Source organism: Silene latifolia, chromosome 1 (genome assembly GCF_048544455.1).
Source record: "Silene latifolia isolate original U9 population chromosome 1, ASM4854445v1, whole genome shotgun sequence".
NCBI lineage: Eukaryota > Viridiplantae > Streptophyta > Magnoliopsida > Caryophyllales > Caryophyllaceae > Silene > Silene latifolia.
In genome coordinates, this window is record NC_133526.1 from 2,682,973 (window position 1) to 2,825,672 (window position 142,700).

The 142,700-nt window shown below is 36.8% G+C and overlaps 9 protein-coding genes across 14 annotated transcripts in view; 3 read left to right on the plus strand and 6 right to left on the minus strand.

Annotated features, from left to right (window-relative positions):
* Positions 1-1,913: 1,913 nt before the first annotated feature.
* On the plus strand, positions 1,914-7,359 carry LOC141592776 (putative plant SNARE 11). 2 transcript variants are annotated; one of them, XM_074413596.1, is made up of 10 exons: positions 1,914-2,238; positions 2,902-2,994; positions 4,144-4,237; positions 4,381-4,418; positions 5,173-5,261; positions 5,561-5,640; positions 6,151-6,207; positions 6,325-6,417; positions 6,504-6,578; positions 7,014-7,359. In XM_074413596.1, exons 1-10 carry the CDS (start codon positions 2,162-2,164, stop codon positions 7,101-7,103), a joined length of 786 nt encoding a protein of 261 aa, XP_074269697.1. In that variant the 5' UTR covers positions 1,914-2,161; the 3' UTR covers positions 7,104-7,359. The 2 variants fall into 2 exon arrangements, with proteins under 2 accessions (XP_074269697.1, XP_074269704.1); XM_074413603.1 differs by lacking the exon at positions 2,902-2,994 and having other exon boundaries at positions 1,930-2,238.
* An 858-nt stretch (positions 7,360-8,217) lies between these two features.
* LOC141592787 (beta-amylase 3, chloroplastic-like) lies at positions 8,218-10,662 on the minus strand. Its single transcript, XM_074413616.1, has 4 exons — positions 10,052-10,662; positions 9,732-9,942; positions 9,466-9,576; positions 8,218-9,199 (listed from the first exon to the last, which is right to left on the minus strand). Exons 1-4 carry the CDS (start codon positions 10,582-10,584, stop codon positions 8,408-8,410), a joined length of 1,647 nt encoding a protein of 548 aa, XP_074269717.1. The 5' UTR covers positions 10,585-10,662; the 3' UTR covers positions 8,218-8,407.
* A 4,502-nt stretch (positions 10,663-15,164) lies between these two features.
* Positions 15,165-19,217, minus strand: LOC141592795 (uncharacterized). Its single transcript, XM_074413627.1, has 8 exons — positions 18,943-19,217; positions 18,759-18,821; positions 18,397-18,459; positions 17,535-17,597; positions 17,356-17,424; positions 16,647-17,255; positions 16,166-16,237; positions 15,165-15,613 (listed from the first exon to the last, which is right to left on the minus strand). The coding sequence occupies exons 1-8, from the start codon at positions 19,078-19,080 to the stop codon at positions 15,380-15,382; spliced, it is 1,311 nt and encodes a 436-aa protein (XP_074269728.1). The 5' UTR covers positions 19,081-19,217; the 3' UTR covers positions 15,165-15,379.
* Positions 19,218-20,152: 935 nt separating this feature from the next.
* On the minus strand, positions 20,153-22,632 carry LOC141643773 (BOI-related E3 ubiquitin-protein ligase 1-like). The gene is made up of 4 exons (XM_074453109.1): positions 22,561-22,632; positions 22,276-22,352; positions 21,631-21,944; positions 20,153-20,906 (listed from the first exon to the last, which is right to left on the minus strand). The coding sequence occupies exons 1-4, from the start codon at positions 22,605-22,607 to the stop codon at positions 20,388-20,390; spliced, it is 957 nt and encodes a 318-aa protein (XP_074309210.1). The 5' UTR covers positions 22,608-22,632; the 3' UTR covers positions 20,153-20,387.
* Positions 22,633-60,480: 37,848 nt separating this feature from the next.
* Positions 60,481-71,661, plus strand: LOC141592804 (lon protease homolog 2, peroxisomal). Of its 2 annotated transcripts, none has more exons than XM_074413647.1 (17): positions 60,481-60,827; positions 62,311-62,423; positions 62,624-62,726; positions 63,234-63,403; positions 63,890-63,981; positions 64,637-64,816; positions 64,919-65,002; positions 65,918-66,045; positions 66,361-66,562; positions 66,640-66,846; positions 67,425-67,555; positions 67,833-68,046; positions 68,709-69,011; positions 69,610-69,804; positions 70,276-70,521; positions 70,892-70,993; positions 71,333-71,661. In XM_074413647.1, exons 1-17 carry the CDS (start codon positions 60,721-60,723, stop codon positions 71,414-71,416), a joined length of 2,661 nt encoding a protein of 886 aa, XP_074269748.1. In that variant the 5' UTR covers positions 60,481-60,720; the 3' UTR covers positions 71,417-71,661. The 2 variants fall into 2 exon arrangements, with proteins under 2 accessions (XP_074269748.1, XP_074269740.1); XM_074413639.1 differs by having other exon boundaries at positions 60,557-60,827; positions 62,618-62,726.
* Positions 71,662-72,485: 824 nt separating this feature from the next.
* LOC141592817 (ATP synthase subunit delta', mitochondrial-like) lies at positions 72,486-75,662 on the minus strand. Its single transcript, XM_074413660.1, has 2 exons — positions 75,133-75,662; positions 72,486-72,972 (listed from the first exon to the last, which is right to left on the minus strand). Exons 1-2 carry the CDS (start codon positions 75,601-75,603, stop codon positions 72,628-72,630), a joined length of 816 nt encoding a protein of 271 aa, XP_074269761.1. The 5' UTR covers positions 75,604-75,662; the 3' UTR covers positions 72,486-72,627.
* Positions 75,663-78,839: 3,177 nt separating this feature from the next.
* On the minus strand, positions 78,840-92,962 carry LOC141592825 (uncharacterized). Of its 2 annotated transcripts, none has more exons than XM_074413671.1 (23): positions 92,721-92,962; positions 90,818-91,699; positions 90,194-90,306; positions 89,619-89,827; positions 88,238-88,357; positions 87,963-88,088; positions 87,755-87,880; positions 87,562-87,617; positions 87,364-87,463; positions 86,304-86,421; positions 85,225-85,434; positions 84,068-84,392; positions 83,782-83,875; positions 83,488-83,596; positions 83,117-83,388; positions 82,909-83,036; positions 82,210-82,444; positions 81,877-82,065; positions 81,495-81,784; positions 80,962-81,154; positions 80,009-80,248; positions 79,436-79,521; positions 78,840-79,285 (listed from the first exon to the last, which is right to left on the minus strand). In XM_074413671.1, exons 2-23 carry the CDS (start codon positions 91,669-91,671, stop codon positions 79,132-79,134), a joined length of 4,347 nt encoding a protein of 1,448 aa, XP_074269772.1. In that variant the 5' UTR covers positions 91,672-91,699; positions 92,721-92,962; the 3' UTR covers positions 78,840-79,131. The 2 variants fall into 2 exon arrangements, with proteins under 2 accessions (XP_074269772.1, XP_074269783.1); XM_074413682.1 differs by lacking the exon at positions 92,721-92,962 and adding an exon at positions 92,456-92,602.
* A 7,903-nt stretch (positions 92,963-100,865) lies between these two features.
* On the minus strand, positions 100,866-117,670 carry LOC141592831 (regulator of nonsense transcripts 1 homolog). The gene is made up of 29 exons (XM_074413695.1): positions 116,920-117,670; positions 113,547-113,798; positions 113,267-113,437; positions 112,877-112,927; positions 112,632-112,724; positions 112,387-112,482; positions 112,186-112,236; positions 111,976-112,094; positions 111,585-111,693; positions 111,216-111,338; positions 111,054-111,125; positions 110,882-110,953; positions 110,301-110,367; positions 109,370-109,512; positions 109,208-109,279; positions 108,781-108,909; positions 107,683-107,838; positions 107,136-107,249; positions 106,920-107,018; positions 106,763-106,840; positions 105,483-105,617; positions 105,184-105,258; positions 104,941-105,055; positions 104,439-104,797; positions 104,279-104,329; positions 104,105-104,176; positions 102,668-102,799; positions 102,120-102,239; positions 100,866-101,733 (listed from the first exon to the last, which is right to left on the minus strand). Exons 1-29 carry the CDS (start codon positions 117,409-117,411, stop codon positions 101,587-101,589), a joined length of 3,765 nt encoding a protein of 1,254 aa, XP_074269796.1. The 5' UTR covers positions 117,412-117,670; the 3' UTR covers positions 100,866-101,586.
* A 21,501-nt stretch (positions 117,671-139,171) lies between these two features.
* The window catches only part of LOC141592841 (uncharacterized), an 8,391-nt gene continuing 4,862 nt past the window's right edge, over positions 139,172-142,700 (plus strand). For all 3 annotated transcript variants that reach the window (XM_074413723.1, XM_074413706.1, XM_074413713.1), the window contains exons 1-3: positions 139,172-139,253; positions 139,731-140,990; positions 141,102-141,240. In XM_074413723.1, coding sequence (XP_074269824.1) covers positions 140,094-140,990; positions 141,102-141,240 — 1,036 coding nt within the window. In that variant the 5' untranslated portion in view covers positions 139,172-139,253; positions 139,731-140,093. The remainder of the gene's footprint in view (positions 139,254-139,730; positions 140,991-141,101; positions 141,241-142,700) is intronic.

Genomic DNA, 142,700 nt, shown 5'->3' on the forward strand with positions numbered 1-142,700 from the left:
TATTTATGCAAGTAGGAATATATTCGATTCGTTTTCATGTTAAGATGATTATTGCCTTCCTAAGAACGATTTACTAATGAGTCGTTTGGTTGCATGCAAAAATTTCTATTGCCTAGGAAGTGATAGATCATACAATTTTAGAATTTATGTGAATTAAAAAATGTTGTTTGGTTGCATATATGAATTGCAATTCAATAATTCATGTAGGTATTCTCATTTACCTAAGAGGACCTAGGTAAGCAACTCCTTCCATTATGGAGGAATTATAATTCATGGGGAGTTTCAATTTATGAAAATTGAAGTAACCAAACAAGTAGCTAAAGATATGAGCAAAAGAAAATATATAACCTAACAGATATTACTCAGGAAGCCATGAGTAAAAATGCACCAATTATTTTTTTTAAGTCATCTAGATTACGATTTATGTGAATTATCCTTATCATTAATTATATATTATTTCTCTTATCTGTGATGGTCGAAATCACTGAGAATTTCTCTTGTCTAATTTACCTAGTATTGTCATAGGCCCTGTTCTTTTGGACTTAAACTGATCTGATCTGAACTTAACTGAACTGAACTTATAGGATTTGAACTAAACTTATAGGATCTGAACTGAACTGAACTTATAAGAACTGAACTAAACTTATAGGATCTGAAGTGAACATAAATTAAGCGAGGTATAGGAACTAAACCGAATTGAACTAAACTTATAGGATCTGAACTGAACTTAAATTAAGCAAGGTATATGATCTGAACTGAACTTATAGGATCTGAACTGAACTGAACTTATAGTATCTAAAGTGAACTTATAGGACCTGAACCGAACTGAAATTATAGAATCTAAACTGAATTGAACTTATAGGATATGAACTGAACTGAACTTATACGATCTGAAGTAAACTTAAATTAAGTGACTTTAAGTCCAAAAGAACAGGGCTATAATGTCATTGTATATACAATCATACCGTACGCGTTTTTTTTTCCATGTTTCTCCAAAATTGACTCAAACTGAACTCGGTTGACCCACTTGCCAAGTATATGTAATTATGTATTACATTGAACTTCTAACGCAACCAGTTGAAACAAATAAGACTCAACCAACCCAAATACCCTTAACAAATCAACAAGCCGAGGCTGGATATGGCTTGTGTTGACTTGGTCCAGCCTTACCCGTTCTTCTATTAGGGTCGGACGAGGTCACTTGTGCTTAGACCTAGTAAAATAAACCCGAACCCGAAAAACCAATCGAAACTATCCGAATTGTTAACTGGTCGAACACCCGATATGAGTGATATGAGTAACCTGGAGAGTACCTGAAATCCGACTCAATCTGAATCGAATCAAAACTGCATCGATTTTAATAATAACCGAATAATACCCGAACCTGAATATATCTGAATCGATTGATCTGAATTAAAAGTATTTATTTTCACATAACAAACTCATATTTTTAGACGTTTTCTCATTCACATAATAAACTCATATTTAGATGTTTTTTCAGTGATTCTTTGTTTATTATTGTTATTATGAATTATTACATTCAAATTGGAAAGTGTAAGATATATTTAAATTAATTTTCTTACTATTAACTCAAGAACATTATGATCCGAAATTGAATTGAACTAAAATTGACATGATTTAAACCGAGTCGGACTCGAAATAGCACAAACCGATTAAAGTGGCTAACTGAAATGAAACCGGTCGAAATCAAACTGAAACTGAAACTAAGGTCAATCCAATTTAAATCGAATCGATTTAACCTAATCCAAAACAAAACCTAATGATCCATTTACCAAATCTATTTGTCTTGATCCATCTAACTCGTACTCGAGACCGGGTTAAGCAAGCCCCGACCCGCCAACTGTCCCGGCTCATGATCACCTCTAAAACAAACTACACGAATAAACGACCGCCTTCTAATTCAAATCACTGAATTACATCATCCTCGTTGAAATCAAAGTAATTAAAACTAAATTAAATTAACCCTTGATTTCAATTTCTCAAATCACACATTGCTTAGATCCGAAATTCACTTCAAAATCACTCTAAGTTCACATTCTATAAATTTGTAATTCAATTGTTTACATAAAAAATCGGCATTTGTAATTTTCGATTTGATAACGTATTTATAATTTGGGGGAAATTTGCGGGAAATTCGATAATGTCGTCGTTGTCGTCGATCAGTGAAACATTAGGGGAGCTTGATGGTCAAATCAGCGACATATTTCGTGCATTATCGTAAGATTTCTCATTGTTTTATTCAAAAGATCGATTTTTTATGTTTATTTTTATTGTTTGTTGATTGTTACGCATGATTGATTATATTACGCTTGATGTTTGATATTGTATCTGCCAATGTATATGTAATTTAGTAACGTAAGCGATAATTGACGGTTTTAAAGGATGATTCATGTCTGGCGACACTAAATTTGAGTTATTTTTGTAGTGAAGTGGAATTGTTCATCTTTCATTATTATGATTTATGAGTTTAGATTGTTGATTGGTCATAGTTAGCGGAAAAGATTGATCTTTGATGGAGAAAATCTCGTTTGGGACCGTCTTGAGCTTAAGACGGACAATTTTCTTGCTATGTGGACAATGTGGTTGAGTTAATGCTAGCTAATTTGACTATGTTGTGATATTAAGACGGTATTAAGCAAGACCTATTCGTTTAGTTAGTGATTGTAGAGTGTCTCAGCATTGGTGACACATTGTTTTATAATTTGATGTCGCGAGTGATGCTGCAGGTGTTAGGGTTTAAGTACAATTATGAATTGTGTATGTATGGCTGTGGTGTTTTAGAGATGGAATAAAGTGAGAGATGATTTTTCCTGGTTATTGCTTTGCGTCTCAACTGTCTCAATAATTCTTGCCTGTCATGGTTTCTTTGTAAAAAAACAGAAATGGGTTTCAGAAGTTGGAGAAGATTAAAGAGGCTAGTCGACGGACCAGGCAATTGGAAGAGCTCACTGACAAGATGCGGGATTGCAAGAGGTAATTTTGGCAATCCCCTTTAAGATTTCTTTAAGATTTCTTATAAGTAGCATGTAATACAAATTGGATGAAGTTGGATCAGCAATGCTTGTGAGTCCCAACACAGTTTCTGTTTTCTCTCATAGTTCACAATTCACTAACATATGTACGATAGATAAGTCGTTAGTGGAGTGATGCAAGTATGACTTCTTAACTTACAAGTTGTTCAAAGAGATATATTTCTGGATTATGAGTAAATTTAAATATATAGATTTAGGGCTACGGTGGACGAGTCCATCTGTCTCATAACAGTTTGATGAGGAATTGTAGTTAGGATTTCCACTCGGGTGATGTTAAGTAGAGATTAAACTCAGCTTGGATCTTTTTCCTTCTCTAATCAAGCCTACGGTGACAATGTGCTTTGTTGTAACTGATTCTAGTTGCAACAACTTGAACCGACATGTAATGAAATTGCATGTTTATTACCCTTTTTAAGTTTTGTCAACAGTGAAGCTAGAATTACGTTATTCCAAGATTTAATTGTGGATATCTTGTGGGGGCATTTGACTTATTTTGTAGGAGCTTTTAGCTAATTATGTTGGGGGTTAGAGATTCGACCATGTAGAATGTCTATAGTAATGTTTTCTAAGTAGTTTTTCGAGGCGATGGTTGGGCTGAGCAAGCTCTCTTTAGATATGCTCTCCATCATTTTTATAAGCTTATGTTTGGCCCCCTCTTCTTAATTTTGCCACACTTACTTTGTTATACTTTGTTGATCTGTTTCACAACTTAATAAAGTTTCTTTGTGATTTCTACAAAACATTTTTAAACCAATTAAAATTTCTCTCTCATTTTTGAATATTTGAAAATGTTTCTCACCAAATAGACCAGCTTCATTTTACTGAATTGTGAAATGCTTCTTACAAGTTGCAATTCAGTCAAAGCTCATCGTATCTTTTGAACTTGCTTTTAAATGTCTTTCCTTATTGTCTTCCGTTGGCTTTTAATTTTTATGCGTGTGGCATGCGGAAGTGGTCCATAAAATGAATTTGTTGCATACTACTATTACTACTAAGTTTCCATTTCTTCATTGTTGAGTCTGATAACCAGTGTGCTTTGTCCTCTCTGTTTTGTTGGCCAGTGGGTTTGCTAATGATTTCTTCCTTTTAGGCTTATTAAAGAGTTTGATCAAGAAGTAAAGGATATGGAAACTGTGAATGATGCAAACACAAACAGGATATTGAATGAGAAAAAACAATCAATGGTTTGTATTCTGTGCTCATCTTAGTACATTTCCCCTGGGCATGTTTTGAATGTGGAAGCTATACCTGTTTTGAATGTCGGTTTCGGTAAATTATGCATCTATATATGCCGAGTAGCACTAACTTTGTTTTTTTTCCTCCACAGGTCAAAGAATTGAATTCATATGTTAATATGAAAAAACAGTAAGTTGGTTGCTTTACTTTTTGCTATAGTTTTTTTTCTGCGTATAAATCTCAGGATTACAAATTTATTGAAAAGTTTGTTTTAATGCTTGCTGTTGTCATTTACTTGCTTATGTTAGCTTAGAGTCGAAGCAGATTTGACTCCTAGAGTCCTAGAGTACATGAAGATATCAGTTATTGTTATTAAAAGTGACCATGATCCAGTTCTTCTTAGACTTTGCCTATGTCTAATTCTGTACAGTTTTAAAAACAATAAATAAGTAATGAGGAGGATTATGGTGGTCTGTGTATTGTATTAAAGTAATAAGCACTGGTATTTTTACTTGCACTCTGTAAGTCCATCTTGAATGTGTACATGTCTGCTTTCTTCACCTATGTTATTCTTTGCTGATGTTTGTTTATATTTTCTCGTGGATGTTTTGAGACATAAATATTTAGGATAGAAGGTATGTCTTATAGAACATTAATGCACAACATCAAAGGGCAAGGCACATGATTGCAGATTTGCAGGGGATTGATTTAGTATACCATTTTCTTGGGGTGGCGGTGATGTTGTGTGGATGTTATTATATAGTAAACGGCTTGTTTTCTCTTTGTACCTTTTTGAGTTCCTATGATAGAATCTTATTGTTCCGATGGATTATGTTCTTGCTGTTATTCTGTTATCCGGCCAAATGCTGGTAGTTTTCAGTTACCATCCTAATCATCCTTACGGTCTTTCAATTCTAACTTGTTTGTTTTAATGATGTAACAGGTATGTTAACAATCTTGAAAATAAGCGGGCTGATTTATTTGAAGGCCCTAGCGAAGGAGCTGGAGAACAAAATGTTTTGTTAGCATCCTGTAAGTAAAAGGCCTAATCTTTCATGACAGCTCTTATATTTCTTTTTTCTTATATTCTCACTGTTTCTTTATTTTGGCCGTTGTGTTTTTTTTTCTTAGTTTAAAATTTTAACTTCTAGTTTCTCATTGTTGCTGCATACTTGTATCTCATGTCGACGGATTCAAATGATGGCTCTTGCTAGCTAATCCCACATAATTTTGTGGCTAAGGCGTTGTTGATGTTCATCCCTGGTCTGTTACTCTGTTTGGTGCTCAAGTATTTCATATTTTTGCTTATATTATCTGTGTTTCCCTCTCAGCTATGACAAATCAGCAGCTTGTTGATCATGGAAACCAAATGATGGATGAGACGGATCAAGCTATTGAGAGAGGGAAGAAGGTTGGTATTTTTGATATATTCTTCAAATTAAAACTGGAACGACGACATCTCTCAGTTGGTACCCACAATTTCAGTTTTTAATTAGACCTTCTACCTGTTAATCTGGTGTCTTCTGGAAAGTGGAAACTCGAGGCTCAGTGGACAGTATATCACTGAACTGATCCCGTTTTCTGAATGTTACTCAAGCTTTTGAAATTCAGTTGTTTTCAGTTTACATGGTATAATTTTGGTGTGCCATTCTAGTTGAAACATATTTAGCATAGCTGGAAACTTTTTGATGCAATCATACTTGGTGCCTGCTGTGTGATTCAGTTCGTCAATAATAAGAAGTAATGTGTGCATAAAATTATTTTAGAGCTTTTTAACTGAAGTTCGAAAATTGTACGTCACCACCAAATGATTTTCACTCTTCATTTGACGTTCTCTTCATGTCATTTATAGATTCCACTCTGTTCAGCTGCCTGTGCAATTATATGATATTTTGCTAGTGTCTTGGTTTGCTTAATGCAGATTGTTCAAGAGACAATTGGCGTTGGAACAGAGACTGCGGCTGCTCTTAAAGCACAGGTAATCATTTGTAGGTGTTATTTTCAGTCTGATATCGGGTCATGATTTATCAGGCTGGCTTTATTATCATCTTCCTAGTAAATTTGCAGTAATGAAATCAGCTTTGGCGTCATGCAGACTGATCAAATGAGTAGGATAGTAAACGAGCTGGACTCAATTCACTTCTCGCTCAAGAAGGCCTCCAAGCTTGTCAAGGAAATTGGTCGTCAGGTCAATGCCCTTAAACCTCTTTCAAGTCATTATTTAATATTTTAATATAGCATGCCTTGTTGCTTCTAACTTTTACACTTCTACAGGTTGCTACTGATCGGTGTATCATGGCCTTGCTCTTTCTTATAGTAATGGGAGTTATAGCCATCATTATTGTCAAGGTCCGACTCATACTTCACATTTGCTGTATTTTTGCTCAAGTATCCTCACCATTTTCTTATTTTCTAATGCAAGTAGTAGTACAATGTATAAAAAAAAGTAGTCAAAAAATGAGTAATCGGGATCAAGGGATTCTATTCTATAGAGCAAATTTTTAAAGGCATTCTTAAATCTGAAAAGTAAATGGCCTTGAATTTAAAGCGTGTGCAACATCTGATGCTTAGACTCTCCTTCAGACTAGGTATAACGTTAGTCTTAGCTTATGGATCGACGTTTGTTCTCTTGTGGTTTTCGTGAGTTTTTCTTTGGATTAGTTGACTACTTCACTTGCTTGTACTTTTGTCAGACTAGGCAAGTTCTTGGGCCTTTTGGCCTGAATATTTACTTATACGAAAAAAATATGCTGACTTGGACGACTATGCATTTACCGTTTTCAGCTTGTGCATCCAAACAACAAAGACATCAGAGACATTCCTGGATTAGCGCCACCAGCCCAAACACGGAAATTGCTCTCATATGCAAACTAATATACCATCTTCAAAAGATGCTTCACTCCCATTCAAATTTGGAGTTGCAGCTGTTGTGTTAAATTTATTTATACTTGAAACTGGCAGAAAGGCGGCTTCATATGAGTAAATGATTTGGCTAATAAAACACATTTATTGAGGATTAACGCAGATGACAGCATCCTCTGTCACTAGAGTTATATGTGAAGAAGCTGTAATCTTTGTAACTGCTGTATTACACTATATTTCTATTATATACAATGCCCATTTTTTCGCATGAGAAGATTTCCAGATTCACACATCACACATGGTGTCAGATTTGTTATGTTTACTAACAAAACCCTGTATCATATATGCCTGAATTTTGTCCACTTTGCTGCTTTGGAACTTTAAAATCCCTCTGTTATCATCTTACATGTAATTTGTCTGGAGAGTATTTTCCGTGTGTAATTCGTAGAATTTGCTCTCCAACGTCAAAACATTACCTCAGACAGGCGGCCAATTGGAGCCTTGCGTTAGGTGTGGACCGATTAAAGGACGGCAGCGGTTAGCACCAACATTATATTATTGTTTACTTACTACAAGACTGGCAATCAGGTTGCTCGAATTGAATTTGAACCATCTCGAGTTGAATGATTACAGGTTGGGGTCATTTAAGGTGTTTCAGGTCATTTTTGGTTGTGAATCCTTGTGATTATTGAGATTTCTGTTTGAAATTAGTCAATTTGGACTGTTGTAGGTGTTCTTGGAAAATTTTTAGTTGGGCCAATTCACGTTCGGATCTAGTCAATTCGGCAGGTCGGTAATTCTGGTGCAGGCCATGCGGTTAGTATCCACAGGCCTTTATACTATTATAGTATTTTGTCATTTTATTTACTCATTCCATGATTAAACATCAAACTATGATGCATTGTGAAATAATGATTGGTATGCATATGTGCATGTGGAATCATCAAAGATGTGATGCATTGCAAATAATGAGTGAAGTATGCTTCCTAGTTTTTAACTTGCAGTAGAACTCATCTTCTCAACCTTTACTTTTTTCGATGTCCTGTTAACGTTTATTAACGGGTAAGAAACGATTCTTTTGTCGCGATTCTTTGTTTCTGTTCGTGTTCTTATTTTTAGTGCAGCATTTCTTTGGATGAACATGGCTTCTTCCTTTATAAATTTCTGAAAATGCCTTCAAACAGGCATGCAAATATACAAATATGTTCAAATCGTGCTTTATACTACCCCATCCTCAATATTTACCCATTATTTGTACGAGAGTATATGCTACTTTGCTCATTATACACAATTATACAGCAGAATTCTATGACATTTTACACTAGAGCAGACTCTTTAACCTTCAGACTACTCTTCTTTGTGATGAATCCTACATAAAGGTCCGATCTGGTTAAGTCGCTTGCTGACAACCTCTGGTTTCGTCCACCTTCTGACATACTTTTAACAAACTCTACCAATTGCCGCCAATTCTCACCTTCGAACAACTTTTTGTTCATCCTTAAATATGTAAATGCAGATAACCCGCTTCCAGACTGTGATTTGCTGGTTGCTAAAACTTGTCCAAATGCACTCGCGTCATACCTTTCCAAAGCATTTTCTCCCGCAAGTTCTATTCCCGCTGACTGTGTTGCCATTTTTACTTGCTGCACTAGGCTTTCTGGGGAGCAGCTTGCATGCCCTGGTTGCTCGCCGTCTTTCATCTCCATGCATGTGAAGTTGAATACTACTCCATGTTTAGCAAACATTCTCGCTATTGGTAAGTACCCATCTTGATTTCTTGAATTATTATAGCCAGCTGTTAATTCAGCTGCATGCGATCTACTGTTGTAATGCCAGTGAATTCCTGCTACTTTACCGGATAGTTTTGCCCCAGTTCCCTTAAATATTCCATTTGCAGCTCCTAGAATGTTGTCACCGTGTTCGATGAGTTTCCCGCTGTACCACTTTAGGAAGAACTGTCCATATTCAGTGTTCCATGTCCCGTCTTTCCGGAAGAACCCAGTATCTTCCGGATATTGCTTGTACTGCCCTGAATCATGTGGGCCGCCTCTACCCCATTCCTTCTGTCCATATGCCTCTGCTGCTGCTTGCAGTGATGCTTTCATGTACTGTTATTGCAAGAAAATGTGTTAGATGAGAAAAATAATGTTTTTACTGGCATGCTAATATTCTCTGTATTTTAGTGTGTAATTAGTTTGGTCGGTTGGATGCAATTTTCACTTTTCACTACAGGTTACCGAAAACAACATTCAACACGGAGTAACGTTTGTTGGGAACGTCCAACCCCCTTACCCCACCATAGGCAAGGAACCTTTGAGGCAAAACGTAATCTAGACAGACAATGTTCAGCGTTTTGGTTGGTTTTAGATTTTACCTTGTCATAGCACTGGAATTCTCCGATTCCCGGAAATCTCCAAGTCCCATTACTTTCAGGGTAAGACGGATATCGTAGTTCTCCACATGGGCCCATCCCTACTTGAATTTCCTGAGAAATGATCGAAAAGCGAGTTGGTTAGGTTAAATGAAGACGTTTTCTGATAATTGCAAACCAAAATTGAGTTGCTTTTGCTGTTGCATTGCTTTTGATCATGACTTTGAAAAAGGGTAAAAGTCTAGACTCTAGATAGGTCCGAGTCTTACCACAATAACTCCACCCAAGTAATCTCTGAATCTGTCACGGAAACATCTCATGAAGTCGGAGTAGACTTGAATTGGTGTTCTCCCTCTAAGCACGGGTAGCGAATCACAGCCTAAGCTGATGTACTCTGGATTCCTCCTGCCTGATTTGTCTGTGTAGACAAGGTCCGGGTTTTTGCTCATTTCTTCTACGACCCATGGCGGAAGTGGAATGCTGCAATTAAGAAGTTCGATATATAATTAGTTCATTGAGGTATAAGACGGCCTCACATGTAAGAGGCTCTCGTATAAGTTTTTGTCTAATTACTTATGTAGTTAGTTACCTGCAGGAGTCTCCGACATTTCCTCCGCACTGGTGGAAAGACATAACCACTTGTAGCTTTAACCCGTGCCTTTGCACCATATTTACGAGCTCTGCATACCCTTCCCAGTTATACTTCAGGGGTCCGTCTTTCTCGACCAAACCCCACCAGACATCGACCATGACTCCTTCAACGCCTGCGCTTTTCAACGCCATCAGACTGGCATTCATTGCCCGTGGTTTATTCAGACTGCCACCCATTGACACCGTGTCTAATGGCAGCATCACGTACACAGGCACCCTTGCATCATTTCCATGATGAGTTGTCGTCAACTCATGAAACGTCTCCCATTTTTCATTATTACTACCTTTTTCCACGACTGCCGGTTTCTCAGGGTTAACCTGTGCTTCCTGCACCAGACTCACTGCACGAACACCACACGATGGCCTGATTCGTGCTAAACATATAATACTAGGGTAATCTTCAGAAATTCTAAGACTTTTGAGAATTCTTAGGGTACCAAAAGCATTAGAAGAACGTATCGTTAACGTCATTTTTTCTATCGTTGTTTTTGAATGGATATGGATACGGATATGAGAATCGAGAATGAAGAAAGTTTTGTGAAGGATGAAGGTTTGGAATGTGCCTTATTTATAAAGTATAAAAGGCATCTTTTGTACAGGTAGGTCCAAAAATGTTAGGACCCATGTTTGGAAGAATCAATCTTTGCTTAGTCACCTTATCATAATTTATTGGATGTGAAAATTTTAACATTTTTTTGCTGACTAGATCATTGCCAGTTTGCCACAAGTTGTTGTGAGTTGTGACATGAATAATTCTTGTGCTGCTGCATTATTGTCATGGAAATTTCTCCTGAATTTTACTGTATAGTCAAATTTTTGCCCTTACTGTCGTTCTTTTTACATTGCGAATATCCTGTAAGATCGTGTAGTCTATAACGGCCTTGTAATGCTTGTATTCCTCATCTGTTGAGATATACAACGGTCTTCTAGGATAATTATTGATCACATTTTCTTTACTGCAGACTGTAAAAGCATTTTGTTTAACAGTAAGAATTTTCCTTCTTACTGTCGTTCTTTTTTCATTGCAAGGCGTGTTTTTTTCTTCACAAATTTTGTAACAACGGGTTTGTAATCTTTATCTGTTGAGGTACTCGGATCCTGCATGAATCTTTCTTAAATTTTCCTCTTTAACTTGTTAAATGTTTGCGTCTTTCATTGTTTTTTTTATATGGCCGTAAAATGTGAATTCTTATACTCACATTTTTTCCCCTGCAGAACGAAATGTGACATGGATCAGACGTATATCCATCGTGGGCAGCTCCGTTTCATTCATTGCCCTGTCGCCGATGTTCAAAAGGTGTAAGGTACTGTTAAGATCTCATTTTAAATTCCCTCTTTCTGTACTGTTGTTTTCACAGTGACCCTCTTCTGAAAATAGAAATTCATTTCCTATCTCGACTTACTGCCCACTGACCGTTGAGAATACGACTTATATTCTGTTCCGTTTTTCAATATTTCACATTACATTTTCTGTTGATTATACTACGGTGACTTTTAGTTTTTACCCCCACAAAAAGTAGAAACTTTTGTTCATCTGATGTGTATTTTTCTTTCATCACATGTAAATTATGTGGAAGATAAAACTCATGGCAAATTAAGCCTTTTTTATTTGGCTATGATTTGCTTTGGATAAGAAGCACCTTGGACTTCCATTAACGAAAAAGCTTGTGGTTGTGAGGGAAGCACTTTTGGCTTTCTGTCTCGACAGAGACGTTTTGTTTGGAGGTTCCCAATAGAGTTTCCGCCTTGACTGGTGTTGCGTACTTTTCAACAGTGGCGGTGCTCAATTTTTCTTCGTTCACTTGGTCTTAAAATGCACATTGGGGGAAGAATTTCGTTACACTGGAAAGGACATACCTGCTCCCATTCATTTAATTTCCGCACATTTGTTCAAAATATGTGAATTCCAAATTTCTCACATATTTTGAATAAACGTATGAAAATGAAATTAATAGAGGGAGTAGAACATAACCTTATGCATTACTATTGACATCAAGTCGGGATGACATTACACGACCTTTTGATGGTTATTAATGTTTTTTCGACTAACCTATACTCACAAAAGGGAAAGGCATTGTTCCGAAACCCTAGTCATCGACTATCAAATCTCATATCGCTCACAAGAACAGCTGAATAGCAGCTTTATCCCAGTATCTCAATGACTCCTCGCAAATAACACGGTAAGGGGGTTGGTTAAATGTATGCAACACAAAGTCGGTTTCCGGATGACTCGGTATCTTCCTTTGGAATGATCCATGCATATGGTTATGAAATTTCCAGCCAAATACTTAAGCCTTGTTGGTTGTACAACTTCCAAACTCAACAACATTACATAAGTGGAGGATATTGAGCCTTATCTGTAAGCTGACTCATTTCCTTCGCGGAAAATTTGAATTTTGAAACTCGTTCCATGTCGTGTTGTGTCGAGTCATGTTGTGTCCGTCGTATTGTGAGGACAATGATGTAACAATAAGATCTTCCAAAAAATTTATGAACACAAAAGCTGTCAAATTAGACCCCATTATTTACCTTTTTCAAGCCTTAGGACCCCATTTTTCTTGTTTTCTACCTTAATTGTCTGCATCATTGCATTGCAAGCTTTTCTATTGATGTTGTCCTTTAAGAAACATGAGGCTCTTTTCTTTACCGTTGCCAAAAAAAAAAAAAAAAAAGAAACACGAGGCTGTTGAGCTATTCTTATTTTTTTCACCCAAAGTTACTTGAATTTACTGTCCGGTTTCTTGCTCCTCTCGGGGAATTTCTTTTTTGGGATAATTTCCCCTCGGGCGGTTAAGTAAGTTCAACTTTGGTGACCTGAGATTTGGTTAATTCTACTTTAGAGACGTCACACAGCCACACTTGAGTTACTTTTATCGAAAATCTGAGTTACTTTTATCGAAAATCATTGCCTTGAGATATAGTCTCTCTGTTTCACCGAGTAATTTTCACTTAGGAGAATTAACCAAAGTCGCTACGGTACTGATTTTTTTCTTATTTTTTTGGTGTCGAACTCTTTTTTTTTTTTAAATCTTTTTTTGTCTATTTACAAGTCACTAATTCGTTGAGGTATTTTGAGTATCACTACATTTGTGTACTAACCTTGAGTTGTTTGTCTCTGATCGTCTCAGATGTTATTCATCTAATTAACAAACCATTGTCCATGAATTATGTTTTTCTAGAAATTGTCTTAATTATTTTTGGTTAAGATAATTCTTTCATGATACATCATACATCTATGATATCATAAATATGATGTGGAGGACCTTAGTTATGTCTGGACTCTGGAGACTAGAAGAGCTCCATCCAGCGGATTTTTATATTTCAGTGTGAAATTATCACCCCACCAACCCACCCACACCCATGATTGAGTTCCTAAAAATTTCACAAAAAAAGGTTAATAGTTTAAACTTCGACTCTCCTTATCTTTTATTTCGAGATCCGTCACTCATATAGTCATATACATGTAGGAACTAGGAACATAAGCATTTAGCAGAGCAGATGATTGATCTAAGGAGTTGGGAGTTAGGATACAGTAGCACATGCAAGAGACATTGAGCACAAAAACTGTCTTAACTGCTATTGTCCCTAGCTTAGTTAAGGAAGACACTACAACAAAAATATATAGGCATTTGGTCTTACATTATTTAATTTTAAGATTGAACATGTATAAAATCTCGACCATATACACTTCATCCATACCAAATATTTTTGTTGAGGTTGGCTGGAAGCTCATTGCCAAATGCCACATAAGTGCACCTTATCATCATAGTTTTGCTTCCGAAAATAATTTCGACCATAAGCTCGTAAAACAACCCTAATTCCTATTTGTATATGAGACGGTTTTATAATATGTTGTTGTATAGGTGATTATTTTCTTATTTCACTTCTTTCTCGTTCCTTTTCTGGTTGTTTATTCGGTAATATCTTAATGTAAGACAGTCTCACGTATCAGTTAACTCGTAAAACTTAATTGTTGTACCCTTGTAGTGCAATGTTGCTTGGTTATGGATTATCTTTAGCTTATTATAAACAAACTGGTCATTTTCTCCCAAATAAAATGTATATCCAATCTATGACTATGAAATTTTGTTACAATGTGAACAAAAAGTTGTATAATTGTATCAATATATAACTTTCTGAGATATTTATGATTCAATATCTGCTATTTGGAAAATATCTGCTTTGACTTGCTCTAAAGAAATCTGATTTAAGTATAACTACAACATCACTTCAATGTCTCAATGACTCTTGCGAATTGCGAAGTAAGGGGGTTAGATGTACGCAGCCTTACCCTTGTACTAGCAACACAAATAGGCTATTTCCGAATGATCCAAAATGAAAATTGCGCCGAGAACTGCATCAAAGGACCACTACTCCACATGAGAAAGAAGCAACACAAAAAGGTCTTTGCCTATGGATTAAGACGGAGGTATCGGGATGATTGGTCACGAGTTTAAATCTCCATACCCTACCATATACTGGCCTTACACCTCATTTAACACCAAAAAAAGTATACTCTGTAGCTTATTACACTCCGTAATTTTTATATGTGAGGCGGTATCTCGAAAGACTAATAATCATGGATATATATATTACATAATTAGTGAAGGGTATTGGCACACTCACTTTATGAGTGTATTGTTTTGGCAAGCCACCTATGTTTGATCAGTTTAATTGGAATGTACCAAGAATATGTCTTGATGCATTTTCTCTTCCAGGTGGATATCATCATGTGGAATATAATCATTCTAATAGATAACATTTTAATTTGTTTCGTCCAAATACCACATAATAATGATAATAAAATACAATAATTGAAGACAATTTTTTTTAAAGAGTCATAAAGGCGAAATGATTTTGAATTGCTCACGGGATTTGAATCCAAGTCATGAGCAACACCCCTCACGAATCACGATTTTAATTACCGGTTGCACTAGCTGACATCTTCAATTTACACTAAAGTATTTTATTTTTTATGTGTTTCAATTTACACTCCAATATATACTCCGTATATATTTATCCTTATAGGAGTAACTCGTAACATTGTTTACTTTTCGGTAAATAAAATGTTCACACAATTCCATGAGTGAAGATTTCAAATGAGTTTTGTACACAACAATATGTATTCCATCCGTCCCAATCAATTTTTTACCTTTCATATCTTTGTGAAGCGTATTTTACTCAAAGGTAAACAACTGAATGAGACGGAGGGAGTATTAATGAATCTAGGGCACAATGATCCCCTATAAATGTATTCAGTAACAATTTACTCTGCAGCAATGGGGAAGGCAGAGCCAATTTTGTTTCCGAGACGATAACACTTGACATTAACCGGGTATGGACCGACTTCAACATGGTTCTCCTCTCCACCAGCAAAGAAACAAAGTGTATAGAGAGCTACCTCAAACTCAGGGCTTACCCCAACAAACATGCTTGAAACAGACTTCAGTACTCCATTCCACTCAAATTGAACTGTTATCAGCTGTGTTTCCGAATCCGGCTGCATTGAAAAAACCAGTTCAGCTGAATGCTATGGAAAAAGTAAAAAGACTGAGATACTAAGTTGGGATATTCTCTCGTGTACCCCTCAACTTTTCCATTTTCTAAGAAGTACCCCTCTTTTCTTGCAAAAAAACTTTGACCGTCAGTAACTCTTAGCTACAAGTTCAGAATACGATAAACTGTTTTTTCAAATTGACCGTCTTTAAGAGGTCTTCAGTTTAAAAAAGAATTCATCGACGTCTCAACTTGTAGTCGGGAATTATGGTCGGTCAAAATTTATTCGTTAAAAAAGCTTTGACCAACCATAAGTACCGGCTACGAGTTTAAAAAGCGGTGATTTTTTTTTCAAATTCAAGGCGTTGACGAGATAATTGGTTTGAAAAAAAAAATTACCGTTTTCTAAACTCGTAACAGAGAATTATTGTCGGTCAAAGTTTTTGTTTGAAAAACGAAGGATACACCTTAGAAAACGAAAAAGTTCAGGGGTACACGAGAGAATATCCCTACTAAGTTTCAGTCGTCGTAATGACAATGATGAGAGAAGACTTACAAATTGTCCACGTCTTCTAGGCAAGATGAAACCTTGATAGTCCACTCTCCCCTTTGCTTCTTCAAGGTAAAACTGTAGAAATTATATCGTAAGTTTTCGACAGAGGTAAAGGTTGCGTATACATGACCCCTGACCTCGTCATAGGTATGCATTAAAGTACAGTAATTGATGCGGGAGCATTGGAAGATAGCGAAAATGAAGTACTCATTAGTCGGAATGTAACTCAAATAACAGAAGGTTTCAAAATGGGTTCGAGTTATGTGATGAAGGTGAAATGGGAGTGCAATGTAGGAAGAAACAGTGAAGGCACGGTTCCCTAGACTGTGTAGGAGACACGATTTCCCAAATCGTGTTGGATTAGCTATTAGATCCCGGTTTGTGTTCTGTTTTCCGATTTACAACAACAAACACAATAAATTCCGCTGCAAAATTCTACATACACAGTTCGTTCATTCAAAACCTACGCGTTGAAGGAATGTACCTGAAGCCAATTGTGAAAACCCGAGACCTGTTGTTCCCCGCGTTCCTTGATTTCACCAACAAAGACATGCTCAAAAGAAGAAGACGAACCAGAAGTACCACCTCGGCCATAAAGGGTAAACCAGAGATCAGTCAACATTCTTTTAAATTCCTGGAAATTCTCGGTGAAAATTCCTCTGCTGTTAAGATACTTGTGAAGATACTTGATCGGGGCGGTTCTACTGATCTCTTCGATGAATGCAGCTTGTTCCTGTCTTTCCTGAGCTGTAACATTTTCCTTGACACCCTCATGTGGGTTATAGTTATCAAGAAGCGCACAGAAGCGAGAAAATGTAGGCTTTCTGAGCACTTGTTCGCCTACCCATGTAAAAAGACTTGACTCAGCCATATCTTCCCGGCCATATACCTTTTTGCCCTCGCCAACATCAAGTTCATAGTCCGTACCAGGTGTAAGGCGGTTCAAGTCAAGCTCCCATAGCTTTGCACAAGCCTTTTTGTAATCAGATAGCTCGGCTTGAGTTGGCTCCATTTCTGAAACATACTTGACTTCCTCAGAATATTCTTGCTCATCTGATGGACATTTGTATGAATCCCAATGTTCCATACGTATCTGTTCATCGCGAATATATTACCCAATTAATATGCAATGTTAACACCAGAAGAAAAAAGAACGATGTTATAGTGCGTCTGTAGTCGATATGGTGCAATACCTTTTGTGGGCGCTTGTTATGCTTCTTATGAGCTACTTCCCAACCATCAGAGTTTTCAGGTTGTTCTTCCTGTTTAGATCAGAACGATGTTATGTTAAGTTCAGTATGATCAATCTTTATCAATAAATATATGATACATCTGAATGCTACTGTATTAGATATGCAGAATTTGAACTGACCTTTTGCGTCCAATTATTACGTCTATCGCGATCTTGCTCTGCTTGATAACTCTCGTGTGCAGGCTAGTGACATGTGAATGAACAATTAAAACCAGGTAACATAGTTTGGAGTATGGACGCAGTAATAAAGACTTCGGAAAATTCAGGTCTAAGAGAAAATCCCAATATTACTGTTATAGTTATACTGTATGTAATTTCTTGAGTGACTACTTATATATCAGAATGAAATCAATCTAAATTGTGGCCATAGGTGTCGGAACACGCTATTAATCTGTAGAGTCACATATTAATTGTTCAGCAAGGCCAGTACAGACATATCAACCTATAGATGTTTTCACTTTTCAGTACATTACCTAGATCAGTTATTGTTAACCTGATAACAATAACATCACACAGAAAGGCTGGTTCAAGATGACCCATAAAATGTGTTGAGAATTGCAACAGATGATCATTAATCATTAATTCAGAATGAAAAGTATATCAGAGTGTTTAATGCGGCATTTTGCTTTGATCCATCATAATTTAGAGAACAAAAATCGAGTCTTTAGCTAATTAGGGCTCCACTGGAGATGAAAATGAAAACTACTGGTTAACTTGATACAATCCTAAAATCCTCGGTCACAGATAAAGATGATGAACATATCATTGGACTATTGGAGTACAATGAAATGAAAGGTTTCGAGATTTATAAGATCTATTGTTCTAAAACATCGATACAGTCCTACCAAATAATCCGAAAAAACAATCAATCTTCATGGCTCTCCATTTATAATTGACACAATTCACAAACAAATCAAAATCTACTTTATAAATAAACATTAAAACCTAATAAAAACTCAATTAAGATCTACAATTCTGTTACCTGTCGATGAGGCGGCCGAGATTCAGCAAATTCTGAACTCTGATTTCCTCCATACTTCCCTCCCTACATATAATCAAACAACAAACTTTATCCAATCCAATATCTCAATCTCAAAACAAGTAAAACACCCATTACTCCAAAACCTCAGATATATAAAACCGTCTTACAAGAGACTTACGAAAAACCCTTATAAAATCCCCCAGTCTCAATGTCAAACCGAATCATACAAGATTTAAACTCACCACAATCTCAATCTCAATACAAGTAAACACCCATTACTCCAAAACGTTGGATATATAAAACTGTCTTACAGGAGACTTAATTACGGAAATAAAACCGAATCATCTACGATTTAAACTCACCACATTTTGTCTAGCATGTGGATTATGATCACCTTGATCATTTTCCTGCTCCCCTGAAACAACCTACATAAATTTCACAACTTTATCAAACAAACCCATGTATTAATAAAATTCGACGTAATCGTCGTAAAATAAACTAATACAATCATTAATTAATATTAATATGAGTAAAAAAGTAATTAACCTCAGCCCAGGTGGATCTTGAAGTTTGTTCAACTGATTCATTGTTGTTGTTGTTGTCGTTGTCGTTATCGTTATCGTTTCGTTGATTGTGGTGGTGGCCGATCGCTACGTCAACTAAACCCTTGATTAAACCTTCCATGACTGTATGTAGTAATTTGTGATCACAGAGATTTGATTTGGAATTTTGGATAATGTAGTAGATGAACAAGAGTTAATAAAAGTCTTCCAAGATTTAAAAGTGAGAGGGAGTGGTAGTTGTAAAGACTCAAGACAGTTGGACAAACCATAATACTCCCAATCATTATTATATTCAGTCGGGTCAGTCAATTTTTTACGTTTACTTTTAAAATAAAATAATACGAGTATAAAGCCATGTTTTTTTTTTTTTTATTTAATTTTAGCTTATTTCAGTTTTGTTCAACTCTGTTCAGTTCAGCTCTTCTCTTCACAAATTAACTCTTAATTCAGTTTTTCTCTTCACAAATTAACTCTTAATTCAGTTCAGTTCAGCTCCAATAAATTTAGTTCAGTTCAAACAGTTTCAGTCCAAAAGAAAAGGGTCTAAGAGTATTTATTTTGAGAATTATATTAAGAGACAATCATTCTTACATTCGAGTCGGGTCATTTTTTTACGTTTACTTTTGACATAAAATAATACAAGTATAGAGAATGTTTACTTTGAGAATCATATTATGAGATAATAAGTTGAATAGGAAAAGTATTATCAAGTTCATTATCAATTACGGATCATTCCGGTTCTTTTGAGATCCATTTTTTTGTTCATTGAGCGACAATCTAACGGCCCACATCGGGAAAATTTATGGTAAGAAAAAAAATGAAAAGAGGCAAAAATATATTGAATTTGTTAGTTAAACGGAAACATTCTTGATTAAGATAAAGAGAATATGTTATACCGAGTAATACAAATAAAGAACTAATTTTTTTCTTTAATGGAAATATATGATATAAATATGGTTAAATATAAATTTTAGAAAAAAAAAAATCACAATTTCACAAACGTTCCAAAAATGTATATTTCATGTTTTTTTTGGTGACTTGAAAAATAGGATTATTTTACGGAGCATGATGTATAGATCACATTTGGTGTCATGCTACTAATGAACTAGATTTCTAAGGTTTGTGTTCGAGCTACACTTTTAAAACTTAAAATTCGCAAGGGAGAGTTTTACCAACTACACTAAATCGGATGGTCGACACCAAAGATTTGTTATAATAAATCCAAAATTTAAAAAATTTCAAAAGCCAACAAGATCATCATATGAACATATATTTATGTTGGTTTATATCTTCCTCTCTATTTCCGCTAAAAATGATTTTTTTAAAGTTGCTGGTTATAAATACCCTATAAATACATTGGTCTTCTTAAAAAAAAAAGTTTTTCCCGATTTTTATGATGGGCTTTTTTCCAGTAAAATGCACCGAAAATTAAGTAAAATAAACCTCAACACTAGCACTCCGAAGAGAGTAACACACCGGACATGCCTGAACAATTTTGTCACACTTAACACATACGCACATATGTCGACACGGTAACAACACTACCGATGCCCCACGTATTTGACACGCGCGACAACTTGACGAGTTTACCCCTCTCCCACTTGCCGGGTCAACATATGTTGACCCGGCATCGTCCGCATCCCCAGCGCATTGTAGCCCACCCCTATCACTATCTTGCTGTTGTGGGCCGCTAACCATGACATGTTGTATTTGGGCCTTAAGTGATGCTACTTGTGCTTCATGGTCCATTGCTTTGGTCTGCCAAGCATGGGCCTCCGCATTTATTTGGGCCATCCGGCCTTGTAATTTGATGTTTCGCCTCATCGTGGTCTCGACCTCGATCTCTTTTTCTCGCAACCGCCGCGCCACTTCCTCCTTTGCCGTAACCAATAGCGCACAATAGTGCCTTTGCCTCTTTTCTGCTAACGTGCGCTTCAATTGTTCACCCTAAATTTTAATAAAGGTAAAACATTTATTTATCATTAAACAATTCATAAACCAAAATTGTGAATAACTTTAATAGAAAAAAGGCAAAATATGGTAGAATTGCCTATTAATTTTTCTAATTTTTTAGCTACTAGTTGTGAAAAATCATTTTTATTAAATATTTCTTTTTTATGATAAGGAGTCAATTGTCACTATCGCTTGTTCGCAAGTGGGTGTGGGATAACCAAATAATACTCGCAAAATAAAAAATTTATAAATACTCGCAAAAAAACATTTGCAAAATAAATAAATGGTTAAAACACCTCAATGACATACGTAAACAAATGATTGATACCGAAGAATTAATATTTGTGAACATAATCTCCTACCATATTACGTACTCCAACATTAAATTAATCATAAAACTAAATTAATTAGTTGCAAAATATTTGCAAGTATTGATTGAATAGTACATGGGAAATCCTTTACTACACGAACGTATCTAAAGTAAGAACTACTAGTACTCATGACAAAACGTTTGATACACAAAAAGTTGTAGAACCTACATCACACTAAATAATTAATCTACCAAAATTAATTTTTAGATACAAAAAAAATTGTTTTGCTTAAAACCGTCTTTATTTTACAACATACCCAGTATTAAATGAACCACGTAGCATGCAAAGAAGTAGTCTATTAAGACAGTCTCAAATGATCGAGATTTGGTGAAAGCGAGATTAATTACCTGGGCATGAAGGAAGTAATTAAGTTCATCATTGTGTTGTTTGAATTGGAAAGCCAGTTCTTCAGAGAAAAGAGATATAAGAGGAGGATGTTGGTGTTGAATTTGTTGTTGTTTTTGTTCTCCAAATGATAATTTAAGGCCAGTTGACACAACTTTTTGTTGTTGATTTTGATTTTGGAGTTGAGAAAGATTAATAAGTTGATTATTGTTATTATTATTATTTTGTTGTTGATTTTTAGGAGGTAAATTTAATGAATTATTAAGAGTTTTGGTTGTTGCATCTTCTCTGCTTCTTTTCCTTGGATTAACTCCAACTATACACCAAAAAAAAAATGAATTAATTGACTAAAGTATGTATTTTGAAGTTGTAAACTTTGAAATTCTAATATCAAAACTACTAATGCAACCGGTCGGGAAACTAAGGCAGGCTAGCAGAGGCGCTCACCCTTACTGTAACACACGTTACAGGTTGTTCTACATAAACAAAAATAAAATTGCACTAGGTACTCCCTAACAAAAGGGTTATCATCAGTGAGTTATTTTGTTTTATTTCATTGACGAAGACTCCCTTCGAAATGAGACATCATAGAATATCAATTCAATCATAAACTTAAATTAAAAAAAAAAATTAATATAAAAACTAACCTCCATTGTTATTGAAAAACGTATGGGATTCTTCAAGAAATCCTCCTATACCACCATTCTTACTTTCTTGCACGTTTCTACATCCAAATTCATCAACCCAAATCAATAATCAATGATCACAAATTCTTGTTTGAGACGAAGACAAAAACTTGTTTGTCCCATCTATCTCAGTATGGGACAATTTAATCCGTTTTAAATTTAAACGGATATGTCTGTCTTTTTAATCAAATTTGTAACAACTCATACAAAAGTAACAAAATAGAGAAAAAAAAGAGTAAAAGAAACCTGTTTAAGAGAAGAACATTTGAAGGGTATTGAGCTTGGACCGCCATGACGATATGATATGATACGATATGATATATTATATATTTATACGAGCATGGTTTGTGTTAAGGAAAAAAAGATGGGATTATAAAGGAGAAAAATGAGAAACAAGGAAGGGTATGGAGGTGCAAATGTATGTAGGGTAGAATTTTATGAGAGAAAGATGCATGAGATTTTGTGAATAAGATGGATATATTGGAAATAAACAAAAGGAGAATAAAATAATAAAAAAAGTAAACATTAAGGAAGAAAATCAGCCAAAAAAAAATAGAGGTGATATATGAAATTTAGATGATGGCCTACCAAGGCGGACTCTTCAATGTATAAATCTTTTTAAATGATGATGCCAAGAAAATTTATTTTATTTTTGAGAGGTGATAATGCCAAAATTTAAAATTTGGTATATTAATATTTTTTTTTTTTTGGTGAAATTGCGAAGTGTCTTCTGTTATAGATTTGATATAAGCAAATTTATCATAGCAGGTCAAGTTAATAGAATACGGTTATCAGATTTTAGAAATAAGTTTGATTACAATTACGTTATTTTCACGTATATATTGAATATGTCGTTACAGAATGATCTAATGTACTATAATGTATTGCATCATAGTAGATTTTGACTTCTTTTTTTTAGCCTTTTAATGAACCACTCTGAATCGAGAATTTGTTTTATACTAATCACTTTGAATCGAGATTTAGAGTTACAATCTTTCATTATACTAACAAAATACCTTTTTTTTTTTGTTTCATTGAGTTGTTTACGTTTTTATAAATTCTTCTCATATATTAAAAAACGCAAATAATTCAATGAAAAAGAGTAGTTTTAAATTTGCTTCTTTCTTTCATTTGAAAAGATGGAGAAATATGAGAGGTGGGATAAGCTTTTCTTGAAGAGAGTGTGTAGTGTTTGTTAGCATCATGAAAGAATGTGACTCTAAATCTCTAATTACTCCAACTTCTTACCTACTTTAATTTGTAACTTTAATTCATGAATGCAACCCATGTATCTTGTACTCGTAAGTCACACGATGCACAATGAGAATTGCAAAAAAAAATAAAAAATTGTTTTAGTACTTTCTTGGTCTCAATTACGGAGTATGACATAACACGTAAATAAAATAAACAGAAATAGATGATTACTTAATTAATAAACATGGTATAGTTTTAAGGTACGACCTAATAGTATACTTTTGAGGAATTAAGCCTTATTAGTTATTACGTTACGCGTTAAATTGTTAATATACTCCGTATTATTTAAGAAATGCATTGTAATGACAACTTATGTAGTTACGTTCAATGATCATTCAATCACAAGGTTTTAGGGATTTGTTGAAATATTTTGCTTAGTTAAGAAGATTCATACTCTAAAAAACAACAAATTCTTCCTCTTTGCTTATCTTAGAATCTAAAGAAGAGATCAAGAGTACCTTCGATTTTCTATGATATCATCACACAAATTATAGTTCTTGGAAAACAACATTTTCAATACCAAGACTTTTTCCCACAAAAAGAAAACTCAAATCTAGAATTTCCTATTAAAAGTATTGTAAACTATTGTACAAAAATTTTGTAAATCGAATTTATTTGATGACTAATTCGTCACCTAACCAATATCGTCTTTAAGAAATTATATTAAGAAAATACTATGTAACCAATATATGCCGAAACTAAATCACTTGTTATATTGATTTTTCTTTTAATTACTAGTGTAATGTATGTAAGAAACATTTTCTTGTCTAGTTGATGGTATGCAAAATCATTGTATGTGATGGGGCATATTCTGCACCCGCTGACCAAGTCAACATATTGAGCGAGGTCAAAGATATCCACAGCCAGTCAACAACTTTAAACAAAGATATCCAATTACGGCCTATCGGCCATCACCCGCTCTCGGCCGCTAACTAGCTCGGGAGACACATCCGCGTCTCATATCCAAGACCCCTCGGCATGGAGTCAATCGGGCCCTTCGGCCGACAGGGTCCCTCGGCCGAGGTCGATCGCCTTTCCACCGCGCTAGCCACTTGGCCACTTGGCCACTACGTGACAAAAGGTGAAAGTCTATAAATACTCCACCTCTCTCATTGAGAAGGGGATCCAGAATCTAACCTAAGAACCACTTAAATTGGTATTATCTCTCTCATCTCTCTACAATACACGCCTTCAAGCAACATACTACTTAATCACAATAAGTTCACTGACTTGAGCGTCGGAGTGAGTACGCTTGGCACAAAGCCAAGCCCTCAGTTTACTCATTGTTGCAGGAGAGGCCGAGGAGAGCAATCAAGGCTAGAAGAGGCATTATTCGACAAAGCTAGCGTGGTAAACAAACCTACTCCGGAATTCATACTCGGAACAGTATGAATATTATTTTTGGGTAAAAAGAGCTAAATAAGGACGATCTTGATGTTGTCTGAATATGAATTAAAATCATGAACGACATTTTTTATGATTTTATTAACCAAGCAAGTTGACATCTGCTCATTCAATTAAATTAATAAAATGCATAAATAAACTACTATTAATTTAGATACATCACTATATCTGTATACACCAATAATTTTTGAATATTTATTTTGTGTATTTGGTTGATTAGTTAGAATTGGTGCAAGTCACACATGATATCATTAACCATACACATTGATTATGAGGTGAGAAATTGCCGTGAATTAGGCAATATTTTCTTGTGTAGTAGGGGAAATTTTGAATTTTTGACCATGTCCCCCATCTTGGGTGTCATAAATTAGTGACAAATTATTTGATTAGCCGTCCATAATTCTACTAATCAATCTATTGTGTCATAAAGCAAACGATTTCTTTAACAAATTGTAGTTAGTGGAGTAATTCATGCAACATATAATACAAATTATTGTTTCAGACCGGTATATCTGTCTTAAATTTAAAATGGTTCACAGATAATGTATAAATGGACAAAAGTGAAATATTTATTAGAAAATAATAAAAAGTTCGTCTCATTCTATTAAGTAGGTGTAATTTAATTAATCGTTTTATTCTTAAGATGGATATTACCATCTTATGATCGAGAGACGGATATGATTCTATGAATTACACGTATTGTAAAAATTTCTAAGAGAGTGATTAATGAAATGTTAGGTTTGAAACAACCCATCATTTTTTATGAAATCGTTAATTGTCTTAATCAAAGACAGTTCGATTTCAAGTCCTTATTAGACTATAGACCTAAGGATGGCTCAACCACAAACAATGTTAAATAAGAGAGGTCGGTATAAATTTATGAAGAATAATAATTTGCACGAAAAAGAAAGGGATCAAAAATTCAAAACCATACATAGGAGCTTTTATTTTATTATATGAAATAAACTTAATTTTTGACGCTTATAACCCTTCTATCGAATTTAATAAATTTGGTGACAAAGGAAGACTATACAGTTCAGCCGGGATAAAATAAGGGAAATTATATAATAAATACGTCACTAATTGCTTAGAGATTCAATACAACCATATTGATCAATTACAGTACTCCGTATCATTTTCCATAAATGTTACTAAGGAGATAAACCCAAATTAAGAATTCGTCGTAATAGATACAAGAGAACCGGCCAAGCGTATTTAATTTGGGTTTATCTCCTTTAAAATACAGAATTCTATAGATTTTGATGATGACGAAGTTAGAAATCAGGTCATAAGCATCACATCTCATTGCTATCTGTAAAATTTTTTTGTTATTAATTTGGTTGAAAGATGGTGGCAAACTTTAGAAATTTGTTAGGATGGTATACTAAGCAAGTTGGGTTGTTGCATGAGTATGAGCATGGTTCTAAAGGCATACTTTGCCCCACTCTTTCTTGTTATTTCAAATTTCAACCAAAAACAACGTTGCACCACATGACTTATTGTATTTGTTTTCTCCAAGTCTGACCAAATTTATTTCATTTTCAGACTGATAAATTGTTTATAATAAATATGCACCACCTAATACAATACTCTAGTATTCAGGAATATTTAGATTAACTGATAAAGGATGTTACAGTTTAATTAGAGATTTTGGATTCAAGCTCTGAGAATTAAGTAAATTAACAAATGGTTTTACAATTATAATTGTGTAAAACCATTTTACAAAAGAATTGTTATTTTCGCTAAACTTTACAGCAAAATTTTAAATATATTATTATACAAGTCTAAGTCATGCTTGCCATCTCTTATTTGAAAATGATGAATCATCATGTATTTTCTCATTGAAGAGTAGGATTATTTTCTCGTGGACGAAGATGAATCATATTTAGCCAATTTTCATTTAGATCAAGCTTTATTATCAATGAAAAGTGCATCAAATTTAATTCTCATTAATTAGAATGTACATATGATGACATGATACTCTAAATATATATATCTCGGAATTTTTCTAGTCTCAACTCTCAACCCAAAATAAGGATGCATTACATCGATATATTGATCTTTGATCATTTCAAAGTTTTATCTTGATTTATCACTCTCTCCGTCTCATTCAAAATTTGGTTAAAGGATCCAAAAATAAGTGTTTTTGGTCCTTTATCTGAGAAAATAATTAGTCTTGCTGAAGACGGGTCGGAGCAAGTGACGGATAATGTCACTCACAAAACGGATAGGGAGGACAAGGTGGGGGCACCCCCATGTGTTTCTCTCTCTCCTCTATTTGAGCCATTTGTGATACGTGCCGTCATAAATGAGATTTTTTGCTGAGAAAATTTGACCCGATGTTGTTGTTGTTGTTAGGCCATGTTGGCTGCGAGTAATAATGGATAAAGTCATCAAGTTGGTTAACGTTACACCGCATGACTTATACGGAGTAATTAGCAAATTCTTGTTTTAGATGTGTCATTTCTATGTAAAATAATGAGACGGTTTTGTGATAATTTTATGATTAAATATATATAATCACAATAATTCAGCTAATGTTACAACTTATTGGTAATTTTCTTTTCTAAAAGTGGTCATATTGGGCTCTAAAACGGTTTTAAAAACCTCATTTTATTATTTCAGGCAAAAATAAATCGTTTTAAGGGAGACTAACTCTATAATTATTTGTTTTCTCAAGTCTGACCAAGTTTATTTCATTTTCAGACAGATTAATTGTTTACTACTCCCTCCGTTTAACTCCACTTCGTATGTTTGCTTTTTACACGGGTATTAAGGAGCAGATTAAAAAAACTATAAAAAGTACATAGGGAAAAAGAATGATCGGGTTAAAAATGTTAAAAAAAATATAAAGATGGGGTTTTATGGTGGATTAGTGTGGGCGTATGGATAACATTTTTTGTAAATATGGAGTGTGAATAAGGATAGAATGGTCATTTTATTGACCTAAAAAGGAAACATGTAAAGTGGAGTTAAATGGACGAAAAAGAAATAGTACAATGAAGTTGAATGGAGGGAGTATATAATTTTTTTGGTCTAAACAATCCGGTAATCCGAACCATATTGGGCCGAATAATCCGGATTTCGGGGCGTGTCCAAGGATTACGGTATTTAAACCCCTCCCACTCGCAGTTGTGGGGGATCGATCCGCAGACCTCCCTACCAAGCGCAGCCCCATGCTACTACTGCGCCAACCAACGATTGGTATGGAGGGAGTATATAATAAAGATATGCACTAGTACCAATTTTTGTTACACTTTCATGATAAAATTTTATAAAATACAAAGTCATGCTTGCCACTTATTGTTTTCACAGTTAATCTTGCTGAAGACTGGTCGTAGCAAGTGACAGATAATGCCACTTACAAAACGGATAGGGGGGACAAGGTGGGGGCACCCCCATGTGCTTCCCTCTCTCCTCTATTTGGATTATTTGTGAGAGGAAATGGTATCCGTCACTCCAAAGTGAGGGATACGTGTCATCTTCATTAATTTTGTGTTGTTTTCAATAAAGGATCCTACATCAAGTCATCAACTTTGAACATTTTCAAATTCATCATCATATAGTTTCTGATTAAAGAGTAGGATTATTTTTTCCTAGACGAAAACTAATTTTCGACAAATTAATCCTGAGCTACTTATGATTTAGTCTCAAGAAAAATCCTAGTTAAGCACGGTGTACCAAATTATTATTGACATACACCTTACACCGACATTTGCATAACACACGGAAATACGTGTCAAAGGTCTAGACATAAATTGAACGGCCCGACTCAAATAACATGTTATATCTGAGCTGAATCGTCATTATTTGGTCAATTTGTCATAATTTTTCATTTTCTTACCAGATTGTCATAAGTTATACTGTAGTATTTTTACCGATCTTGTAAATACCCTCCACTTTTTTTTTGAACTAATTTGGTTGTTTGGCTGATTATTAGGATACGACTTTACAATTGTATGACGTTATGAGACAGTCTAGTATTTCAATACTCCTTTTTTTGTTCTTCACATAACTTGAAAGAAATATTTTAATCAATCATAAAAATCTAAAATGAATCGAAGAAAGTATATAATCGAAGAAATTTTGGGTAAAGGCTTTGGACAATTTAGATAATATGGATTGGGCTTTGAGCAGGGTGGTCTTATGGTATAACACCTAGCCCATATAGCCATATCCTCTAAAACGAAGTGTCATGGCCTGCTATCAAGAAAACCAAAAAAAAAGGTGTTTAAAAAGTTGATGTAGCTAGGAATTGAACCTGAAATCATAAATTTTCGAAGATTTGCCAATGTGCTACTACAGCTTTGCATTACTATGATTACCAAATCAACATATTTAAACATAGTCAGGAACTCAGGAGTCAGGACTCAGGGTTGCTTTCAATCCTTAATAATTACCCAAATTTTAGATTAAGATCGTCTCATGTTGGTAACAGAACTTGAACATGATGGTGAGCTTAGATTGATTGTATAATTGAAAGAATTGAGAAATTATAGAGAGAAGATTAGTAGAGAGAAATTCAAAAATAAATTGTATTGTATTGATCTGAATGAATATCTTGTTTACAATGATGAGGGAGATCCTCTTTATACATGTAACATAAACCGACTTATGTAACTAATTCCCTATAGTTAGTTACACGGCTAACAACCTATAACTAACTTTTTTATAACAAATTTTTCCTTAGTCTCCAACATCTCATGAGACATCTTTTTCTGAAAAAATAATTCATTTATTTATGGTTATGAATAAAAGAGTGATTTTTATACAAATGAACCGTTTTACCGTTTCACCCAATATTCTTAATTTATTACTTCGTAGAAAAGATATATTGAATAACGAAATTAGATATTTAGTAATATTGTATCTTGCAATTTCTTAGGGAAAAGTGAACGAAATTTTTCGTATATCGTGAATTTATAATAACCTCGGAGAAGTTTTCAGCTTTGTTTGGTATGATGCTTTTCTTTATGTCAATCAGCAGGGAATTTTAATTTTATGCTTTACCAAGTTTTCGTCTAAGCGTTCATGGCCATTCATTTAAAGAATGGCAAACATTAGATGCTCTAGTTGTTGCGATTTTTTCAGCTTTGTTTGGTATTTTTATACTCGTGCTTGAGTTTTAAAAATTTTCATAACAAAATAACCTACAACTCAACATATATACATCTCATAGTAGTATATCAATCACTCTTTCTCTCTCTATTGGACCTTTAGTCCTAATTAGTTATTTTGATAATGACGATGAATGATTTGTATGTGACTTAATATTATAAACATACGTGTAATTGTGTCTTAAGTCTTAATTTAGAAAACAATTACAACGACGCAGAAAGCTTGAAGTTTGGACCAAGGAGGTACAACTTCAAATACACTTGATCGTTGTATTCAAGCAAGATCAAGATCCTAAATCAACCACGAGACTCAAGATGAGAGACTTGTGAATAGACGATTCTTTTACTGAAGATCTACTGAAGATTAGATAGTATAGGTCGTCATCCGGTAATGGTTTTACTTTGTTTGATTTAAAGGTTAGTGAAGTTATGACCTCATAGCCATAACTTCACTGCTAGACAAAAATAATGCGTTAATTTTTGGAAAATATATTTTTAATGTTTTATAAGAATAAGAGAGTATTTATTTAATTGGAATTAATTAATAGGAATTTAAGTTGAATAAACTATTGGTTTGTAACACGATATTTACGTCGTCATGCAACCTAGGGTTTTAACTAAATTCTATCTCGATTTGTTGTGGGCTATGGAAGCAAGAATGGACCGAAGGAAGCCTAGGGGCCGGCCGAACCCTAGTGGCCGAAAACCCTAGAGGCCGAAACCCTAGAGGCCAAATTCTCCACTTTTAAACTCTAGCCTCCTACTTGTTCGTCAAGTCATTTAGGGTTTTATACATTCCAGAATATTCCTAAACCCTAATTCCCTACAACTATAAATACCTCTCTTCATTCAACAATTAAAAGTGACACACATATACACTTTCAAAGAGAAAAATATTTAAGCAAAAATTATTTGAGCTTTAATTCTTATTTTATAAATTGCTTATACAAAAGTTGCGCATCATATTTGTCAATCACTCAAAGAGAAATCGTTATAGGATACTAAGTACACAAAGATATTGTACTCACTCGCATAACGTGAGATTAGTATTTATCGTTGTACTTTTCTTATTAACGTAAGAGCAATCTAGAGTATTTAGCGATACTCAATCTGAGTTATAATCATATAGTTGATTATACGAGTGAATTGATAATTTTTGTAATCCGGAGAAAGGTACTAAAAATTATTAATCGAGAATAGTGGACGTAGGTTTCGACTTGTGAAACTGAACCACTTCAAAAATCTTGTGTGTCTCTCTTTCTCTCTTTCTTTATTTTTGTTATTTCGATTTTGCGTTTATTATTAGTAAATTAATTAGTTGATTTTAATCAATAAAATCAAATAATTATTTTACATCATATAGATCGAAAAAGTGGGCATCGTTTTTAATACTCAATAATCCACCCCCCTCTTTCGTATTCGATCAATAGACTCCTCAATTGGTATCAGAGCCTCGTGCTCTTGATAGCCTAACAGCTAGAGTCTGATCTTTTTTTTTTAGTCTATTTATCGTTTTTCCGCTGCATTTATTTTTTATCAAATGGATTCCAAACACCTTAAGTGTCCTATATTCAATGGGAAGAACTATGGTTTATGGAAAAATATGATGACCCATTTCATCAAAGGTAACGATTGGGAGTGCTGGTTGATTATCAAGAATGGTCCGAATAAGATCTTACTTGCAACCAATAATGGCACTACCGTCGAAAAGAAAAAGAAGAGGACTATATTGAGGCGGATTATAAAAAGGCTGAGAAGAATTCAAAAGCAATAAGCCTATTGCAAAACGGTATGATTGCAACTGAATTCGATCGTTTCTCAACCAGTTCATCTGCCAAGGAAATATGGGATGGTCTAGAATTAGCCTATGAGGGAACCACTGTTGTCAAAAAGCAACGTATGACATTACTAATGCGAAAATACGAGCTGTTTGCCATGGAGCAAAACAAGTCAGTTGACAGCATGTCCTCTCGCTTTTCTAGTATCATTAATGAGCTAAAGAATTTAGGAAGAACATTCGACTCCAAGGAAATTGCTAGAAAAATTCTTAGAAGTATGTCTCGCAGATGGAGACATAAAGTATCTGTCATAGAGGAATGTAAGGACCTAACTTCGTTATCCTATCGAGCTACTCGGAACCTTAATGGCTCACGAGATTACTCAATCGGGATGAGGAGGAAGTCGCACAAGCAAAAAGATGGCCTTACAAGTTGAGTCTAGCAAGATTAATGATTCTTCAGATATTGAAGACGAAACCGTATTGTTTGTTAAACGTTTTAAGAAAAATGCTTTCAATCAAAATCAAAATAAAACAAATAACAAATCAAAGCAAACTCCCAAGAAAGCTTCTGAGTCAAAATGGTCTTTCTCTAACCGTGGATGCTTCAAGTGTGGTGATAATGATCACATGATCAAAGATTGCCCTACATGGAAGAAAATTAAAGACAAAAATCAACGTGACAAAATAAATTGGGAATTCAAGCAAGTTATGATGACATATTGTTGGGGAGACTTGGACTCTGAAGATGGCGAATCCGAAGATGAAGAAGAAACTGTCAATCTTTGCCTAAGCAGCGTCAGTCTTGACCTATTCTCCGACAGCGACAATGAAAGTAATGCGTCAAATCTTTGAGATGTGTCTTGTTGGAAATTGATTGATTCGAGAGGATGAAGAGGTAAGTTTTCTTGAACTCAAAAAGCAAGTTAAAAAACTTTATAAGAATAATTTAATTAAGTATTTTGAACAATCCCTTGATCATTGTCATGAACAAAGTCTGGAGTTAAAAGACCTTAAGGAACAAATTCTAGACATTGCTGAGGAAAACCAACTTCTAAAAGCCAAAGCCAAAAAGCTCACATCTAAAGTTATGGCTACCCCAAATATAACTTCGGACATGACAAATCTGAGAAAAACGCTCTTGAATCAAAAGTTAAGGCTAGTGATGCCATAACTTCTCAAACTCAACGTTAAGCATCTTCAAGCTAAAGTTACAGCTAGTGATGCTATAACTTTTGAGTTGAAAAAAGTCAATGAGATTTTAAAAGATGAACTTAATGGCAAAGATAGTGTGGTTTCCGAACACAAGAATAATATATTTCTCTCTAAGCAGTTGAAAGAAGCTAGCGATAGTATGTCTGGACTTAAGTAACAACATGAAAATGAGAAACGTGTCTTGAATGAACGTTTTGATAAATTTCGTGAAGACTTTGAGAAAGGAAACTCTTCCAAGGATTTAAGTGTAGATCATTCGAAATGTGAAAAAGAAATTGAGTCATTAAAAGAATTACTCTTACATGCACGAAAAGTTCATGACAAATGGGAAGGAAGCACAAAAGTTTTAAACTTCCTTACTGAACAATCTGATAATAACATGAAGATGGGACTTGGTCATGAATGCTATAGTCGTAGAGACCATGATAAATGAGAATCTAATCCTTCTGATCATGATTTCAGAAAAACAAAATATGTTAATCTTCCAGAATACTTGATTTGCAATTACTGTGGCTCTACTGGACATATTCAAGTCAATTGTGTCAAACTTACTTCGGATAAGCAAAAGAACGTCAAATGTTAAGACTTGTGATTTCATAGTTGAAGATGATGTCTCAACTATAGATGAATCTAACGACAACGAAGAACGCAATAATGAGTTTAGATGGACTTATGATATGGCTTTTGATTACTCATATGTTCCTTCAAAATCAAACAAAATAAATGAGAATCGAAAGCATACATTCAAGCCTAAAGTTCATAACTCTAAACCTAGAGCATCTCATGAAGCTACTAAACCTAGAGCTACTTTTGTTAGAACAAAACCTAGAGTACCTTATGTTCCGATTGTTAGACAAAGACCAAGACAACCCAATGTTAAAGCCAAAAGAATAATAAGACAAGTATGGGTTAGAAAGGATCAAATATATAGAGTCACTAACCATAAAGGACCCAACTTAGCTTGGGTACCTAAAAGTTGTATTTGATTCATTTGCAGGTAGTAGTGAAAGAAAATAATTAATCTATAGTATCTCGACAGTGGATGCTCGAGACACATGACAGGAGACAAGAATCTTTTTCTTTCACTAGAGCCCTTCTTTGGTGGCAAGGTTACTTTTGGAGATAACAAGAAGGGTAGGATTATTGAGTAGGAAAAATTGGAATTTCAACCTCACATTCAATCGATAAAGTATATCTGGTAAGTGGTCTTAAACATAACTTACTTAGTATTTCTCAATTATGTGACAAAGGAAATGCAGTTGTTTTTCATGCCTATGTTTGTCGTATCATAATTGAAGGTACTAGTAATGTTTTACTTAAGGGTCACCGTATGAGGAATGTGTATATGATTGACGTAAATGTTGTCAATACAAATTCCTTCTCGTGTATGAAAGCAACCTCAGATGAGTCTTGCTTGTGGCACAAGAGGTTTGCACACATTAGTCCAACTATTTTAAAGAAACTTAAGTACATGGATTTAGTTGAAGGCTTGCCCTCAATTAAATTCGAGCAAGAGACAATGTGTGACTCATGTGCCCGCTGCAAACATGTTAGATCCTCATTTAAACCTAAAAGAGTAGTTAGCACTAAACGACCACTTGAGATGGTACACATGGATTTATGTGGACCTATGAAAGTTAGAAGCCGTGGTGGATCAAAGTATATATTTGTTCTAGTCAACGATTACTCAAGGTATGTCTGGCCAATCTTTCTTTCCTCTAAAGATAAAACTTTCGATAAATTTGTGGTATTAATGAAGCTTGCCCAAAACAAATATGATAAAAAGCTAATTTCGATTTGGACGGATCACGGCAGGGAATTTGATAATCAATTGTTTATAGAATTTTGTAGGGAAAATGGTGTGGGGCATAACTTCTCCGCACCACGTACCCCACAACAAAATGGTGTCGTGGAACGTATGAATCGAACCCTATAGGATATGACTCGTACTATACTTTTGTGTAGTGGCGTCCCTAGAAGTTTTTGGGCAGAAGCTGTTAGTACCGCATGCTATGTGCATAATAGAGCTATGATCCGACCTATTTTGAAAAAGACTCCCTATGAACTCTTAAGAGGGAGAAAACCTAATATATCACATCTCCGTTGCTTCGGGAGCAAATGCTTTGTTCACAATAATGGAAAAGACAATTTAGGAAAATTTGACCCCGGTGACGAAGTCTGTTTTTCCGGGATATTCGGATCATAGTAAAGCTTACAAAGTGTTCAATAAAAGAACCCTACGCATAGAAGAAAGTGTTCATGTTCGCTTTGACGAAGATAATGTGTTTGATAAAGTTGAACAGGAAGAAAAGGATCCAGATGAGCCCGATTTCTTCTTAGTAAGAAATGAGCCCTTAAATGAAGATGAAGATATTCAAGGTATCAATGATGAACTAGATAATTCTGCAAACGATCCTAAGAGAAGTGATGAGTCCATAGTTAATGATACTATCGACCTTCCTTAGATAAAGAAAAAGATCTTGAAGTTATACCTAATGATGTTGTAACTGTAACACCCCGGTTTATAAAAGAAGCCTTCGTCAAGACATTCCTTAATAAACCGGACTGTTACCATCTCGGTTTCCCGAGGTAGTGAATAACAAATTAAACTCCACGGCAATTTATATAATTATACATCTGAAATGAGACAAGTCTCAAACTGAAAGTAAAGTCTGATAACTAAACAGAAATAAAAGTGGGCTAGCTCTAAGTCAGGCAATCCAAGTTCTCTTCCCATCCAGCTCCTATCAGTCTCTGAGGTACCTGTCAATCTGCTCCCCATAAAACGGTTCATCACAGGTGTTCACGAATACACAGGGTCAACCACGAGGTTGAGTAGGTAATACAATGAAACAATAAAATATGATATGCATGCTCCTCCGTCACCTCCATCTCCATCTCAACTCATCACACACATCCCCGGACGCCCAGCCATACCGATCCCCGACAGACTATATCAATCGACCGTCGTCGATATACCAGCTCAACAGCTGAGGTTATCCAGGCGGTGTCTGCGAGAACCCGCCCGGGCCTTATCACAACATCATCATCACCGCACCACATCACCACAACATCCTCCATCTCCAATGCATATGAATGCTCAAAAGAAATGAATGCAACACAATATATATATATATATATATATATATATATATATATATATATATATATATATATATATATATATATATATATATATATATATATATATATATATATATATATATATATATATATATATATATATATATATATATAGTGAATGGTAAACCATAAAATCATGCCGGTTACCCGATGTTGTGATATCATACTCAATACGATCAATTCAGTCAATCATCTTCCCGTATATGAATCATAACGTAAATCAACAACCAAGAATCAAGTCAACACAATTCAACAACAACGATAATAAGACAAGTGTATTTCCCTACCTCCAAGTGCCAGCAAATCCAATTAAGCAGTTAAGCAGTCCAGAAATAAAGCAATGAATCTGATTATCGATCCTTCACGAATCCGTCACCTAAAACAATTATAATATTTATAGTTACTAACTACTAAATATAGACATCTCCCGAAATAGAAGCTTTCCCGAAATATAATCCCGACACCAAACTTATGCCCAACTGGTAACTAAAGTAACCCGATTAATATTTGACTCAACTTCCCAATATAGGAAGTTACTAAAGTAGAATTTCTTAAAATGGAAACTTTCCCGATATAGTAACTTTTCTCTTTTAACAAACCCGACTCAGAATAATTAATTATGATTAATTATTATTTTATTTTAATAACTCGGAACTAAAATCAAATGATAATTAAAGGATTAAACGAATTATGCGATTTAATAAAAACCCGAATCAACATTTGAACAACTCAACACCCGACTCAAAACCCGTCTTTAATTATTTTAATGCACTCGGGGATTAATTAATTAATTAAGAATACGACCCATTACGAAATATAACGATTAAATTATGAAAAACCCGTTTCAAAACCAAAAACAGTCCGTCATCAACACTACCCCCTTCACACGCACCCACTCTCCTCACGCACCACCTATACCACCACGACAACCACCTGACCAAACCCCCACTCTGCCCCAGCCACCAACGGCCACCCCCACTGGGGTCGACTGCCGCCGGCGAGTCAAACCCAGGCCGCCATTTGGCCTGGTTCACCACCACGCATCACCAAACACTCCCTGTTCTCCCTTTACCACCACCGCAGCCAACATCTATTACCAGCCAAACAACCACCATCATACTCGCCAACCAACCCACGCACACGTACACCATAGCACCACCGTTTCGACCTCCCCTAGTCCACGGTGGTGCCACCCAGAACTTAACCACTCTAACCGCCTAAAACCCCCTGTTTAAAACCCGTGTGTCTACCCCTGTCGACAACACCTCCTGCCGCCATTTCCACCGCCCAAAACCACCATAACCACCACCACAACACTCGTCACTAACCACCCTACCCCTATGCCCCGTCAACAACCACCCTTAATACCTCCCTAAGACACAAAACAACCACCAAAAACCCGTCATAATGCGAAAACAAATAAGAAGGTGTTGAGTGCTTACCTTTCCGCCACCACAACAGCCACCACGGCCACCCACTATCGTCGACAATAGTCCCTAGCTCCTCCCTGCTGTGCCGTCAACACCCATGGTCACTCTCTCTCTCTCTATGCGTGAAAGGCTGAGATCTCAGCTGATGAAGGAGGGAGGCGGGTTGAGGGAGTGAGAAATGAGGGAGGCGGCTGGGTAGGTACTATTAGGGTTAGGGTTAGGGTTAGGGTTAGGGTTTAAATAGGCTTAGGGCTAATTGGGCTGGACGTGTATTGGGCCAGCTCAAATGGGTCGATGTTTAATTGTTTAGCTCACCTTTCGAATTCCTTATAAACCCGTCTTAATTAACTTACGATAGTTTAATGTAATTATCGACTCAACTATTATCCCGACATAATTGTAATATAAAATGTATAATAATTAATATATAATAATATCCATTTAATTTATTATATAAAATACGGGGTATTACAGTCTTCCCCCCTTAAAATGAACTTCGTCCCGAAGTTCGCTCCCGTACCCAAACCTCAGAAGGGTATTGCATATCGTACTTACGGACGTCACGCATTTCTAACACGGTTAACACACACTTTTGACACATCAATTAAACATAACAAACACGGAATGTTACATTCTGCCCTCCTAAAAATAAACTTCGTCCCGAAGTTTAGCTCGTCTTTACTTAACCCAACTAACTACGACTAATAACTACCTGGGAACACCAATGTATAACAACTTAAATAATCACCTGAGAACACCGTCATCTTCCATCTAAATTCCGATCTCAAACTCAAATAACTCAATCACCATAGTCACACTGGATCGTAAACATAACTCCCGCAAACATAACTCGGCACAAAGGCCCCACAACTCAATACTAGTGGTCTATCTCAATCTCAATATCAATAGTTTAACTACACTCTCCTTTTACACATCAACCATCTAACAGAAGTAAGAACCAAAACATATAGACTCATTTGCATAGGTACCCCACAACGAACATCAACTTGATCAAAACTACAATCTACAAACAAGTGCAATATAAGCATTAAGATTTTACAATCCTACCCGACTAGAAATATGGTTACGTCCTCGTAACCTCTTTTCACTTTCATATACATATGCAACAAAATCACTATCAACCACATGTAACAGGAAAGAACACACGATAAGATATTGCGCATTAACATTAAAGTCGAAACAAGGTTTTATTATGGAATTAACTGATTGTCAACAAGTAACATTTATTACTTAGCTCATGCTTAACTTAAAAACACAACATCAAACTAAAGGAACAACAAGAAAGGAACCAAGGTTTACACTGTTTCACAACTAAACGAATTTGACGATCAATTATAGACTATGAACGAGCGAGAGCAAAATCAACAAAACAATTTAAAACTTCTCACATTTGTAAACATATCACAGAAACAGATCTACCACTGCTATCCCTCACAATCACAGGATCTTATTGACATGTCCGTAAAACCATTTACTCACTCACTGGTTTAGGTCACGAATTAGGTCGATGAATTTAAGCAATCAACAACATATTCATCAATCGTATTTTAAATTATCAAAATTGTTTGCACGATATCAATTCTGAAAACATGTTTCCCAATAAAAGTAACAACATATGATCTATGACAACGACAACATTACTTCCATATCCTTTATGTGTTTAACATTTTAGCAACCATATCATTCAATTGTGTCTAGCAACTTAGTATAATTCATTTTCAGCAAAACAAAAGATATTGTATAAATAGTTTAAACATATACATTTGCCATCATATACTTTGTAGAACTCTAGCTATGATAAAAGATTAGCAACTTGAACAACTTCTCTGATTTGTACGGTTTGAATAATTAGGCAACTCGTAGGCTCCATTAAACGTAACTATAACGACTATCATTTAAACCAATGTATATCATGTGAATCATCAAAGAGTTATCCTATTATAATTGTCAACATAGTTATCATAACAATCTCTATTAGAATATAATTGATAGTAACGACTCGAGAATATAGATATGTCAAATGTCGTGTTACGATTGCAAGAATCACTTTAGCATTTTTTGACAATATAATAACGAACATATTCAATAAGAAATAACTCACTGTTTATTATCATGTTATAGGTTTAGGTTCAACTGAAATAATTTAATGCGATGAAGGTAATAAATATAACTATTGGCACACAACTCATATGAAAGACATTTAGAACTCAGATGTATCCTACATGTGGGAACATTTAGACATAATCCTTACTATCATCCATGTGTAAACATATAACATAATTATTATAATTATTCATGCGAGTATATTAGAACAATCAAATTAACTTTTAACGCCATCAACTTACCAAGATACATAATCAAATTAACTGGACTCGTATAAAATATTTCACCCTTGATTAAGAATCAATTTAAGCTATTCAATTTTACTCATACTATCATGCCAACAATGTTATCAACTAAACTTTTAATTTTATCACTGGTTAAGATACATAACTACTGAACATGCGTGCTACTATCGTCATATAAACATTATAAATTCACATTATTAAAGCTCATGAATTAACCAAACAATTGTATGAAAACTCAACCTAGAATACACATTTTAAATGTTTTGATTTACGTTGTACCTTCCAAAAATCACGAATAAATAACTGTTCGATTAAAACTTGATTCATATTACTTTTACAAAACACGGTGAGTTCAAAACACAGGGAAAAAGAATTAGGTTTAAAGCACAAGAATTCCATTTTTAAAGAATTTTACAACTCAGTTGGTCCAAACAAACATGTGACAGCTATTGGTCCAAAACTTGGGTCAGTTTGCAAAACTTATTATTTAATATTGAGACATCAAGATTTTTCGTGGCTTATCAATTTGAAAACATATGCGAATTTTATGATCGATGGAATTGGAATTATGCGAAAATTATTAATACCATTTAAATGAGGATTTTTACAAAATCGTTGGTCAAACATCACTGCACAGAAACTTCCCGACCATAGCCCACTAAAATATTTACTACTATTAATCCATATATCCTATAAGCATGAAACCAACGTCAAATGAACACTAACTCACGGGGCTATCTCTCGAAAAATTTTCATCCATAGGCAATAAACAGAAAAGAAATGGCAGTAAGGTCAATTAAAGAATAAAATCAAACAAAACAAGTTTCAGCACTATGTTATTCATTTCCTATGTTCCAAACTTTTACAACCATTCTATCGGTACTAACTCATCCTAACTTAAATCTCACACTGTACTTACGTAACCATCTATCCCATAGGATCCCTTCGCATCTCGATCTACCCCGTACATCTAAATCACGATTGCTATGACTATAAATATGCAATTCAATAGTGTTTCTAATTACTATCACAAGACTATACTAGCATGGCTTCGGGATCACATAACCGCATATTACTGAGTCATAGTAGTACTATCAACACATCATTCATACAAAATACTTACCGTAGCGTTGTCCTGCATAATGGTTAAAATATATGGGTCTCAAGTATACATCAACTCGATTATGCGATAATCAACATATCAATCAGTTAATACTTAGGCAACGATATATGAATTTCATGTTCCACCTCAAGCAATTTTCTACCCTTTCTCTCATATACACTCAGGGTTTCCGGTCAACTGAGAGGGCCACAGGTTCGGTGTGAGGGGGCCCCTAACTCATACCTTACCTTAGTGTGCTCCTACAGTTCTATCCCGGGGTTCATTCTAATTAGACACATCCTATGTTCAATGGGCTCATTGGTTTAGGCCTGAGGATCGTTCGCTCTGATACCACTTTGTAACACCCCGGTTTATAAAAGAAGCCTTCGTCAAGACATTCCTTAATAAACCGGACTGTTACCATCTCGGTTTCCCGAGATAGTGAATAACAAATTAAACTCCACGGCAATTTATATAATTATACATCTGAAATGAGACAAGTCTCAAACTGAAAGTAAAGTCTGATAACTAAACAGAAATAAAAGTGGGCTAGCTCTAAGTCAGGCAATCCAAGTTCTCTTCCCATCCAGCTCCTATCAGTCTCTGAGGTACCTGTCAATCTGCTCCCCATAAAACGGTTCATCACAGGTGTTCACGAATACACAGGGTCAACCACGAGGTTGAGTAGGTAATACAATGAAACAATAAAATATGATATGCATGCTCCTCCGTCACCTCCATCTCCATCTCAACTCATCACACACATCCCCGGACGCCCAGCCATACCGATCCCCGACAGACTATATCAATCGACCGTCGTCGATATACCAGCTCAACAGCTGAGGTTATCCAGGGCAGGTCCTGCAGAACCCGCCTGGGCCTTATCACAACATCATCATCACCGCACCACATCACCACAACATCCTCCATCTCCAATGCATATGAATGCTCAAAAGAAATGAATGCAACACAATATATATATATATATATATATATATATATATATATATATATATATATATATATATATATATATATATAGTGAATCGTAAACCATAAAATCATGCCAGTTACCCGATGTTGTGATATCATACTCAATACGATCAATTCAGTCAATCACCTTCCCGTATATGAATCATAACGTAAATCAACAACCAAGAATCAAGTCAACACAATTCAACAACAACGATAATAAGACAAGTGTATTTCCCTACCTCCAAGTGCCAAAGAAATCCAATTAAGCAGTTAAGCAGTCCAGAAATAAAGCAATGAATCTGATTATCGATCCTTCACGAATCCGTCACCTAAAACAATTATAATATTTATAGTTACTAACTACTAAATATAGACATCTCCCGAAATAGAAGCTTTCCCGAAATATAATCCCGACACCAAACTTATGCCCAACTGGTAACTAAAGTAACCCGATTAATATTTGACTCAACTTCCCAATATAGGAAGTTACTAAAGTAGAATTTCTTAAAATGGAAACTTTTCCGATATAGTAACTTTTCTCTTTTAACAAACCCGACTCAGAATAATTAATTATGATTAATTATTATTTTATTTTAATAACTCGGAACTAAAATCAAATGATAATTAAAGGATTAAACGAATTATGCGATTTAATAAAAACCCGAATCAACATTTGAACAACTCAACACCCGACTCAAAACCCGTCTTTAATTATTTTAATGCACTCGGGGATTAATTAATTAATTAAGAATACGACCCATTACGAAATATAACGATTAAATTATGAAAAACCCGTTTCAAAACCAAAAACAGTCCGTCATCAACACTACCCCCTTCACACGCACCCACTCTCCTCACGCACCACCTATACCACCACGATAACCACCTGACCAAACCCTCACTCTGCCCCAGCCACCAACGGCCACCCCCACTGGGGTCGACTGCCGCCGGCGAGTCAAACCCAGGCCGCCATTTGGCCTGGTTCACCACCACGCATCACCAAACACTCCCTGTTCTCCCTTTACCACCACCGCAGCCAACATCTATTACCAGCCAAACAACCACCATCATACTCGCCGTCAACCCACGCACACAGACACCATAGCACCACCGTTTCGACCTCCCCCTAGTCCACGGTGGTGCCACCCAGAACTTAACCACTCTAACCGCCTAAAACCCCCTGTTTAAAACCCGTGTGTCTACCCCTGTCGACAACACCTCCTGCCGCCATTTCCACCGCCCAAAACCACCATAACCACCACCACAACACTCGTCACTAACCACCCTACCCCTATGCCCCGTCAACAACCACCCTTAATACCTCCCTAAGACACAAAACAACCACCAAAAACCCGTCATAATGCGAAAACAAATAAGAAGGTGTTGAGTGCTTACCTTTCCGCCACCACAACAGCCACCACGGCCACCCACTATCGTCGACAATAGTCCCTAGCTCCTCCCTGCTGTGCCGTCAACACCCATGGTCACTCTCTCTCTCTCTATGCGTGAAAGGCTGAGATCTCAGCTGATAAAGGAGGGAGGCGGGTTGAGGGAGTGAGAAATGAGGGAGGCGGCTGGGTAGGTACTATTAGGGTTAGGGTTAGGGTTAGGGTTAGGGTTTAAATAGGCTTAGGGCTAATTGGGCTGGACGTGTATTGGGCCAGCTCAAATGGGTCGATGTTTAATTGTTTAGCTCACCTTTCGAATTCCTTATAAACCCGTCTTAATTAACTTACGATAGTTTAATGTAATTATCGACTCAACTATTATCCCGACATAATTGTAATATAAAATGTATAATAATTAATATATAATAATATCCATTTAATTTATTATATAAAATACGGGGTATTACAGTAACTTCCGATCCAAATCATGATATTACTAATGAAGTTAGTGATATTTCTGAAGAAAATCTCGAGTCCAACTCAGGGGGAACAAGTCATGATTCTTCGTCTGCAGATGATGCTAGTCCATCAAATGATAATGAGCCTAGAGTTCTCAAAAAGTGGAAACATCAAAGCTCCCACCCTTTGGACAAAATCCTAGGGGGATCTAGAACAAGGCATTAAAACTAGAAGGTCCTTGAATAATTTATGCTCGTTCTTTTCTTTTCTATCAACCATTGAACCTACCAATATTAAAGAAGCTTTTGCTGAACCTGATTGGATAACTGCTATGCAAGATGAGCTTCAACAATTCAAACGCAATAAGGTATGACACTTAGTGCCACGACCTAGTGATCGAACTGTTATTGGTACAAGATGGGTGTTCAGAAATAAACTGGACGATGCAGGACTTATTACAAGAAACAAGGCACGACTAGTTGTCCAAGGCTATAATCAACAAGAAGGGATCGATTATGACGAGACCTTTGCACCCGTAGCAAGACTTGAGGCTATTCGTCTCATTATTGGCTTTCTTTGCTCATAAAGGAATGAAATTATTCCAAATGGACGTTAAGACTGCTTTTCTTAATGGCTACTTGGAATAAGAAGTTTATGTAGAACAACCTCCCGGATTTTTAGATAGCAAGTTTCAAAACCATGTTTATAAATTAGACAAAGCTTTATATGGTTTGAAACAAGCTCCAAGGGCATGGTATGACAAATTATCCAAGTTTTTATTACAAAATAATTTTATAAGAGGATCTGTCGATAAAACCTTGTTCCTAAAATCCGAGGGTTCTAATTTACTTGTTGTGCAAATTTATGTAGACGATATAATATTCGGTTCTACTAATGAAAAATTGTGCAAGTATCACAATTTTTCAGATCTAATGACTTCTGAGTTTGAAATGAGCATGATGGGAGAACTTAAGTACTTTCTAGGCTTACAAATTCAACAAACAAAGGATGGTATAAAGATTCACCAACAGAAATATATCAAGGAACTGATTCGAAAATTCGGTATGGAAAATGCAAAATCTTACGATACACCTATGGTATCTGAAAAGAAGATAACTATAGATGAACATGGTAAGCGTGTCGATGAGACTACATATCGAGGTATGATTGGTTCACTTTTATACTTAACTGCAAGTCGTCCTGATATAATGTATAGTGTATGTGTTTGTGCGCGATATCAATTGTGTCCTAAAGAGTCACATATGATTGCAGTTAAACGTATCTTGAGATATTTAATTGGTACATCTAATTTGTACTTATAGTATCCACTTGAGTGTAATTTCGATCTAGTAGGGTATTCAGATGCAGATTATGCAGGATGCTCTTTAGATAGGAAAAGCACTTATGGGTATGCAACGTTTGTTGGACCTTGTATTATCACATGGGGATCAAAGAAACAAAATTCAGTTGCAATGTCTACTTCTGAAGCCGAGTATGTATCTGCTGGACTGGTATGTTCTCAATTACTTTGGTTAAAGCAACAACTATGTGATTATGGTATAAATGTAGGTCGTATGCCTATTATGTGTGACAATACGAGTGCTATAGTAATTTATAAGAACCCTGCTCAGCACTCGAGGACCAAACATATAGATATCCGACACCATTTTCTACGAGATCATGTAGAGGAAGGCAACATTTCACTTGAATTTTTTAGTACCGAAAGGCAATGAGCTGATATCTTGACTAAGCCGTTAGCTAGAAAACGGTTTCAGTTATTGAGACTAGAGATTGGTTTAATTAACGATAATTAAATCCGTCATAATTATGTCTGGGAACCTGAATGACTGGCTAGGAAGATGAGATTGTACGATTGTGTCCGTATATTTTGTTGCAAGTTTAATTATGTCAAATAATGTTTATTTTACGTGTTATATCTTGCTTATGTGTATGGTAGTATTTAATATTCTGTATAATCACACATTCTTACAAAAATTCGACAAAATTTACAATAAAATGCCTAAATATAATAAAGATATTTCTATCTTATTATATTCCTACACAAATTGATAGATATATAATCCCAACTCCTACACTTTTAACTTAGTCCTACACATAAAAGCGAACAATAAAATTATCTTTAGATTGAAATAGTCCCAATGAACATGATAATCATGAAATAAAATTAATAAATACGTAAAGGAAAAACGAAAAATAAAACTTATTGTAACCCTCAAATAAGCACAATCAAACTTAATTAATGAAATGTAAAAGCACCATTTAACAAAAAAAAAAAAGTTGCATACAAAATACCATTGATATGATAACCTAATACTATAATCTTTATGGATAAATATATAAAATTAAATCAGAATTTGAAACAGAACAAACTACTAACAAACAATGATCTCAACCTATAATTGGAAATAACGACAGATCAATAATCGTGTTTGAAATAATAAACACTAAGCAATGTCAACGAAGGGGTAGAAATATGCAAGAATAAGTGGGAAATGCAAAGTAGTAGTTCTGGGTATCCAACCTTAAAAGCAAGGCGTAATTGTCAATTAGATCATCATTAAACCCGATTTATTGCATGATGTAGAATTCTGTAGTCAAAAAAATATAAAGAGATTAGTAACAAATATTGATAGAATAATAGGAAATATATGTAATTTATTTACTAGTTATTTGTTTCCTACTTTGTTGGTAATTAGTTGCCTAGCTAGCTGTTAATATTTAGTTACCTAGTTTATAGAGATTAGCTTCCCTAATTATAGGCTAACAATGTATATTTAACAGAAGGTTCATTTGATATGAGAAACCATCCATTAATCTCTTTCAAATATAGATTCGTATACGAATATATAATATAATAATGTGGAATGTTGATACAAAAATTAATTAAGAGTAAAACTACAGAGCAAACTTGCAAATATATATGACGATGTTATTGTGTTAGCTTAATTAAGTAACGACATGCTGAAAAGGGTATATATACATATGTTTTGATAATGACGTAACTACAGTTATAATGGTATTAGACGTCTATCCGATCCCTTATGCAACTATGCCTTGCTATTTTGATTTCTAACGAAGTTCTCTCATCTAATATTTTATCTAATTAATCTGTAGTTATACATCTCTTTGGTATCCATAATGTAGAAGAGTTTGATCCAAGTTACTTTGCCAGCTATAATTTTTATTCTAATTCCAAATTTATCTTTTTTTTTTTTTTTAAATCAAGTAGTTTGTAGAATGGAGAGATTCTAATATTATATTGCTTAAAAGTCTTTTGGAAAAGTTGGAGACTCTAAAATCGCTCGAAAAAAATTCCTTTATTAATATAGATAGATAGATATATAGATAATATATACTCTGTAATATATAATATATAATATATTTTTCAATTTGCATAAATATATTAATAAGAAATTCTGATTTTGTCATAAATGAAATTGTACTAATTATACGTATGATGTGATAAAATATTTTACTGCTATTATTTTTAAGACTAAACACGATGACTACGCACAATTATTTAGCAAATATTTTCATCCCTCTTATACTAAAAGAATAAGAGATTAATAAAATGTTCCTGCTTAAATGAAGTACTCTGTATTACTTCATTTTTAGGATTGAAGGTAAAGGAAGAAGAATTCTATAGGATGTGATAAAATATTTTACTGTTATTATTTTTCAAGTACTCAGCCTCGTAGGGTAGGAAAAGGAAGAAGAATTCTACAGGATTGAAGGTAAATACTACTAAATAGTACAGAGGTGCGGTGGTACATTCGGGCACACATCAACCCAGACTCCGAGTCGGAAAATATAACGGACATTAATGAGTCATTCAATAAACCACCTCAATACTGATCCACTTTACAAAATTACAATTAAAAGACTTTTTATGTATATATGTAGTCAATATGGACCTATGGTAAATGGTAATGCAATACACACATTGATCGTTCGCGAATTATGTCTAATTTAACACGAACTTTTACAGTCACATAAAAGTGATTTAACTTCACGTAATTCTATTTGAAGAATTATATTACATAAAAGTTATACTCACACCGACTCACGTATGTATAATAGAAGAATTAACTTTTCGACTTTTTCATCCGCCACTTGATTGCACAATTGCGTCTGTTAAATTAGGATATGATTTATAACATACATTTGGGAGGGCAAGTGGGGTGAAATTGGAGCACCCTATTTACCTCTCACTTGCATTTATATGAGAAAGAGATGACCCGTCACTCACTTGTGATGGATAGTGTCCATCACAAGTGAGACTAGCTGTTGATCACACAAACTCGAGGTGTTCGTGAGTTTTCCGAGTTGATCGAGCTCGACTTCTCATCCAGTTATAGAGGTTAACGTATTTAAACCATAATAGTGGTGCTTCCAAATCCTCGAGTAATTTTGGCCTTCAAAAATAAAGTTTTATCTCCTTGTGCAATAATTTGTATTCGTTGCACCTACCAGGTTAATTTTAGTAAAATAACTAGTTTTCTTGCCCGTGCGTTGCACGGATATTAAAATAGTATGTGATAAATTTCATAATAAAATGGAATATAGACATATAGTACATTGTTCATGTCTAAGATTTTATGTATGCCGCATGACCAACAAATAATTCCCGTTAACATAATATTGAAATAAGAATAAAAGAGTGTTTGATTAATAAAATACTTTTTTTTTAGGAAAATAAAACCAATATGAAGTTTTTATATATGATACTTGGACTGATAGTTTTAAAATTTATTCATTAATACCTGTTTGTTTTTCAATTGGTCAAGGAAAACAATAATATCTACTTTGCATAATCAAGTTAATGATGCAACAAATCTCCTTCTTTCGAATAACAACCATAATTTAATCATTGCTGGATCAAATTGTAATTATGTAAAAACATTTAGAGGTAGTTAGAATGTTATATCTCCCGGTCAAAGTATAGAAGTACGTTTGAATGTGAACCAAATTCCGACGCAATACTACATGCCTAGGGCTGCTTATGGCCCCCCTCTCTATAGCAATAGTCTTGGCCCCCATCTTCTCATTTGAAACAAAATATTTCACACAGACCCCGGTTTTTCTTCCCTATTCACACACATGATCTAAAACAATCTCATCCCTTGAAAGATCGATCATTGTCTCCGAAACTTATCTCATATTTATCCAATCAAGTGAAAAACTAAACTAAATCCCTACTTCTAGAAAAATCCACCATCCAATAGAAACTAACTCTTACTCTCGACAATGTTGTTATTTTTTTAGGAAAATAAAACCAATATGAAGTTTATATATATGATTTTTGGGACTGAGAGTTTTTAGATTTTGTTCATTAATACTTGTTTGTTTTTCAATTGGTCAAGGAAAACAATAATATCTACTTTGCATAATCAACTCAATAATGCAACAAATATCCTTATTTAGAATAACAACCATAATTTAGTCATTGTTGGGTCAAATGGTATTTACGTAAAAACATTTATAGGTAGTTAAATGTTATATCTCCCGGTCAAACTATAGACGTACCTTTGAATGTGAACCAAATTCCAACGCAATACTATATGGCTGGGTCTGCTTATGACACCCCCCTATAACAATAGTTTTTCCCCCATCTTCTCATTTGAAACAAAAACCTTCACGCAGACCCCTCTTTTTCTTCCCTATTCACACACGTGATCTAAAACAATCTAATCTCATCCCTTGAAAGATCAATCATTGTCTTCGAAACTTCTCTCAAATTTATCCAACCAAGTGAAAAACTAAACCCTTACTTCTAGAAAAATCCACAATCCAATGGAAACTAACCCTTGCTCTAGAAAATATGTTTAGAATTAATATTTAATTTAATTTGGATTGATGGGAGTTAAGATTAAATTTATCAGTATGATCTTTTGAGATTTATTGTTATTATTCATGTTACCTATATGTTTTAATGCAAGCGATATTTTGCGGATAAATAACCTTATTTATAATCACTATCCTCGTTGAACTCACCACCCTCCACAAATGCACCCTCCCTCCACCCCACTAATTTACGCGCAAAAAATAAAACATCGATCCACCGTGATTAGTTCTTACTACTTGAAACAACCTTCAATCCACTACCACTATCACTACCTTTCTGCCACGTTTTACATCTAAGAAGTCATAAATCATATTCACCTCCGTGAAAATATGGATCATCGTCTCCCTTATCGAAGACAATTTATTTCTCCTTCAACAAAGAAAAGTTTAAGAAGCAATCTTCCCTCTTATCTCTCTCCTTTTCCCTTCCTAGTCGTTTTCTCGTCCTCTCCCCTACCTCAATTCCAGATACTCAAACAAATTGTTTAGGTACTATCTCCATCTCATTTTTATTGTCTTTTTTTATTCAAATTTTATTATCTCATAATTATTATCCCCTTTCTAGACCTAGTAAGGAAAAACTTTTATCAACCAACTCGTAGCAATGAACCTCATTCCCACTCGAAACAACCTTTAGCCCACTACTTAATCCCTTCGATTCACACATAAAACGGTCTAACATGCAAAGCTTTCATCTCTCTCTTGAAAAGTCCATCTAACTAACAGAAACCTAATCGCTACTTTATGAACTTCATCATTTTTACATCCCGTAAAGGTTAAGTTGAACATAAAAAAAAAATGCAGAAACTTAGGTTTTGTTTGATAACGACAAATTGAACATTTTTTTTAGCATTTTGAGAGTTTTTGCACTATTTAAATAACAAATGTGTTGTTTTGAGTGTTGATCATCGATATATTGAAATAGTAGATTGTGGTGTAATTTACTGTTTTACATTATGATCTTTAATTAGTAAGGAGTATATTATAAGACAATAAAAATTGAATTTTTGTTTATCTCTGAGGAAATTAAAGATGAAACTTTATCTATATCATATTTATAATTAATATTCTTCACTTACAATATATAAATTTAAGCAAGTTCAAATAAGTTAGCTAAAAGTTATAAATCACACATTGTACGAAGCTGTATAATCATTTTTTTTATTAATATGAAATAAATGTCATAAACTTCATGAGAATATTAAGACGGTAGAGAAGTATAGAAGAGTTGGCAAGTACGTGACCGCCTTTTAGGTTTAAATTTTTCATTTATTTTTATATTTTTGCCTAAAGGTGGTTAAAGCATTGTATTATGCATGACGAATATGTCTCACCCTTCCCAATTTGTATCTCTCCCTAAATTATACTGATGATGTGCTCAATTTACAAAAAAAAAAAAAAAAAAAAAAAAAAAAAATATAGCGTCAACAATAATTAGTTTGCTCCATATAATTGAATAGTACCATTTTTTATGCATGTAAATTTGTCAGAAGAAAAGTTTGAGAGAAACGGTCTTCACTATATTAGGGAAAGACTACACTTACCCTTTTATGTGTTTTTCATGACTTTTTTTTAATGTATCTGATAATTTGAATCATAACCTTATACTATTTCTATAATAAGTGTATCTAATTTACCTCAAGCCTCATTCAAATCTATTTTATTACTCGTGGTACCATTTTTACTTTAAATTGTAAAACAATCGCACAATAAAGTTTTTCAAAACATTTACTCATTTGTCATAATATGATATTTCGATTTGCAAATTAGCAGCAACTTTCTTTATCTTTTAATACTCCTTGAAAAATAGATATCGAACTTTTTACTTATCAATAATTTGTGAATATCTTATTTAAATTTTGATTAATATAGTTTTATATAATGATAAATGAATGTAAATAATATAATAAAAAATTATCGATAGAAGTTGAAGTGTATTGTGAGAAAAATAACTTTAAAATTAGTAGGAGAAATACATATGACATTTGAAAAATAAACTTCGTATTATGTATAACTAAATATGACATTAGCAATAACAAAAGACGTAGGAGCATATTTCAGCGTTCATTTTACTCTTTACATGAGTAAATTCCATGTAGTACGTATTATGCATTCATACTTGTCACAACCTAGTTCGGCCTAGAGCCTTTTAGCCTCATAATACCTCATTTTTTTAATCGAAAGTTGTTATAAAATTGGATATTATAAATATATCAGTGTTTTTTTGGCCTTCTAATTCAATAAAACTAGTATTGGTGCCCGGCTTCGCCCGGGCTACCTCTACTTACCATTAATTTTTTTTTCATTAAATAAAATTTCTTGAAGTTGCATAACCCATAAATTTATCATTAATATATTTTTTATAACATATCCTAAAATTACGATGAAATAGATTTGAGACAAATTCACTACTCCCGCTATTAATATTTTACTCTTATTAATGAAACAATAGTAATAACATTTCACTACTTGCCCGTAATCATTGTTACTTTCATTACTCCCGCCGTAGTTATTGTTACTGTCACTACTGCTGCATTAATATTGATAATTTCACTACTCCCGCCGTAGTTATTGTTACCTTAACTATTGCCGCATTAATATTGATTATTTCACTACTCCCGTTGTTTCTACCACTCTCACTAATCTCGTTGATAATATTGTTACTTTTACTATTCAAATGAGTGATTACTATCATATAACTATATCCAATGTTACTACTATTCTTTTCTTTACTGACAAAATTACTTTTACTACTTAGGCATGCAATTTTAAGAGAAATATATATTTATATAAATATATTACATATATGCATTAAATCATATCGAAAGAATTATGCAATATTATATATTATGGAATCTAACTTAAATTATTTATAACCTATTTATTATATTTTTGTATGTTAAATAATTAACATCTCTATACTTCTAATAAACTATAAAGTTTAATAAAATTGCATAGATTTTAAATTTAATATATAATTTTATGATGATAATAATTAATACCATAAGTGTGCATGTTTATACTAATTAATTATTTTATTTTAAGGAAATTGACCATCTTCTAGTCTTCTATAAATATTTAGGAAAATTATAAGACATCTTCTTTCTTTTAGTCTCCTTGAAATTGACCATCTTAATTAATTATTTTATTTTAAGGAAATTGACCATCTTAATTAATTATTTTATTTTAAGGAAATTGACCATGTTTAGGAAAATTACCAAGCTTCTATATAATTTAATTTTAACCAAAACTATATAATATTTGCATTGAGATCCCTTAATCGGGTCCATCACACGGTGCTAGTGATTTAAAACTATATAGTATAATTAATTTGTATAACTTTCTTTAATTACATTAAAGTCCCTTGGTTTCTGGATTTAATATATAGTATTGAAGTGGACAAATATTAATGAATAATTTTTTAATTTTAATAAATTGTAGATAATTAATTTATTTCTTGTTTCAAATAATAAAATTGTAAAATTAATTAATTCTCATTTCTAATAGGAAAATCATATTCCTTATTATAATAGAAAATTTTAAATAATTATTATCTCCTAATTCTAATAGTATAATTAGGAAACATAAGCCTTAATAAATTGTTAATTTATTTCCTATATCTAATAGGAAAATTCTAAAATAATTAATTAATTCTCATTTCTAATAGGAAAATTATATTCCTAAGTATAATAGAAAAATTGTAAATAATTAACTATCTCCTAATTCCTAATTAATATATTGATTTTTTTTCAATTAAGGTACTCGTTTTCATTGAGTACTGGCAATGGTTGAGTAGTGACACTTTTTTTGGTTGTTCATTGTCCACTTTATTATCTAGCAAAGTGATTGGGATCTTGATTCTTTGAGTCTTGACGACAATCTTGTACTATTATTATCGAACATGGAGTATATTTACCAAATTTAGCAAGTTCGATTTATATGAAGTATAGTAAATAAATGCGAAAAGTCTTAGACAACATGTTATTCGAAAACACAAATCTTCTTGCAAGTCGACTACACACAAACACAATGTTAACCAAATTTCCCAGCAGATTACAAAACCACATTACAAAAGACCAATTGTTCGCAATTCGCATAGGTAGCATTTCTTCCAGTAGACTTCTTTCATTTCTTAGTTTTCTTCTTACAAGTCCTAGCATTAGTATGGGTTCGTTGACCGCGTAAGGGCAATCCACCTTGATGACGAATTCCACGATAACAAGAAATAGAAATCAATCGTTCGATGTCTGCTCGTTCTCCCCTCTTCAATTCCCAATGAACAACATGATCTTCACCTATCATTTGTTCAATCTGGTCGATCTGATATTTAGTTAACTCTTTTACCTTAATGTTATCACTAATACCTAATCGATAACAAACCTGAACGGCTTTTCTAGGTCCAATTCCATCAATTTGGGTTAAGGCAATTTTGACTTTTTTGTCGTGGACTAATCTGGCTCCTGAAATATATGATATTCTGGATCCTTCCTTTTTTTCATTCATTGACTCGCCTGCACCCCGGACACTTAGACTTCTTTGGTTACCTATCATAAAACATAAAATCGTTGGTATAAATGTAAGAGGTGTACAAGACACGCACCCAGTTTGAAGATTGTTGGTTCAAAAAACAAGATGAGGCAAATTTCATTGAAGAAAATGAAACTAGCGGACAATTATTTTACCCTTACTTAAATATGGAAGAAAAGTCCACATATATTATTTGGTATACAGCGGTTGTTTACATGAAAACGTAAAATCTCAAATTATTCTTCGCGACTAATAGCTTCCATACACATGGCCGCAAACAAGACTTTTCCTTTAAAAATGCAAATAAAAGAAAAACTAGTTACGCAAAAACAAACACATTCAACACCGAACATTTCAAACTCCCCAAAATCAAAAACTTTTACCCCACATTCAAATAATCAAAAATCACCAAGTTCCACAACTATAAAACCAATCCGACAATGTCATCAAGAAAAATCAACCTCCGAGTTCAGTAAATGACTTGGAGTGTGGCCAAGCCATAATGGTACTCACACCTCGGGAATTGTCAAATTCTCAAGAAACAATTAAAGTTGAAAAAATACGTGAAGTAATGAATGAAGAAAAAATGAAGACATAGAACAAATGAGTTAACCATAAGAAAAGGACCCGAACTTTCACACTTTTTCCGTTAAGGACCTTAACTTCTAATTGATACAGTTAGGACCTCATACTTGACTTCCGTCATTCTTTCAGTTAACTTGCCCATTATTGTACTGCAAAACAATGAAAAATATTTTTCATTTCTTCTCCATCCCTAATTCACTATTTCCTACGGTTAGTTGTTTTTTTTTTTCTCTCCCGTAGTCTAATTTTTCATTCTTATCTTTGCTAGCTAAATTATCAGGAGCAAGCTCTCATCTTTGCTAAAGTAGGAGGAGAAGCTTAATGTGCACTTCGTTCATTATTAGCACTTATAAGAACAATTTCAAACCACAATCATCCACAACTTCAATTATATTATCATCAGCATGATGACTCTTAGACATGGCTTCTCTATTTTGATGTCAGTAGCGGCATGTTGATTTCGAAATGAATCGCGCCTTATCTGGTTGATTCCATGATATCATGGAAATCGAGTTTGTATAAAAGTGTCTAATACTGATAAAAAAAATTGGTGAACTAGAAGACCCAACTTACTTAAGTGATAATGGCTAATTTAGGATCTCATACCATTGTCTAGAAGAAATAAAATCCTTGAATTTTGAGTATTTCAAAAACCTTACCAGTGAAGCTATGGCAAATTAATAAATCAACGAGTTTGTTTAAACCTAAATTAATAGTAAGTTTATTGTAAATATTTTTGGGTTTGGCATGCTCAGTTATGGATTCTTGTATTTGGTAAAAAAAAAAAAGGTTCTAGGAGCTTTAAGTTGGCTCTGTCCGAACAATGAGCAACTGGACAACACATTTTATGTGTTGATAAATTTAACTTGGTGAAGAGTCAATGCATTGAGCTTTTAAATCGGGTTATCATTGATGGGTGCATACATTGTTGTCAGAATCGCGATTCGATCCAACGATTCTACGATTTTACGATCCAAAAATGCTTGACCGATCCTGGATCCTACGATTCTATCATAGTTGTAGAATCTTACGATCCTATTAATTTGAAAATTTCTAGAGATGGGATCATAATACGATCCTACGATTTTACGATCCTACGATCCGATTCCATAATAAAAAAATTAGTATATATTTTTATATAATGACACCGTAAAACCCAAATTTCGTGAAAGTTGTTCATACAATGATACTAGAATCATTAATTACCAATATTTTATGAATAAATATTAATAAATAAGTGTTTTGATTTTCAATTATATGTTTTTACCAAAAAAAAAATTATATTTAGTGAGTTTGTAGAATCTTGCGATTTTACGATCCGATTCTACCGATTCGATCCTACCCTCCCCATCGATCCAAAGTAGAATCCCGATCCTGACAACATTGGGTGCATAGCAATGAACGAAGTAATTTACTCGTGGAAAATAGATATCAAAGACAGAGAAAAAGCATGAGCATATCACAGACAGACAATAGTATATAATATTGAAGATAACGGAAAAGGGAACGGATCTTCTACTCAAGTCCTTAACTGTACAAAACAAAAATTAAGGTCTTTAACAGAAAAAAATTGATAATTTAAGTCCTTGTCTTATGGTTAACTCAGAGGAGAAATCAAATCAAGCAAGCTCCAAACTCTGAGACATGGAAGATAAGGGCAAGGAACAGGTATACAAGAACAAGACTAATGAAATACGAGACTCATTTCGTTACTAGACAAAGACAGAATTCTGTCTCTCACAGCGAGTCAAAGCACATCGCATCATATTATACAAATTCAAGAAACAAGTCAGCAAGACGGGGGAGCAACTAGCAAACATATCCCCAAAGCGCCCCATTACAAGACCGGGTAGCAACTAGCAAACATATCCACAAAGCGCCCCATTACAAGACGGGATAGCAACTAGCAAACATATCCACAAAGCGCCCCATTACAAGCCGGTTAGCAACTAGCAAACATATCCATAAAGCGCCCCATTGCAAGACGGGGGAGCAACTAGCAAAAAATATCCACAACTCAAAGTTCACAACAACTCAAATGGAGTAGTCTCTACACTTATTTCTAGATCATTCTCATGTTAAAATAGTTAAATCTAAAAAATCTAGAGACTACTACATTTGTCTAAACTTTTTGATTAGTTTAGATGGGGAATGATCTAGAAATAAGTCTCTGGGCAAATCCCATATGACGGATATGACAGTGTATTAGCTCTATAAATAACAACTAACAAGGATTCATACAAACAAATCAATAATACAAAAAAAAAAAAAAAAAAAAAAAAAAAAAAAAGTAAATAAATCAACAAAGGAGAAAAACTTTACTTGTTTTTGGGCGACGGAATTCCTTGAGAAAAAGGGAAGGAGAAGAAAAGGTGGGATTTGGATTTTTGGGGGGAGAGATAATAGAGTGAGATGATGAAATTGCAGAAAAATTGCGAGTCTTTTGAAATAAAGATGAACAAATTCGTTGATTGGTGCTTACAACTAATCTTCTCATCGACATTGACATTGTTTAATTGTTCGATTCAAACAAATGTTGATCGAAAATGAAGTAATTTGATCGAAAATGGAGACTGCGGAGTTGATACAAGGGTGGTTCTTGTATTAGGGTTTTCCGGATCAACAAAATAACGGGTTGCTGAATCGGATGTTTAGAAATTGATTTTTTTTTTTTTTTTTTTTTTTTTTTTTTTTTTTTTTTTGGGTACGAACGAGATAAAATTAATTATTCGCTATTATACGGGGAATAGTTGCCCTAAAGATATCTTCTCTAATAATAGAATGAAGTTCATTAAACAGATGGTCTAAGATCTAAATGTGAACTCGATTGGCTAGAAGATGAGCGGCTCTATTGGTAGAGGTGTTCATTGGTCCGGGACCGGACCGGACCAAACTCTCTGGACCGAATACCAAAGAAGGATTAAGAGGTGGACCGAGGATCGGACCATATAAATATTGGTCCGGTCCAGTCTGGACCATAAAAACGCGTGGACCAGACCGGACCAAATGGACCAGAGTGGACCAAATATTATTGTCATTGACATGTTTTAGCATATAAAAATAGAACTCAAGAAGTTCGTAACGATCAAAATAAACAACATTATTTTCTTACTAGATTTAGCTACATAATTACACATCTTATAATACGTGTAAACAAAGTAGAAAATAAAATCAATAATATTACAATTTAAAAAATTCTTTTCTTACATAACTTCGGTCCACGGTCCGGTCTATTCGGTTTGGTCCAGGACCGGACCGAAGACCAAAGTAGAGTAAATAGGTGGACCGTGGACCGGACCAAACAAAATTCGGTCCGGTCTGGTCTGGACCAAATGGTCCGGTCCGGTCTGGTCTTTGGTCCGGACCACTGAGTGAACAGCCCTATCTATTGGCTTCTCGATAAGTATGATCGATTTTAACCGTCCAGCCCTTTACATCTTTGGACAATAAACTTGAGGTTGTTACTGGCGAGTTGATCTTCGAGAATAAGTTTGACACAAGGGTAATTATCGATCCATATGAATTATCCATAAATTTTTGAATTATAGATCATTAGTAATGGAAGATTCAAAGCCCCGAAACATAGAGAAGTAGTTAATTCTCAAAGAGCTCGAACAACGATCTCTTATATGTAGGCGTTGATAAGTACGTTGTAGGACATGGAAAGCAAATTACAAAAACTAATCGTGCTCCATACAAGAATTGCAAGTATGAAGACTAACCTCATCACGTCCTCAACCATGCAAGTACTTGTTAAATCTTAAGACGTTATTATATGTGTTACAAAGAAGTAGTGCGGCCTAAAAATCGTGTAATATACTTCAATGATAAGGAGTTGGGACATAAGGATGAAACAATTAGGCTCATTATAATCTTCGGGTGATCGTTTTTTCCTTTTTAGTGATTAAGTTATTTTATTCTATGTATTTTGTATAAATTTGAGGTGATGTTAACAAGCTTAAATAATAAAGTCATTTGAAATAATATTTATAATCTAGATTTCAACTTTGTCAATATTATAATCACCCTTATTACACACAAACAATCATTAATATCCTGAAAGGCATTTGAACACATCAATATGGGTCCAAATCCGAAGTCATAACAATTAACAAGTGATGTTAGTTGTTAGGTGAGGAAAACAACTTTTATCAAAGATTTCAATGAAACATGTGTTCTAAAAAGTCAGAGAACTACATAACCTATTAAAATCTATTAAGAATGGTAGAAGGGCCTTTCGATATTTGGCTAATTGTCAAATTAAGAGACGAGAAAAAAAACAGGCGACACTAGCGTGTGGCGTATTAATGGTATCAATGCCTCGTTCTTTAGCTCGAATTTCAAACAGAACTTAAGGAATCGCGAGCATTATTCTAGAACCGTCATCTTATCAACATCCTATACATTGCTCCATACATGATACAACTCATACAAGTATACAATACAACTATGAGCCATAAGTGGTTCCTAAACAATAAGACGAGAGTCTTATTAACTAAGTCTGTAATACATCAAAAAATGTTTGTCAAATTTATAGTATAGAAAACAAAATTAATTAAGTAATATCACAAAACCGAATCAAAAAACTTTTTATATCTAGTAGAATGTTTGCATCATAGATTCACCATTTTTTGCTACAAATCAGGGTAAAAAACACCACTTTTCATTTCCGTTATCCTAAGAAATATAAATGGAACCAAACGAGCTTAGAAACATACAACCAAGCTTAAAAACGATTACCCTTCACTTTTACATCTAGGACAAGTTCTTACTCCAAAAATTAACTTTTAGTACATGAGAAGTCATTTCACTTGGACTTCGACACTTCATTTTATACCAAAAAAATTGCAAAAAAATAACCGTATTCGACACTTGCAATGAAAGCTGAGTAACATAGGTATGCCAACAAAACTTCATTGTGATAAAACATGATAAACAAAAAAATTGCCTTTTTCTTGCGATAAACAAAAAATTGCCTAGTTCCTTGATATTTAGTTTTGCGAAACAAATATCACACGAAAGGGAGATGTAGTGTATAGAGCCAATAGAGGGGTCGGGCTAATTTAGGATTGACGAAGTGAGGACCGAGAAATCTAAAATACTAAAGCGAGGACTAAAGTAAGAAAAACTTTATAAATTGGGATCTCAGGTAATCCAAAACTGATTTTAATATAGATCACGAGAACTTAGACAGATAACATACTCCGTATTTGACGTCGATATAACATACAGACTTACGAAGTACTATAAGATAACGAAATTTGAATCTAAATCTAAATATTATAAGAGTTTTTTAAAATGTGTCCAATAGACATGTTAAGATGCTAAGAAATAAAAGATTTAAATAACATATAATGAGAAATTGAAATCCAAACTCATTATTACCATACTTAAGGAAGTAATTGATATAAAACTTTCATTTTTTAGCATCTTAACATGTGCTTATTGCCTTATTGAGCACATTTTATAAAAACTCATATTATAGACCATTCAAATCCGACTAATTGCCATCCCTAAATCGTTTCATTACCAAAAGATATTCATCGTTTTCCTCCACTAAATTATTTAACAAAATTCCCTCAAAAAAAAAAAATTTATTTAACAAAAAAAATACTAGTCATCATCTTCCTTAAAAACAAAATAAATAAAAAATCATCATTGTTCTTCACTACTAACTCTCTTCACTCTTATCTACAAACAATTATAGTATTAAAATACCATAATACAATACAATATAAAATAATATAATAGTATTAAGCCCACAATTTTCTCTCTCCTCCCAAAAAAAATCATCAATGGCGGATCACATGGATCTTCCAAATCGTCTAGGAATTTTGGCCTTCAAAAATAAAGTTTTATTGCCTGGTGCTATTATTCGTATTCGTTGCACTTCCCCTACCAGGTTATTTTTTTTTTATTTTTTATTTTTTTTTTTATTTTTTGTAATTTTAAAGTTGTTAATTTGTGTTTTAATTAATTTCGTTGTTGTTGATTGCGGGTAATGATAAAGTCGTTAACTTTTGATTTAATTTTCTGTGAATTGTGTTTTTAGAGGATAATTGATCAAGTTGGTTAAATTGTTAGGTACCCAATTGGAGATTAGTATGGTTGAAGTAATATTTTGTCGAAATTGCGCGTTTTTAGATGTTAGCCAGTTTAGTTGGTAAAGTTCGGGAGCTGGGTAGTTGGAGGTTGGGTGGGGTACTGGGGTGCGGTGGGGCCCTACCGAGATTTGAAACACGGAGGGCGTTGTTGATGTTAGTTGAGCTTAGCTGGTAAAGTTCGGGAGTTGGGGTTGGGGAGTTGGAGGTCGGGTGAGGTGAAGTGGTGCCCTATTGAGGTTTGAAACACGAGGAGGATGTCGATGTTAGTTAGCTTAGTTGGTAAAGTTTGGGAATTGAGCTTTAGGAGTTGGAGGTGGGGCTGCTATATGAGGTTTGAAACACGGGAGGGCGTTGTTATGTTAGTTAGCGTAGCTGGGGTAGGAGTTGGGGTTTGGGACTTGGAGGTGGGGTGAAGTGTGGTGGTGCCTGTTGAGGTTGGAACCACGGGGAGTGTGCTGTCTACGTTATTTAGCTCAGTTGGTAAAGTTTCCTATTTCGGGATCTGGGCTTGTGGAGTTGGAGGTGGGGCCTATTGAGGTTTGAAACACGGCAGAAGTTACTTTAGCTAGTTGTTGCTGGAGTTGATATTGTATGTATAATTGGCTATTGTTGCGTGATTTTGCCAAATTCGGTGTTTTATGTTAGCGGTGTTTTTCACAACCTATCTTATGTATTATCGGGTAGACTGTTATTATGAGGAAATACCAAAATGGAGTATATGCGTATGTATCTAACTATCTAAGGTCCTAGGTTTGAAATAAAACTAAAGTGAGCTCGGACTGAACGTTGAAGGAGTGCGATATTGCCTGATTTTTTGGGTTAGGGCGGGCCACTTTGGGAATGATAGACTGATAGGCAAGCTTTTGTCATTGACTGCAGGATTTTAGGTAGTCAAGTAATAATGAAGAATAATTTTAACCTTTGAGTTACAGCTATTAGAAATTCATGCTACTCGTAGTCTCCTATAGAATTAGACGAGAATAATGGATGCCTGAACTGAGTTTTCATAGTTGCGCTTTATTTTGCTAATTTGTCTTTGCAGATCTAAGTTAGATACTTGTACAATTTGGTTCTTCTTTAGCTGCTTTAATGTAATCTAAGAAAGTGAGTTAATTTTAGTTGAAGCTGCATAACTGCATTACAATTTGCATCAATTGACATACACTATTTCATTGATAGTACATTAATACAAAGTTCATAATTTGGAAATCAATCGGGCTTCTTCCATTGGGTGTGGCTAACTAGAACAAAATTCTGGTTGTTGTTCTATTTTTTCTCTAGTGTTAAACTGGTGGAGCAAGAATTATGGCAGAGGGAAGAGAAGGGTTTAATTGGCATTGTTCCTGTCCATGATGCAGTGGATTCTGCATCTGCTGGACCCGTGCTTTACCCAGGTATATGCTTTTGTTTCCATTTTCCCATTCCCCCATAGTTTACTCTTATGTGTGCTATATTTAGTAATCACATGATTATTTATTTATTTGTCAAGGTGTTTCTACTTTGTCGTTCTAAACATTTTGTACATTATTTTTATTTGTGGGCATTTCGTTAAAGCACTTGCATAGTTTTGAAAATCTCTTTTGCAAAGGTGCAGGATCGGATTCTGGGGAACGTAACTTAAAAAATCAGTCTGGTATCTCAGGCTCAGCCAAGGCCGGTGGAAAGAGTCAGCAGGAGGCTGTTCACTGGCACAACCGGTATCTATTATGTTTTTTCACTTTTTATTCTTGTTTCGAGTCTTGACTCATACCTAAAATGGAGCTTACCATACATGAGAAGCGTTTTTCAAACCATCATATCCTGTGATTGAGGATGTAATTTCTAAGGCATCATCTGAATCGCTGTCACTACCTATCATTCAAATGTTACATCATTCTTTGTAATTGAAATGGAAGGACTGCCAAATTCCTATGCTTCCCATAGCTGTTGATTATGCAGCCTAAACTTGTCAATATAAGGAAGATATTGGCCATGAGATATTTCTTTCACGAGGGCTACTTGTACCTCAGCTATATCTTCTTTCCTCACTTCTAAAATAGTTAAATGTCATTTCTACGAATCCTTAAAGACAAGGGGTTCTTGACTACCTAGTCCATTGTAGCTTTAGGGTCCGTAAATGCCTTTCTTGTCGTCCAATCAATTGTCTTTTACTTTTTTTGGGTTTTATTTAGTGAGTTAACAAGGCACAGTGCATGGTAATGTAGGGGAGTGGCTGCTCGAGCATTACACCTCTCAAGAGGAGTGGAAAAACCGAGCGGGAGGGTTACTTATACTGTGGTACTTGAAGGCTTGTGCAGATTCAGCGTGCTGGAACTCAATACTAGAGGAACTTATTATACTGCAAGAATTTCTCCACTTGACATTACAAAAGCAGGTAAAACATCCGGATGTAAGAGATATATGAATTCTGGGTTTTCGTTGGGGTCAGGTTAATAGTTTTGAGGTTACAAACAGGCTATTATCACGTCTTTTATATTTTATATGCTACTACTTTCATTTCTGTGCAAGTATTTATACTTAGGCAGGCTTACCTAATCTATAGTATGCCTCCATATGGATACGTTTATGCGATGCACACTTTAAAAAATATCCAATACATTGATTTTAGTCCTGCCATAAAATGTATGTAATAAGAATGGGCAGCGCCAGTTATTAATTTAAAGCTTGCTATTCACTGGTAGTTGAGCGAATCCAGTGACTTAGTAATTGATATGGATATGTACATACTGGTTTTGCACTTGAATCTGTGTGGACAATCTAGTTCTTGTCCATGTGCTTTTTGGATGCTTCTAAAAATTGTCACGTGTTTTTGTGGCGTGGATGTTAAGTTGCTTCATGCAATGTTTTTCTTAATGTTTAGAGATGGAACAAGCAGAGCAGGACCCTGATTTTGTTGCATTAGCTCGCCAATTCAAAATGACTGCAATGGAACTTATCACCGTCCTTGAGCAGGTAAGGTTTGAGCTTTCATAGATACAACTTGAGTCGATTAATGAGGAAGGACTGTATGATTGACTGCTTGAAAGTCCTGATGAGCCAACTTTTCACATGGGATCGAGTTTTCAAATTTTGCCTTGTTGATTTAGAAGAATCTATCGAAATAGGCAAACACCTTAAAAAGGTTTATTTCATTCAATGTGCTGGACGATAAATGTCTTCTCTTAATGCTGAAGGGCTTCATCCATTTATCGTGTATAAAACTATTCTTGCCCTTCTAAGAGACAGTCATATCAAATCTCTTTAATTTCATGCTCAAAGTAAGTAACATGAGAACATTCTCTGTTTCAGGGTGTACGGTGCTAATTATATAACTGAATGTCTTTTTTTTAGAACTTTTTTCCCTCAATCGTAGAGAAAGATAGAGAAACTGAATCTATTTGTGCTTCACTGACTTACACATCGAGAAACTTTTTTAGAACCTTTTTCCTCCACTTCTTTTGAAAACCAATAGGATAATCATGAACAATTATTTCTGTGGGACACTAAGAATTCTGAGAAAGAATTGGATGTGTTATTAGTTATAGCTGTGGGGTCTTCACTTTCTTGTTTTTTTGTTATGTTGTTCTTTTTGTCGGTATGGTATTAACTTATCATTTATGTTTATCAGAAACAAAAGACTGCAGGGAGAACAAAAGTTCTTCTGGAGACTGTCCCTATTCACAAGTTGGCTGATATATTTGTTGCAAGCTTTGAAATAAGTTTCGAAGAGCAGCTAGCGATGTTAGATTCAGTTGACCTTAAAATTAGGCTTTCAAAAGCAATTGAGTTGGTTGATCGGCATCTGCAGGTACTTTCTCGGATGATTTGCACAATCAATCTAGTGTATAATTATGTCTCATTTTATTCTAGTGCTTATGCTCCCTCCTGTTAAATGACTTTGTTTTGCTAGACAATTCGTGTGGCTGAGAAGATCACACAAAAGGTTGAAGGACAATTGTCAAAATCACAGAGAGAGTTCCTTCTAAGGCAGCAGGTTTGTGAATGTTTGGTACTGAGTATTGATATGCCATTTACTTCTGTCTAATGTGAAACAGCGAAGCACTCTGGCATTGATGTATTGAGTATTACTTCATGAGTAATTAAATCTTGATACTTGGAATTTCTAAAGCTCTTGTGCTAAGTAATTGATGCTGACATGTGGATGAGAACTTATTGGTCTGAGTAAATGGAATAGTAGCATCTTGAAAATGATCAGGCTCATTTATGTATATCCTGGGTTTGTTTCTAATGCTGTAAAACTTTCAACATTCTGATTATTACTTTGATTAGTTGATGTAGGCCCATAGTTTAAAATCGCGGTATATCGCGTATCGGCCATGATTAGTTGATGTATAATTCACGGCTCTCGGGATATCGCGTATCGGCCGCCTCCGATACGGTACATCTCGGGCGATACGATACGTCTTGGCCGAGATGTGGATGAGAACTTATTGGTCTGAGTAAATGGAATAGTAGCATCTTGAAAATGATCAGGCTCATTTATGTATATCCTGGGTTTGTTTCTAATGCTGTAAAACTTTCAACATTCTGATTATTACTTTGATTAGTTGATGTAGGCCCATAGTTTAAAATCGCGGTATATCGCGTATCGGCCATGATTAGTTGATGTATAATTCACGGCTCTCGGGATATCGCGTATCGGCCGCCTCCGATACGGTACATCTCGGGCGATACGATACGTCTTGGCCGAGATTTTAAACCATGTGTAGTCCCTATACAATAATACAAGTCCTTGTCTGACGGGGGGATGTACTTGATCCTGTTATTCTATACTTGGCAGTTTGGGTTTTAGCTTGTGAATGCTTTGACAGACCTATCATCTTCATTTTGGTTTTTGAATTTCTTTAAATCTTCTACTTGGCATTTTTTTTCTGTTAATTTCACTTAGATGAGAGCTATAAAAGAGGAACTCGGGGACAACGATGACGATGAGGATGATGTTGCTGCTCTTGAAAGAAAAATGCAAAGTGCAGGAATGCCTTCAGATGTTTGGAAACATGCGCAAAGGGAGTTGCGGTATGTTTTTATGCACCCTCTGAAATGTTTATTTGATCTTTTTTTTCCTTGATATTTTTTAAAGAGTCCGGCAGTCCTTGGAACGTATGTCCTCACAACTGAGCAAGTCAGACTTTTGATGTTCTTGGAGTTGCGTCAAGTGTCAAGGATCTTGTATCGCGAGCATTGTTGATCTTAGTTCTGTAATGGAAGTATCTAGTTTCCTGTGAACGAGGAATTTAGTTTATGCTACTCTATTCCGAGTGGTACTAATTTTATGTTCCTTATCTTTTTTGATAAGTAACTTATGGCTTCTTATCTAAATTTCCAATTCAGGAGACTGAAGAAAATGCAGCCTCAGCAACCTGGGTACCATAGTTCACGTGTTTACTTGGAGCTTCTTGCCGATCTTCCTTGGCAGAAGGCAACTGAAGAGCAGAAACTAGATCTTAGGGCTGCTAAGGAGCGACTTGACAATGACCATCATGGACTGGTCAAGGTCAAACAACGCATTATCGAATATTTGGCTGTTCGTAAGGTCAACAATCTTTTATTCGCCTGAGCTTTGTCTTAGTGCTGACGATTGTACACTCACATGGTTTGAGTGAACTGCAGCTTAAACCTGATGCAAGAGGCCCCATTTTGTGCTTCGTTGGGCCACCTGGTGTGGGAAAAACATCTTTGGCCACATCAATAGCTGCTGCTTTGGGTCGAAAGTTCATACGTATATCTCTTGGCGGTGTGAAGGATGAAGCTGATATCAGGGGGCACCGGAGAACTTACATTGGAAGCATGCCAGGTCGTCTTATTGAAGGCATAAAGGTACATGTCCTTCCAAGTGTGACTTGGCTTGTGATTTGCTCAAATTAGTTCACAGATAATCTTGAATTTGCATCATTAATACTTATTTCGATAGTTTTCCTTTTTCATGTTTGTTAACTAGCTGTATTGTTATTGCTTGTGAGTTGCCCGAATCTGAAAATTCCTATAAAGCTGAAATTTTTAGTTCAATGTAACAAAAAAACGACAATGCCCTATTATCTTGGAGCTTCCCACTTGCGGCATTAAATTTTAGTTCTGTTAATGACATAATATATATTATTGGGTTTGAGTCTTTCCAGCTTGGACAAGCTAGCTTTGATGAGGTTGATAAGGGTTTTCATTCAATGTAATCATTAAATTCTAGTTGTGCTACTGACAACCTGTATTATTACTTTCTTGAACATCCGACTTTGTACTGTAACAAGCTAGCTTTGATTAGATTGTTAGCTGCGTGTTGTGATAAATTTCTTTTATTGTATTGCCTTTGATAGTTTTCTTTCTCCAGGACTTGAGCTTTATATTTGACTCATGTGTTACTACTTATTTTTGTCCTCTTTATGCTCTTTTTGAGTTTTCAGAGAGTGGGCGTCTCAAATCCTGTTATGTTATTGGACGAGATAGATAAAACTGGCTCTGATGTTCGTGGAGATCCTGCTGCAGCTCTACTAGAAGTTCTTGATCCTGAACAGAACAAAACTTTCAATGACCAGTATCCTTTTCTATGATACATTCTTTTGTTCGTCAAATCAGTTACTTATTCATTTCCAGTGTTCATCCCTGTGTTTTAGGTGACAATCACATTTTAGAATCTGTCTTAGGATTCTATAGAATATAAAGGTTGAGGTAAACCATGCATTGTCTAAAAAATCTATGCATAATGATGACATAGATTAGTACGAAGTATTATCATGTGCAGGTTAATTTTGTGCCATGTCATTAGAGATTAGTCACAGTAATTTGATGTTAACTTCTTAACTCAAACACAGTTACTTAAATGTTCCATATGATCTTTCCAAAGTTATTTTTGTGGCAACTGCCAATAAAATGCAGCCTATTCCTCCGCCACTCCGGGATAGGATGGAAGTCATAGAGCTACCTGGATATACACCAGAGGAGAAGCTCAACATTGCTATGAAGCATCTTCTACCAAGAGTCCTAGACCAACATGGATTGAGCTCTGAATTCCTTCAGATTCCCGAGGTACTTGTTTGGTATTTGTTTAGCTATTGGGAGCATATTTTTGTGTTGTCCTTTTGCTCATGGGTGTCCGCTGTTGGTTACAATTAGTCTTATGTGAAACAATTGTCTATGTACAATAAAGTCAATAACTCATTTATCAAATGAGATATATAACGTGGAATAGGTCGATTGTATACATATAATGGTTTCATATGAGTTTTTGTCCCTTAATTATTGTCTTTTTGTATATGTGTACCACTCTTTTAGTGTCCTTTATTTGTTGATTCCTTTCATTACTCTATGAAGTATAAATAATTTGTAATCAAGTGTCCTATGGATAAAGACAGAGTTGTAATTATCTTATCTCATTCACATTTGGCATTATTTTGTTATGGTTCTTGACAATTAATGATCACGTTGATGAAAGTTGAAGGTAGTGGGATAAAAGAAGAAACTTCTCTAAATACTCCTTAACAAATACGTAGTTCAACTTCTACCCGATGATATGTACTTCAGTTATTCAGCATCTTCTATGCTATTTCTGAATTGTAGATGGTTACTTGTATGGTATATTTCTTTGTTAAAAGGTCCACTTTATCTAGTGTCCCTTCACATTCAGATCGTTTTGGCATTCTCACCCAGAGTACCTGTACCTGAACTCTTGTGGTTCTCTATTCTGGCAGGATATGGTGAAACTTGTGATTCACAGATATACTAGAGAAGCTGGTGTCCGGAACCTAGAGAGAAATCTGTCTGCGTTGGCTCGTGCAGCAGCTGTAAAGGTTGCAGAGCAAGATAATGCTACAGCAGTTAGTAAAGATATCCAACAACTTTCTTCACCTGTTCTAGAAAGCAGACTTGGTGAAGGAGCAGAAGTAGAAATGGAGGTGATTCCCATGGGCGTTAACAATCAAGACTTTTCAAATGATTTGCGGCTTTCCTGTCATCTGATTGTTGACGAGACTATGCTTGAAAAAGTTCTCGGTGTGAGTCTTTTTCTTACCCTTTCTTCATCTATTCACTCCCTTATTTCTATACTTGGTGGAGTTCTCTGGAGTGTACTATTTCTTAATTTCTACTAATATTATTGGCTAAAACTGTGTAAGCAACTTAGTTTGGGAAATTTTCACCTTGTTCGTGGCACTTTGGAAATTTGCTCTCTGAAAAATGTTTTCTGAGGCAGGATTTTACGAATGATATTTTTCAGATGGGTGTGAAGCTTTCAGTTTCATTCTGCGAACTGGAGTTGAAAAGTTATTTGATAATTTCTAGGCTGATTTTTCTAATTTTCTGGTTTATGTTGGCAAATTCGGAATGAGATTAAATCTTGGCACCGTGCAAGCATTTTTTGGGCTGGGCTAGTCCATTCATTTTTTTTTTCAAAATTCATTACCAGATTTTTAAAGTGGTACATAGGAAAATTATTTGCCTGGACCATTTTATTCATTTATTTTAACTGTTTCCATATCTGTAAAGTGGTTTATCATAGAAATATTATCCTAGATCCATGGTTTGTACTATCACGGGAGTGAGGGGACTTCATTTTCCTTGTTTACCTTCTCAAAATGTAATTTGTGATCACAGCCACCAAGGTATGATGATAGAGAAACTGCAGAAAGGGTTGCGAATCCCGGAGTCTCCGTCGGGCTGGTGTGGACTGTTCACGGTGGAGAGGTTCAGTTTGTTGAGGCCACTACAATGGCTGGGAAGGGCGAATTACGGCTGACTGGCCAGCTTGGCAGTGTTATCAAGGAATCAGCACAGATAGCTCTTACTTGGGTAAATTGTTCTGTTATTTTTTTTCTATTAATAAGAAAGATCCCCATTTGCCATGTTCAGCCAACCAAACGTACAATGCCCGCTCCTTAGAAAGTAGAGGGGAGATAGGAAAACCCCTCTTCCCAAGGTTCCACTAGCGGAACCTGAACGTGTGACTACCAACACTAGCGGAACCTGAATGTGTGACTGCCAAGTCACAAGTCCCATCCTTTAGAGCATGTAACTTTAGTTACTATATGACATATTCCTGTAGAAGCTTTCTAGAATCCCTCTTTTTATTAAGTGTCATTATTTTCATTTTTGGTCTAATATCGATGGGTTTCAAACCAAGGTCGTGAGTATGACTGTATGAGGCCTCGATGATTTATGAATTGTTTTTAGTGTAAGGTTGTGAAGGACTTGCATTTATTTTCACTTTCGGAACTACCCTTATTAGAGCTTGTTCCCTTGCTTTTATTCGGGCATGAACAGGTAAGATCAAGGGCCACTGAACTAAGGTTTGTGGTTGATTCGGAAGGCAACTTGATGAATGGACGAGACATTCACATCCATTTTCCTGCTGGGGCAATTCCTAAAGATGGCCCATCAGCAGGTGTGACATTGGTCACAGCACTCGTTTCGTTGTTAAGTCAAAAACGAGTTCGAGCAGATACAGCAATGACTGGGGAGATGACCTTGAGGGGCCTTGTGCTGCCGGTGGGTGGTGTTAAGGACAAGGTATGCCATTTACTAATTTCATAAGATATCCCTTCTTGTTTATGATGCTATAACACCTTAGCTTCCCATTGATTCATTTTTTACGATGATACTTTAACTCACGACATTTGCTTTTAGACGAAAGTTTAGCGGATCGAAAATAATGTATTAAAGAATGGCCCCTCAATAACGTGGGGTGTTTTGTGGGCTAAACTTTACCCATACGAAATCTAGAACTGATTTCAATGTCGGGAAAAGGCGAATGCAGTGAACCCAAAGGAAGATCCGTTAGTGTCTTGATGCATGAATACATATCAGCATGGTTTTTTTTAGTGGTTCGTAAGAGCTGAGTCCTCTCTAAGTTGTTGCTTTGTTGACTCGATTTGCGCAGGTGTTGGCAGCACATCGCTATGGTATAAAGAGAGTGATATTGCCTCATAGGAATGTAAAAGATTTGGTTGAAATACCAGCCGCTGTTCTTTCTAGTCTTGAGGTATCGTGCCTTTTTTAATCGATTGTCTATAGCTATATTACTCGGACACTTTTGGAAGTTCTCGTTATGGGTTTCTGTTCAAGTGTCGGCCTCAGTTTTTTTATTCAATAAACTAATAATTTTGGCTTAAGATGATGTGTCCAACTATACGGATACAGAAAGTAATGAAGTATTCGGCTTTTTTTTTTCCATTTTTGTGTCAAAAGAGCCGCATGGGAATTACAATACGAGGAAGGGGGATTCAGACTCGGAACCTAATTTCAGAGTACCTCCATCATATTTCATTAGAACTAGACTACATTTCGTTTCCTTACATATCTCGGCCCTTTGATCTGACAGATAATATTTGCCAAAAGAGTGGAGGATGTGTTAGAACATGCTTTCGAAGGCGGATGCCCATGGAGAATTCAAGCAATGCTATGAAGACATGAAGGCTTTAGGTTATAACACGGAGGCATGATTTGGCCGGTTAAGACCGACAGAGAATCACGAACATGAAGAGCAGAAGCGTACTGGATCGGATGATATTAAGTTTCTCATGTTGTTAGATCTTATTTAACCTGTTCTTCCCTGTAACTGTAATTATAGATCTACAGGTAGTATTCCTCTTGTATAGTAGTACACCACAAGGTGATGATTATGTTTATCTAATAAATCATTTCACCATACGCCACCGTTTTAATTCGTTGATCGACCTGAAAACTGTGCACTGCAGATGTCATTGAGTAATCTAAGCAATGCATTATGCAGATCAAGCAATTAGGTAGAAAATTATCCACAAGGCCACAAGCTCAGTAGTGTTGCAACTAGACCTGTCAAACTGGGTCACAGTCGGGTTAGGGTCAGAATACGGGTCACAGTCGGGTTAGGGTCAGAATACGAGTCAAGAAATAATTTCTAACGTCTTTTTTTAACGATTTTTTAATTAAAAAAATACTTTTTAAAAATGTGGAACACATTTAAAATTAATATTTTAATAATATTCAATATTTAAATTAATTATATTGACATAATTATTAAAATAATTTTTTTTTAATAATTTTTTTTATTATTAAATATAATAAAAGTTCTATAAAATTGACTTTTTAATTGTGTTTGTAATTTTAAGTAATAATAAAATATATTTTTTTAACTATTTTTTCAAATATAATATATAAATATTAATATTTTAATAAAATTCTTGATTTATCTTCGACCAAACGAGGCAACCCGTTCCAGTCGGATCTCGACCCTAAAATAACGGGCCAAATGAGTCACCGGGTCGAAATTTTTGGGTCTTGACCTGAAAAACAGGTCGGGTCAGAATTTGACGGGTTTAGTTGCAACTCATTAGAGACAGGAAGACAGCTTCATGGCCTGTGTCAAATCCCAACTATACCAAATAGAAAGATTTGTGTTGTCAACTTACGATACAAGTCACTAGTTTCGATCAGACGAATGTTAGATTCAATTTTTGTTGAGCAAATGCTCATACAATGAACACAAAATGATGTCACAGTATAGGGCCTTGTTTCCATATAGATTTATTGGACCTTTTCCAAGTCAAGACGGAAAAATGGAAGAAGAATCCCAACCATTTATCAGACTACAAGTCGAGAATCAAAATGAAAGAAGAAATACATTTAGCGGAAACATTAGGCAGTGATGGCAGCATTGAGAGCACTGTGAACATCTATACCAATCTGGGCTTCAGCTTTCTCCAAGTCGGTGGATGCTGAGCTGAGCTTCTGAGTGAATTCTGCAAGCCCCTTCTGAACAGCGGCTTGGTCAATGCGGTCAATAGGTACAGCCTCGACAGCAACTATGTCGGCATATGAGTTGGAGTGGATGACTGCAAAGCCACTGCTAATAAAGTACTTGGACACCTCGGTTCCTTCGTGGACCGACATGATACCAGGTTTCAGCTCGGCTATTGTGGCCACATGACCTGGTAGAACACCCATTTGACCAGTGGTTGCAGGAACTATGACCATATCGACCTGAAACCCGGTGAAAAAAAAAAGAGGAAAACTGGTCAGAATCTTTTTGAGAGAAAGACCGTGATAATAATAACAAGACGCATCAGTATCGCCCATGTGTTTTTTCCTTCCTCAAAACAGTTTACACTTTACATACTGGGTTTTCAGAGTGACAAGGGAAATAAATAAAAACAAAAGAAAGAAAATTGCATATAGCAGAAGAAGCCATTTACAGCAGCAGCAAAAAGCTAATCACGCAAGCATTTGTAATAAAATAGACGCTTGATGACAAAGTAACAGTCTCACTAGACCTGACAACTGAATCCGAGACTGCCATCTCTCAAATACTGATTTTACGCCCAAGTACTCTAAACTGGCAAAACATGATAATGTGAATTCAAATAGGTGAACACAGACACAGCACACCATTTTTTCTTTTGACTTGGTAACCTTAGAGTTAAAGGCCTATGCTCTATAGGTCAATCTTTTATCCCTTCCAAATGCCAGCATTCACAATCGCTTTTTGGCGAAAATATCATGAGAAATCTTTGTCGATATTAGCTGCCCAACCAGCTTTGCTCTCCGTGTAGCATTAAAAAAGAATTGAAGAGCTAAGTTTTAAACTTCTAATTGACATTCTACACATCTATAACACACTAATTGCCACTGCGAAGACTAATAAACAGGTAAACAACACACCTGCAAGATCCGGTTTCAAATGGATCATATTAACGATGATGGTTTGGAAATGATTTTTTGGCGTTAAGTTCATTAATAATACACAAGTATTAGATAAAGTGGAAATTAACACTCTTTCTGAAGATACTGAACCAGAGGTTGATGACATGCACCAATAGAGAAAGAGTTACGGTGAATATATTCGTATGATGGTTACAACAAAACCAATACCCAGTATCTTAATATTCTTGTACGACTGAAAATCTGCGACATTTTTATCCTCTATATATAAAATGCATCACAACAAAACCAACACCCAGAATATTTATCATGTCAAACATCCACCTCTTTCTAGCTGTCAATATGACAACAGAGAACCAGAGGTTAAGGTATCCTTTGGTCACATTTCTATTTGGGATAGTTTAATCTTCATATGAACATAACTATATTATGATCAAGTCCTAACGGGCAGCCGGGCAGGTCTGTAACAAGCATCTAAAACTCTCGATTACTGGGTCACACAACTGACAGATAACTTGAGAAAGCTCTTTCTTCTCGCTGACGTACAGATTGTAACAATTCACCGCAGTCTACAGTTCTACACACAGGTACTACAAACCGCATCACCATTGAGAAAGCAATACAAGCGCACAACTCAAGAAAAACCAGGAATGCCAGACATTCCATCAGTTGAAAGCAGCCTCCTATTACGGATTTATGAGATGAGAGTTTGACCAATGCAATGCAGAAAGTCACCAGTATATACGAACAATGTCACTCTCAAAGATAGCGAGTTAAAACCTTCATCCTCCTACCCTTCAGCTTTGCCTATACTACTATTACTTATTACAAGACAACTAAACAGCAAACCATGACCACTACAATCATTCAGAACACAACCAGACTGAAAATTTTACGACATACACGCTATATGGGATACTCAATGTAATTCAGAGACATCAAACTTAAACTACAATCATGTAGCTTAAATGTGCACTCTAATTCAAAAGTCAGCGTCAAATGAATCCTCTGTCAACCCAATTCACAATAAATTCCAACAAAAACACAATCTCACAGGTTTTAATTAGGGTTAGATACAAAATCACAGATCAATTCAAAACCCTAACACACTCAAAACTACCCAGATACCAAAAAATCAACAAACCCAGATCATAAATACCATCAAATTAACCAATTCAATATAAGACATCATCTTTACACAAATCACAACAGAAAAAATTCAGAATCCATAAACATAAACCAGATAAAAGAGTAAACCAATAAAAAAGTCGTGTTGTAAGACCGTCTTATTCTATAATTGTTGAATTACCTGCAACCACATTGATCACAAAAATCAACAAACAAACCCAGATCACAAAAACCATCAAATCAACCAATGCATATAAAAAAACATCATTTTTACACAATTACATCAAAAATTGAAAACCCAGAAACATAAATAAATAAATAAATAAATAAAACAAATCAGATAAAAGGGTAAACCTCTTTGGAAGAAAGGAGAGAAGAATACGGAAGAGCAAGATTAACAGTAAGCTTAGAAGGAATAGCTGAAGGAATTGGAGGTCGAGGTTTCATGTATGAAGATGGAGTATTTGGAGGATCTAAATTTGGTATCATTTTCTTCCATGTGTTTACAAATGTGTCGTCTGGTGGTGTTGCCACCGCTTGCGCCGCCGTGGAGAGTGGCCGTGATCTGGTGGATTGCCGGAGGAGATTGGTTGCTGCGTGGCGTAGCATTTTGATGGATTGTGGGAGGAATTGAGGGGGTGTTTGGTTAGAGCTTTTGGAATGGATTGGAATGGATTCAAGCCATTCCAATGTTTGGTTGGAGCATTTTGGAATGGAGTTAGATACCCGATGGATTCTAACTCCATTCCAACCCATTAGAATCTCATACCCATCTTTCTCCCCAAGGTTCCAACTCCATTCCATCCCACACATTATTATTCCCATTCCCGGATTGAACCAAACAACTTTAAACAGGTATGGGGTTCTAACTCCATACCTCCTTGGAGTTAAAATCCATTCCATTCCATACCTAATGTTTGAACCAAACGCCCCCTGAGATGTTTGGGTTGATTAATGAAGAAAGGAGAGATTGGAGAAAGCGAGGTGTTGAAAATATTGAAGCTTGTGCACTTGCAAAAAGGTCAACCGGGTCGGTTGCGGATCGGGTTAATTTGGGTTGTCTCGACTTTATGTTATATCGGGTTGGGATTAGACCTGATAAAATTAACCCGATTCGAAAAGACTGACTCGAGACCCGAAATTGATCCGAACTGTCGAACTCGAATGACACCCGAAACCCGAATTGACCCGACCCAAGCTTTCATGGATCTGTAATAGACCGGACCCAAAATGATCCGACCCGAAACCACTCAACCCGAAAATTACCCGACGAAATATAACTTTAATTGACCTCAAAAGACATGAAATGCCCTTGTCTCTCTCTTAATCATTAACCCGAAAATGACTCGACCGAAATAACTCGACCCGATTGACCCGAAACAGACCTGACCAACAAACCCGAAACAGACGTAAACCCGAAATAACGCGACCCGGCCCGAACTAACTCGAAAATTTGAAAAACCAGAAATGACTCGATCCGTTGACCCGTTTTGCCAGTTCTAGTTGGGATGGGTCCATTGATGTTCGGGTCGAATTTGGATTTGTTACTATTAAATTATTTTGGGATAATGGTCAGTGTGTAACAATAATTTATTTGGGTTAGTTCATATTGAATCGGGTCAATTTGTATCGACTCTATATGTATGTGTGAGATTTTGACAAGAGGAGAGGTGGGTGCCTAATGGCTAGTAGACCCGACAAACTGATTGGTTAGATTGTATGCGGGTAGAGTTAATTCGGATTTGGTTGTTTGATCTCTAAGACCATCCGCATTAGTGAATATTCACCAATTTTCACTCTACACTTTTTCACCTATTCTCTCTCCAATTTACCATCCACCTCACATTTCCACTCACCACCAAAATTTACCAAAAAACATCAAGAAAACAACCACATCAACAAATACTCAGTTTTCCTTTTATTTCATACTTTATTATAACCCACACTATCCACCGCAACATATTTATGTTTACTTCATTTTCATTATTTGCAATCATATAAAATTTTCGATTTTATAATTTATTATTTTTATTGTTATTATTGCAAATTCGATTTTCTTTTTTTTTCAACGTTTTTTTTGCATATAAATTAAGGTAAATTCGAAACTCACACTTTTTTCATTTTTTTTACAATATTTAATCTCGAGTCATTATTTAACACGGATATTTTCTTATTTTAAATAAAGATAGAAAATAGTACATTGCAGTAAGAAAATTAAGTAAAGAGAAAATAAAAGAAGAAGTGTAAGGAAATATGTGGATATTAGGCCCATTTTATAGAGGGTAAAAAAAATATGAATTGTGTTTTTTTTTTAAAAAAAAAAATTATTTTTGGAATATTACCGTTCTAATTTTTCTGCAAATATAACCGTTGATAATAAAATGCACTGTTGGGGGAGAGGGACACATGGCAGATTTTGAGTGGCCAATTGAATTGATAAAGAAAAAACAAAAAAAAAAAAAGTGAAATGAACTCCTCCTGCAAAAGTAACTAGAGGCCCACTTTCTGATTTCTCACCAAGTTTCGAACATGCGAAATTTTCGTCCAAGTATCTGTGCCATTATTGCCAAGTTGTATACTTTTTGCATTTTAATATTGTTTTTCTCTTTTCACGAAAATTGGTGAAGAGTGCGTTGTGGATGGTCTAAGGCCCTGTTCTTTTGGGCTGAAACTTATCTGATCTGAACTGAACTGAACTTATAGGATCTGAACTGAACTTATTGAATCTGAACTGAACTGAACTTATAGGATCTGAACTGAACTTATAGGATTTGAACTGAACTTAACTTAACTTATAGGATCTGAAGTTAACTTAAATTAAGTGAGATATAGGATCTGAACTGAACTTATAGGATCTGAACTGAACTGAACTTATAGGATCTGAACTGAACTTATTGGATCTGAACTGAACTGAACTTATTGGATCTGAACTGAACTTATAGGATCTGAACTGAACTAAACTAAACTTATAGGATCTGAAGTGAACTTAAATTAAGTGACTTGAAATCCAAAAGAACAGGGCCTAAGTATTTAGGTTGGATGGGTTATTTGGGTTCAAGTTAGTTTTATATGGGTTGTTATGAAGTTATATAGTCAAATCAAATGATATCAGGTCAACTTGGGTTGCGGGTTAAATTCAGGCATTTATTTGTGAACAAGTAGGGTTATTCGGATCAGGTTAAGTGGCTAAGTGGAGTAGGAACATTTGAATAAAACAACTTGTATGATTGAAATTTAAGTTGAGTTGGCAAAGTTGATATTTACTCGTTTTAAAATGACTTAATTTGAAGTTAGTCGGTTAAAGAATGGGAAATATAGCAAATTATCTCATAAGTTTGATACTATGTGTAATTAAGCCCTTTTAACTTATAAATATAGCAAATAGGCCCCATAAATTTAATAATAAAATTCACCACATATCTTATTTTTAATAATAAAATTAATAAAATTTACTAAATTAAATATATTTACTATTATTAAAAGTCAAAATTATTGATCAAATATAATCCTAAAATTCCTAATTATTAGAAAACATGCTCAAAATTTTTTTTTTTTTTTTTTTTTTTGGTGCAAAAATATTCATGATATGAGAATTTTTATTTTTTAGTCAAGTTACAATGAAAAGTTATATGCCCAAAATTTTTTTGGGCTTAAATTTGGTTCACATTTTTTGTTGAATATGTAAATATTGTATTTAATTTTTAGTAGATATATTTAAAATGATTTTTATGATAGAAAAAAATAGGTTTTAGTTAAAAAAATGGTAGAAAAATTGATTTGGGCTTAATTGCACATTCTTGAAAACTTATGGGAATAATTTGTTACAAGTGAAATTTAGGGGGTTGAATTGCACATAATACATAAATTATGGGGGTAATTTGCTACTTCCCCGATTAAAGAATAACTACTGATAAAAAATGGTATCCTATACTCCCTCCGTCCTGATTGACAGTGATCTATTTGACTTTTATGAGGAGGATTTTAAACAAAGATAATTATTGATCAGGATAAAGGGAGTACTGGAAAACGTCGTGTATTATTTATAAGAGCTGAACTATATATTAGTACAAGCCTATAAGGTACCTTCATTAGAACTTAGAAGGTATAGCTCTACAGTACAAAAGTACCCAAAAACACATCAGCTCACTATTTACTATAGCTCCTTAAACCAAATTTATCCAACTCACTAAAAAAATCCGAGGGCAGTCGAAAATTCTAAACCAGCTTCTACAATCCTGATTACTCAACATCAGTCACTATAACTGCATATGTACAAGTATGAACATATGTACATGGAAAGGGTGGTTATGTCGATCACTGGGCTCGAAGTTTGGTAAAATTACTGACCAGAAACTACGATACATGAGCCCAAAAGGCATCTGGATCAGGACTATACAAGGATGAATCTGGGATTTCTAAGTTTGCCAGGTGCCAGTCGACAAAGCGGGCTTGAATACACTTCAGTAACAGCAGGAGCAAGGGTAGAAGCCACCACACATCATAATCTCTGTTAACAGAAGGTAATTAAGAAACTAAAGTTGGAAAGCAGGTAAATGATGTCGTAAATAAACGGGAAAAAGGGTAACTCATACTTTGGATTAGTCAATATTCTTAAAACGATGAAAGACAGGTAAAAAGTTTGTGTGATTGTAATAACCTTTTCATGTTTCCAGCATTTCTGTGTTCTGATTTCCTGACAGAATGAATCAAGTAGTCGAGTAAGCCGGATGCAAACGCCATAACCTGCAAATAGTGGTAAGAAGTTGAACAAAATCAGAGAGGCATCATCTTTCGGTTTAATTAAGAATGACACTTGAAAGAAAAGTTGAATCCACCGATTATCACTCAAAAAACATATCTCGATTTTTAGAATAAGATAAAAGCTGAACATAAGCTTTTGTATGAGAAAATCGACAGGCTCAAAGCAAATTGATGCCCTAAGCAGCAATAATGCCCGTTAATAAAATTCCAGACCGGGTTATGTTATTTCTCAATATATTACACCCCACTTAAACGTCGAGATATATGGTCGCATCGAATTAAAAGAATTCAATTTTCAAGCTTCACAAATAAATGACGAATAAACACATTTAGTCATGCGACTAGTTCCTCATTTTTATACCATTCTTACCAGGAAGAAAGGGATGGGAAACACACGAGCATTTTACATGAACAGAAACGTAACTTTTAATTCAAAATGTTGGTGAACTTAAGGGTAAGCAAGACATACAATGTTTGATAGAGATGTGGCATTCCATAAAGCATACATACGAGCAAGTGAAGCCCTTCTATGCCCTTGGCTGAATAGGGCATTCAAACCCGCAGGAAATGGAGATAGGAGAGATAAAGGAAGAATAAGCAAGACGACGAGAAACGCCCAGAGAGAAATCCAGTAAAACTGAATCAGCATGAGGAGAGTGACTGAAAGATCAGCTAAAATCATGATTATGATGAACAGCTGCAAAGTATCCTGGATCACATAAACAATAATGAGTAAATACCAATAGTACCAAGAACGAGTCTAAAAAATTTTGAATTCTAAAAAATAAGGAGTATCATTTTGGCGTCTTGAGGTGCGAGCTAATTCTACTTTAATTCTCCCAGGTTTCACAAATTTCTCTTCGCTGCCCAAGCTTCGAGTGATTTTACAGTTTGGTCATTAGTGACATAAAGTGTAACAACAACAACAACAACAACAACAACAACAACAACAACATCAGAGCCTTAATCCCAAAATGATTTGGGGTCGGCTGACATGAATCATCCTTTAGAACCGTGCATGGGTGAACGCACACCTCAAAATGCGAACAAAGTAGAAAAAGAAAAATGAAAAACAAAAGGGAAAGTGAAACATAATACAAAAGTCAAGGTAAACTTATAGGTTTTAAAAATCGAAGTGTAATATAATCAAAATTTAAAGTACTCTGTAGTTCAGTAAATTTGTTAATGATCACCTTAGCATTTTATTTAATGTTATTTTGTTAATGATCACCTTAGATAAATTTTGACATTGTTATAACTTAGCTCACTGAAGTGAGAAATCTCGGAAACCTCAAGCCACCAAAATGAGAAATTGTTTAAAACTTTTGGGTACCATAGTAGAATTAGCCCAAATCTCGTGGAAACAAAGAGAAAATATTCGTTATAAATTCAGTCAATAACATGAACATCATACATACTAACCTGAGAGCCAACAGGTCTTGTATTGCGCAGAAATACGGAAAATGGAAAGAAGTAGTCTTTTCTAAATTCAAGCGACTTCAATGTTGCCTCATTTATAATAGCTCCATTTATTAGTCCATTTGTCCTCCGACTTAATGCTTGACTTGTGAAGCTTTGTGGCCTATAGCGCTTTTCTGCTGTTTTATCATTTCTCCTTAAATAATGCAAACAACAAGCTTAGTCGGGATGTGGAAGAATACTAGAAAATGCAAGAGAGAATTTATCTGACCAACAGTAAATATTCTCGGAGGAAAACAAAACAGTTCCTTTAAGTAATTAGATCAAACGCTTTACCCTAGTGGACCATGTAAGAAATTCTTTCGTGGAACGTGCAAGAATTTTTTAAGCAGCTCTAACTCAGAGTCACAGTAACAGAATTTAGAGCCCAAATATACCGGAGCATTTGTATGAAGTACCGGGGTAGTAATAGTATTTAAACTGCAAAAGACAAATTTTTAATAGATATCGTGTATGGTGAGGATTTTGCAACTTGCCTTGAGGACTCGACAATGTTCATGTCCAAAGAGGTAGGCTGAGGCGTATTGTGCGTACTGTAATCATCGATCACTACTACCCAAATACCCAGTTGACAGTAGCCAGAGGCTGTGCCATGAAACCAACCAAGATCAATCCTGACTCCATGACGACTTAGCTGAGGATTTGCGTGACTATTAACCCAACATATTACAGGAGCAAGAGTTGAGCGAATGAATCCATGTCGTACTGTTCTTAAATAAGCATTGAGACCAGCCACCAAATGATTCCATATAGAGCTAGGAACATGCTGAAACAAATATCAAAGGCAATATTACATTATCACTAGCATGCATCGCATGTTCTTACCAAGGTACTGGTGGGGAGTAAGTGAAGGAATACCTGAGCAACGAGATTAGTTAACAATGCATCACTGTGGAGACTATAAGGTGACATATAACTTCCATCTCCACCAAATATTATGCACAAAGGGAACCTTTTTCGTGTGATTGACACAATGTCTACACGCTTCTCATCACCTCCTAGAAAGAAATCGATATAGGCAGCCATCAAGTCAGGTGTTCCACCAACCTGCAAATATTACAAATTTTATTAAAAGCGAGGCGGGAGAAATGGAGAATACATAAACTCTGAGCTTAAACGCCAAGCACAGGAGTAATGTTGTTGTTGCACTAACTGAACATTATCGCAAAAACGTTTATGGAAATAAAGTACCTTCATCCCTTTATACAAGGCCCGTGCTCGGCAAGAGCGTAGACATGAGTGATCATATTCTGATTTGACGTATTCCTGAAGACGTTGAAGCTTAACCCTGCGGCGCCATTGTTTCCAGGACCAGGCACAAGGACAAGCAAGAACTAGAAGTATACTATGTATGGACCCTTCCCACCAGTCATAAGCAGCAATAGAATTGATATCATCAATAAATCTATTATATGCATCTTCGTAACTGAAATGAAGCAAATACAGTTCAATATGTCACGACAACGGTGAGCTGTAGGTTAGCAAAAGTAAATGGACTGTGAATCCTCTTTTATCATTGTCTTCGACCCAATTCCTTAGACTTGAGGACATCAAGTTACTATAAACATTCCTTATCTTCAACTTTTTTACATGTTTTCTATTTACATATTGACATTTACCCCAAAACAAATTATGTAGAACCGTTTTTGCCTAGAGTTGCAAAATACTCAATAACAGAATGTTGGCATTTATCATTCATCAAATTTTCTATTTCCTGAATAGATAAAAGCTGTTCATGAAATGTCCACTCTCCTGGCAAGGAACTGCGACTGTTGCTGTAACAAAAATATTTATTCAAGGAGCCTCTAGCAACAATCAACAAATTTGTATATGTCATTTGTCAAACAGCCATCATCTATCAACTGTAACACGAAAGGATAGATTTCTTACACTATCTCTATAATTTTGTATGGACGAGAATACGGGAGGTGCCATGGTTCCCTGAAGGTGTTAGGTCCCATGAAGTATAACCTATGCACATGGCTCTGTGTTTCTTCAGTTCTGCCGGGTCCACTAACCTGAGAGAAGGAGAATATGAAACCCTATACAAAGAAATTTCTCATAGAAACTAGAAAATCTTTCAGCATCGAGAACAAACCTCCGACAGAGAAAGAAGATGCGGGGAGCGGTAATCACATCGATCTTGCTCAAATGAGTATTTACTATGATAGCCACTGTTTGATCCGATCAATTTCATGCGCAATATATTTAACAAGAAGCCTAGTGAAACTATACAAAAAATGAGGAGGAGGGAGAATGTCCAAGGCCCTCCAAATGTATACACCAGCTCTTCGAGAGGTGTAAAACAGTGGGGCATCCTGTATTTGTCGGAAATGCATCTGTATGGGCATGATGGTTGACTCACTCCACCTGTGTTGTTGCTTTAAAGTTGGTGAATAGATCCAAAAATCAAGCACATAACAAGAGATTATTCAATTCAGCTGACAAATGAAACGTATGAATAGCTACCTCGCATATAAACGAGTTCTGCTCGCTGAGGAAGTAGTTCTAGAGGGCAAGGAGTACATAGATGTTCATCCGAACCATCAACATCCTTATAAGTTCCAACCGGGCACTCCTGTAAAGGCGGCAAAAAACAGGTGAATACTTCAGTCATAACATACTTCAAGGCACCTAACACGAAGCTACTTCGTGATTATTCCAAAGGCTACATGCTTCTTCAGGCATAAGCACCATCCAAACTTAATGCATCAACATGAAATTAAAGCGAGATAATAATATAAGGAAGAAAAAATGTCTTACACTGCAAAATATACCATATAGTCCCTTGGGGCATTGAATCCCAGTGATTGTTCCCTCTTCTCCGTGATGGCCTAGAACGTCACCAGCACCACCTCTGTTTTAAAGTGATTAACATTGTTGGTCAACCAACAGGAAATAAAATTAGAGGTCTGTCACAGGAGAAATTTTACTTTTCTCCATATACAAGAACAAGAATTTAGGTGCAATAACCTATAGACTTCTAGAGATGTTACCGAACATCTGATTGTAATAATTGAGATTAAATTAGAATAATGTTTAGACATACCTTCTGTCCATGGTACCATTCACAGTTGCAATAGGAATGTATTCATGTCCGGTATTTATGTCGGACCAATGAAAATGAATTCTTCCACCACCTCCACCACCACCACCCAGAGAACCACCTCTTCCCCCGGCAACAGATAAGTTGGCTCCCTCAGCAAGTACGAGATTGTGAAGAAAGATAAGAACAGTCCCACCAGAGGCCCCACCAAGACCTCCAATTGATGTACCATTACTCTTTCGAGCCTCTGGAGCATAACTCTGACCATCAGCTCTCAACGATCCATATAACTCAAGACTTAGTAATGGCCACGGCATTGCTCCTATCACTGTTACATGTTTACAAAAAAAAAAGGCGGAGAGTCTGTCAAATGCGTACAACAGCTAAAATAAACAATCACAAAATCATGCCAAAAGAGTCGGTCAAATGCGTGAACCGTGCTAAAACTCCAATAGTAATACAAATTTCAAAAGACCCAAGAATAAGAAAGTTATCTTCTTAGTGTCTTAGGTCTCAGTGCCATTATGTATGACGTGAACCAAACTCATCAAAATAACAGAGAAAAGAGCTCAAGCCACAGTGAAATTAAGAAGAATGCAAACCAGGCTGCTTGGTAGCAGCATTCAGAAAGAGGGCTGCTTCAGACAGTTAATTAACCTTGTTATGTATCCACCCGGAATTTAAGGTAAAAAAAGAAGGGCAGGTCAAGCACTACGAAGTACATGTAAAATTTTGTTAGTAAACCTAAGGTGACCCAAGATTATACCAAAAGATATTGGATTGCATATTTGCATGCATAAATGATTGAAGCTAGGTAAGGCCGTAAGGGGAATAGTTACTAACTGGTACAAAAGGAAAACTAGTCTGCGTTAAGTCAACATGAAGGTAATAAGGAAGAAAATCTTCTTATAAAGGTACCCAGAATTTCCTTCCCCAAAGTTTTTAGAGACGTTCTAGAGTTGTCAATATCGTAAACCATGTTTAGAAGCAGCCAAGAATAGCAGAATGAACTTGTGAAAACTATGTTGTACAATTCTCTGCGTAAACTCAAAGTCCATACTTGTTTTAGAGAACGATTGCATCTGACAGTACTTCTCAAATTGAAAGGATAAGGATGGTGACTTAAGAAGGTCATCCTAAAACAATTCACAGACAGTTACCTATCATTCCGCCACCAGCCACATTTCCATATGAGTCATCTGGACCTTCTGACCCACTCCCCAGCTCACACGGAAGATCTGCATCTCCATATCGACTGCCACCTTCAATTATTGTTCCATTAAACATCCCTGAACCTCCCTTGCCTCCGTGCCCAGCTCCAGCCCCAGCACCTTTTGAATATATTCCTTTTCCAACACCTGTTTTGCAACCTGTAACAGCCAAAGTATTCATGAACCGAGAAAAAAAATAGCCCGGGACCGAAGAGAAGGGGGTCCTTGATGACAAGACGCAAGGAGCGAAGTGATTGCATGCCCTCATGCACACGAGACACACCACTTATGCAAATAAATTTGTAAATTTTTCAGTATAAAATATTTGCGCAACGGTGCCCTGATTTTGATGTTAAAGAGACTAATATTAACATAGAGATAATGTGGTAAAGGGAACGGCAAAATGAAATGGAAGAAAAAATTTATGGAATGCATAGCACTTGGGTTAGTAGCTCAGTGAGCCTTGAGCTTAAGCGAGCCAGAGGTACATTTTTTTGGACTAAACGCTTCAATGGGCAAACCGAAGCTCAAGTGCTTACTTCTTTACAAAAGCAGCACAGTCACGGTAAAAAAAATAAAAAAAAATAAAAAAAAAAATAAAGCAACTACACCTAATTTTACATAAGAGCAGGTATACCATCATGTTGACCAAAATACTGAAATCATTTCTGAGGTAAGGTTTAGCCGTTTAGGTAAAAGAGTGTTGCTACACACACATGTACGCTGTACGCATGTTGCAGGAAAAAGCGCAACCCATACAGAAATGGCAAAAACAGATTCTACGAACTTAAGTAAAGATAAAGAATTTATAGGGTAACATTTAGAGTATACTTCATCTCAGGGGCGAAATTCAAAAGCAAAAAATATACACATAATTACGCAACGTCCATTTTGATTATATTCACAGCATAGTTGCATGCATAAGGTCGTCAGATATGATTCACATATTATCACACTCCTGCCTCTGTGATAAAACGATTAGTTAAAAGTCAAAAATTAAAACCGAGTACAATAAGGTTCCGTCATACCCAGCTCTGATGCAGTTAGCATTCCAGCAGCCGTAACAACAATGGTCCTCGCCCTATGAATGTGGATTAAAGTTCCTTTGATAAGGCCGCCAACAAGAATATCCTCCACACGGCATATCTGCCAAATGAAAATTTTGACGTAAAAATCTTACCAATATCAGCTAAGAGATTGGATATCCACCGTTCTGGATAGAATTTAGATATCAGTGTCTTATTTTGACATATTACCAATTATGTCATTTGATTTCATATTACTATTTAGTTTTTGTGGAACGTTCATAATAAGACAAGCATCACAAAATTATCAGAATATACTCCTAAGACGAAAATCAATAGGTAAGTAGATAAAACTGAGGTCAATGATCTCCTAGACCAATATTGTACCAACTAATCTGATAACTTTCTGAAGGCCTCAGCCTACAGCGAAAAAGGCTTCAATTGCAGCTTTACCCATTCTATTGTGAACAAATCTAGTCCAATCTTACTCTCACAACTTCCACATGTAACAAGACCAACGAAAGCTTAAGCTCATGGTTAAGGCCTAATCAATGGTTCTATACCTTAATACACCCCCTCACTCGAATGTCCTTTGGGCTTGAAGAGTGGATAATGCATTAGCTTCCCCATATCATGTGCGCAAATTACTCTTGTGAAATTTTTGGAGGCTCCCAATATTTGATCTTGGGCCCTCCGGGTTATTAGGCCCGAGTCATCAGTCCCGATGCCATGTGAGAAGAGCCTCTCAACCAAAAGCTTAAGCTCGTGGTTTAGGCCCGCCCAATGAATGGTTCCATACCTTAGGATTGACCCTCGTGCAAGAATCAAATATCAAAATGTAACACAGAAAAGTTGGCACTCAGCCATAGTCAAATGACTCATGCTGAATTACTTTAGAGATTACCCTTATAGATAAAAGAAGAGGTAAATTCCTTTTTTTAAACATTCTAGAAAGAAGTAAAGATGGTAGCAAAAAGGTGCAGAGAATGTTGGGACATATACTTCCCAGAAACAGAATGATTTTTCTTTTGTATAACTATCTAAAAACTTTCAAAGTTCATACTTGAAGTGAGAAGGAAATGGTACTGTTGATATGACAGTCATCTGGGGGAGTTATCAAATCGATTGGACATGTTTGGTCCTCACATAGAGATTTCGTAATCCTGCATATATATATACAAAAGGAAATCAGATTAATTGTCTTAGGTTAACTTCCAAATCCAACCCTTATCCAGACCAAAGTAAGGCGTAAGATAATCACATAGTTTTACTAGCGTCATCATCCAATGGAGCCTGAAGCAACGAACCGGGACCAAGCTGCAAAATAGAAAATGGTTGCAGGGGCATAATAAGTCCAAAAGTGAAATTAAGTGCAAGGTGGCAAGTAGTAAAAAATTTAACCCTAACAGAGATGTCGTAGCTCAGAGAACGGTGCTATTTATCTAGAAACTTACAGTAATGTTATAGAACTGTGACAGCAACAGCCGCTGGCTTTTTATTGAGTCTCCATTGCCAGACAACTTTAGCAATCCTTGACCATATAATCCCAAATTTGTATTTGAGCTTATTACAGAATGTTCCTGTTTATGATACTTAATTAGTCTAACTTCTGAGACATGTCAAATAAGTGAAATTGTAGGATTGAAGAGACGGGAAACATACCCTCAATACAGCAAGATTTCTAACTTCAAGTACAGAAGTTGAGATAATAGCGCTGCCTCCATCAATTTGGATTCTGGAGTTCCACATCAATAACATTTTTACAATCACTCGCAATGCACCGTAAACCTTCATTCAAAGACAGTAATTTCAATTAACCACTTTGATGGAACGGGAGATTCCTAATTTGAGACACTTTACAATACCATGTTTGAGCGCCTAATCTATATAAACAGAAGGGAAAATGGGAGCAAAGATAGATATTGCAACCTCGATACCTTGATTGTGGAGTCACTCATAAGAAGTTCTTCTGCAACAATTTCAAACTCTGAGACAGGGTACTCTTCTAGCCCAAAGTTGACGCTACTTCCACCGAGTATACTCATTTGCCCTCTCAGCTTCATAGCATAGAATAATAGCCTTTAGTAAGTAATAAATAAGTTGATACCTCAAGAAACTGTAAAGAAAACTAAACAGGCCTAACAAGATACCATTTAAAAATTAGAAGATCGCCAGATAACTTTCCAATGACACAATACAAGAGCAAACCTCAAATAATTTACGCCATTCCTAATGGAGAAAAAAGAAAAATGATAGTATGATAGAAACATGACCCCACAAGTGACAGTTCATGTCCTCAGCTCCTATGTTACTCCGACACTTCACTTAGTTGCCGTGTCGCGTATCCGACACCTACTTGTCCGATACCGACACGACACTTTGACACTTCATTTTAGACCAAAAATTGAAAAATTCGCACAAAATAGCCGTATCCGACACTCGACACGTGTCAGACACGACACCCGTGTCGGAGAGTCAGGGTAACACAGCTCAGCTCAGCCCTATTAGTCCTATCATGGGTAAGCTTACCAAGTTTAGGCCTAAGGCCGGTGCACAACCTATGCTACTCGGACTCAGTTAGAAGTATTTGACACGGGTTCTATCCAAGTGTCGGACTTTGCTAATGAAAATGTCTCACGTTTTTGTTTTAAAATGGTCTGTCCGAATGTCATACACATGCCATGAGTGTCAAGTGTCACACACAGGTACACAAGGTAATATGAAGAATCTATGAGCCTGTTTGGATACACTTTTAGAATGGAAACTGAGGGAAGGGGTGGGGGGAGGGAAAGGTGGAAGGGTGGAGGGAAGGTGAATGGGGTAGATGAGTTTTCCCTCCAAATTTTTCCTATGTTTCGAGAGAATTCAATTTGCCTTGTGTGAGGGAAAATAGACCCCTCCATTTCCCTCCAAGGCTATTCGCTAACCAAACAAGAGAAATTGTATCCTTCCCTCCTCCTACCCTCCGTTTCCCTAGAACCCCCTTTATCCAAACAAGCCCTTGAAGTTGGCGACGTTGCAGCATTAGAATATAAATTAGTCAAAATGACCTTCCTCACTAAATAAATGTACATAGCACAACCAACTTTGATCTCCTTAAACCATCTGTACTTTAAAAGACTAGGGTGTTTCCAACATTTGACAGTGAGAATCAGTATAACAAATAAACTACACAAACTCATTGTCCTCTTTTAAAGCATCACAATGCTGAAAAAACCATTGTAAATAAGAGGCCAAAATTAGTATGTTGTGCTACCTCCAAGCATGAATGCATGATAACATAAGAGGTGAATAACCGAGATAAAGGAAGCAAGAAACCTGAACTCGTGTCCACAGAAGAGGGACCAAAGCTTTTGCCTTGTTCTCTACTATGACTTTGGACCACAATTGGGTAGTATAAAAATCCAGCAAAGGTGTTTCTGTTTCTGTGCTGATATTGTCATTGCTTACACTTAAACTGAGGAGAGTAGCGTCAAAGTATGTTCCCGCTGCTCCTGCATTCTCAGGACACCCAAGACTTACACCACCTGTTACAGCAAAGGTAATTTCTCTCATTATCTACCTTCTGCACTAAAGGCAATTTTTTTATTTTATTTTTTGTGTGAACTCTGTGAAGAAAGCCATAAGGGTAGTTGGATGCTGATGGGTGAAATAGACTGCAATATATGGGTAATGATCTAAACTATACCAGTCCCGCGTCCCGACTGACTACTGACTGACCTCCGTATCCTCTACAGTATAAACTGTGAGAGAGGCAACTAAAAAACATTTGGAGCAGCAAGCCAGAAATGTATATAATAAACAAGCAACAGCACGCAAAATTATCGTCTTGGAACTATGTTTAAGCTGTTTATCTTATCTATATGTAAAAAGTATTGGCAACCAGTACAAACCATGCACAGTCACCTTCACGTCTTGTATGCTGTAGCAATAAAGTGCTATTCTTCCGCCTCCACCTCCTCCCCATCCTCTACCACCTGCTGCACTTATGGTACCAAAGCCTTTTCTACACAGACGAAAATAACTGAATTATTTTTATTTTTATTTTGCAGGAAAATAACTGTATTAATTAGTTAAAAGAGTACTGCCACAAATAAAAATTTCGGAAAATATTACATGTGAAGGTTACCAAGGGATGACATTCCTCTACAAAAAAACACTGGCCATTCACACTTAGCTACTTAGCTTATGTTTGTTCACACCATTTTCTTATAGAAGGTTTCTCGCTTTCTTACACAGCTGGACAAGGTATCCCTTGTGCCATGCAGACTGTTACTCCACAATGCAAGAAACTTAAAAAGAATTGTGGGTCACTATGATCTAATCCATCATGCTTTAAAGGCAAGTAATAGTGAATTTATGGCCTCATCAGAGATGGAAACACTATGATAAAACGATAAGGGTTCAAACTGTACGTCAGTTCAGGAGAAATGATAGATCCTACATTCTGAACTGAAACTATATTACGAGGTATATGTAAGTAATCATTTCATATGTCACAATTAACAAGTACTCACAGCTTGTGGGCAAATATGTGAATGCTCCCTCCAGAGCCGCCTCCACCACTTGTTCCTCCATCACCACCCTCGGCAGTTATAGACCCATTCAAGTTCAACTCATCTACCACCATAAGTTTTATGTGTCCTCCACCATTGCCTCCAAAAGGTCTTTGAGAAGATTTACCACTTCCTTTGCTCCCGTAGCTATCCGGTTCAGATAAAGTTGACCATGAGTAAACGTCTCCACCCCATGCATCTGTTTCCTCACTTCTCAAGCAAGAAGCCCCCCTACCGCCATGCCCTCCACCAGCTCCTTCATAGCCAACAGGAGTGCCACTAGTTTGTGACGGAGGTTCTCCGCCGAGAGATGTAGTATTTATAGAGGAATTGTACCCCACGCTTAAGGTATTGGCAGCGATAACTACAGAGCTAGAAAGTATAGTTGCATTCGGTCCCACTTTCACATTCCCAGATACATTAAAACTCACAGAACAGCCATCTATGGGGCACAGTATATAAATATTCGGTAGTATCTCCAGATTACCAGTACCAACCGCATGAATACTAGAGCTCAAATGTACATTAGAACTAAGCACGCAAGTAGTATTGAAAGATCCAACACCGTGAAGGTCCTCACAAGTTACAAAATCAACTGAAGAGGAAATAATTTCAGAACTTCCCCCACGCCCATAAGCTATGCCATTAGAGCAGCCACTACACAAGTGCACTGCTCTCTCGTCCAACAAATGATTGGAGTTGTTCTCCCCACTTACATGCCACACACAATCACAACTAGATGCCGAGAATAACAGTTCTGCGAAGAGAAGAGAGCAATAGAGATACCAATGCAGACGCACAGGAGGCATCCACATTAAATTCGGTGGACGCTACAAGAATCTCCTGCACACAAGCAAAAGTTGTTCTTAGCTGTCAACACACAAAACGGAAGTATATTACAGGTTAAACCTTTAGCATCTTCTACTTGCAGGAAAAACAAAACATCTACAAGAATGAAGCGAAATAAAACTTAGAGAAACAAGCATATGCAATTATGCACCTATAGTTTCCGTTCTATGATTCTACACTCAATTTGGAAAGTATATCAGATACATCTTCACTCAAGTCACTGCCAAAATTAAATAACTATTCCGTTATAAATCTTAATGATCAATTTGCATCTCTACATGTCCAATTTAATTTGGAATTAAGTACTTGAATACATTATAGCCAATCTATTTCCCTGCATCAATTCATGAATCATTAAAGGCCCAAGCTTTCCATGCCTCGGAAGAAGCTCACACCTAAGACGAGTAAGGATTCGGAAGTATGCAGCCTTATACCCAAAAAACCACCTTCCCATCTTTCAAATTCTCGCAACTTTCAAATAAAAAAGAGCATGCAACATTCAATTCTCGCAACTTCCAAACAAAAACACCAAACTCCAAACTCCATGTACAGGGTCTACAAAACCATTCTCTAAATTCACCTACTTCATCTCCAAAACCCATTTTTTAACTCCCTCCGATTCTTTGGAATTGCCCCAATTTTCAAAATTTGTGAACTAATGGGGCGTTTCCGAATAATTGGAGGGAGTAAACAAACAATAAAGATCAGTTACATAAACCCAAAAAAGGGAAAAGCGAATTCAGCAAATACCAGTAGAAAAAAACCCAGGTGTGCATCAAAAAAGAGAAAAATTCTGAACAATTATAGTATATGAATGAAAAAGGGTATGATCAAAACAAGAAATTAACTCACAAACAAATAAATAAAAGTGGAAATTCTAGTAAATGATCAAAAATGACAGCTGAACAAATAAAGGGCATCTCAGGAATATAATATAATTGAATCCGTTTTAATTATAAGACGGATATCTCCGTTTTAAGGGAGATTAACTAACTGAAGACAGTATGATACTTACTGTAGGTAGAATAGAATGAAGAGAGAGAGATCCAAGTAACAGGAAGACAGGAAAGAGAGAATGGTCCCTGTATGCATCAGTTCAACTTTAACTGTCAGAAATGTTGTGTTGTAAATGTGTTATTACAGCAAGAATTCTAAGGGGTCCTACTTTGATGTGGGGTCTTCATTGTTTCTTTCCTTTGTTGGACAAACCCTTTTTAAATTCCATTTACTTCTCTTTGACTCTCTTTAGGTGTCCTTGGACTAACAATAATTATACCAAGTATTAGATATTTAGACCCAGTAAATGGATCAATCGAGAGTTGAAATCGGGTTATTTTGATTAGCTGTTGTTTACGGATCTATTGTTATCAAATTCTTCCGGGGATAATATTCATTCGGGTTAACTTGGGTTACGGCCTTATGCGTCAAGCTTGCGCTTGGGTCCTTAATTTAGGTTGGGACGGAATTTAGTTGGGTTTTTCAGGCCAGGTCAATTTAATAAATTTTTTTAAGAAAAAACAAAACAATAAATCTTGCTTATAATCATTGTAAGTTAAAGTGAAGGACTATTGCTTATAATCGTTTAACAATTGGTCTCCCTTGTGACGGGTTACCATTTGTGGCGGATATTTTGTGAGATAAAATGGTAACAAAATGAGTTAGTGGAGAAAGGGGACCACATGAATAGTGTTGCAGAGAGAGAAAAAATGGGTACATTGTGAGGTAAAATGGTATCCGTCTTCAGCTTGTGACGGATATGTCATGTCTTCAATGAGAATTTGTGATCGTTTAAATGATCATTTACTTTTCATTTTTTTTTTTGGAGAACTTTTTCTCTAATTGCATATTTTTATGTACCATTTTAAAACCCGAAGCTAATATCTATGGTTAAAGTAGACTTGATACACTGATTAATGTTTTATTTTTTTTCAATGTGTGGGTAATCCCTCCTACTACTAAGAGAATAAAAGTTCTCAAAAGTTTTCCCTCCAAACTCCACCTACTTATATAAGGAAAAAATAAAATTTTCCCATTAAACTATAATCTTTTTCTTAAAGCATGACTTTTTTTATTAAATTCTAAATTATAATTATATAATGTTTTAATCAAATTAAAATAAAAGGAATATAAAATTATAAAATACAAAATCGTTAATTTTTCTTCGAAAATGACTTAATGCATACTTAAACTGTATAAAACAATAAAATAATATTATTAGCTACGTGAAAAAAACTCATTAAGATAATTTAAGCAAAGTTATAAAATAAATTCATTAACTTTATGTTAAAAAACAATTCATGACATACTACGTTTTTTTTTCTCATATTAAAATACAATTAGGTGAAATATAAAAACTTGAAGGTATAAAATTTGGAATGAATCCTCCTATATACTAAGAGAATAAAATTCTCCGAAGTTTTCCTCAAAAAGGTATCAAGCTAAATAAGAAAATAAAAATACTTCTTTCTTTAAATTATTATTATCATTTCATCAAAATATAACCTTTTAATCAAATAATAGTATTTTCTTTGAAAATCTAAATTATAATATTTCAATTAAAGAAGATAAATTCACTATAATTTTATAAACTCTAAATTTCTGAATTTTTGTTATGTATTATTACATATGAGAGAATGACTTGACATATTTTGTATAAAACAAAAAATTAAACTGATTTAATTAGCTTCATCACAAAAAAAATAAAAAATCATTAACATAATTTGAGAAAAATTATTATTTGTAATCATTAGTTTTATGTTAAAGAAAAAAATTATTAAACATATTTTATAACTTTACTAAATTCTCTTGATTAGTTCATAGTTCATTTTTTTCTCATATTAAAATACGATGAGGTATATGAAAAATATGAAAAATTAATAATGTATCAATTTAAAATATTTAAATAATAACTAAAAACAAACCTTTATATATACCGCAAATGTGCGGGATTTACACTATTAAATACCAATAGTATAATTGTTACATTCTCTAATATCCCTATTTAAAAAACCGCGCATTTACGCGGGATCTATACTAGTTATTTTTTCAATTTGGCTCCTTAACATGTGCCCATTGGGCACATGATAGAAAAACCGTTCTAATACTGTAACATTTCCAATGAATTACAAATTGTTTGCATTATAGTAGTCGTCTTAACACCTACGGCAACACCTTGATTCTCAAGGTGTGAAATTGATGTCTTAACAAATTGCCTTGAAACATTAATACAAAAACCTTTATTTCTTTGATGGCATTGAGCAAGCTCAGCTAACGAATCCACACAAGGAGCATCGTAAACTACCTCCATCGGAAAATATGTACCTGTTAAGACCTCTACTTGCTGAAAACACACAAAATTGTGTTTTCCAACATGAAAAATGGATGGCAATCCCTCATAAGCTACAAGGAGGTACATAGTTGGGGTAAAGTATATGTTGGATTATTTTTCGAGAAATAATTAGATATTACGACACAGCTCCCTTCATTCCAAAAGAGTACTTGTTCTTGGGTTATTGGTAAAATCACGTGATTTGGTCATTATAAATTGAACCTCTCCGTACTTCTCATGCTCAAATCACGTGATTCAATAACGGGGTGCTAAACGGTATCACCACCAGCAAAATTAGCTTCTTCCATTACACATCCGAAACCTTTCGCACAAAACCACGTCACATAATAAGACACGCTCAACCACTGTAGTGGACTTTCTGATTCTGCGAGCTCTGATAATGCTGGTTAGGCTGAGCCTCAGTCTGCTGATCAGTAATCTGCAAATTCAATGGCCGGGGTTGTAATGTGCAACGGTTGCGAGTACAGGGGATTCATTAGAGCCTGCAATATAACCAAATTTGAATTAAAGTTAAAACTAACAGCACTTGGTCGTGGCTATTTGCCTATATATATCATCACACATAAACTTATTTGACTAGGATATTACTACCAATGAATAGTGTGACTGGGACACAGGTAAAATTTCGGACATTATTTTCCAGAGTATTCAATGTCATTAGCCTAAAATGAACGTCATTGCTCTTTCATGGACACATTTTACTTTTTCATGTATTTTTTTTCATAATTTTTCCATTGCATACCCTTACTTTCAACAAACAAGAGAAATTTCTCTCCTATTTTTTTGCACTCTTCCTCTAACAAATTAATCAAAAAACGGGCAATTTGAACCTGCTATCAAAATCAATTAATCAATTCATTTCACACTATTACTACTAAAAGCTTCAATTGATCATAATGATTATTGCAGTCTAAGTTGCGTGTGTCTTTTGTATACTATGAAACAAAAAGGATAGGCTGATAGTCTATAATGGAAGTGCACTTCCATTGTATATTGACATATAATTGCTGGGTTTGGCGGATAACAATTCACCTGGATCTATGCTTAGGGTTAAGGCGTGAACTCTGTAAGGATGTATGGAGTTTTTAATATGGTCGATGATGGGGGAGGTCGCCGACGGTGGAGTGGACGGAGGGTGGAGTGGCCGACGGTGCAGTGGCCGGACGGAAGGTGGCATGCGGTGGGAAGGGAAAGTGAAAATTTTAGGGAAAATTAAAGAGAGAGAAAGGGTTTGATGGAGTAAAATGCAAAGGGCAAAATGGGTAATGTCGTCCATAATTGAGTAAAACGCGTCCATGAAAGAGCATAACCCAAAATGAAAGCCATAACAACATGGATAGCTGAGAAAAACTGAACAGTCTGAGACTCTGAGCAACATAGACATCAGCCTAATCCACTTTCCGATTACCAAAAACACCACCAATGCAAATTAGACCACTAGACTAGGGTGATCCAGAATTAAGCAGCCCTATGTCACCTCAGCCTAGCGCGCCTCTTCAAACTAAGGAGTGCAGAAACAAAATTCACAGCATCAGAGGACGATAACTTAGTCATACCTGGGATATGAAGTAATCGTTCCAACTACCAAAACGTGAAAACCCAGTCTGAGAGTTCTGGTACGTATAGCTACCAGGGAAACCTGATTGTGCTCCTTGTGTGGCATAATCAACTGAATATCCACTTTGAGAGTTCTGCTTCATGTAGCACAGATGCTAATCTACAAGTTTCACACAAATCTCAATTCAACAGAACGATGATACCTCAAGCATGGCCCTTCTTCTATCAGCATTTGCATTTGCCCTGCCAGCTGAAACCAGTGAAAACTATCACCGGGTGTGACTGCAGCAGCACCATAGAAAAGTCGGCGATCATTGTAGATCTGTTTCCAGACAGAAGTGCAAGGGGGAGTATTAAATATCGGCCACGACATCGATGGTGGCAGTGAGTTTGTACCATTAAATCAAATACCTCTCTTGCCTTGTCCATTTGGCCGCACAAGCAATAGCCATCCAATAGAGTACTATAAATACATCGGGAGCCACACCTTGTTCAATCATTATCTGAATAAGGGCTTGTGCTTCATCAATCAACGTGCCCTTACATAACATGTGAAAGGACATGTTATGAGTAGAAACATCGGGTGCAATTTTGCTCTCAATCATCCCAACCAACATTTCCCTAGCCTCCACCTTACACCTAGATTGAACATTCCTCGAATCAATGTGTAATAGGTGAACACATTTAGATTGATACCCTCGGTTTTCATGGCTGAAAAGAGGTTCAGGGCCACAGTTAAGAGTTTATAGTTAAGAGTTAAGAGTTTATATCTTTGCAGAATATATGGATAATGGTGTTGTACATGACAAGGCAGGCTTACAACCCGAGGGGATAGAATTCATCCGGCGGAGGAAGTGGAGAGCATGGGCATTGTCCCCGACCCTGCAAAGACCTTTCACTGTGGTATTATAGGCAACTATATCTGACTGAATAGCTAGCTTTGTTTAGTTAGAATCTAATTTAGTTTTGTTTACCACCTTAATTAACGACAGCTACGTCCAACAACGCAACAGCTTTGGAAGTTGGTTATTGTGCACAAGGCCGTTAATTAAGGTGTTAAACAAACCTAAAGTAGACTCAAACAGATACCCAAGCTTCAGCGAACATCAAACCCGCACCTGCAACTCCCTTTTAGCTAAACCTCATTACACCCAACCAATGTGGCTCGACGCGCCACCACAATAACCATACATCTCATTTTTAAAAAGTGATTTAAATCATAGATCTGTAAAATGGGAAGTAAAATTAGCGGAAAAAATAGTTAATAAAGACTAAAAAATCGAAAATCTGTCAATTTGGAGTCATCATTTGGAGATTAGTAAACCCTAATTGACATTGTAGTTTAACATACTCCATTGACCAGAATACTATAAGTCCCAATGTTTCACAGCTTTAGGGTGTACCATTAAATCAAATACCTCTCTTGCCTTGTCCATTTGGCCGCACAAGCAATAGCCATCAAATAAAGTACGAGTACTATAAGTAAGTACATCAGGAGCCACACCTTGTTCAATCATTATCTATATAAAGGCTTGTGCTTCATCAATCATCGTGTCCTTGCATTGCATGTGAATCAACATGTTATAAGTAGAAATAGGGCAGTAAATGATCTGAGCCGACTCGTCAAGCCCTCGAAATCGGCTCGGTCAAAGCTCGAGTCAAACCCATCTCGAGTTCTTGGCTAAATACGAGCTCAAGCTCGAGCACAGCAAAGCTCGTTTGCTCGGCTCGGAAGCTCATTTAGGCTCGTTTATAAAGATTTTTTAAAATTCTATACGATAATATTAATTTTTATTTCAAATTATATGTTATTTATAAGCATTTATAAGTACTATTTTTTAGAATTTTATAATCTTATTTGTAGTTTAAAAATATTTAAATCTAGAAAGATATAAAAGGTGAGAAAGTGAAAATTATATAATGACAAAATGATCTCGATTCAAACTCGAGCGGAGCTTCCATTTTTTAAGCTTGACAAGCTTCGAGCCAAGCCGAGCTTGAGCTAAAAATTTCAAGCCGAGCTCGAGCTCAGATCACCTCATTTACAACCCCAAGGGCTAGAATTCATTCGACGGAGAAAATGGAGAGCACGGGCAATCCCCGATCCTGCAAAGACCTTTCACCATGGTACCACAATCCATAGGTAACTATACCAGGGATGAATAGCTAGCTTTGTTCACTACCCGAGCGACTAGAATCTAATTTATTTTTTGTTTAACACCTTAATTAACGACCGCTACATTCAACAACTCAACAGCTTGTGGAAGTTGGTTATTGTGCACAAAATCGTTAATTAAGGTGGTAAACAGAACTAAATTAGACTCAAACAGATACCCAGCTTACGCTTACAACCCAGGGGGATAGAATACATTCGGCGGAGGAAATGGAGAGCACAGGCATTGTCATTGTCCACGTTTGAGTCTAATTTAGGTTTGTTTAACAACTTAATTAACGACAGCTCCGTCAACAGCTTGTGGAAGTTGGTTATTGTGCACAAGGCCGTTAATTAAGGTGTTAAACAAACCTAAATTAGACTCAAACGGATACCCAAGCTTAAGGGACTTGTCAAGAGAGAATACCCAAATCAGCACAGCCGACGTTCGGATCGGGTCGGACCGGATCGGATCGGGCGGTAAATAGCCTGTTAAAATCTGCAATTTTCCATTAATCTATTCCACCAAATGATGTCTTTGGTGCGCTGACCTTCATCATTTGGTGAAATAGATTAATGGGTAATTGGAGATTATGAAACCCTAATTGACATTTTTGTCGAACAATCTCCTAAACTTATAAGAATCATCCATAGCAATAACCTTAAAATTAAGAAATAACGAGATTTGAAATGCAGATTACCATGAAATTGAAATTGAAATCGCAATCGAAAAGAAAGAGAAGACAGGCGAAGAGATAAAGAATAAAAAATCGTAGAATGAAGAGAAGAAAATGGAAAGGGGAATTACCAGAATTAGGGTTTAGCAGAAGAATGAGATGATGTCGATGTTTATTGAGTGGATCAGGTAAAATAGACCTGGTTTGAATGATCCGAATTGAATAATAGACCCGTATTTGATTCGACTTGAATAACCGGCCCAGCATGATCCAACATCCGAATTGACTTGAACCAGTTTGACCTTAGTGTATTGTTGCAAAATGCAAAGTGTCCATAACCACATGATAATAGTCAATAGACTTGAAAATAACCCAGTTACCCAACCTTATCGAGTCTAGTTGATCTGATCGAGTCTAGTTGATCCATTGTTTCAAAACTGAAAATGACTCACCTGAACCTAATCCAATTAGCCCGTATGTCCGATCTAAATTTACGACATCTTGGAAATTATGATATGTTTTTATTTTCTGTTGCAATGAATTGTTTTAATTATGTGTCCCATTGGTATTTATTACTAGTATTTAGTAAGTAAAAATTACTGTGTTTTATTAATTGGTTTTTTTTTTGGTAAAGAAGAGCGGATTGTTTTATTAATTGTTATTCAGCATATTTTATTTCATAAGATCGTATTCCAAATTTATTTTACATCGTTTGACTGGATTAATTAAAATAAACATTTTACGAGAAAAAACAATTCTATAGTTCAAAAAATTTCAAGGTTCATAGAATGAGCCATACCCTGGGCGACGGAACCGAACCTCCAGTTTTGACCACCGAATTTATAAGTTTTACTAATAAATTCAATATAATCCTCGACATGTAGTAGACTGATACATTCATATTTTGGGCCTTATTTTCTTATGGTGCACCGGACCTCTATTTACTTTAAGGCGTCATTCATATTTGGAGCCTTATTTTCTTATGGTGCATCGGACCTCCATTTACTTTAAGACGCGTCTGGTAGTATACTAAGTTCATAAAGTTAATTGCCCCATGTATTCTTCTATATGTCAAATTTATTCTTATTACTTTCGGAAACGATTTCGATCAAGAGATTTTTTGGCAAACACTACCTAACATTTACATCATTTGAACAACTTCACACGTGTGAATATAGGTTAATAGTCGGAAAATTGACTTAATTCATCGGTGATTGGGTTTCGGTAGTTTTAGACAAAAATAAAAAAATATTAGGTAGTTTGTTGCAAAATTGAAAATGTTAGGTAGTATTTTTGTAAATGAGGTAAATGTTAGGTAGTGTTTGCAAAAAAAAAACTCTTCAATCAATCTAGGCAAAAAATGTACTAGGAAACAATATTTGAAAAAACGTAAATAAAAGGGCAACAAAATTTGAACAAAAAATAAACTTAAAAGGGCCCAACATGACGACTGATTACTGATGAGCACTATGATAATTAATTAATAATTAATCGTCACAATTCACATATAAAACCAGATTAATCACTTTTACACAAGCATCTGGCAGGGTCGGAGCTATTCTCGCAAAACATACAAAATACTCGCCATCATCGATGTAAGATAATATAATTTCTAGTACTTGGTGTTTATAATAAAGAGTATAATTACATATCTGGACGAGCTGAAAGGGTTCGGTATATAGGTATTCTTTTCCGGCGTTGCTGTACAAAATTCTGTACTTGGGCTGTTTCAGTTTCAATAATGGGGTGTTAAACTGTATATATCTGTAGCTTCTTCCATTACACATCCGAACCCTTTCGCACAAGACCATGTCACGTAATGATCTCTCCCACAAAAAGAGACTTTTTTTAGCCTCGTGATAATAGCTATAAGATGATAGTGTGGATCATCCTTCGTCTCAGACTTGTTTTGTGCCACCTGATGCCATTTTAGTTGTGCCCATTGCCAATGGCGAAAAATCACTCTATTTGGGATTTTCACCATTTTGGACATTTAGTAATTGTGGTAGTGGCAAGCGTCGAAGACATACTCACCTTGGGTATGGTAATTTCCATCTGAATTTATATGGCGGCAAAGGAGCGGCACAAACCAAGTTGCTGAAATCGAAGATTAATCCATTTCAGGGTACACTAACCAAAGACACGCTCAACCACTGTAGTGGACTTTCTGATTCTGCACGCTCTGGCCCTGCTGGGTAGGCTGTGCTTGGACTTGCTGAGGAGTGTGCTGCAAATTCAATGGCTGGGGGTTGTAATGTGCAAAAGGTTGCGAGTACAAGGGATTCATTAGAGCCTGCAATATGACCAAATTTGAATTAAAGAGAAAACAACGTGCACTTGGACTTGGCTATCTTATATATATACAGGTTAAGTGTCAGACATTATTCTCGGAAAGTATGAAATGTTATTGCCCTAAAATGAAAGCCATCATCTACCTCCACTTTTCGATTACAAACACCACCGATGCACAGATCACAGACCACAGACCACAAAGACTAGGGAGATCCAAAATTAAGCAGTCTGACCTGTGCCCTAACATTTTTGTGGGGGTATGTCTAAAAAGCAAATAATTTTCATTGAAGAAAACGTTGAGTAAAACTAAAAACAAAGATAAACAACTGATCATATCGAATAAATAAGCACAACAAAAATAAGAAATGTATAGAATTAACTGGTTACCTGTGACTGAAGATGGTTAGCATTACCCATGCCAAAATGGCCCTGAGAGCTATCTTCTTGAGATGGATCGTTGAAGCCAACTTGAGTAAAAAGTCCTTGTGATCCATGAGCCATATAGTCCTGTAAGGAGCAAACAGATATAGGAGTGCAACTTGGTTTAAAAAAAGTGTGCCTCAAGTGCACCTAAGGCGGGCCTTGGATGAGGCACTAGCCTAGCCAAAACGCCTTAGTGCATTTTCGGTGGGCCTTTTAGATGAGGCTCACTAAACAAAACTCATTCATACGTAATCCAACTTGAGTAAGAAGTCCCCAACTTTTACCCCTTTACATGGAAGTCAACATGACAACTCCTAGAAAGGTATTGTTGCTCAAACTTCTATTTGGAAAATACAATTTTTTTATTAAAATAGGGCGCCTCGTGTCCAAATGGCATGCGCCTTCTCCTTGCGCTCTGTGGCCTAAGCCTCTTAGCGCCTTGGCACACCTCGTCAAACTAAGAAGTGCAGAAACAAAACTCGCAGCATCAGAAGTTGAGAAGTTAGTCATACCTGGGACATGAAGTCGTTCCCGCTACCAAAACGTGAAAATCCAGCCTGAGAGTTCTGGTTCATGTAGCTACCAGGGAAACCTGATTGTGCTCCCTGTGTGGCATAATCAACTGAATAGCCGCCTTGTGAAGCCTGTCACCATACACAAGTTTCAACATCACATGGAATCGTGTCGGGATCCAATAGAGTAGAGAATAACTTTACATTGTACAGTTTACCCAAATATTGTACAGAGTACATAATTATTCATTCCTTAATGGTATAATCATAATATACCCAACGATATTCTACAATCCATCTATTGTAAACTCTACCAGAAAATAACTCAATTAGATATTTGGGTCCCAATCCCATAAAATCATAAATAACAAGACAATACAAAGAAATGCAGTGTCATTAAATATCTCACGTCAGACTTAAGAATCACCAATGTTCAGCAAGAACAAAGATAAGCATAATAAGCATCACGCTATCAAGCACTCTCTCTGAAGTCTCTCCTATTCACTGGAATTGCAACATTTCATTAAAATACTACTCACATTCCACGAATATTTAACAAATATTGCAAATTGCAATTCCAGTGAACTGGAGGGAGTATCATCTGACCAAAGGATACAGTCATCCATACGATGATTAAGAGTATTGAATACAAAAAAAAGACATATTCCAGAGAAATGACTACACGTCCAACATTTTTAACCAAGAACGACAGCTCTTTATTAGTATTAACCAAACCAACACTTGAAAAAATTTAGTCACCGCTAGAGGTTCCAACAGGGTCAGTCGAATCGGATTTCGGTCAGGTCAAGCCCGGTTGGGGTCGTATCTGGTTCAAGCCATATCGGGGTTAGCAAACTGTTTCGAGTCGAGCCATTTCGGATCAACTGAGTTGGGTCATGTCTAGTTTATCACATTATTTCAATTCCATTAAGTTTGGTTTTCGACCATTATTTTGGTGTAGTTACTTTGTTATTAAGTCAAACGTACAAAAGTAAGCACCAAATCGCTTTCATTTTGATCAATATTAAGCTTAATAATTGTCTGGTCATTAAACCTATCAGGTTCATATCGGGTCAATCCGACTCACTGGTCATTGGTTGGGTCGTATCCAGTGTCAGGACGCGAGCGGGTCAGGTCGGTTTTAGGTTGCTAAATTTTCTGTCTTTTATTGGGTCGGGTTGGGTCAAGTTTGCCAGCTCTAATCACCGCCATCAAAAGAGTGCAAAAACAAAAGAATGGAATGGATCATGCCCATACCAAAAACGTCTAGAAGTCTTTTAACATTTTCAACCAACAATGACAGCACTTTATTAGTAATAAACCAACCAACACTTGGAAGAATTTAGTCACCGCCCTCAAAAGAGTGCAAAAACAAAAGAATAGAATGGATCATGCATATACCAAAAACAACTGTATGTATTAGCATGAGTAACATACCTGAGTCGAAAACTCAGCAATATTGTACGGAACATGTGATCCTTGACTCTTGAAATCGTCACCCAAAAAGTCCTAGCATATTGGCCAAAATATATGAGCTTTTCAGAACAAAATGGCTACATAGGCCAGAGTATGAGCTCCGCTTCTTTAAAGAAAGTAAGAGATGGTATTTACCTGTGACATGCCTCCCATAGAGAACCCATCGCGGAAAGACTGATTAGGACCCTGAATACCCATAAGCTATATATGTCAATTATAAGCCCACTATGACTTCGACGCAAAAGCAAACAAAACAAAATAAATCAACAGAAAAAAAAAAAAAAAAAAAACTTACATTGGAAACAAAACCAGGTTGTGAAAAGGGACCAACAGATGATTGGCTATTTGGGCTTTCCAGAGGAAAGTTGAAGCTAGGACCAGGATTTCCAATAGCCTGCTGAGAGCCTTGCTGCTGCGGAAGGTGACTGCCAATAGGAGCAGCACTGCCTCGGCCAGCACCAAAGCCACGGTTGCCAGGCTGAGGTACTTGAGGAACAGCTCCAACAGGACCATGCACAGCACGAGTGGGAATAGCATACGGCTGAGCCGGTGGTGCTCCGTGATAAGGATGAAGGGGAACTCGATGCACGGGGAACCCAGCAGGATGTACTCCTTGCTTGGGAGTACCATTGGGCGGTCCATGTGGAATATAACCTTATGTAAGAAAGAATATCAAAACCATCATTAAACAAGCCAAATGGAAACTAAGGATTTCGTGCACTTACAACTGTGATAATCAAACACAGATGCTAGACTACAAGTTGCATGCAAATCTCAATTCAATAGAATGATGATACCTCGACCACGGCCATTTCTTCTATCAGCATTTGAACCGCTTGCTGAAACCGGTGAAAAACTATCACCAGGTATGCCCGCAGCTGCACCATAGAAAAGTCGGCGATCATTGTAGATCTGTTGCAAGATAGAAGCACAACGGTTAGTGACATGATAACATTATATTGTGCCTCAATCGCCCAAATTAGCATCCTTTTGCCCTGCCCCCACCCCAACATAAAGAACTAACTCAATATTAATTTTACCTTCTTGGGTTTTTGGAACTGCACCATACTTTGCTTCAGGTTATTAAGAGGTCCTTCCACCAAGCACTCATGATCCTTAACAAACACGACAATGCAGAAAGCAACATTTTAGAAAATACATATCAAGCTTGCTTATTCAATTTACAATGAAACTGGAAGTCTGGAAGGGAGTAAGATAGCTTCAGCCTTTAAAAAATCAACTGCTAGGTGCATGTCAATAATTGATTGCCTTACAAGTATCGTTTCTTACATAACAAAAAAGAATGTAAAATACAGAAACCAAACAGGAGAAGAAATACCTTGTAATGTGTTAATAAGCCGTTCCAGAGTGGTTGCTTGCTCAGAACTTTTGGATTCCCCAAAACAACAATGCCATAACGAGCTCTTGTCAACGCCACATTGAGCCTACGCGGATCATTAAGAAATCCTATGCCCTGAACAGATGATACGTTGAGAAATCAACAAACATGAACATGGTGTAAACATCTGCAGTTTCTGTTTTTTATCAACAAATTTTCAGAAATAGCATATCTCCTACCATCAAACAAGCACAGTTTTAAATATCAGCCGCAACATCGATACGCAACCGCATTTTACCGCTTTTAAAATTAGCATACAGGTTTTGAAGTTTACTGAGACCGCATTTAGGGAGAATAGGCAGAGACAACCAATACTGCGACAGCAAAAAGCACCGAGATTGAATACTATACAAGAATAAACTATTCATGAATCAAAATTACCTAGAAACTAAGCATAAATGGAGATTGGATCTCATATGATAACTTAGCTCAAAAATGTTCAAACCAAGTAAGGTGCTAAGTCTACAATCCACTAACCACCACCAAGGCCCAACTATAAGAAACCAATGTATACCAGCTACAAAGGAACAGTGAGTTAGCTATCAAAAAGATGGACGTTTCTGCTAAAGGCGTGTTTCAAAATCTCTGCTGAGATGTATCGTATCGGTCAAGCATCACCGCGACTCATCCGCGATGACCGATTAAGGACCGATTTTACATTTATACCGCTACCGAAATTTTGAACCATGGCTAAAGGTGAACTAGGACCAATGAGTTGCAGACTCACTCTTAGAAGTTGCAGATTTGTTACAATTAAAATACTTCTGAAGTACCCTAGGCTCCATCAATTTCAACTTCGAGCAGAAAGAAGCAGCAAAACTTGTATAACGGCCCACGTAAAGATGACTACTTTCTATGTTGTAGAATTCATCCAATGACAATGCTGAAAGCTGTAGAGTTCTAATTGAACACAAAGCCATTCAATGTGTTCATGTGAGGCATGGAGAGACACTACTGTTGTAAGACGCCACACAACGTTTTGCCAGTATTCCGCTCTTCCATTTGATTGAACGTTTTCCAGAATTCCCCTCACATATATTGAGAACATATTTACTCAAATGGAAAAGAGGAAGTATCTAATACGACACGATTTCTGATTGGCTTCTCCGTATATATCAATAACAATCTCAAGTATCGAATTTTGGTATCAGACGGAAGATTACACGACAATAACAATGATTTTAAGAGATGGGTAGGCTGTAGGTAACCAATGGACCAACCTGATGCTCATTACTCCTGACACAAGACAAAATAATATAATCTTTTTCTCTCCCTTGGAATGAATCAACACTTGCCACCTATAAAAAAGACCAGTGAGAATCACATTTGGTATGACAATTTCAAACAACAGAAAATAGTAATTACACAATATTGTACCTCAATTTCCTTGTAAAGTTGTTGTCTGAGGGAACCATTTCTCGCCATATAGTTCACAATATATGCCCTTTGTCCCTCATACGGTGTAATTACCCCAATCTGTAGCATATTCGACAATATAACTAGTAAGTATATTTGAATTTAAAGCACAACAGTATCAATATTCATATGATAGCGGATAAAAATCACAGGGACTGAACGTGAACTCAAGCATACCTGACTAGGAACCACACCGCTTCTTAAGAAGGTGGTCACTATTTTTTCAACATTTGCAGCCTCTGTGCGATTGAGGTATGATGTTCCGCTGGAACTGATCTCCTCTTGCCCCATCTGAAAAGCATGCCCTAAGGTCAATACACAGCCCATAAAGATATATAATACTCTGTTTTTGTTTGCAAGATATTAATTGTAGGTCAGACTTTGCCATCTTTGATTGTAGTCCTATAGAGAGATGAGAAATAACACAATGTAATTTGCTGCATAAGATTAACCTTGGTACTTTTCTAGATCAGACTACAGAGTGTAGGTTTTTTTACAAAAGCAACCTAAAATGTGCCTCACTTTTACTTCATACACTACCAAATATGACTTTTTTTTACACTCAAACATTGGGATCTTTCCCTAACGTGAGGTATTTCCCATCATCATAAACATGAGCCAGTTCAAGCATGCCTTTCCATATCTCTATTTAAATGGTAAAAAAAGACACGACCTAAGAAATAATATAATCCTCATCAAATCACAGCTTCTACAAATTATATACCTGGACATAAAAGAGCATGGGGCGGTTTGGAACAGGCCATGGAAAATCAATGCCTGGTGATAACCTCTCATTGATTGTGACGCCATTCTGAAGTGTACCTTCATAAAAGCTGTTGGAAGGGAACTCTGATAATGCAGGATGCATACGATATTGTACCTGAAATCCAAGATTAAAAGAAAAAAAATTGAATCATGGATAGCTTACAGTCTAAGGTACCGCTATACTAACAATATAACTATTTAGTTCAGTAGCCCTTATATGGGGTGATAATAAGACAAGACAGCTCGCGAGCGGCTCGAGCTCGGCTAGGTCAAAACCTGGTCATAACTCAGCATGTGCGAGCTTGACTCGAGCTCGGGCTCGGCTCGATAACGTAACGAGTCGAGCCGAGCTAGCGTTGGCTCCGCTCGAAAAGCTCGTGAGCAGCTCGAACTTGTGCGATAAAATAATAGGTTTGCACTTAATTTTTTAAAATATTTATCATGATTATATATTGTATAGCCATATTAAATGTTTTCATTAATCTGTCCAATATTTTTATACTCCCTCCCATCCAAACCAAAGGTTACATTTGACTTTATTACGCTTGCCGAGGCGCGTTTTGCAACGTAAATATCTTAAGTTACACATTATTAAAAATTATAAAAACTTCATATTCTAATAGCATTCATGACGATGAATCAAACAAGATCTCGCATGACTATATTTTCTCTTATACATTACTTATAATATCAAAGATTCTCTACAATCATGAATAGTGCCAAAAAGTCAAATGTAACCTTTGGTTTGGATGGGAGGGAGTATATAACCTCCGAATCATGTTATTGAAACTATTGAAAGAAAAAAACTATTATAACTTGAAAATTATATATAGGCTCGCATTTAGCTCGAGCTCGATTAACGCTGGCGAGCATGATAATAAGCTCAATTTTTTCAAGCTTGGGTAAGCTCGAGTTTTGTTTCATGAGCACAAGCCGAGCAAGGCCAAACTCGGGCTCGGCTCGTTATCACCCCCTACGTCCTGCATATGCCTTAAAAATCCAAATCAAAGAATGAAATGATTAGGGAACACAATTATAAACAAAAAGGGAGTAGCACCTGCAATCTGATAGGCTTCACACCAAGCATGACAAGACGTTCAAATAAGGACTGCGCCAAACCAGCTCGAGCAGCTTTCTTGCACATTATCACAGGACCTAGTTGACAATGGTCCCCAACAAGAACAGCCTGAAAAGCCAGCTTGCATTAGAAAAATGGGAAAAAAAATTCAAACCCATGCATAAGCAGCAAGATCTGCACAGAATTCCCTCTGTTCCATTGGAACAGACATATTTGCTTCAAATGCCTTCAATACAAGGTTTTTCAAAACGGAGGATTTAAGAGGGTGAATAAGGACCGCCACTTGAATGATTGTGTGGTATCAATGGCCTATTTCTACCTTACATAGTTGGTGTATCCACCAGGCTAAAGAGAGTCCCAAAGAGCAATATTAAATTTTTACAAGGCTACATGGACTAGAACTCACCTGCTTGGCACCAAGTACAAGTGGAATGAGACACTCGGGTTCTGTTGATTGGGTGGACTCATCAATTAGTACCTAAAAGTAACAACAATTAAGCACCCAGTGGGCCAGATATTTTCAGAAAGAAAAAAGAAAAAAAAGGACTCACGACGAATAACTTCATACCTGCCGGAACCTAAAATTAGAGACACGGGGATCTCCAGCTCCAACACATGTACAGCAAATGACGTCTGCACTCTGAGCTATCTCCCTTTCTGTTGCTCGCTTCAAAGCTTTGTACTTTTTCTCATCACTGCTGGACAATTCTCCTGAAAAATTAAGACGTGGGCTTTAGCTCAAATTAAGACGCAAGCTAAGTTCACAAATGTACAGCCAGGAGGATCAATGAACAAAGAATAAAAATTTACATCATGAAAAGCATCATTTTTAATTCAATCACAAGCAAAAATAGGCTAGAACTTTTGCAGTACGGTTTAAGTAGGAGGAGGGCTGTGCACCGGTCTGGACCGGAACCGGAATCACCAAAAATCAAGGACCGGAAACCGATCAGGCTGATTCCAGGGCTGTGCACCGGAATGGACCGGAACCGGAATCACCATAAAAACATGGACCGGAAACCGCAGGGCTGTGCAACGGTCCGGCCAATTCTGGTCCAATTGACCGGATCATGCACACCCACGCCACCTAGGTTCTAAACGACCACGTATCCCTAAAATCTGATAGATCCCTGGCCATACCCCCATGCTGATGCAAAATATATATCAAGCCGTCCAATTCATTCACGAGTCCACCGCTATTTACTGATAAGAAATCATAGTTGCCAAATAAAGTAAAGCTCGCCCCTCCCATTCTAAAACAAAATATCCACTTCTCTACCACAAAAAAAAAAATATCAATAGAATCCATAGTAACCAGCTAAAAATAAACATAGGCCACATATAATTGGAGGGCAGCGTTGACTGAAAAGGCACATTTCAATTGAAGAAAGCACAAAGAAAGAGTCGACAGGTCAAAGCCCACATACATGTGAATCCTCTGCGTATATAATCAACAAAAAAATCCTAGAACAAAGATAACCAAAATGACGAAATATTACCTTGTTCATCCTTCAGTTGTTGTAGTTTGTGCAATTCACTCTTTTCTGAAGTATCAAGGTGCCGGACCTATAAAGAATGAAATGGGAACTGAATAAAAATAAAAACTCTAATACAACAACATTACCCCAGTGCCTCAATGGCTCCCGCAAATTGCGGGGTAAAGGGGGGTCGGATGTACGCAGCCTTACCCTTGTGTTAGCAACACAAATAGGCTGTTTCCGAATGACCCAAGATGAAAATTGCGTCGAGAACTGCATTGAATGACCGATACTTCACAAAAGAAAGAAGCGCAACCACTTTAGTGAGCCATTTTGATTTATTCCATTATAATCCATAACCAAAGAGTAATGAGTCTTTGGCTCCATTGGAAATATGGAAAAAAAAGTACAACAATACATAAAAGAAAATTCAACAGAACAACCAAACCTACCAGCAAAATAATTGATGGGAATTGGTAAACCTATCCACAGATACAACTACTATACCAATTTAATCCACTTTGAAAGCTACCTTTCATAAACAAAAAATAAAAACTCTAATACAGTGTAAAAACAACATTACATTATGAAAGTAAGAAGACCTGATAATGAAGTGTCAGATGCTCAACAGGAGAACTAACAGCCTCCCTTGACTTGGCACAAAGTCTGACCACCTAATCAAAAATTACATGTTATAAAATTAACAAATCTGTCATACATTAAATAGATGGGAAGTTCCAATTTGCCATGTGAAGTAAGAACAGATTTGATTACCTTTAAGCCAGTAGAACTTATCTTTTCAGCAAGTTGGTCTACAGCCACATTACTCGGCGCACAAACCAAAACCTAACAAGCACGTTCAAATAAGTGAGACTGCGAGAGAGTAGAGACAATACAGGATAACCATGAAGGAGAAGCATCATGTGTGAAATTTACCTGCCCTTGGCCTTGCTTGGCCATGTGATAAACAATAGCAGCTGAAGTTACGGTTTTCCCCGTGCCAGGAGGGCCCTGAATCAAACTTAAGGGCTTCTGGAGGACGCTCTTAACTGCAAAAACCTATGTTTTTCAAAAGTCGTGAGACATTAGCAATAATAAAATAAAATAAAACATCTCACATTTAGTTGATATCCTCTACTACTTGCCCAAAAAAAAGGCAATACAGAATATGAAATAGATTTAAACCTTTTGGATTGCCTAACAGACATGGCTCCTAACCGAAATGCTCAACAGCATCTCTACCAAATACCCAAAATTCAAAAAAAAAAACATTACAAACGGCGTGAAGAAGGCAAAAGGCAACACCTGTGAGGCATTAAGTTCTGGAAGGCCAGGAGCACCAAATCTACGAGGCAAAGTATTTCGAACCATCTGCATCTCGACTTCATGGCCCAGCAAATGGTGGTAAATATACCTGTATTAAAATACATAACCGAATGCTTAGAGATAACATAAATGGAAGACAAGAGAAACAGCACAGAATTGGGTTGCAAATCCAAACTCAGATTACACAACTCCACAGTGTAAACAGGCCCCGAGATATAAACCAAACTAGTCAAAGATAACAAGTAAACGGCAAAAACATTATGCTGTATGTTTATGCTAGTCCACAAATTACAAGTATGATGAATGTGAGCAGAAAAGCTTGCTAATAAGATTTTGTTAGTCAACTAGTTTGGTGGTCATGCCAACCTACCCGCTAACACTAGTCTCATCCACTGCAAAACTTTTCATTGCACTCTGCATCCGATCAAAGCTTGTACTCTTCCAGACAAAATCAACACTGAAACCATGATTTATATCAACAGGAACTCCCTAAAAACAAAAACAAAAAATAATAAGCAAACAATCAACTGGTTTAAAAAACTGAAAGCACAGAACAAGGGAATCTAAAAATCATGACTACCTGACTGGCACGAAGCTCCAGTGCAACCTCCTCTTGTGCAGTTAACTTAATCTGCAAAAGTTAAACAATCATGTAATATTCACAAGATAAAGCAAACTGTTCTGGACTGAACATTGGAGAGAAAACTGATTCCAAGTACAAAGTGCACCAAAATATAGAGATTCTCCAAAAAATTGTGGTGTATTAAGCAAGAGTAAGTACCACATGCCCAACTGACTGCCAAGCAGGATGAACAGCATCTCCTGAATAGCGTAGCCGCAACTCATCACCAGGCACAAGACGCAATTCATTATCCTCCTATCATGACACCAAAAATGCAATGTTTTAGAAAATAGAATACAAAGTACCAACAAAAGGACTAATAAATAATATAATAACAGTATAAAACCTCGAGCAAGAATAACAGAAATGAACAATATAGTGGGTAAAAGAAGTGTCTATAAAACCTTTGGGAAAACAAAATATGCAACGCGCTTCTTATTAAGTCCAATATCCCACCGAACTGTTAGATTGTCCTTACTTTGAGATTCTTTCATCATCTGCAAACCATTTACAGTACAAGATCCATTAGATGGAAGGCAGGCTACGAGCAGACGAAGAGATATCAGGCAAGCCGCCACTCTTAAAAATGATGCAATATAAGAAGATACCGTTAACGACAAAAACATGGAAGAAATGGCACATCACTGACCTTATCATAGTCAGCTTCAAGCTTGATAAGTGGAGCAAACACATTTTGATACTGCAAAACATAAAACCAAAACCTTGAAGGTAAAAAAAAAAATACACAGAAGTCTAGAAGCCAATGAAAAACCTTCACATTCTCCGCATCACCATGCATATAAAACAAGTAATTTGATAAAAACTGTTTTTCTCCAAGCAAGAGGTTTCTTCAAAAACCTTAGCCATTTGATGCAAAAGATTATAGAAGATTGCAATGTCAAACAGTGTTTAACCTGCACTATGAGCGATTCTCAAACATAGATCTGATGTCATTAATTACAGGAAGGTAGATTTTTGTATCACAGGGCAACAGGTTAAAGTTCATCTTCATATAAAAATGCATTTCAAAAATAGGAACCTGGTAAGCATCTTCATATTTTAAGGCAACAGGCTGTGGTTCATCATCAACACCAGGTTTCTCAAGATCCTCAAAAGATGCATCAGGATTTGTTTTCCACAGTTCTTCTATCTTATTAATCTGTTGTGCACTAATCTGTCTAGCCCTCAGTTGCTCTTGCTCAGATGGGACCTGCAGCAAGGAACCAGCTCATAGATTAGGGCATGATCATCTAACTACTCGCCAAATAAACTTCAAAGAAACACACATATCATCTCAATTAGCAAACTAAAAATTATACCTTGACAAGCCATGGAAGGAAGCAGCGATCATCAATAAGGGGGCACCATTGACTCAAATCCCAATTCATGTCCTTTAAAGCATTTACACTCAAGCAAGGCTCCCGACAAAGAAGAACGACTACACTCTCTGTCTTCGCAGAAATAAATCCAAGTAAGAAAACATTACGGCAACCACAGTTGTAGCATTCCAGAATTGTTTCTCCTAATGGGCTATCTTTATGAAGACAGACTTCCTTGTGCTTTGCACGAACCTGCAAAAAAGGCCGTTAGGAAAATATCCAAAGAACCAACATATTAAAATAACAAATGAGATCAATACATCTCAATCAATACTGGTTCATTCATGATCACAGCGGCCTTCAATTTAATAAAAAAATTAACAAGTTTGTATGGCTTAAAAAAAACATTCATGAGCAAAACAAACACCAACAAGAACTTGTTAGATTGTCTCTTTCCCTACAAAAACAAACCATTGAAACCAATTAAAATGCACCACAATGTCGATTATTACAGACTTTTTATATAAAATATTTGGTAAATGATACAACATGAGATTCCGACGGAACAATGATGTCTGGATGTAAATCCAAAGTAAATAGGATAAAAACAGACTAACTAGTTCATTTTGTAAGGACTGCAAACAATCAAAAGACAACGAAATATACAGGCCTGCTTTAGCGAATCGTCTGCATTCACAAAGCAGATCACGTCACAATGAACAGATAACTAAATAAGAACAATTCTACCAAACTTCACCAGAGCGCTTATTTAAAGCTTTAATAAAAACAAAACAAATCTATTGTAGCCGACTCCTAATACGAGAGTAGAACATCTGCCCATTCTCATATGCCATCTCGTATCCGAATACCTTCTGCTTCTGACATGTCATCCACTTAATGTGATTTAATTGAGTTTTATTATAACTATGAGTAATGTCTCATAACAAGAGGTCATGCGACTCAAGATGTGACATTTGATTTATTTATTTGTACTGATTGGTATTCTTGACGTTAAATTCACATGATATTTAACATAAAGTATTGGGTAAATAGCATTCTGAACAAAGCATATAGACTACAGTTTGAAATAACGAATAGCACAATGTAACATCCTAATCTTTTTTAGTATGAAAAAAAATAGGGCTCTAAGCTTCAAAATTCTTTAAAAGTCGCCTCATTAAGATATCATTTCATAACTAGAACCAATAGGCCAAAACATATAAATAATTACCCATCTACATTGTTCTTCCCATTATTCTTATATAAACACTTCGCTTTGCTTGTCGCATTTTTATTTGTTTCCTTGCTAGGTAAACTTTTTCTGCCTAATGATCAAATTGTCCTCATAAAAGATATAATTACGCAGATTACCATTTTCCAGCCCAAGAACAATTTATCTAACTTACCATTAAGTCAACCCCAAACCCTATTAAAGACACCAGCTTCTCTCCTCTCCACCAACCACCACCCTCTACCCTCTATCCTCCCCACCAGTCTCCATCCTCTCTCCTCCCCACCAACTCCACCCTTTACAGCCATCATCACCCCCGCGTTCACCACCCTTGACAATCACCACCTCCAACTCCTTCAGCGACAGCACAACACTAACCCCTCATCTTCAACAATTTCCTTAGAGACGCTAAAAGTGTAAATTGACAAAATAAACTCAAAAGTAATTCTCAAAAACTATGTGTCAAAGCTTATCGCCAACTCGAGACGCTTAGGAGTCAGAGAGTGATTTGGTTAGTCCATTAGTGGTAAATCGCACTCAGAAGGTGGATGAGCTGGGAGGGCCAGATGTAGTAGTGAATATTCAATTGGTTACATCCTAATCTTTTTTAGTATGAAAAAATAGGGCTCTAAGCTTCAAAATTCTTTAAAAGTCGCCTCATTAAGATATCATTTCATAACTAGAACCAATAGGCCAAAACATATAAATAATTACCCATCTACATTGTTCTTCCCATTATTCTTATATAAACACTTCGCTTTGCTTGTCGCATTTTTATTTGTTTCCTTTCTAGGTAAACTTTTTGTGCCTAATGATCAAATTGTCCTCATAAAAGATATAATTACGCAGTTTACCATTTTTCAGCCCAAGAACAATTTATCTAACTTACCATTAAGTCAACCCCAAACCCTATTAAAGACACCAGCTTCTCTCCTCTCCACCAACCACCACCCTCTACCCTCTATCCTCCCCACCAGTCTCCATCCTCTCTCCTCCCCACCAACTCCACCCTTTACAGCCATCATCACCCCCGCGTTCACCACCCTTGACAATCACCACCTGCAACTCCTTCAGCGACAGCACAACACTAACCCCTCATCTTCAACAATTTCCTTAGAGATGCTAAAAGTGTAAATTGACAAAATAAACTCAAAAGTAATTCTCAAAAACTGTGTGTCAAAGCTTATCGCAAACTCGAGACGCTTAGGAGTCAGAGAGTGATTTGGTTAGTCCGTTAGTGGTAAATCACACTCAGAAGGCGGGTGAGCTGGGAGGGCCAGATGTAGTAGTGAATATTCAATTGGTTACTTTCGGTGTAACTTAACTAAATCAGACTAATGGTTTAATAGGTGGTCCACTTGCAAGATAATTTATTTTAACCTAGCATTTCTTAAGAACTGTTCCAAAAAAAAATCGCAATAAGACTTTCAAGGGAGGGAGTAACATTCATTCCTCAACTCTGTAACAAGCCTTGCCTATACCTCACCTCCAAAAATAATTGCATATGTTGGAAATTCCATTCACCTCATCAAAGCCAACCAGCAAACACATCATTTATCTCCAAGCACTATGTTCCAAAAACCAACCCTCCCAAGATTGTTCCAACTTGTACATAGCAAACTCTCATCCTTCGCCTGAGCAATATTCTACTCTTCAAACTCACGTAAATCAATATTCAAACTTCCTCCACAAACACTGCCTAAAACTGCAACATATTCCCTAGAAGTCTAGCCTGCCATCCCCGAAATAAATATCAACAGAAAACAAGCAAAAGTGTGACTTAAACAGGCTACAACTCTCGCCCGGAAAATAAAATCAAAACTTGCATCCAAATACCTACAAAGAGCTTGCTAGACAAGCGTAAATAGAGTAGAACTCTCAACCCAGAAACAAAATCAAACCTTGCATCTAAATACATTTGAAAAGCTCGTTAGACAAACTACGTCAAAATCCTCGCTTTATCCCGATCATTTGCTAACCTTTAGTTTTCGAGCTACGTTTATTCAAGAAGGGAGGGGCACAATTTCGCTAACTCGAGAAAAGAGTGATCCATTTATAATTTAAAGGCAATTCCAAACATAAACAAATGATCAAACACCACAAAATAGAACAAAGCAAACAAAATTGATCAGGAAAACGGACCAAATGATTGACAATGTGAGAACCAGAAGTATTCCCCCGAGAATTACAAAACCACTTTCGACATGATGGTACATTACACCGAACCACGCACGCTGGATTAGCCACACCGCAATACCGACACGCGTGCTCCGTAAAATCCCCTTTCGAAAACTGATCAACGAAACCATCAACATCATCTCCAACCGTCTCCTCAAAATTTAACCCACTCATACCCGCCGCGAGCGTATCAACCGCTGAACCACCGCTTCCACCACGAATTACGCCGGAGTTGGACGACGGCGACGGCGTTTCAGACGGCGAGGACACAGAAACCGTCGGAATAGCGCGAATCGACGGTTGAGAAAGCTCGTTGAAGTGAGGATACGAGGAGAAATCGTCGTCGGCATCATCAGCAACGCCGACTTGAGTGTTGAATTCGAGGAATGTGTACGCGTCGGTTCCTGTGTCGGGTTGCGACGCCGTTTCGTAGAGATTTGTTGATTGAGAATCCATTGATTGATTTGATTTGAGTGATTGATTGCGAATTTTGGGGTGGATTGTAGAGATTGAAAGGGGAAAGGGGAATAAATTAGGGTTAGGGTTAGCGTTAGGGTTTGAGGAATTGGGGGAAATATGTGATTTTATTGAGAGACGTCATAATATTTATGACAATGAATACGTTGAATAGACCAGTTAGCTACCTCTCTTTACCAACAACACAACGAAGAAATGATTACGTAGTACTCGTGTTATAGGAAAGAATGGGACGGGTACAAGCGGTTATTTTTTAAATATTCCGTATTATATATGAATAAACATAATTTTGAGCTTGTGTAAAATTGCACGGACATTTAAAATAAAAATAATAAATTTTATAGTTACAAAATAACGGAATAATAGTCTTGTTAATATGTTGAAGCATTCATGCACTTCTTGGTACGTATAATCATCATTCATTTTATATCTCTATTCATAATCACCTGTTTTAAGCCGGAAAACAAGCGTAGTTCATCCTCTATTTCCTATTACTTTTGTCAAATTCACCGTCTATCTGAGAACCAGTCTTCAGTTCTTCACCACACTCTTTTATTCAGCAACTCAAGTATCATATAGTATCGACTATTTCTAACAATAATCTTAATACATTGAACCATATTATCACAAAACGTTAAAAATACTTTGTAAATAACATTTGAAATATTATGTATAATTCGAAATTTGTTATGGGGAACCAACTCTTTTTTAAAAATTAAAATGAATAGCCTAGTGACAGACCCTAGTTATATACTTCATGTCCAAGACTCTCAAGTCATATTTCCCTTTTCACAACACATTTGTTTAATTATTACGTTGTAAGTAAACTCTTTTGCTCCACTTATAGAAAGCATAGACATTACGATTGTACAAATTACATAAATAAATACTTCGTACATGGGTATAAACAATGTTTAACGTTTGATTACCCGATCATGGAGGATAAATGGAGATATCAATTACAAAATTTATTATTTTTGAACGTCCAAAACTTTATTCATTCTTTGATGCATAGAGTTTCAAAAAAATAGTTACATCACGCATTTATTGTAACTTGAGGACATAAAGATAGTATAGGTAGGCCAATGTGAGACATGTAATTATAAGGGCTTTGATGCACGCAACTGGTGGTTATTAGCATTATTAAGATCACTAGTTTTTGTTTACCACCGTGTTATAAGATGTTCACACATTCAATTAAAACAAAGATGAAACTAAAATAGATTATGAGAGGTTTTAAGTTAAGACGGTTTTATTAAGATATGAAAGTTGTCAATAAAGTCAAAAGCTTAATGACCAATCTATTATTTTATATCTTGATAACAAATGAGTAATGGTATGTGAATTATAAATTACCTAGAAAAAACGTAGAAAAATTATCCATCCTATTCCATCATGGAAATGAGAAAAATAGATATGGCTTCATAAAAAAAACCTATGACAGATAGAAATACCTAAGAATCAATCAAAGTAAAATTATGAAAATAAAATGCAAAACTAAATTGTGCAAATCTATAGATATTATTAAAAGGGTAAACCTTAAAAGCACGTAGACAATGCCACCTCGCATTACTAAATGCCACCTTGCATAACCAAATGCCATCTTGCATAACCAAAATTCTACGTCATTGAAATATGATAAGCATGGAGGGCACGTTATTTCCATGAGAATTAAACGTGTACCTGAGTTATAGTAGTTGATTATGAATTCGATACGTTATCTTTTTCATAAACTATTTATAACTTCATCGTTTTATAATATTTTGTTTTTCATGTGGATTGTACTGACAACATTGAACGCCACAAAGTGAACTGAATTACATTATATTTGTTTTGGTCCGTAATCGCCAATGTGAGCTGATAACTCCGGCTATTATATTGTGCAGTCGATTGATAGGTTCAACGAGCCATAAGTCAAACGGTTGACTGATCGATCACAGATGCGAGATTATAACGATACCTCGTAGGACAACTTTTTGTGACAACGTAATGGAGTCCTAAATGTTTAAAAACATTCGGTGCCGGTCGTCGTGGATAGGACATCCATTGTGTTCCTAGAGTCGATTCTTTTGACTATCGTCTCTTGAGATTAAGGCGCTTTTGGGTGACTTTGGTTTCTTTCTCACGATCTGAATCGGACGCTAAGTAGATTTTTTCTGGGTCATTTCATACTGTGCTTACATCTGCAGAATTCGAGTTGAGGAAAATATCCAACCCTTATCAGGTATAGTTATTTCTCAGGGCCACTCGAGAAGTTGTAACTAAAATGCATGGCCATGCTCGAATGATGATTCGTTTATCAGTTAAGTTACTCTCTAGTCGGGGAAACCACTCTTGATGATGATCGCTTGTAAAATACGACCTTTGTGAATACGGATTTGCAAATTGTTTTACATTGAGTGGGAGAAATTTTAGGATATGAGAATCGGTTATCGCACATACACTTGTGAGGACAAGTGGGAGTTTGTTGGAGCTTGTGTCCTCCACAAATTAGTGTGATAACATTTGTAAATCTCTTAGAGGTTCACAAGGGTATACTTCGTATTTTAATCAGTTGATTAACGATTACCTAATAACGGTTGGCTTGCTAGAAAGTTTGACGTTATTATCATACAGATGGCGGTGATCAACTGGTCCCTAAAGGTCACACCTATAGGATGTGTTTGAGAGATGTGGTTATAGAAATATAATCACATTGATGCCTTATATGACTAAACAGTTAGTCAATGTGTTGATGAGACAATTATTTAATGAAGATTAAATAATATTAGTTGAGACAATTAATCACAATTCGTAAATTGAATATAATAAGTTATATTTAATTAAATGTATGTAATGTTAGCTTTGACGAATTAATCTGTTAATTTGTAATTAAATGTAATCGGTTATATTTAATATTAACAAGATGAATGTGTCATAGTGGTAATAGTGAGGGTACTCAAACCAAGAGGTCATGGGTTCGATCCTCACTAGATGACAATTTACACATTTTTTACATTTTGGAATAACCGAAAATAAGGAGATTATACTCCTTGCTATTTCGGGATTTGGGCCGAATAATTAGAAAGAAAAATCTACCCTAATCTACCTCATACACGGTTTAAGAGGGATTAGTGGTGATTTTTCTAACCTAATTCATTCTAACTCATTTTCTTTGCCTCTCATCTAAAACACAAAAACCTAATTAATCCAGTTAATTTTTGGATCGATTCTAGCATAATCAAAGGGCATTTCTCATATCATCTTGGGTGCAACTGATAGGAGAATATCATTGCGATATTGTTCATAGGCCATAAAAGCTAGGACCGAAGGTTATTTCTTAATCTTTTTCAATATTGTTTATGCAATTTAATTTTATGACTAGCTTTCATCATCTTATAAATTCGTTATAGTCCTTAAATCAAAGGGATGCATACAGCTACTAAAGCAAACATTGCCGCTTGAGTAGGAGGTGAGTCTCTTTTATGTCCTTTTTGTCTTTCTTGTTTTGAATCTAGTATCCATTTGTTTCGGGATTGCAGTGTGGCGGGTTGTGTGTGGGAGGGCATGGATTTAGCGGTGGAGGTAGGACGGGAATCTCTTGACATTAAGGATTGGATTGAGGCGGTTTGGAGCGATTTAGGTGTCATGGAGTATGGGAAAGTTATGGTGGGGTGCTGGGCAATCTGGGAACATCGCAATAAGACCCCGTTTGGATACTTGGATTTCATTTTAAATGACCAATCTCAAATTAGGAATGTGAAATCATGAATCTCAAATTCAAATTCTTTGTTTAGGAAACAAAGAATTTGAAATTTAGAATTTGAAATCCAATTTCTATGTTTGGGAATACAAAGAATTTGAGAATCCAAATTTGATCCAAACTCAATTTTCAAGTAGTTAACTCATATTACAAGGTTTTAGGCTAAAATTTTCCGCAATACAAAATAGTCGGTCGACATAATTTCAACTACAATGCTCTACGACGCTCATTAAGACAGCAAAATCCAATCTAATTTTTGATCACTCGGAAGGTCTTTGAGAACTTGAAAATTCACCGGCGCCTCCACCAACATATTTACGGCTTGTAGAACTTTTGGGCGGATGATGCCAAGCTTGTTGAAGTAGTATCAATGCTGGAAGTCGAACCATCACATGCTTCCTCATCCATCATAGTAGCACCCTCTTCATAGTGCTCCCCTCCTTCACCAACAGCTATATCGGTCCAAGTAATATCAATATATCATCCCAATGCTCGATATATTTATTGGCGTAAGATGAAGCAACTGGATTGGCCTACAAAAAATACAAGTTTACACACTGTAGCTCATAAAAAAACAGTCACAAGCAGTCCATCACTTAGCATAATGCCAAGACAGTCCAGGCAGTCCAGCACTATAGCATAGTGCCAAGGCACTTGTAACATAATCCTATCATATGAAGTACTTCATACAACAATGTCTACATCACATAAATTATCATAGACAACTCATTTGATTTTTAAGACAGCTACATATAGCATGCATGTTGGGAAATAATGGCGTCTGTTTAGTGCAGGGCACAGTGAGTCAGCGAACTCTGTTCTTGTATATCATTGGGAAGGCTTAAGAGACCTATGTCCATACTTCTGCAGATATACATACAGTCACACAAATTGCAAAAGAAAGGAATCAAGCCATAACTCCAGTCACATCATATTTGCACTAATTTGGTCAAATAATTGCAGAGATACATTATTGAAAATTTTGTCACATTTAATCAAAACAACTATGTACAGCCTTCTTCTAGTTTTTATAAAAAGTAATAGCTATTGTTCATTCTGAGAAAATATAGGCGAAAGTTGACATATTTTGACCATCAAAGTAAAATAGGGACATTGGCAGAAAGGTTATAGAAACTCTGGTCTAAGTTTAACCACAAAAATAGTAGTGCTTTTGTATCAGATAGCATGCTTTTCAGATAATAATCAATAAGTTATCATAGACTACTGTCAGATCAACAAAGAAAATCGAAAGAAAGGTTATAAAAGTTTTCAACGAAGCTCGTAAATCACAATACAGAACAAGACTCGTGGATAAGGTAAGGTTCAAAAGTCTTCAACCAACTCATAATTTTCAGACGGAACCCTAACTCATTCTAGATCCATCGGTGATAAAACGAGCGAAAACCCGAGACACTCGCTTAATACCAACTTCAGTATCTCTACCAAAGCTTGATTGGTTCAAGTCGTGAATTTGATCTTCCTTATCCTGGACATCAGAATGAGTAAGAGAGAACACACCAATTTCTGAACGTTTGACACTTTCTACTTGTTTAATTCTAGGAACACAAGAATGGCCGATACACGATCTCGAATAAACACAACCCATCACTCAAAACTTCAACCCGACCCAAACCCGGATCTTGAATTTCCCAATACATTCACCAATTTCATTTTCGACATCAATTTCAAGTTCTAAGTAAGAAACAAATCCTCAAAATGGTAATGCTGATGGGGCATATTCCTGACCGTGACCAAGTCAACATATTGAGCAAGGTCAAGGATATCCACAAAGAAAGTCAACGACTTAGACGGACTAGCCGATGCAACCCATCGGCTGTCACCTGGTCTCGGCCGACAACCACCAAAGTAGGGACACGATCCGCGTACTCATATCCAAGACCCTCGGCCGGCCTGCCATGGGTCCATCGGCCGAGGGTAGAACGGTCTTTCCACCTGCTAGCCACTTGGCCACTACGTGACAAAAGGTGAAAGCCTATAAATACTCCTCAACCTTCATTGAGGAAAGCATCCAGAAATTAACCTAAGAATCACTATTCATCTGGTAATATCTTCCTTATCTCTCTAAAATATATCCTTAGCCAAGTAATAACAACTTATCCCTCTAAGTTTACTGACTTGAGCGTCGGAGTGAGTACGCTTGGCACAAAGCCAAGCCCTCAGTTCGTTCATTGTTGCAGGAGAGGCCGAGAGGAACGATAGAGGCGAGGAATCCAACTCAAGACATCATTCTACAAGCCACGGGTGGTAACAATACTTGCTCTGGAATTACACCCGGAACAATTGGCGCCGTCTGTGGGAAACGACACTAGAAGCTAGTCACATTCATTCCCAAACAAAAAATATAAAAACAAAAAAAAACCCACCCCCAAAAGCTAAGAAGATGTCGAAACAACCAGAAGAGGCATTCGTGGCTGACGAAACCGAATTCTACCAAGACGATACCGTCCACAAATGCTGAGTTGTGCAACCCTCCGCCTGGTCAAGTGACTCAACCGGAGTACGGATGCCAATAATACCGACACTCCGTTGCCGACCAGTGTCACCATCATGGGACATGTGGTTGACATAAAGAAAAAAGATGCTCCCGACCTAATGGGAGTACGCCGCTCACACATCACGCCGACAAGAGCGACGGAAACCGTCCAGGAGACTAGGGCCCAAAATGTGACCCCAAGAAACTTGAACGGAGCATTAGGAGAAGCGACCTGTCAAAGACACCGGAGGAGCCCAAAGTGGTCGTGGTGAACCTAAGTCCTTCTCGCACTCGTGAGAAGACAAAGATCGCCGCGACATCGACGAGGCACCCCCGGAGGAGTGAAAGAAGCCCGACTCGCCAGAGTCGGAGAAGAAGCCCGACTTACCATAGTCGGAGAAGAAGTCCTTCCCGCTACGAGGGGAGGAGCCGGACGAGGAATGCGAGGAGCCGATCGCCCGTGTCGTTCGACACGTGGTCGCACCCTCGCGCCTCGTCCTGAAGCCCTGGTGCCAACTAAGCTGAAGTTACCACCTATAGCATACAAAGGAGAAGGCGACCCTACCGACCACGTCGAGGCTTACGAGTCTCACATGTCAGTATGCGAGCAACCCGATGAGGTTTGGTGCCGAATCTTTCCAACGACACTTGCGTATGGGATGGCACGAGTTGGTACAAGGCTACCCGACGGGTCGGTATCTTTATTCACGCCGACCTAAAGGACGCGTTCCTAGCCCGTATTCCCCGCAACAAGAGGAGGGCCGTGGAGACATCGGACCTCCCGACTATCGACAGAGGGAGGCGAGTCTCTCCGAAGTTATGTGAAGAGGTTCGACGCCAAGGTTCAAGAAATTCGTGAGCTGAGCAAATGAATCGAAGCCTTCGCGCTGATGAAAGGCCTCCCAAGGGGAGACCTAAAAAACGAGCTTATCAAATGCGGCGGCCTGACCTTTGACGCCGCCAAACAATTGGCTGATCGAGCCATTAAAGTGGAGGACTATCACAAAACCTGGTAGGCCCTAGCGAGACCAAACCCTCGAAAAGAAGAAGCGCGGAGGACAACCCGGATGAAGGACGCCGTGGCAATGATCGGTCACGGTCAGTGAAAGACGCCGTGACAATAACAGTCACGGCCTCGATAAACCGCCAGAAACAGACTCGACGGGCGCTGGGTGGAGTTCGGGATCGTACCACCGAGGCGGTATAATGATAAAACCCCCTCGTCGTATCGGCCGTCGAGGTCTTCGCCCGAGCAAGCACGAGGGCCGGGAAGTGGGAAAGGCACCCCAAGCCGAAGGGAGACGGTGACACGAGCCAAGATCTTGTGAGTACCACGCCACACCGGTCACCTTATCGACAACCGCCGACATCCAAGAATGCCATTGAAGAACTGATCCGGAAGGGGAGCCTCGGCAAGTACGTTGCCAAAGGCCAAAAGATCGACGCCGCGGTTCGATAAGAAATCCGTCTTCGAGCGGATAGGAGTGATCCATGTTGTCATCGGGGGCAACGAGAACGGAGGGTCCGCTCATGGGCACAAACGGCACCTGAACGAGCTATATCAGGCCATCAACTTTGTGCCCAACACAGCGATCCCCGCTTCCAACATCCCCGATATGACTATTGGAAGGAAGGACTACGAGGAGTCATCGCTCCTCACAGCGACCCACTTGTAGTCAATTTGGACATATCTAACCACCTGGTCAAGAGATGCCTGATTGACACAGGCGCCTATACGAATATCATGTACAAGGAGTGCTTCCTCAGCCTCGGTCTGAAAGCCAAGGACTTAAGCCCCTGCACCAATCCACCGTCATGACTTCTGCGGGGGCCGGCTGGTACCCCTGGGGTCAATCAGACTACCGATGATGTTCGGCGAAGGGAATGCGGCTAAGAATGTCTTAGCTGAGTTCGTGGTCATTGACGGCTCGTCCGCCTACAACGTCCTCATAGGCCGAGTCACTCTGAGCGAGGCCGACGCAATAATGTCCATCCGGGCCCTAACACTGATGTATGTCTCGGACCGGGGGGAAGCGCATAAGCTCGTCTCCAAGGACGAGAAGGACGAGGTGGTCAACGTCCAGATAGCTGCCAGAGGATGCAACATGCAGTCCCTCAAAACGGCAAAGAAGTCAGAGAAAGGAAAAAGTCCGTCCTTACAACAGGAGGGCGACCTCATGGACGCAACTAGCGGCTGACGGGGAAGGTGTACATTTGATGAGCCATTAGGACGCTGGTAATCTCGGGAAAACTTTGTATAGCGGCGGAGGTGTCCAAGAAAGTTGTGGGCACCCCAACGCATGTTTATACCTAATGAAAAATCGTCCAAGTCTTCCATCAAAGTGTCCATTTTCCCCCATTAGTCATTGACAGGAAGTAGACGCCAGCTCACACTGTCACATCGACAAGAGCGGCAGTCTCCATCAAGAAGCAAGCACCGTCGCAGTCACCCCAAGTAGTAGACGCCACGGCAGTCACCCCAAGAGGTAGACGTCGTCGCAGTCACTCCAAGTGGTAGACGCCACGGCCGTCATCAAGAAATAGATGCCAGCTCACACTGTCACATCGACAAAAGCGGCAGTCTCCATCAAGAAGCAGGCACCGTCGCAGTCACCCCAAGTAGTAGACGCCACGGCAATCCACCCCAAGAGGTAGACGCCGTCGCGCAATACTCCAAGTGGTAGACGCCACTACCGTCATCAAAAAATAGACGCTACCACACTGTCACATCGACAAGAGCGCAGCCTCCATCAAGAAGGTGCATCGTCGCAGCCACCCCAAGTAGTAGACGCCACGGGCAGCACCCCAAGAGGTAGACGCCGTCGCAGCCACTCCAAGTGGTAGACGCCACGGCCGTCATCAAGAAATAGACGCCACTCACACTGTCACATCGACAAGAGCGGCGCTCCATCGTAGCGAGCACTGTCGCAAGCCACCCAAGTAGTAGAGACGCCAGCACCCCAAGAGGTAGACGCCGTCAGCAACCTCCAAGTGGTAGACGTCACGGCCGTCATCAAGAAATAGACGCCAGCTCACACTGTCGCAGGCACCGTCGCAGTCACACCAAGTAGTAGACGCCACGGCGGTCACCCCAAGAGGTAGACGCCGTCGCAGTCACTCCAAGTGGTAGACGCCACGGCCGTCAATAAGAAATAGACGCCAGCTCACACTGTCACACCGACAAGAGCGGCAATCACCCTCGTAAGCGGTACGCACGCCGCGATAACGCCAAAGACAATTGATACTCGCAGAAACGATCAAAGCGCCTTAAAAGCGTTTAAACACAGTTGAGATGCGCACTCTAGACTGCCTTGGCCAGGCCGAGGCGGAAACAAGAAGGCAACTCAGACGAAGACGAAAAAAGACCTCGGCCAAGCCAGAGGCAAAGTGAAGACGCTAAGTACAGTTGATACGCTCAACTATTAGCGCAAGGAAACTCAAAGTGAAGTAAAGACCTCGGCCAAGACAGAGGCAAAGTGAAGACGCTAAGTACAGTTGATACGCTCAACTATTAGCGCAAGGAAACTCAAAGTGAAGTAAAGACCTCGGCCAAGCCGAAGACAAAAGAAACGAACTCTTATTAGAAATGATAAGTTACAAGTGAGGAGAATACAGACGACGGCCGTCCCCATAAGGAAAAGGGAAACAAAAGATTACAGGTATCATTTGAAGCGCCAAAAATGGCAGGGAGGGAAGGCTTAATAATTGGCTCCCGAACAGCTGAAGCCATCCGAGACGCCGGGTGAGCCTGGTGACGACCGCCCGCCTCCCTATGCCTGTTGCTGATTGCCATCGTAGTGGTAGCAAAGATCTTCTTCGATGGGCAACCCAGGCGGCGTTCTTAGCGACCTCGGCTTCAAGACCTCGGCCTTAGCCTCGGCGGCCTCGGTTTCCCTTGCCTCTCGGCTTCCTCCTTGGCGCCTTAGTCTTCTCGGCAAAGGGCGGCACTCTCCGCGGCCGCCTCTTTCTCTATCTTCACCCTCACCGCCTCCTTGGCCTTCTCCTCCACGGCCTTCTCCTTAGCTTCGAGCTTATCGTCAAACAGCTCGTCAAATTTGCTCCACGGAAAGGAACCAGCAAGAGGAAAGAGCTCCTCAATCACTTCCCTGGCAGCCTCTTCGGTCAGATCCCGGAATTCGGTGCACATGTTAGGGAGCATGACGGTTTGGAGCGTCTCAATATCCTCCTCCTTTTGTCTAATAATGGCCTCCTTGCTCCGAATCACCTTCCCCGGATCTGAAATCGCCCCTAAATTCATTCCTCTTTGGAGATAAAGGTCGGCGTGCCTCGAACAAGGTCACACTTCTCCAAAGAAATTTTTTGCAATTTCGGCCGCAGCAGCCTCGGCCTTGGCTCTCTCGGAAGGACCTCCTTTTCGTCCTCCCGAGTTTTCTCTCGGCCCAAGAGCGCTTTCTCGGATCTCCCTAAGCCTCTGCTCATTGAGGAGATCCAGCTTCGCCTTCGCGGCCACCTTCTTAGTGGCATCAAGCTCAAGAGCGGACTGAGCCACGGCCTTCTCCTGCTCTATAATTCGAGCACCGGTCAGCTCGTTCCATCTCGCCAGCTCCTCGATCAACCTCGCGCTTCCCGCTACAAGCTGGGAGGGGGAAACCTTCTGGGATGAAGGGTCAGTGGTGACGTTCCGATCACCAGCCTGCAGCCGGGAGGGGGAAGCCTTCTGGGATGAAGAGTCAATGATGACGTTATGATCACCAGCCTGCGCGGGTTTCTCCTCCACTTGCTGCTCATTGAGAGCGACGGCCGACAGCGGCTGATCTGCAAAATTTAACGAAAGCATCAGTATCAACATGCATAGACATGCCAGAGGGCCCGTCATCAGCAGCGCCTAATGAACCTGCAAATCGAGCCACGAGAATAGATCAGTACCATGCTTGGCCTTCTTGGCCGAAGGACGCGTTTCCTCGCCGGCGGTAAAGGCTGTCTCCTTTCTCTTACGGACAAGGGGAGACCCCTCCTCATCAGAGTCCTCCCCATTGGTGATATCAACGATCTCCACCGTTGCCTTCTGAATAGGGGGAATGGGAGGTGGAACTGATGTCGACGCCATCGCCGCCGAAGACTAGGTTTTTCGCGTGTGGCGCGACATGTTACTAACAACCTTCGCCTGGGCCTCCACCACATTCAAGCTCCTCAGCTGCTGATCCATGAGATCATTCGGCGACGTCCTGCGGTCATGGGTTAGAGCCTTGGGATGCAAGTTAGCAACGGTTTTATCTCTCGTGCGACCCATCCTCCGAAGGATATCCTCGAGCAGTCCGGTCCAAAGTGGTCTCATAAGGAAACAAAGCAAGAGTTAAGTAGAAGAAATGAATCGAAGTTCGAGAAACAGGAACATTGAGAGCGGTGATGAGCCTCACACCGACCCCACTCACCCTGTGCTAGGGCCGGTATGAGGCCGACATGGCAGAGCGGCTCATCCTGGAGGATGATCTGCGTTGGGGGAATCCATCTTTTCGGCACTCCACTTTTGTCCACCTCAAAGAGCCTCATCGCCAGCCTCTCATCCTCCTTAAGAGGGACCTTGCTGGCATCCATCTTGAGCTTTTTCCGGGTGACCCATCTGTCGTGCTCCGCCTTAGTCTCATACCGCTAGATTAACTTGGTCTTTGAAAGAAGCGGGCGCGGATAGTCATCCCAAGCACCTTAACGTACACCCACCGATCTTTCCAGGTCCTTGCAAGAAGTAAGTTTGTCAACGAGACATAACCACTCGCTCCATTTGCACACTGTACCATCCGACGCGACCAGTTGACGGCGGAGATGATGAAGCCGGCGGAATAAATTCACCGTTGGGGCCTCTCCTTGAAGAGACAAAGCCGGACAAAGCCGACTATGGTCCTCACAACCAACGGATGCGGTTGGGCAACAAGAACGTTCATGGCCCTAATGATGGCCATAACGTACTCATTCAAATGAAACCGGAGCCCGTACTCCAAATGCCGCATGTATACGCCGATGTGACCGGGAGGGCAACAGACACTGACCCTCCTCGGGGATAACAATTGTGTATCCCCCGCCAAAGAAAAAATGGCCCTCGAAAAAGTCTCGCCGGAACAACTGGCGAACTTATGGGTCCAAACACGGTCAAGGCGGACCTTACAGGCGTCGCCGTGATCCATAACGTACTGCCTCCCCTCATTAGGACGAGCCCTTTCAGCATCACCACCGAAATCGTCTGCGTCATGATCGACATCATCGTCATCCTCTCATTCCTCCAAAACTTGAGGATCAACTTCAGGAGAAGGAGACCTAGGGCCCCCAAACCTTATCGGGATGGCATCTAGTATCCCTCCCCATCGGACGCGACGGGAACCCCGGCGCAGAAGTGCTAGTCCCGACGTCGAGCGAGAAGACATGATAGCAATGGTTACTTAACAAAATAAGAAGTTAGGAAATTTGTTTGTTTACCTTGAGGAAAAACACTCGCCGGAGCAACAACTCTAAAAATTAGAAGACAAAGAAGCCCTTGAAAGTTTAGAAGAAAATTTTGGAGAATGAAATTGATGGCCAATTTCACGGAATAACTGCCCTATTTATAGGAAAAGCCCATGAAGAAGGACCAATCGAGAAACAGACCCGTGAAGCGCCGACCCAATAATCAAAGAAACAGACACGTGTCGGACATGTAACCATGGAAAGTCAATCGTCGCAATACAAACGTCAATCAATGCAACAGTGACCAAGCGTCTTCAACACGCCCCCTCATATCTCTCTCGCCTATTCATCTTCCTCAAAAATTTCTTCGTATCTCGCTCTCCGCCGCCACATGATCAACCAAGCTAAGTAGCACTACGGGGGCAATCAAAAACAACCTAAGACTGTCAACCCCGGTCTCGGCCAAAATCACTTTCTCTTCCACATCGGATGCCCTTTACACATCCATGCGGAGGGGGATATATATGGTACGGCCTAATAAGAACCAGCCGAGATAGAAGAAGCCGTCTGAGAAAAAGTTTCAAATTACTTGCGCAGAATATACGCTCAAAGATACATCGGAGCCCATACCACGGCATAGACTACGGCTGGGGCAAATTGATGGGGCATATTCGCACCGTGACCAAGTCAACATATCGAGCAAGGTCAAGGATATCCACAAAGAAAGTCAACGACTTAGATGGATTTTGGACTAGCCGATGCAACCCATCGGCTGTCACACCGGTCTCGGCTGGCAACCGGCCAATAGGGACACGATCCGCGTACTCATATCCAAGACCCTCGGCCGGCCTGCCATGGGTCCATCGGCCTAGGGTAGAACGGTCTTTCCACCTGCTAGCCACTTGGCCACTACGTGACAAAAGGTGAAAGCCTATAAATACTCCTCAACCTTCATTGAGGAAAGCATCCAGAAATTAACCTAAGAATCACTATTCATCTGGTAATATCTTCCTTATCTCTCTACAATATATCCTTAACCAAGTAATAACAACTTATCCCTCTAAGTTTACTGACTTGAGCGTCGGAGTGAGTACGCTTGGCACAAAGCCAAGCCCTCAGTTCGTTCATTGTTGCAGGAGAGGCCGAGAGGAACGATAGAGGCGAGGAATCCAACTCAAGACATCATTCTACAAGCCACGGGTGGTAACAATACTTGCTCTGGAATTACACCCGGAACAGGTACAATATATCAACAGCTTATCCTAAGCACAAACTGTCAACAAGCATTACATTAAACATGAACTATATAGCATTAAATTGAGCCAATTTAACAAACATTACATTAAACTTGGAGAAGGGTGGCCGTAATGGAGAAGAGTACCATTACAACTTCAACTTCAACTTACTAAAAGCAAAAATAATCGACATTACGACATTACAACTTCAACTAAAAGCATAATCTAAAATGAACAATTCAGAAAATTATTTGCAGAAAAACAACCTGTCACTCTTGGCCTACTAATTATTATTCACCTCAATTATGTTTTACGACAAATTAATTCAGAAACACAAGTATAGAACAATTCAGAAAATTACAGAAGCATAGAACAATTCAGAAAATTACTACATCGAAAAATTAATTGAACTCACAAAAATTGAAAATCAACTAATCATACGATACATTTCAACACACAAAAATCGAATATCAACCATTAAATCAACTAATCAAACTATAAACTTCAATACACAAAAAAAATCGAATATCAGCTATTTAATGAACAAATGAAACGATAAATTCCAACACACAAATCATAATTTAGCAAAGAGTAATTAGAAATTTAAACCTAGAAAAATTGAAAGAGGCGTAAACATACTTGAATTGCTCTGATGGATGTTACGTGAGAAGAAAAACGATGATTATAAACCACTACTACAAATCCAGGCAACTACAACGCCCCATTAACAACGAGTATTCACGAAAATCACAATAGACGTTGTAGAATGTATGGCGCGAATTTTACTAAAATGAATTACAACGGGTATGGTTATAAAAACCGTTGTTATTAGTTTTAACAACGGGTTACACATACACAACCGTTGTTACTAATGTGGCGCAAAATTGACGCAAAGTTAGTGAAAAGTAATCACAACGGTTTCTTTTGGAACCCGTTGTTAAAACTTCTTTGACAACGGTTGTTAATTTACAACCGTTGTTAAAACGTATTTGACAACGGTTGTTGTTTAATAACCGTTGTCAATACCTTGCATACTATCAACCACACAAACACAAGTCTGCTGCAGCCACAAAACACAAACCTTAATAGACAAACACAAACCCAGCAGCAGCCAAACACAAACATAAAACACAAACCTTAACCGTCGTCTCTTTCTCTCTTTCTCATCGTCGCTTTATCTTCTCGCCATCACTGTTGATTTCATCGTCTCTTTACGTACGTTATGTAATTATCAGGTTTGTTTCATCGTCATTATTTTATTTTTCTAATTATTTCATTTCCATGTATGTGTTTTTATCGACCATTAGGTTCCGTTCAAAGATCTCTCTATATCGTCATATATATAGTCTGCAAATGCCTTTTTATCCGTCAAAGCCATCTTCTTTGGCGTCCTTCAGTACGGATCGAGCATAGTAAGAGTCTTAAGGATGATATCATTCATTTTGTTGGAGTTTGGAGTTTGTTTTGAAAGATTAAGGAGATGGTTAATTTATTTGGAGTTTGTTTTAGCAGTTAGGGTTTGGAGAATATATTGAGATAATGGAAATGCATCTTATTACTAACCCTTCTCATTCCATATTGTCCGTTCATATGCACAGTGATGGCAGTAATAATCTGGATCTTGATGATGACTGATCTATGGAGTTCAAAAAATGGAAGCAAATCAAACAAGCATAACTCAACACTTTCAAAATGATCATTTCATTTAATTTTAAACCAAATACATTACAGCAATTATCAGAAATCAAAAGATGTATAATAAGTTTTAACAACTCCTAGGTTAAGCGTAAAAAGCGCTTCTCAACCTGCCACCAATCACGCCACTCTGGTATACCGCTAACTTCCGGGTCATTGTCTTCATATTTTGCAATAACAGATTGAATATATGCAAGAACACGACTTGCATGTGGAGATAAGGTTGGAAGAGTACAACTCAACATATCTCTGGCTGCAGCCAAGTTGCGAGTAACAGGCCGACGAGGGTATGAAGATGATGATGATGATGAGGCTTTGTTGACAAGCCGATCGCTTCACGCCTCTTAATCCAATAATTCCGTTGATGTTCAAGGGATGCTTTGATTAATGGGTGTTGATCGGCGGGAAGCCCGGCGAGAACCTTCCCATCATCTTCAATCGTTTGTGTAAGCCATTCTCCGTTGTTGATAAAATTAGGGTTCATTGCCATGTTGTTTCAATTAATGAATGTTAGTAAAGGATGCTTTAATATTTATAGTCACATTTATAAGTTTTTTCAAAACCGTTGGTAATTAATTTAAGGGATATTCTGCATATGCATCGGAATTATAACGGGCCGTAATTATGCATGCATCTAGTAATATTTAATTTAATTTTTTTTTTATTTTTTAGGAACAAACAACAACGGTTATTTATTAAACCACCGTTGTCTTTAGTTATAACAACGGTTTTGTATATTACAACCGTTGTTATAACTTTCCCTCCAAAATTGAGTCACACTTTCCACAACGGGTTTTTATACTTAAAACCGTTGTTAATAGTTTTAACAACGGTTTCCTTAAGAAAACGACCCGTTGTTAAAACCTTTTACAACGGACGCTTTAACAACGTCCGCTTTTTTATATAACAACGGTTTTTGACCGTTGTTATAACCTGTATCTGTAGTAGTGAACCCAAGAAAAATCGCACGAACCCTAGAAATTGGGGATGAACTTTGTCGATGAAATTGATGTTGATGAATCGAGATGATGGAGATGTGCACTGTGGAGTGGAGTTGTAATTTGGAATACGGGGGGTAAGGGTGTGTATTTGGAATGGGCCAGTTTATTAATGTTTAGAATTTGATAGGATTTCTACCAAATCCAAATCCAAATTATGCAATCAGCCCAAACACCATATTTGGGCCAAATCCGGAATTAGAAATGAAATACTTGTTTCCAAACAGTCCATAAGGTGATTTTTGATGGTTTACCGGTTGATCCGAGAGTTATAGTGCAGAGGGCGAGTGATGTGCTAGCTGAAGGTGTGGGAGGGGAGGTATGTGTGGGAAATGTGAAGAAGCGTGGAAGGAGGGGTGCTGACGAAGGAGGGGGGCAGGAGGGTTGAAGACCGACTAGGAGGGGTTTTGTTAAAATCAATGCGGATGCGGGGGCGAAGGAAGGAGAGGCGGTAGGAACGGGAGTGGTTTGCCGGGATGAGGGTGGTCGGGTCTTATGGGGTCTCTCGCACAATCGTGAAGTTTCGTGGGAGGTTCATGTCGCTGAAGCTGTGGCGGTAATGGACGGTTTGGAAGAAGCTAGGCGAAGAGGACATCAGCACGTGGAGGTGGAGAGCGATTGTCTTCAAGTCGTGGAGGCGCTACGCCGGAAGGAGATTGGCAGAAGCATGTTTTCGCTTATTGTTGATGACATTTTATCGTTTTGTTCCAATTTTATTTTTGTTTCGTGGTCACATACTTGTCGTATAAACAATAGCGTTGCTCATTCGTTAGCTCATTTAGTTCCTCGTGTCTTGGGTCGTTCGGTCTGGGAAGGTTTACTCCCTCCGAATTCGAATAGTGCTGTAATCTTTGATTTATCGTTATTATAGAATACCTTCGGGTTTCCTTTCAAAAAAAAAAAAAAAATTCTACGTCACTAATTATAGAGAGCCACGTCATTATTTCTTATTTAAAAAGAAAAAAAAATTGAACCATTAAATGCAAATAGCATAACAAACATTAACTTTGGCTTTTTTAATTTTTAGATAAATTAAACAACCATTAAAAATAAATTCATACTAAATTTAATTTTTTGCGTTTATTGTTATAATATTTTAAGCAGCAAATAAATATCACATAATTATAATTTTACACAATTTTTAAAATAATAAATAATTTGTAAATATTAAGAGTAAATAATAACATACTTAATATTAAACATTAATATTTTAATTTTTAAAAGTAGATTAGGTTAAACGAAAAATTAAAAAATTACATCACTCTAATTTTAAACTGTTTATATGTGCAACACCCTCTTAAATCTTATTGAAATAAACTTGCTCAATTTTATTAAATTTGCTAAATAAATAAATGTATAAATATAATTTATAAATAAAAGGCAAGACAAAATATCCACCTCTTTTAGTTTCGTAATTAAGATAACTACCTAAACAATTCTCATGTAATGTGAATTTTGTAAAAAAAAAAAAGAAAAAAAAAACTTTTACATTTCTTTTTATTTACTCTATATTTATGTCTATAATAAATATGCTAATAATGAAAACGAATACTCAAAAGTCATGAAACCTTTCTACACATTTGCCTATATAAATGTTTTATGGAAGACAACATTTGTGAGCCAAAATTCAAGCCAATTTTTTTTTTACACCTATTGCCAAAAAAAAATGTATGTATGTGTCAATAATCTTTCTTATCATTGTATCAACATCAATGTAAGTGTATTAGGGTTTTTAAATTAATAATTTATTTATTTATTTTTAAGTTCATTGGTTTGAAGTAATCTTCACATTTTTAACCTTAATATATATGTACTTTTTTTTTTCATTTAGAGACTATCAAGATTTGTGGTGTTGAACTATTCAAAGGTAAATATACTTATATCTTTATAATTCAATGCCTATTTCTTACCTTATTTAAGAGAAAACTTAAATTAATAACGATAAGGTTAATATTACATAAATCAAATTCCACTATTTTATTTGTTATTAATTACTCAGTGGATTAATTTTTTTGTATGGATAGTTAATTGGAGAAAGAAGACTATATGAAGAATAGTGGTAAGAGAAAACTTAAATTAATAACGATAAGGTTAATATTGCATAAATTAAATTCCACCATTTTATTTGTTATTAATCACTCGGTGGATTATTTTTGTATGGATAGTTAATTGGAGAAAGAAAACTATATGAAGAAGAGAAAAACTATAATTGTTTAAACAAATACTCCTCCCATTACACTCAATACTATGTTATAAACTAAGTACAAGATTGACAACGTGAATGTAACTGAGTAATTGTTTCTAGGTTCATAATTTTTTTTTATTATTTCAAAAACTTTCAACTATATGTTTTAGTTGGGTATGTGTTATTTTTTTATTCATCATTTTTTCTTTGAAAAATAGCTTTCATAGAATGAAATTGGAGTTGCGATGATCTCAATCTTATTAACAAGTTGGACAAAAAAATCTTTTTTGGTATTGATAATAGCTAAATGTAAATTATTGTCTAATACTTATGCGTACATACATGTCATATTATCTTGTGTGTATGTCTTGTACCACAAATAAGATTGCAATGAGGGTGAGATTATCAGTCAAACTCACCAAAGTCTTAAGACTCTGCCACATCAGCTTTCCACTCACTTATAATATTCTATTGTTCAGACTCACCTCAAACTTACCTCAGACTTTATACATTATCAGTCAGACTCATCTCAGACCCTACTTTTTCATTTCACTTTTATTTTTATAAATTTATTAATTAGTTCTATTTTGTAGTTAAACATTATTAATCAAAATGCATAAACTTAATTATAGAACACACTAAAAAGGTTAGTTAAACATTATTCAAAATGCATAAACATAATATAGCACGCTAAACAAGTATTTTGTACTTGGGGATTGTTGTGTGGTGGGAGTGTCAAGATTAATAGAGCCTGGGTTTTGAGAAGGAGTGTCACGCTAAACAAATATGTTGAAGTTGTGGATTTTGCAGTAAATTCATAATAGAATTTAGATCAAAATTTTGATTAGGATCCATACCCAAAAATAAAAAAGTTTTGATTTTTGTAATGAAATTATTTGGACTGAACTTTAAACATGAGAGAAATGGTTGAGAAAAAATATTTAACAATAAAGCATGTTTATTTATAGAACATAAGATAGTAATTAAGAGAAAATATAGGCTTTAAAAATAAAAATAAAGTAAAAAAGGTGGGGTCAAGACTTATTCAAAGTCTTAAGGTGAGTCTTGGATTTTCAAGACCCGAGTTAAGACTTTCTCAACATTCAAGTAGATTATTGGTAAGATTGATAGAGTCTTGTCTTAAAACTCACCAAAGTCTTGTCTCAAGACCACTAATAATCTTACCCTTAGATATAGCTTTCCTTGGCTAAATAGGAGAGTAATTCGGAGGAGAGTAAAAACAGCTCAACCCACGGATCGTCAAATATTTGTTGTACTGGAAAAAAGGAGTAAACTAAACTACAAGGACCCAAAAATATTGAAAAGAGTAGGTTTAAGGACCTGAAATATTAAAGCATGGCTTTAAGGACCTAGAATGAACTTTCCATCCATTTTTCCGTTACATACGAGATACCACAATGGAGTATGGTCTCTCCAAACAGTTAACATTATTACACATTTCCCACCAAAAAGTTTGCATTATGGGGTTGTTTCTACGTAAACGTTAGTCAAAGTAAGTTGTATAACAATTTTTCGATATCTAATCTCTCTTTAAGACAGATTGTGGTTAAATAAAAGTGATGCCTAGAAAATCCAAAATAGTTGTCCTATCTATATAAGTAAGGGATTTATTATTTGACATGTCTTAAACTTTTAAATGAGAATTTGTATTTTCCGAAATATAATTGTTTCACAAAAATATGGCAAAAACTTCCTTACTTTTGATATTGATACTTATCAAAATCGAACTTAAGGGTAGCTTAGTTATTTACCGCTTTTGTTTCTTATTTCCTAAGTCCTTATAGCCTGTATAAGGGCATTCCGCATTAGCTACTTTGTAATAATATATAAAGAATCTTGTGAATGAATGTATGAGATTTATCTCATTTGGCTAATAGAATCCATGTGTTAATTACATCGCAATTCTGTTAAATTGGATGGCCTATCAAACTTTGATTGAATAATCGCATTTCTATCCTTTTTTAATCTTCGTCTTAATTTCAATCGTATCAGATATCGACAAAATTAAACATAGTAAAGTGTTGTAGAATGCATGTCCACGGTTCACCAAACCGCTGCATAATCGACCAAATTTCCGAAAAAGCTTTATACTTCGAGCTTGCTTATTCTTTTAAAAATCATTTCTTCTATGATTCTATCCTTGTCATGAGATTTAATCAAGATATGCTTAAAGAAGTATGAGATTTAATCACATACCTTACCTTATAAAAAGGGTGAGATTTAATCAAAGCATTATTCCTTTGGCGATGAATTGAGGTATTTCATGATGGAATAATTTGGTATGAGACCCGGTGACCCGTTTGACCTGAACCCAAAATGACCCGTTATTTTAGGGTCGAGACTCGACCCGAACAGGTCAACCTGTTGGGTCAAAGATAAATCAAGATAATTATATAACTTTTATTATATTTAATTAATGTAAACATTGAATAGATTAAATATTAAATTTAAATGGGTTTTACATTTTAAAAAAAAAATTTTTTTGATTAAAAAATTCGTTAAAGAAAGGCGTTAGAAATTATTTTTTAACCCGTATTTCGACCCTAAGTCCCTAACCCAATTCGTGACCCATATACCCGACCCGTATCTGACCAACCCATTTTCCGATCTGATCCGTATGACCGACCCGAGACCTTACTCACCCAACCCATCTGACAAGTCTACTTCTATGTTACTTTTGGGCTATTAATTTCTACTTACTCGGTACATGTGTGTGTAAATATTGATGCAGACAGGTCCTTATAACTCATTAATAATTATTTGGGTCCTTAAACCTCTAAAAGTATAAATTTTAGGTCCTTAAACTATAGTAAACTCCTGGAAAAAGCTTGGAGATCAAGGAACTAACCCGTCCACGTACCCCCACAACGAGACACACAAAGACACAGCGACAAACTTCAATCAGCCACAGCGACAAACCGACAAACCTAAAGTTTCATGTTCATCTCCTCAGGCTGCGATTGCGATTGCGATTGCGATTGCGATTGCGATTGAATCGTAATCGTCACCTCCAGATTTCTCCCTCTAAAATTCAGTTTCTCATCTACATCGTCAGGTATCCCTACCCTCGTCTCCTCATTCTTCGATTTTTGTTTTTCAATTATTATTTTCCTATCATTTTCGATTCGTATTAAGATTGTAGACCTAAGACATTCTCTAGGGTTTTATTTCTGTGTTTCTGAAATAATTTTCAAAAGGATACAAGGGAATATATATGATTCCAATAATTCGATACTCTATTTTCGCTAGCACAGGTTGCGGTTCTTAATTTTGACCATTAGTTAGTTAGTTATACTCCGTAATTAGAAGCTAAAATCGTTTGAATTTCAGATTTAGGTCGTTCACATTTCTCTACTATTGCTGTTTGTGACTTTGATGTTTCTCTCGATCACGTGAAATTAGATTACTAAACTAGCTTTGAGCTTACGCATGTTTTGTTTGACTTAGCCTAAGAAAAATGAAATATCATGATTTTATCGCATTCTGGAATTGCAATGGGTTATGGATTGAGTTTTTTTATGATTTCTTTCAGGTTAGGCTAAAATGAGTCTCGGTTCGAGTTCCATTTTTAATTCCCAATCCCAAAAGATAACCTTCAGCATTGTGGTGGAGGATGCTGTAGCTCCGCAGTCTCGTCCTGGGAACAACAGGTTGTAACAAAGCTTCATTCAGAGCAGTCTGTTCTGACAACTGAACTTGGTTGCGTACAGCAGAGAAATTTTCAGATCTTCCCTGCGTGTCAGATATGCTGCCCTTCTTTTTAGAAGTGCGGGGAGCACGTCTCTTCCTGGGAACAACAGGTTGTAACAAAGCTTCATTCAGAGAAGTCTGTACTGACAAGTGAACTTGGTTGCGTACAGCAGAGAAATTTTCAGATCTTCCCTGCTTCTCAGATATGCTGCCCTTGTTTGGCCATCCGACTACAAATTTCTCTGCTGTACGCAACCAAGTTCACTTGTCAGAACAGACTGCTCTGAATGAAGCTTTGTTACAACCTGTTGTTCCCAGGACGAGACGTGCTCTCCGCACTTCTAAAAAGAAGGGCAGCATATCTGACACGCAGGGAAGATTTGAAAATTTCTCTGCTGTACGCAACCAAGTTCACTTGTCAGTGACAAAGGAGCTTCAAGAGCAGACGAGTGATGTGGAACTTAGTAGCAAAGAAGCTCAAAGGATGAAGCTCTGCCAATATACTCATCATATGATGCCGGAGCAAAATGCCAAAGTTGATCGCCATTCCAAACTCAGGCAAAATTCAAACGCCATAGAAACCGATTCTGAGAATGTTAGTTTGACCACTAGTAGGCCAGTAACCAGGGCTCTTGCAAGAAATAAACCTCCCACTGGCCATCCGACTACAAATTTTAAGCCCAAGACTTCATCACTAGATAAAGAGGCGAAACAGTGTGATAGTATATCCTCTTCTGCCAAAAAGCCTATGCCTTCTCAATCTTGTGCTGTAAGTCGTGGCTGCTTGACGACTGAGCATACTGATGGCGCCAAGAAAAGCTGTGCAACCAAGTCAGGTGACTTGTTGTTGCATTCGACAGGCTTGAAGAACATCCAGCCTGTGGCGATTAGGGATGAAACGCCAACACCTGCAAAAGAACTACCATTGCAAGAAGATCATGATGATTGTTCTGATTACCCATTGTTTAAAATGACAGGGTTTATTCTTAATTCATCTCCACCACATGGTTCTCCCCCTAAAGCTGGTCCGTCTATAGCTGACGATAAATGTGTAACTATGAGCAATTCAGCTACGGAAAACAATAACAATTCTGGTTCTTCGGTGAGGACGCTATTATTTCCAGATCTTAATATTTATTAGGAATCTTTCGTGCACATATACATCTATCACACTTCCGCCACTTATTCATGTAATATTGTCGTTTCTCAACAGGATAACAAAGCTATACCTGATGACAGATATCCCAATGCCAATGACTCATTTATAGAGGAGAAGAATGCTGTTGATGGACCCTTCACACCTTGTATAGGAGAAACTGACAGCACTGAGGAAGTTTCGTCTATGAAGAGAGGTTGCTTTCCTTTTACTCTCATTTATGCTTGCTTATTCATGTTCATTCACCAAGCTATCAGGTCATTTAGCTGGGACTCTCGGAGGGGAAATTAAGGAAGGGTAGAAGTCATGGGGACTTAGGTCATCGTCCTAGTAGCTGTAAGCTTCCAGGAAGCATTATGATATTGCTTACAATTTACAAGCGGGATATAGTCTTCCTTCCGAAAAGCCATGATTCACAATTTGGTTGGGTAATACTGTAATATTGTCGTTTCTTCTGAAGCCATGAAGAGAGGTTATATAGAATTGCATACTCTTTGCAGTGTTTTGGAAGGCTACATTTTAGCGGTCTTTTTAAATTGTGTATGTGCATATGAACATAATGTAAAGAAATTTTACTCTACATTTTACGTAACTTAAGTTAGCTTAGCTTTGGTTCACATGTTCTGGATATGATTTTTTTTAATAGCAGTATGCCAATATCTATGAAGATTCTACCTATGTTACTCCGACACATCACTTAACTGTCGTGTCGCGTGTCAGATACGTGTCGGTGTCCGACACGACACGCCACTTCGACACTTCAATTTAGACCACAAAACAGGAAAATTCACACCAAATAGCCATGTCCGACACGCCGACACGTGTCGGTGTCCGACACGTGTCGGCGTGTCTGAGTAACAAAGGATTCTACTTATTATGAGTGGATTAATTTCTACATAAGAAATTAATATATTTAGTTGGTCTTCTCTTACTGAAACTCAATTTTTGGCCACTATTCGTTTTTTATAGTCCTAATACAGGCATGGTTGAGAGTACTCTTTATCTGTGCCTAATCTTCTTATGGTATCAGAAGATGTGTTATAGGATAAATTAACCACTCATTAGAAAACAATTACTTAGTAGGTTTCAGGATGGAATTTGCTGCAGTATGTAAAGTGGCTTGATGCTTTTGAGTAAGAAACTTGTTCTCGACTCCCAAAATGTAGCGAGTAGTGCTAACTGATTTCGTTAAACAAAGCACTCTGCCTGGTCCAGATGAATTAGCAGAGCTCAGCAAAGCCTACTAAAGCCAGGCACTGAAGCTTTAGAAGCAAGTTGCATGCTACAATCAGGGATTAAGGGGAGCATCCCTTACTTTCCCATTTGGCCCAAAGCGATATGCATATTTTTTGTGATTAATGCCAAAAAAAAGAGGATTACCTTTTACCCTAATGAGTGCCTCTTTGATGAACAGATAGCCTTGATCTGTATGTCAATACATTGATAGCACCCTAGTTGTTCTATGGAAAATCACTATTTAATTAAAGAGAGTACATAGCTGACTTTTTATGTTTAGACTTCATCGGCAAGTAGTTAGAGAAATATGTTATCAGCCAGAAAAACAAGTTTTGTGCTGTCGTTCTTCACAAGATACATTGATCTATAATTGTCAATCCTTGATTCCTTGTCTCTTTCCTCACGTCTAATTTATTGATG

Coding starts and splice junctions, on each gene's coding strand:
- LOC141592795 (XM_074413627.1), bottom strand. CDS start 19,080: ATGGAAGGTTTAATCAAGGGTTTAGTTGACGTAGCGATCGGCCACCAC. Junction 17,425..17,534: donor GTAATAATTGGACGCAAAAG/GTCAGTTCAAAT, acceptor TGATCTAAACAG/GAAGAACAACCTGAAAACTC. Junction 15,614..16,165: donor CTAGAAGACGTGGACAATTT/GTAAGTCTTCTC, acceptor TTTTCAATGCAG/CCGGATTCGGAAACACAGCT.
- LOC141592817 (XM_074413660.1), bottom strand. CDS start 75,603: ATGGGAATAATAATGTGTGGGATGGAATGGAGTTGGAACCTTGGGGAG. Junction 72,973..75,132: donor CTCTCCTTTCTTCCAAAGAG/GTTTACCCTTTT, acceptor ACCGGGTTTCAG/GTCGATATGGTCATAGTTCC.
- LOC141592776 (XM_074413596.1), top strand. CDS start 2,162: ATGTCGTCGTTGTCGTCGATCAGTGAAACATTAGGGGAGCTTGATGGT. Junction 6,418..6,503: donor TCAAGGAAATTGGTCGTCAG/GTCAATGCCCTT, acceptor ACACTTCTACAG/GTTGCTACTGATCGGTGTAT. Junction 6,579..7,013: donor TAGCCATCATTATTGTCAAG/GTCCGACTCATA, acceptor TACCGTTTTCAG/CTTGTGCATCCAAACAACAA.
- LOC141592787 (XM_074413616.1), bottom strand. CDS start 10,584: ATGACGTTAACGATACGTTCTTCTAATGCTTTTGGTACCCTAAGAATT. Junction 9,577..9,731: donor ACTTGGGTGGAGTTATTGTG/GTAAGACTCGGA, acceptor ATCATTTCTCAG/GAAATTCAAGTAGGGATGGG. Junction 9,200..9,465: donor AATTCCAGTGCTATGACAAG/GTAAAATCTAAA, acceptor TTGCAATAACAG/TACATGAAAGCATCACTGCA.
- LOC141592831 (XM_074413695.1), bottom strand. CDS start 117,411: ATGGATTCTCAATCAACAAATCTCTACGAAACGGCGTCGCAACCCGAC. Junction 108,910..109,207: donor TTGTACTTGGTGCCAAGCAG/GTGAGTTCTAGT, acceptor CTGGCTTTTCAG/GCTGTTCTTGTTGGGGACCA. Junction 107,250..107,682: donor CCATGCTCTTTTATGTCCAG/GTATATAATTTG, acceptor CATGCTTTTCAG/ATGGGGCAAGAGGAGATCAG.
- LOC141643773 (XM_074453109.1), bottom strand. CDS start 22,607: ATGGCGGTCCAAGCTCAATACCCTTCAAATGTTCTTCTCTTAAACAG. Junction 21,945..22,275: donor GTTTTTCAATAACAATGGAG/GTTAGTTTTTAT, acceptor TTTGGTGTATAG/TTGGAGTTAATCCAAGGAAA. Junction 20,907..21,630: donor ATTACTTCCTTCATGCCCAG/GTAATTAATCTC, acceptor ATTAAAATTTAG/GGTGAACAATTGAAGCGCAC.
- LOC141592804 (XM_074413639.1), top strand. CDS start 60,721: ATGGCGGATCACATGGATCTTCCAAATCGTCTAGGAATTTTGGCCTTC. Junction 68,047..68,708: donor AATTCCTTCAGATTCCCGAG/GTACTTGTTTGG, acceptor CTATTCTGGCAG/GATATGGTGAAACTTGTGAT. Junction 69,012..69,609: donor TGCTTGAAAAAGTTCTCGGT/GTGAGTCTTTTT, acceptor TTGTGATCACAG/CCACCAAGGTATGATGATAG.
- LOC141592825 (XM_074413671.1), bottom strand. CDS start 91,671: ATGTGGATGCCTCCTGTGCGTCTGCATTGGTATCTCTATTGCTCTCTT. Junction 88,089..88,237: donor TGAGTGACTCCACAATCAAG/GTATCGAGGTTG, acceptor CTTTGAATGAAG/GTTTACGGTGCATTGCGAGT. Junction 87,881..87,962: donor GAAATCTTGCTGTATTGAGG/GTATGTTTCCCG, acceptor TATCATAAACAG/GAACATTCTGTAATAAGCTC.